Below are 121,896 nucleotides of genomic sequence, written 5' to 3'. Positions count from 1 at the left end.
TAAACTCAAGGCAACTTATGATATCCTCTATGAAAATTAAAAAAACAAAATTTAAAGAGCTGGAGATGTAGCTCAGTGGTATAGAACCACTGGGTTCAATCAGTAGTACTGCAGAATTGCAAACAAACTAGTTTTGTAGCTTTTCCCTGTGTAATATCTAAAAAAAGTAAGAGTACACTGAGTCTTTTTAGACCCAAGCAAGAGTTCTTGTGCCACCACTGTTCAGAGCAGAGTTCTCATGTAGGACTCTGGGCAGTGGAGAGTGGGCATGCAGCACTACTCCCTTGGGAAAGAAGTAGTAAAAGGTGGACACAGGACACAGCAGAAGCTTGGCCAGCAAGATCAGCTGACAATGTGAGACCTCAGTACTATGGTGCCTTTGCTCTCAATAAGTGAATGAAGGAAACCAGCTGCTTGGGACCAGACAAGTCATCAAGGTAAGAGAACTACAGGTATGTGCCCCTTAAAATGTTCAAGTTCAGGATGTTTACAAGTCAGACCACAGACAGGGAGGCTGCCCACAGGCCATAAATGTGCAACTGAAAATTGGGCACATCAAATTATGTGCAAGGCCATATCCTAACTGGAAGGATTTGAGTTTGCCTGAAGTGCAGAGTATCTTTTTTAAAAACTAAGGAGGGCACCCTTGAAAGTAAAGCTTTGACCATGGAAATTTTAAAAACACAAATCAAAATAAAGAAAGAATGTGTTAATTGTTTCAGTAGTATTTATTACAGAATTTCACAAAGAACTTAAGTATCTTGAGTGTAAAGATTGAAGGCATTTAAATTCATTAATATCTTTGATTTTATAATACTACCTCTACCAGAATCCTAAATCAAAACAATTTTTTTATAAAGCCTGTCCCAGAGATAAATTCTGATATAATATTTAATAGCTGTTAAGTAACTGGGGGCTGAAATCCTACTTCCCTTTCCTTTTTTTTCAAAGAAGGGAAACAGGGATTATGCGTATCAAAGATCAGTGTCTCTAGGAAGTTGAGGGTTTGGGACAGTCTTCTTGGACACTCAATCCCAAATACATGAAAGGTAGCCACTAGAGCCGCCACAGCTGTCACACAGTCATCCACCTTTGTGAGCTTCTCTTTGTCTAAATATAAAGAAAACTCACAGACATCGATGTTGAAAGGGTTTTTAACTTCCAACACAGGCGTGGACACTTGAACCTGTAAAAAAGAAGAGAGTCACTACCCTGTGATGGATAAAATAGCTAAATAATCAAACATGCCTGAACTGAACCATAAAAATCACAATGAATGAGCTTGTTACAATGTAGCATATCTACAAATATGACAAAACAGACTTCCAAGTAGACCACTATGGTGTTTTTAAATAAATTGCCATATGGAGGTGTAGAATGGCAAACCAGTGGCCATTCACACACCACGTACCTTCTCATTCACAACTGCAAAAAGGCTGGGATCATCCCCGAAAACATCTGGGAGGAGTAAACATGTGGCTGTCATCTTCATATCTGTCAGAGCAAACATGTTGGTATCTGAGTAAAAATAGGTTTCTGACAGTTGTAAACAGAGCTGGTGTTAAAACATCTGGACTCTTACAGTTAGGTTCCACAGAGAACAAGCAAGCCTTAGAGGAATGCTTCACAACCTTTTATTTAAGTGAACATGTAATAAACCTGGAGACCTCATGTTTTGCTTTCAGGTCACTGCCAGGAGAGACGAATTCTGTACTCTGCAGCTTTCAGGATAAGCCTGTCGAGTTTGTAATTTGTATAATAAAACTAACAGGTACTAGTTCCCCCAACGTAATTTCACAGTATTGAGTGTACTTTTTAAATCCATACCTCTATTTCCCCATTTGAAAAATTTTTGTTTTTTCCCCCACATCAGTTGTTTCATTGAATTGTACTTATTACCAAAGCAGAGCTTTCCTAAATATCCTGCATTACACAGATAACAGACCGGCTCACCCCACCCCAGGTTTACTAACACTTCAACATATCTTCATCTGTGTACTCTTTCATTTTTTCTTGCAATGCAATGTTGATTGGATTGTCCACAACTGAAAAAGTAGTCAGTATTTTTTCTGAATAGAATTCCAAAATGTGCCTTGTTTTCTTATAAATATCTGTTCTTGTAAGAAGTTGGAATTCTCTGAATATCTGATAAAAGAAGAAAGCAATATCAGATCATAAGGAAAGCTAATATATAATGTACACACATATACTTCCATGTGTATCAATATATATACATTATATATACATACATCTTGTAAGGAAGTAAATAACTTTAAAGTTAACCTTTGAATGCTGATTTTAAATACATACTAATTATTTTAGTAGCTTTAGTAGAAAAGTAAGTACTTAAGATGAGGGAGGATTAAAAAAAAATGAAAGCCTAAAATGAATAAGAAAAGATAAATAATGGACATGACAAAATTCTAAACCTGTAGAATTAAAGCTTTAGGGAACACTTATTTTATGGAATGGCAGGTTTTCCATTTTTAGAATTGAAAGAAAAATCATTTAAGAATTAAAACTTTGCCAGGCATGGTAGCGCATGCCTATAATCCCAGCAGCTTGGGAGGCTGAGACCGGAGAAAAGTGAGTTCAAAGCCAGGCTCAGGAACTGTAAGGTGCTAAGCAAATGAGTGAGACCCTGTCTCTAAATAAAATACAATATAGGGCTGGGGATGTGACTCAGTGGTCAAATGCCCATAAGTTCAATCCCTGATACAAAAAAAAAAAAAAAGTATTAAAACTTTAGATGCAGGCTCAATGAAATGATGAGGATTCCAAAGTATGTATGTTAGCTCCTGGGTTACCCAGCTAGGATTCTAGAACCTTACATTTCTCTAGGTAAACACCATTGTTATGTTTTGGCAGTGTCCAAAAGAGGCAAAAGAAGAAAACTTCTGGACTTTGGGAAGCAACCCTTGGAAAGCTCCTAACCATAGTATCTTAAAGGGAAATGGAGTGCTTTCTAGGTTGGAAGATCAGAGATCTTCCAATTTAAGTCAAAACTATTTAAGTGCAGAAGATTAGACTACAAAGTCAAAGCAAAGCCAGTTTGCCTTTATGAAAGCTCCTTTTTCTCAAAACCAACTTTTGTTTCCACTTTCTAAATTCTACCCCTCAGAGAATTCCACCACCACTGCCCCCTCAGTCTTTTTGTTGACATTAATAACATTGTTGACATTTTTTGTTGCCATTGAGTAACATTATTCCAATCATTAGCCATCCACATTACTATACATTAATTTAATCCTTGCCTTCCTTAAAACTGTAAAGAACAGTTTACGCACTATTCATTGGGCCTCACTGTTGCTTGGGTATTTTGGTAGATCACAAGATACCCCAGGAGGGTAGGGAAAGGGGATACTGGGGAAAGAAATCGACCAAATTACATTGTTGTATTATATGCATGTACAAATAAGAAACAAGAAATCCCACTATTATGTATAATTATAATGCACTAATAAAAAAATAGAAAGTAAGTAAATTGCCCAAAGATTAGGTCTGAAAGTTGTCAGAAGGCTGGAATGCACTTTCTTGTAGAGGCATGGTGATGCAGGTATGTGGCTGCCCAGTGAACCGCTAATCTAGATTAATACCCTTAGAAAATGGTTCTCTCAGCAAGCAGACAGAAGTAAAAAGCATTCTACCTAAAGAAAGTAGACAATGTCACTTCCCTGGGCACAAGGCCTAGGAGCTTTTTTGTATTTCAACCATTTTGAAATAATTTCAACTTCACATTAAAGTTGAAGAAATAATAAAGCTCACAAATGTTTTTCATGTAAATTGCCCCAATTTCTGATCCACTTGAAAAAAAAAGCTGTAGACCTGCTCTCCTCCCAGATTCCTTGTTTTAGTCAGCTTTTTTTGCTGCTGTGACTAAAAGGACCCAACCAGAACAATTGTAGAGGAGGAAAAGTTTATTTGGGGGCTCATGGTTTCAGAGGTCTCAATCCATAAACAGCAGACTCCATTCCTCAGGGCTCAAGGTAAGGCTGATCATGGCAGAAGAGTGTGGTGGACAGAGGCAGCTCATATGATGATCAGAAAGCAGAGAGAAAGACTCTACTTGCCAGATACAAACATATACCCCAAAGCTATGCCCCCGATGCCCCACCTCCTCCAGCCACACCACACCCACCTTCAGGCACCACTTAATAATCCCATCAGGTGATGATTTCACTGATTGGCCGTCATAACCCAATTCTTTCTTCTCTGAACTTTCTTGCACTGTCTCACACATATCCAAACCATAACTCTCCTTAAATACAAGGTTACTCAAAATCTAATCTATAGATCTCAAATTATCCAGCTGTTCCAATCTTGTTTTTTATGAGTCCAGGATCTAATTCAGGATCACAGGTGAGATTTAGGTTCCTTTACTCTCTTTATTCTCTAGTCTGAAACAGCTTGATGTCCCTGGCATTTTTTTAAAGTAGTGGCTAATCACTTTGTAGGACATCTCTCAATTTAGGTCTACATGATATTTATTCATGATTTATGCATATGGAGCAAAAATGCCAGCGTTTCTCACTGCATCAGCAAGTACAAGGTGGCAATCAGTTCTAGTGTTGGAGATATTAACCTTTAGTGCTTAGTTAAGATGGAATCTGCCAAGTTTGTCCTCTGTAAAGTTGATTTACATGTTGTAATATTTTGGGGGGAAATATCTTGAGTTTAGGTAAATAACTCCTTCCTCATGTAACTTTTATTCACCAGACTCAGCATCCATTGATGATTGTGGCTTCTGTCAGCTGTCACTATGTCTACTACCAAATGGCAGTTTTCTTATTCTACCCTTTCTAAATTATTAGTGGTTTCTATTGTAGGGTAGAGCTTTCTTTCTTCTATACTTATTTACTTACATATTTGTTTATGTCACAACTGACTAATAAATTACCATCAAATGATTTCAAATCTGATCCTTAAATTATTTATATTTTGTTGTCTCAAGTTGTCTAGGTTTGGCCAGTGGGGAGCTGGTTTAAGCTGATTCCTGTGTACTCTTGTATATTTCACTAGTCCATGAACACATCCTTAATTTCTAGCTTTTTACAATATTTCAGGCTCACCTTGTTTTTTGATTTTTGCTTTTTTTTCTAAATTTTTTGTTCTTGCCTTTGAGTCAGCCATTTCTCCAAGAGCCCTGGTTCCTTTTATTGGAGAATAAATAAACTAATATTAGCATTTAGAAACTAAAATTTCAGTTCTAGGTGTACTCCTTACTACAAAGGTGGTGTTGCACTAGAATTTCTTATAGCACAAAACTAGCAAATATATTTTTATATATATTGCAAAAGTTGTCAGAACCAAAATGGAGTTACATGTGTCAAACACTAAAAAGTAATTAAATAAATAAAACCAATAGCTGAGAAAAAAAGGACTCACTTGCCTGTATGCCAGATAGCAAAAAGTATCACAAAAAGCCTCTGAAAACTACAACCTTGCTCAAAGTTCACACGACTTTACACAAATATACTTCTGCAAGAACATCTGTCCAACAGCTGCCTCTCCAGACTCGGGCTGACACCACCTTTGATATTGATCCTTGGTAGCCAGTGATTATTGTTTCAAAAACAACTTATGCAATCCTACTCATTTTGCTTTTATAATATTCTTCTTGCGTTAATGTCCTTTAATACACAGGGTTTACCATTGCACATATACTTCTAATGCCATGCCCATTCCCAGATAAGTTCATTATCTTTGGAGAATCTCCCTTTGTTATTTAGGTTGACAATCTATACAGATGCACATAGGAAAAAACATACAAACCTCTATACTGTATATGTACATATAAATAGTAAAAGCCATGAGGTTAGATACTTACTTTCAATTCCAATCTAACACCTCAGGGCTTCCTCTAACCTTCCTTTTTCCATACTTGTCAATTTTCAGTAGTGAAAACCCTGGCCCTCATTATCCTCAGTGTATTAACTTATTGGCACAAATCTCCCCCATGTTCATACAGTTGAACTCCCAGCTGTGAATGGCCTAGTGCAGAAAATCCTCCTTTTCTACCAGCTTTTGTCCCACAGGTTATAAATCTTAATCCTTTTTCATTACCAGATTGAATAATTTCTATTGATCTATCTTTAAATTCATAGACCCTTTCTTCTTTGTGTTTTCTAATATACTATTAGGCCTATCCAGTAAAGAGTTTATTTCAGATATATGCTATTTTTCATTCTAAATTTCAATTTGGCTCCCTTTTTCACATATTCAGTTTCTCTATGAGATTCTCCATGATGATGATGCCTGGAATTCACGGATTTTACCATGTTCCCGTACCCTTTAGTAACTGGCTTGACAGGACAAAGGAATGGCCTTTTAAAGACTTGGCTGTGGCATCAGTTAAGTGGCAATACTTACAGGGTTGGGTCAAGTGTCCAAATCAGCACTCAAAACACGGTGCTATTTAATGGTGCTATTTCTTTCTTTTTTGGTGGTGCTGTGGATTAAACCCAGCACCTTGTGCATGTGAGGCAAGCACTACCAGCTGAGCTATATCCCCAGTCCAAATGTGGTGTTATTTCTTGCAAAGCCATGACTTCGGTCCCAGAATCGAGAGGTAACAATCAGAGTGGCACACTCTCTACGCAGTGATCCACCATGGGGAGTTCGGATTAAATTGTGTTCTTTTAAAGGAGGCTAAATTTTGTTCTGGCAGGCAGATAAATTACCAGTTGTTTCTTCCGGTCCTGTCAGACTTCATTTTTATCATTCGTTTGGGCAGGTCTATTTTGGGTTTTGTCCTTAGTCACAGGGCAACATTAAGCTTAGGGCATGATTATCACTCATAAGGCATGGACTTTTCTGCAGTGTCAAGTGTATGCCTGGGGTGCTCAGCAATTCTCTCTACTCCAGGCAGAATTTTTATTTATCAACATCGTGTGACCTCTGAAATCAGCTTGCAATCTTGCAACAGACTTTTTCTGTAAAATCACCACGGAGTCTCATCCTGTGCTGTCCAGTTCTCAGCCGAAAACTCTGTGGGATCCCCGTATGGGCGTCTATATACTCTCCTCCAAGTCAAACCAGCTGCTCTTCATTCCCCCAACTCCTTCACATCCAGTTCATTGAGACCACCATCTTCTGCTTGGCTTCCACCTTTCTAGGCAGTGGTCCAGAAAATGACCCTGCAGCAGAGAACTGAGGTACATCTTCTGTGTTTTCCTTCTACCAAGGATTGGAATTCTGCAATGCCTGTTAACTGATGTCTGAAAGCAGCTGCCTCGTCCATTGTTCTTCCATCTTCATCCACATTTATGAGTCTAGTACTCCATTATAGCTAAAAGCAAAACTCAGGTTCTTTAAAACTGCCTTTGAAACTATTAGCATTCTTCTTATGAACTTCACTTGGTTTGCTTTTGTTGTTGGTGGTGGTGGTGTTTTGTTTTGTTTGCTTTTTGAGACAGGGTCTCCTTGTTATGTTACCCAGGCTAGCCTCAAACTCATGGGCTCAAGTCATCCTCCCACCTCGCCTTCCTCCAATGTGACATAGTGCCATAGTGCCTGGCTTTCACTTAAGTTATTAGAGAAGATGACTGAAATAGCTTCTCAGGAAGATGAAAACCGTAGCATCTCAAAGTATTTGTTAGAAAATGTGGATGTTTAAATTTTGTTTAACACTCTCTTCAATGCCCCCTACTGTCTTCTGCCACATCCAATAGATCCCAAGTTGATAATATTTTAGATAGTCTAATAAAGTGAATCTTAAAAATTTTTAATTTTTAAATTTTCTGTTGAAACTTTTTTTTTTTTTTTTTGAGGGAAGGAGGGTAGTACAGGAAGCAATGGAGGGTCAGTATTAACTGCCAGAACCACTTCCTCCTACCGATGCTGTCTTCCTCTGCACCTGTATCCACGGCTCCCAAGCTCCACATGGTTCACAATGGCATGGAGTGTGTGGAGCAGAGGATTGCTACAGGGATAGCTGATAGCAGGTATTTGTAAGTAAGGTCAACTTTAATTTTAGGAAACACAACAAGGGCTTTATATATTGTAAATCCCAATTATGCAGGGTTGAGTTAGAGCAATGCTTCCTGAAAGGAACTAAAAATGTTTTATTCTTTTGTTTAAAACAATATATAGAAAGTCATTACCAACACCACCCCCCAATCCACATGTTGGACATAAAAGGTGAAAAGCCTAAGGAAATACGGAGGGAAAACATACCGAAGCCACAGCAAGAGATTTGGACAAAGCCCTAGATCTGTAGTCTTTGCTCCTGGCTCAGCCATGATGGGCCTTAGACTTCCTATCATCTGTGGCACTTTGAAAGGCTTCTTAACCATAATTCACCTATTTTAATCACTAAACCTCTGGTGGGCTGCACTCCAGGGAAGAACCCGAGGCTGTCACATCAGTGTTCACAGCAGCCTTCCCAACCACCTGCTAATTCCTTCAACATCAAACAAACACTGCTTGTTCACACACAGAACTCTGCCAGGCACTTTAGGAACTATGGACATTCAAAACATGCTCCCTAGTTTGAAGACTTCATAAACCATCAGTTCATCAGGTTTGTGCTTTAAAACTATATTTTGCAGGTGTGTCGATCTGGCTAGTGGCTATTACTGTTCCTAGCAACCCAAAGATTCAGAAAAACAAACAAAACACAAGATAGGGTGGCTGATTAATAATTTAATTAACTTGCATAAAGCCCTGAGAACATATCTGCTGCTGAGTAAACACTTAGATATTTGCTATTGACATTATTATTAAAATAATACTTATAGGCAAATTCTTTCTTTTTGAAAAAGAATATGTAAAATATTTAATTTTCAGTGTGGTTGATTGAATTCTTCCATGAAATGTGTTCTCAGGTAAAAGTTTTGATGAATCTTTTGTTAAAATAAATTAAAATGGTGGTGAATAATCTTGAATAACCACCCTAAGTAAATTCAATAGAAAGGTATTTGAATTATCCATCAAGCTTCATGTATTTTTAAAATCGCTTTATGAAATGATTCCTTTACTCAGAATCTACTTTGTTGTGATCAATGTTGCATACTAAGAGTCTCTTAATAAACTATCTTAATTATCTAAAAGCATGCAAAGGGGAAATGATTCACACTGACAAATATCCCTAGTAATGATCCCCCATTCTCCACAAGACATCCAGGAAATTCTCCAGGCAGCTGGCGCCTATTATCTGAAGGAGCTTCCTGAAATTTCTGCCCATCAGTGGTTGTACCTCCACCCTGAGTATCACATCCACTATCTTGCTATGTTGTGTCATTTACTATTCTAAGAGGAAAAAGGGGGAAATCAATTTGATGCTGTAATCAGAGATTGTTACAACCAAATAAGAATACCTGATAAGGGCACTTCAAGAAAGGAAACATTTTAAGAATGTCCTTCAGAGGTGTTCTGCTGCCAATCATTTTTCTTCTTACTTCCAAGGTCTGGTTCATCCTCTTGTCAATTTCTGTCCAATCCTTTTCTGTTTTCATATATTCTTGCTGAAACCAGTTAATATGTTCATCTACCTCAGAATCTAAACAAACAGATTCTTCCTGCAAAATATTTTCAAAATATCAATGAATCTCATGTTTCAAGTGGCAGTTGATACATCATGAAAACTTGAATTACAGATTGTTATTGCATGCCTTAATTATATACTCCTAAAGGGAGCGTGGCCATGTGTAATTATACTTGACCTTGAACTTAGGTAACCAAGGGAGAGTTTTAATGAAAGCAAATTAGCTCATTAGTTACTTACCATTGAATTATAATCTGAGTTCTTGACAGACCTAAAAGTTTCTTTAATTTCTATTTACCCATTTATATGGAAATCTAGATTATCCAGAAAGTTCGAATCTAACAGGGATGTTGTTTATTTTAATGCATTTAAATTTTAGAAGACAAAATGTTAGGAAGAAATTTTTAAAAAAGATTTTTAAATTAAGGTTGTGTTATTACTATTGCTTGTTTTTTTTATTTTTAAATGACTTTTTGTAGCTGCAGAACCAGGCCATAAAATCCAAATTCAGAATAATATCAGCAGATTTTTTTTTGTGATGCTAAATAATCAAACTATGTTCATTCTATAAGTATACTATGAGTATACTATGAGTATACTGAGTGTGGTAGGAACAACTAAGAAATACCTCACATTCTTTTTGAATATATAAGACAATCAGCTTTGAGTAAACTAGAAGAAAATCTTTTTAGAAAAATTAGTTGAGAACAACTTGGCTGAACTGTACTTGAATGCAAGTTGACCAACTCCAAACTGATCAGAATGTGAACAGTTGTTACCTGTAAAGAAATGATGAAAAGATGCTAAAGAGTTTAAAATGCTCTTACATCAAAACTTCTATAAGCACATTGGGAAAATGGCAGATAGATCTAATTTCTGTGAACTCAGGATGACTAGCAAGACATAGACCAATATAACAAATTTCTAGAAAAATATAATTTATCAGAACAGATGAAAATGAAATTCCTACAATCTTACATGAATTTAATTAGAAGACAAAAGGCTTTACACAAGGAAAATCCCAATTTCTAAAGGTTCTATAGATAAATTCTACTTAACTTTGGAAACAGAGTGTTCCAAATTTATGTAGATTATTTCAGGAAATCAAGAAAGGAAAAAAGAGAGAGAGAGGAAGGAAGAAAAAAAATGCTTTCCAACCTATTCCACTGATGCTTTTTTATTTTGGTAATGGGGATCAAACCCAGGGCCTCACACCTGCTAGGTAAGCACTCTACTACAGAGCTACACACCAAACCCTCTGCAAACCATTCTATAAGACCACAGTGATGTTGATCTTCAAGGTCAAAGAACAGTATGAGAGGAAAAGTGCAGGTCACTCTCATTTATAAGCAAAGTTGCGAAACAACTAACTTGGTTTTATCCCTGAAATGCAATGTTGGTTTTGAGATAGGATAGAAGAAATAATGTAGGTAGAAAGGAGACAAAAGGAGACCAAAGAAAGAAAGCTCTGTACTTGAGTTCCTCATGCTTTTCTTCCCCAACTCAGTTCTCTCTCCCAGGTCCTCCTAAGTTTCTGGGAAATCTACACATCTGTACTCATAGTCTTAAATTTACTAGAAAATAACTTATGAAAATTGCCCTTTACACTGTTAATTAACCCACTGATACATGCATTTTTAGAATAAGTTGAGGAAAGGGAGATATGAACCTATAATATAGGGAACTTTCCCAGTGTTAATCTGTTAATGCAGAAGACATCAACCTAAGGATCCTGAAAACAGCCAGACCACTATAAACGGTCTTGTGATCACCAGCCTGATGTCATCCCCACATACTTTCCCATGCCCACTCCTCACCAAGTTGCAAAGAGAAGCCTGAGATCCCTAAAAGCACTTCTTCCTCTTATGATAGCCCACTTTCTCCCTTGAATGTGTACTTTCTGCTTTTCTTACATAGATCTCTGTGTGCCTCAATATCTGAAGCATGCTGAAATTCTTTCCCATCATGCATGTCAAGAATCCTGGTGTCTGGAATTGAGGTTCTTCTCTAGGATCTCCTCTTTCTGGCTCTCATGACAGTTCAACACTAGTAAGACAACTACATGAAACTAAAGAAAAATATGATTGTTTTACCCATTATATTTCACATGCCATCATTCTGCATGTCAATTTAGGGACTACTGTTATAGAAGAGTTGGGGACAGAAAAGAAGTAGGTTTTGAGAAATATAGTATATTAACAACTATGTGATTTTACTTGGATTATCTAAATATGTTTAAACATTATATATCATATTAACCAATAAGATGAAAAGAAGAAGCATCTTATAAAATCTAACATCCTTTTTTGATAAAAAAAATTTGTCGAGATAAAAAGAAAATTTTAAAACTGATAAAGTTATCTACCTAAAACCTAGATCTAAAATAATTTTTTTTGCGGGGGAGGGGGACTACCAGGGATTGAACTCAGGGGCACTCAACCATTGAGCCACATCCCCAACCCTATTTTGTATTTTATTTCGAGACAGAGACTCACTGAGTTGCTTAATGCCTCACAGTTGCTGAGACTGGCTTTGAACTGGAGATTCTCCTGTCTCAGCTTCCACAGCCGCTCGTATTACAGGCATGTGCCACTGCACTCAGCCTAACATAATTTTTTTAAATTAATACATTTTTTAAGAGAGAGAGAGAGAGAGAGAGAGAGAGAGAGAGAATTTTTTTAATATTTATTTTTTAGTTTTCGGCGGGCACAACATCTTTGTATGTGGTGCTGAGGATCGAACCCCGGCCGCACGCATGCCAGGCGAGCGCGCCACCGCTTGAGCCACATCCCCGGCCCCTAACATAATTTTTGATGGTGAAATTTTAAAAGGATTCTCTTAGAATCAGAAACAAGACAAAGTTGCTCTCCTACATTCTTATTCAACCTTATGATATAAGTATGCCAGAGTAGTAAAAGAAGAAATAAATGTAAGGTGTAAAATTTGGAAAAGATAGAACAAAAATTGTCATCATTCAGAGATGATGTGATTGGGACTAGTGCTATAGCTCAGTGGTAGAGCATTTGCCTGTCTTGACTGAGGCCCTGTATTCATTCCCCAGCACCACAAAGAGAGGGAGGGATGATGTGGTAGTTTAAGATAAAACTCAAAATAATGCACACTTAATTTATTATAACTGAGAGTTCTCCAGAGTCATGGAATACAAATACACAAACAAACAAAATGTGATTTTTCACAATTACAAAAAACACCTATAAGGTACCTAGAAATAAAACTAATAAATGATGTGCAAGAAAATTTATGAAGAAAATTCAAAATCATTAGAAAATATTAATCAGATCTAAATAAAAGGATAGGTCTACCATGTTCACAGAAAGCAGCAATATCATAAAGAAATCACTGTTTTCCAAATGGAGCTATAGATTGAATAAACTCTAGTTTCACTATCAAAACCCCAGAAATTTTTAAGAACCTCATAAACTGATCCTGAAATTTATATGAAAGATTTGAAAGTTCAAGAGTAATCAAGACACTTCTAAAGAAGAATAAGGCAGTGATGGGAAGGTATCAAGACATTTTACAACTATGCAGGTAAGGAAAGCTGGTATTCCTGTAGGGATAGATAATTAATAGTGCAACATGGCAGAGCTTCTGACTGAGCCAGGGAGACAACAGAGATGGCATCACTAACCCCTGAGGAAAAGAGGAACTGTTTTATAAAAAGTGCAAGGAATGTTTTTATCCATGAGAGGAAAAGCTTCTTCATGGTTTAAGAACTTCAATGATAAGCAAAACTGGAGGGAGAAAGAAAGAAAGAAAGAGAGAGAGAGAGAAAGAGAGAAAGAGAGAGAGAGAAGAAAGAGAGAGAGAAGGGAGGAAGGGAGGGAAGGAAGGAAGGAAGGAAGGGAGGGAGGGAGGGAAGGAAGGAAGGAAGGAAGGAAGGTTGGTTAAGAATATGTCTTATCAGTTCAGGAAAGGATTTCCTAAAAACAAGAATCAACAGGAGAAATGATTGACAGATCTAACTACATTAAAACAACAAACTTATCTTTGTCAATTACAATTAAGATAATTGGCAAAGTAGTAAACTACAGAATTTATAAAAGATTCTTACAAATAAATAGAAAGAAGGGAAATTTCATGGGCCAAAAATATAAAAAAAAGGAGAAAACAAATATTTCATAAATTTAGAAAAAGATGATCGATTCATCCATAATAAAAATGAAAATCAGAACCAAATAGGATAGCATTTTATTCACAACTGGTTGGGGCAGGGAAAGAAATCTGATCATAACTAATGCTTCTCAGGAGTCTTAAATGGCCATAATCATCTGAGGACAATTTGGCCTTGTCTTACAAAGTTGAATATTTGCTCACTTATGTGAGCAAGCACTTCCACTCCTAAGTACAAAAAGCTTGCACAAATGCATCAAGGCACATACTGCAGCAGCATGATCCATAACAGCCCAAACTGGATTGAATCAAATGTTGGTAGTCAGGAAAACAGCCACAGAAACTGCGGTTCCCTGTCACAGCAGATTATTAAGCCAAAGGAGAAATGAATAAACTCAGTTTAACTTAATAGCTTGGATGAATCTCAAATGCATTACATTGAAAAAAAGCAAGTCATCAACCTAACATGTGGTTTTCATATCTATTAGTAAACCTCAAATGTAAGCCACACTCAAAGTGTGAATTCATGCATAGGTGACAAAATTATTTATTTAAAAAGTGGATGAATGATAAAACTCAGAGCAGTGACCACTTCTAGAGGCCAGTGATGTTGGAAAGGTAAGTGGTGAAGGAGGGGAGGGAACACAGACTCACACAATGGTACATACAGTCAGTGACCCAAATCCCAGTGTTCATTTTATCTCATGAATTACATATATGCCACACATTATCAATTACTCTGTGTATTTCAAATGCATAAAATATTAGTTTTTAAACACGAAGAAAATATTCTATTTGTTAAAAAAAATAAAAGAAACAATAAAAACTTTATATAAATAGTTTACCACTATGAAGTTAATGAAAATTCTGTAATTGCTACATTGACATTTACTACATGTGACATTTACTGCTTCCCCGTACCCCCATCTCATCATGAAACTAAAGTTGTTGGGGAGTTTCTGCCTGATCAGACCTCTGGGATTAACACAATGTTCCTGGGTTGTGTTATAGATTAAGAGCCCTTCATTATCAGAAGATTGTATCAGAATTCAAAATTCTCATTCTTCTAATGATTCATATATTATTAGATATATTATCAATGATTTATATATTACTAGAGCTAAAGGAATTTAGCAATTGGTTGGCTCAGGCTCTCCCTTTACTCTGAACACATTCAGATCCTTAAAGGGGAAGTGAGCTTCCCAGACACAGAGATAACCAGTGATAGGGGTTCCTGAGTGTGGTCATGCTTCTCCAGAATGAAGCCTTGTTCTGAAGGCTGATTTCCTTAATAGTGCATATGGAGGTGGGAGAAGCAGTGGATGATCAATGTCTGGGTCTTTCAGAATTGCAGCTGCAAGAGTTGACTTTGCAACCTGTATACGGGGTAAAAATGGGAGTTCATAATCCACTTGAATCAAATGTATGAAATATGATATGTCAAGAGCTTTGTAATGTTTTGAACAACTAATTTTAAAAAAAAAAACAGCAAAAAAAAAAAAAAAAAGAGTTGACTTTGATGTACCTGTCACTAAAGTATTGGGAGACATGCTCAAGAAAGGACAAAGGCATGAGGCAGGGAAGGGATCACTCCTGACCAAAGAAAATGTGGAAGAGAAGTTCAGGAGTCATCAGTGGGATTTGTGGTTTCAAAGGAAATCAGCATAAATTAATTAGAATATGAACTTCAGTTGCATCCTGACAAAGAGAATCCTCCTTTATCACACCAGTAACACGGAAGGAGCTCTACTCCAATGTCACTGTGACCTATGGCTCCCAGCATTGATTAGAATAGCAGAGCTCAGCTCTGGGCAATTCTGAGTCTTAAGTTGACAGCTGGAACACAAATAAAGAGACAGCTATTCCTAAGGTAGATTTCTACAGAAGATGGAGACTACTTTTGAAACACTAAGACACAGCATGGTGAAAGATGTAGTTATACCTTTTTTCCCCCCAGAAATGAATAAAAACACAGACTGACTTTTATAAAAAAGTAAACATAATTTTGTTCTACATTCTATAATCTAAATAAATTAACAAAGTATCTTGATATGAAAATTTAATAATTCATATGAAAAAATCTACTTTAAAAGTCCTGCATCCAAAGACATCTGGAGTCTATAATTTCTGAACATCATTGGCAAATATTTGGTCATGTTTCCTGAGAACTATGATATTCTTTATAGTGTGTTCTCTTTCTTATTCTCTTAATTCTCCCAAGCTTGTGTGTATCTGAGCCATCCAGTATGGCAGCCACTAGCCACAGGTGGCTTCTGACCAATCTAAACATAGCTGGTCCAATTTGAGATGTGTGCTAGAAACACTGGATTTCAAAGATTTAATATGCAAAAGGATAATGTAAAAAAAAACAATGATTTTTATAATGATTTTATGTTGAAATGATAATATTGTAGGTATACTGAGTTAAGTAAAATACATTATTGAGATTAATTCCATCTGCTTCTTTTTACTTTGTTTAATGCAAAGACTAGAAAATTAAAAATTACATATGTGGTTTGTATTGCATTTCTGTTTGGATACTAGGGCTTTTCTCATAGCAAATTCCAGTTGTCCCCGTCTTCAATTTTGTTGTCATCAAGTAGACTTTGGAAATGATGCTACCCCTGTGGAACCTGCACAGTGTCTCAGTTTAACATACAAGCATGTGTCTCAGCCAATCAGCAGGCAAAGTCCCCTCCACACAATCTTGCCTGTGTTTCCCAGTGCACAGCTGATTCACAGAGCTTTGCAATATTAGTAAATTTGGTGCTTACTGATGGCCCTAATTACATTCTATCCAGAACATAATAAACTGTCAACATTTTTCTTCAGTTTCTGCTGTCTTGCTCTGTTCTGAACCATGAGAGAAACATCTGTGGGAAAGGCTATAAAAATAATTAGTATTTACATAATAAATCATTGTGGGCCAGTTGTATAAAGAAAGGAACAGTAAATGCCATAAACAAAATCTACAGGAACTTGGGTTTTGGTAGATGTTCTTAGCATTTGACCATCTAGGCAGTTTTTGTACAATATTTAATTCTGTTTTATTTCTAAACCAAAGAAAGTAACTCAAAACACTGCTTCACAGCTTTCAAAGGCCTGGGGTACATATATACTGAACAAGTAGGAAAAGAGAATGTTTTAAAGAGAGAAATGAGTGATAAACTTAGTGTTAGTAATTGAACATCTGGTTGTTAGTTGGTTTACTTATTTATTTAGTAATTATTTGAAAAGCTTTGGAATATAAGGACACCCTAAAAACATTTATTAAATCCCTGTCACTGTCCTACACATCATGTAAGTTAAAAAAAAAAGGGAGACACAAATTGACCTCTTCAAAGAAACTGCCATAATATTCCAGCGTGTGTTTGATAGAATGCATCACATAAAAATGGGGCAAAATATTAGTTTGTTTGTGCCATGTTTCAGACTCTCAGAAATGTCTTTAAAACTGAGGCCACAATGAAAATTATCTATTCCTAGATTGAAGACCTGGGGAAAGAATCTCCCAGGAAGAAAAAATAAAAACTGGATGTTTTTCCATAAAGAAAAGTAATTTTTCCCTAAGTTTTATACATTTTTATTACAACCCGTGTTAGTACTTCTCATAGATCTCTCACCCTACCCAAAATGCAAGAACTCAGACCCTGAGTTTACTGGAGAAGATGCCACGGAGAGCAACATCCTCAAGAACATCTCCATCACATCATGAAGCTGCACAGGGACAGAAGAATCACAGAGAAGGACCCAAAGCCAGACGACCATGGTTGGAATCCCTGGTGGCACTCGGGTTGGGCAAGACCATGCTGCTGTCCCTATGGCCCCCAGGCCTTAGAACAACAAATGTTCATTGGTCACACAAAGTATCCATCTTGAGGCTCTGCTCCTCCTCCTCCTAACCCATGAACATGGCTCCATCATCTGAAATGTTGTCAAGATCTCTAAAAGAGAAAGTGGGGCACTGGGGCCTTGCATACTAGGTCTGCAATGTGCATGTAACTCCCGCTCACATTTCATTGCTCAAAGCCAGTCTTGTGGCCAAGTCTAACTTCAAAGGAGTGGAGAATCACAATCCTGCTGCTTGTCCAGAGCAAAAGACCTGGCTAACTTGTTGAGCAGCAGTAGCATCCACGGTCATCTGGATTTCTCATTATGTAATATAGCTTTCCTTATAGCTTTAGCCAGTTTGAGACAAAGTTTTCTGTTAGTCCCAGCCCCAACCATATTAATTGAGACACCAGAACATACAATTCCCAAATTAAAAAAAAAAAAAAAAAGCTTTCTGGCAAAACCATCCTTCAAAAGTGAAGGAGAAATTAAGACACTCTTAGGTAGATAAAAACTGAGAAACTGGGTCAGTAGCAGACCTGCCTTGCCAGAAATGCTGAAGGTGGTCCTTCAGGCTGAAATGAAAGAACAGTAACTCAAATCCACAAGAGAAAATAAAGAGCATGGGAACAATCATTTCATAAGGTAAAGGTCAGAGACAGTACAGAGTATTTGAGACGGTGTAAATGTATTGTGTGTTTGTATTTCTTTCTTTGTCTGGTCCTATTTAAAAGCCAATTTCATGAAATAATAATTGCAAACCTGCATTGAGGGGCCTGCAATTTCTAAAATGCAATTTGTGTGACAGTAACAGCACAAAAGGCTGGAGACAGTGATATAGAAGCAATTTTTTATATGCTACTATAATTAAATTGGTATTAATCCAAACTAGATTGTTACAAACTAAGATGTCAATTATTGTCCCCAGGATAACTACTAAAATAATAATTCAAAAAATACAATGAAAGACAAATAACAAGGGTAATTAACCTGGTACATGAAAAAATATATACTTAATGCAAAAGAATGTAGAATGGAGTAATAAAAGAAAGAGAAGAACATAAAAATAAAACCTCAAAATGACAGACAAATTTTTCATTACTATTTGGCAGATTGGATATTAAAATGATCTAATTTGTAGTCTATTTATAAGAGACATACTTCAGATTCAAAGACACAAATAGGTTGAAAGCAAAAAGATGGAAAAAGATATACTAGGCAAGCAGTATCCAAAGGAGAAAAGAAACAGCTCTCAAACTTTCAGAGAAAAAAAAAAAACTTTAAAACACAAAAGTGTTCCTAGAGACAAAGGAAGAAATTTTATAATGGGAAAAGGTTACATCAGGAAGATATACCAATTATAAACTTATATACACCTACCAACCAAGCCCCAAAATCAATAAAACTAAAACAGATGGAATTGAAGGAAAAAAAAGACAATTCAAACATAATAATTGAAGAATCTAATAATAAATACTTTAAAAATGAATCATAAAGAGAACTACTAGGGAGGTGATATTCAAGGAACTAAAAAATTTGAACAACTGCTGTTTCTGGAAAAGATAACATAGATTTTAGGTCCTTGTTTTTCATCATATGAAATTATTATTATTCATCATGGATACATCATAAAATGAATAATTCATATGACAATTCAAAAAATACAGTGAAAAACATCATAAAATGAAGACTTCTTAGAAAATGAAATTTTAAAAATTGTGAGAAAACATTTGATAATACTAAATTACTGATTTTAAAAAAAGAAATCAAATGTAGATTAAACTAACAAAGATAAAATAATCTATGTAAATAAAGGTCCTGTCCCTAAGATTTGGGAACTGTATTTTCTAAACAGCATCAGCAAATAATTGGTCATAAACCAACTAGATAACAATTAAAAGCCTCCAAACTGAGACAATTCCATTGAGTTAGGAAAAAAAAAAGAAACCAGAAGGGGCTGGAAGTAGGACCCAGTGGTAGAGCATTTGCCAAGCAAGCACAAGGCCCCAGGTTTAATTTCTAACACTGAAAAAATAAAAAAGAAAAGAAAGATAATATAGAAAAAAAGAAGCAAATCTGTAGCTGAAACTTCAAAGTCCTTCCTGTACTGCTCAGGAACACATTTTTCACCAAGCATCCAATTTAGAGTGAATTTACCCTATAAAGACAGAATATTTTCAAAAGAGATGAACAGCTCAACCATGAATTTGAAGAGCTGGGTATCTAAAAAATAAAATCATTGTGTTTTAGGGAATTTTGGAAAGACCTCTGGCTATTGTCAAATTCAACTTATTTCCCAAGAACAAAAAAGTTAATGATAATAGATTGAGAGTGCTACTGGCTGAAAGGGATTTTTGTGACTAAGAAAAGAACATGCATACATTAGTCAAAAAAACAAAAAGATATTAAGGAAGAATTGAAACATTTCAAAAAGTATGTCTACATGTTTATGCTTCAATGTGGCATTTGGTAGAGACCTGAGAGAAAGGTTAAATGAATCCACTGGGTGAAGGAGGAACGAAGGCCAAGAAATGAGGAGCATCAAGCTGAGAATAATGTTCACACTCCAAGTTCTGGTGCCCCATGCATATCCTAGGGACATCTCCTATTCCAGAGTCAGGACAAAAGGAGCGAAATCCTTCCATCAGGCCCTCTCCATCTCATCACAGCCAATCCTCCACAAGAGTAAGACAGAACATGTTCTGGTGCTTCTCACACTGGCAGATGCTCAAAACCTTCTTTTGGTCCACCTATGTGTAGCACCCCTAGCCGGGGCTATTTCTTCTGCAAGAAGAAAGATGCTACAAAGAAGTCCTGGGTACTTGTTCATGAGAAGATGACCCATTGTCTTTCCCCTTATTCTGAAAATGAGAATGGCCTACCCAGAATGCTCTCCACTGATGGGCTTCCCTGATGCAGCATGCCCTCCATGATAATCCAGACCACCCTGAGTGATACTAAGTAATAAACATACAAGAGTAAAGTGCAAAATGGAGTGGCATAAGAAGAGACTGACAGACCAATGGAATTAGAGAATTGCCAGGACACACCCAGCTCTATTAATAAATAATAAAGGGACACTATAAACCAATGAGAAAATGATGGATTGTTTAGTTATTGGTGTACAGAAAGTAGTTCACTATGTAGAGATCCCTATTTAATATAAAGATAGATTCCAGATGAATTAAACATCTGAACATGGAAATTTTAGTACATACACTTAGAGTAGGAGAGCATCCTTGTGGCTTAGGGCATGGGAAAGACTGCTTCCTACAAAGACTGCTTCCTTTTTCCTGTATTAACAAGAAAAAGATGCCAACCCATTAGAAAATGGGCAATAGACTTAAAGAGATAATTTTCTATGACAAATTCAAAAGGCTAACACATATGTGAAGAAATGCTGGTTCATTAATTATCCAGGGAAATGCAAATCACAAGAATGAGATTATACTTTATACCTATTAGTCTTGGCAAAGTTTTGTAGGTCAGAAAATGCCAAGGGTTTGTGGAAATATAGGGGTATGCGCTGCTGTGGGAGTGAATCTAGTAAAGGCATTCTGGAGGTAACTGGTCACATTAAGTCTATGCATGCCTGGTGTCCCTATCAGTTCACTTCTAGATGTATAGTCCAAAGTGATAACTCATCACCCATAACCAGATAAGTATAATGGTATTCTCTGGAGTGCAATTTGTACTGGGGAAGAACAGAACTTGAGGCCAGGAGTACTTCATATTGCTTAGAATTAATGAACCAGAGATTTACAGAGCAACATGAGTGAATCTTAGAAAGAGTATTGGTTTTTAAAAAAGTGAACTAGATGAGCTACAGGATACCATTCACATTAAATCAAATGTATACAAACCCAAGTGACAGTACATCTTTTGAAGCACCAGACATATATGAAATGTTTAGAATGGTTGTCCACAGCAGAGGTGGAGTGGCAGGAAAGGCAGATAGGAATAGGGATAAAAATTAATAGATAAAGCAAAAGAAAATCCTAACAGAGGACAGTGATAAAGTGCCATGAAATGAGGAGTTTGATTCACTTAACTTTAATTAACCTGAGATGTTTTACAAAATTTACTACTATATAAAGGAATCTAGTATATTGATGATCAGCTCCACACAATTCCTGTGAGGTTTTGAAACCAATGTTTTCATCATTTAAACAAGATAATGTCATCAGCTTACAAAATTACTCAAATTAAATCTACTGTTTTGAAAACCGAAATATATCTCTTTATAAATATACAAAGATGAGGATAATAAAAGGCAATTTAGAAAAGGAAACAGATTTATCAATTCACAGGGCTACATATTTCTTGGACCTAATTCATTTGTACCTGTTTGCTCTCTCATGGTATATTTTCATTGCTCTGTGCTTTTTTTCTATGTTTCAATTTGTTTCCTTTTACACTAAAAGTCAATGCATAAGAAGTGATGATACAGTTCTGTACTAATTGCACAAGCATACGAGCAGCAACAAGAGGTCTGGGAATGAAAAGGCTCTGCATGTGCATGAGTGTTGGTGAGGGGCGGTTACTGGGGATTGAACCCAGGGATTCTCTACCACTTAGCTATATCCTCAGATTCTTTTATTTTTAATTTTGGGACATGGTCCCGATAAGTTGCTGAAGCTGGCCTCGAACTTGCTGTCCCCCTTTATCCTCCAGAGTAACTAGGATTATGGGTGTGAACCACTGCACCCAGCTTAGAAAGGCATTTTTAAGCACTGAAAAATAACCAGCATTTTGTGGGACTGTGACAAGTCTAGCCACCTGTGTAACATTGTGAAATTGTTTTTAGCAGTGGGATAAGAGGAACCAGCCACACTGACTCACAGATGTTGCTCTGGCATTTCAGATGATCTGGGCTTTGTAGCCAAATAGAAAGCAGAGCTAAACTCACAAGAGATTTTGGAAGGTAGAGGGTTGGGACAAAAAAAAAAAAAAGAAAGAAAGAAAGAAAAAGAAAAGTGTGGCTCAGAGCCTATGGAAGCCCACATCACAAAACTCAAATCCCTACCTTCCTTCACTGTGACATCTAGTTTCTTTCATCCTCTCTCCAAAAGGACAAACAACAGCAGAAATAGAACAACTACCACCACCACAACAAAACTAATTAAAATCTCTTTGCCTTCCATATCCCTTCTCAAGATCTTCCAGCTAGCCCAACCCACTTCCCTGCCTTTGAAGGCACAGACACAGACCACTGCTTCCTGGTTATGTCAACATTTTTCATCTCTGTAGCACATGAAATTTTTTCCTATGGAAAAATTGTGCGCAGACAAGGAATTTTAAAAGATCTAAGAGTTGCCCAAGGGTGTCTTAATCTAAAAAACTTTTATATTCAGAAATCTTCAGACATTAAAAAGGAGCTATCAGAAGAAGGTCAAAATGGAGATTGAAAGAAATCTATGCAATCAGACTGGAGGATAGAATTCCATGAGTAAACCAGGCACAGTGCCTCAGGCCAGCCCTTCCCCTACTTGGGAGGCTGAGGCAGGAAAATTACAAGCTGGCGGCCAGCCTGAATAATTAAGGAGATCCTGTCTCAAAATAAAAAAAGGTTGGAGATGTGATTTAGTGATGGAGTACTTGCCTAATATGCCCAAGGTCCTAGGTTCCATTCCCAGTACCAGAAAATACAATTCCGTGAGGTAAATTCAAAGTATGGGAGTCTCTCATTCCCACTATTCTCGGTGCTTATAAATTTGCTTTAATCATCAGGGAGGGTACAAAATACATGGTTTCTGTAATATTTCAGTATAGATTGTTTTCCATCCTTTAATGTTTTTGGCTTTGTAGAACATGAGATCATAAACAGGCTACAGACATGAAAGAATCAGCAATTTGCAGCTCCATTTATAAAGGAGGGAAAGTAAATCCTTCCAATTGTATTTGTTTGCCAGGAAAAATGTTGTCTCTCTAGATCTGAAAAATGGCTAATTTCTTTTTTTTTTTTTTTAGCTCAGTTTACAGGAAGGTACAAAGTAAATTCTATTGCAACTTAACATCTAACCTTGATATATTCAATTCCTTATTTTTTTTGAAGCAAAGACCCCTATGTGGGTCTCAGCAGGATTTATCCTAGGATTTAGGCTCATCTGGAGGACTAGAAGGGGCAAACTGGAAAGTCTACAGGTCCTTAGGCGTTTTAAGAAGGAACAGAGTGTAAAAACTGGTTCAAAGATGATGGATGTATCAACAAAAGAGAGGATGCTGGACCAGCAGGTAGGGGAAGGCCAGCATGGATTTCTGTGTCAACGAATATGACCTATTGCCTCCCTAGATCCTGAGACTCAAGGCCACCTGACCTCTACAATGCTTGAGTATTAAAACTTGCTGATGCAGTAAGGTTGTCAAGAAGATGCAGTGTGTTACAGAAGGACAGGGTGGGAAATCATTTCAGGTCCCAGAACTCAAGGGCTACTTCATGTTCTTTGAAGGCTATAACAAAATGACTATGAGATCTTCAATAGTATTCTTGCTAAAAACTGCTTTTGACACTTCTCTTTTAGAAATATGACTTACATTCTTAACCACACAAACCATTGTTTTTAATAGGTTCCTGACCACACCTCAAATTTTAAAAATTATCTGATTTTGTTGCAATGATTTTAAATGCTAATTTTTTTTATTATTCCTTAATCAACCAATGAGTCAAAGTTGTCAGAACATTTAAGGATTCAATCTTACTTTTATCTGGACAATTTTAATTTCATCAAATCTTATATCAGCAAGAGATTTCCTTGTCTGGCCTCTTCGGTGTCCAAATTTGCACTTATTTTTTATTACTTGTTCATCATCTTCTATGGGTCTTCGGACATATTTAAAACGATCTTTGAGGGCTCGTTTCCATAAAAACTGCATAAAATAACAAAGCAAGCCAGTTAATCCTAGGAGCTTAGAATAATTCCATATAAACAATAAAATATTTGCCTGTGATTCTTGGGCTTGAAATTATTTTCATATCACAGTAACAGAAGTGATGTACCTATTCTTTGATTTATCCTTACAATAGTCTTGTGACATTGCAATACAAATTATAATCCTTAAATTATAGCTAAGGAAATAGAATCAGAGAAAAAACTATTTTCTTAGGAGCAAATGGGGATGTCACTGATATAACATTAGACAAGTGTTTGGCTTTTGGATCTTGCCATTCCTGGATTTATGGCTCAAGTTCCAATAAGAGTATTCTCTGCCCTTCAGAAAGCACTGTGACCTATGTTGGGAAGACCCAGGATTGAGTATTAGCTCTAATACAAGTGACCTTCAACAATTAAACCCCTGTAGCTTTTGTTCTTTGACTATAAAATGGAACAATAAGAGCTGTCCTCAACTGTACTGGGTTTTTAAAAAGTATTTTTAGTTGTAGATGGACACAATATATTTATTATTTATTTATTTAGTGCTGAGGATTGAACCCAGTGCCTCACATGTGCTAGGCAAATGCTCTACCACTGAGCTACAGCCCCAGCCCCTATACTGGGTTTTTAAGAGAATCAAATGTATAGCTACTCATTGAAGGTATTTATAAACTGCTGATCATAAAACCCTGGGACAGACTGGCCAGGAGAGCTGCAGGCTGAAGTTGGGGCTGGCTTTAGCGCAGATTGGGTTCCTGGGCACATGTGCATCAGAGATGTTTATTACCTCCCACAAGCCTGTGGTCTCTGCTGTGGCTGACATACAATAGCAGAGAAATAATAGATGGCTTATATTTCTCTTAGCCCTGAAATATAAACTAGAACAAATACATTTGTTTCTCATACTTCCTACAGCTCTGAAGGGCCTCTACACCTGCTAAACCTGGCAGAAGATATTATTGCAATCAACTGCTAGGACATTGTTGAATTGCCAACTTCTTTTTCCTAGCTTCTCCCATCTCTCCTTATTAATTGGTAAGAAGAGAAAAAGAACCAATTGAGTACAATTAATGAGTATTCAATCAATGAGTATTTACTGAGCATAGATACCTTTGGTGGACAGACTCAGTAGAAAATATTTGTGGTATAGCATAATCATCCCTTTTCTCTACACTTTTCCAACTAGAGGATATGAAAGTTCTACATTGATAGAGTTCTCCTAATTACTCTGAAATTTTTTTAAAAAGAAGTCCTGAAATTATGGGCCTGTTGTGACACATGAAGCAAACCACAACATCAAAGCAAATCTTTGTTCAGTATTTTAAATCCAAAATATAATCATTAGAAAACATTTGGACAAACACAGAATGTAGACCATCTGACACAACAAGTGGACTACATTGGACCAAAAAGTAAATGTCAGTAAAGACAAAAATGGTTAGAAAGACTGTCCTAGGCAAAATTAAATAAGTATAATAGCCATATGCAATGCATAATCCATGATTAGGTTTTATAGCAAAAAAAATCTACTTTAAAAATATTTTTGAATAATTAGAGAAATAGCAATACAGATTACATGTGATATTACACAATTATTTTAATTTTCTTAGGTGCAAATTGCATAATGATTATGTAGAGAATTGTTCTTATACTCTTAAGATATACACTAAGGTATTTAGAAATCACATCTGTATCTTGCTTTTAAATGCTCATCTAAAACAAACATGAGAGAAGAATCGAAAGTGTGGCAAAATGTTAATAGCTAATGAACAAAGATCAATTTTTCTTATTTTTCCCCCCAGTACTATGGATTGAGCCCAGGGATGCCATTAAATATGCTAAAATGCACAGGGCTAGATGACAACTCCCACCACAAAAATTATCTAGCACTAAGCATTAATAGTGTAAAGGCTGAGAAACCTTGATTTAGTTGAAGGGTATATGGTATCACCACAGCATTCTAATTATGTGCAGATATGAAATTTTTCAAAATGAAAAGTTGAAAATAAAATTAGCCCTAAAAGTAATCAAATGCTTACTTTCTCCCCACCCCTCCACACAAACGTTCTTAAAATTTTTCTATACTTTGCAATGTAACACTTGTGGGGAGAATTTGAGTAAGCACCCATCCATGTACCAGTTTCCACTTCTCTATTTCTATACTTCTAAGTGTGAAAATAGCGGCCACAACCTGCTAAGCAATTTTCCTTGTCTCTTTCTCAGTTAATCATCTTTAGTTAATGCCACTGGGAACAGATGTGGGTAAAATGCACTTCAGAGCAAAGTAAGCACTGTTTATTACTCTGTGCATGTCTCACTTTGATAACCATAAAAGTAAAGGTCAAAATGTAATTGGAGAGATATGGATTTGCTTATATATGTGCAAAGATTCTCTGGAAGGAATCTTTAATAACATTGGTTCCTTCTGGATAGGATAGCTAAGTGGCTGGAAAACTGGGGTAGGGACTATTCTATCTTTTTTAAACTTTTGAATTTTGAACTAGGTAAGTGTATAATTTATTCAAATAGAAAATTTAAATTATTTTAAAAATTCAACCATAGTCATCTCTTGGTATCCACAGAAGATTGGTTCAGTAGCCCGTGGCAGACACCAAAATCTATAGGTAATCAAGTCTCATATAAAATGGCATAGTATTTGCATATAACCTACGCACATCCTCCACTACTTTAAATCATCTCTGCATTACTTGTAATACCTGTTCCACTATAAATGCCATGTAAACAATTGTTTTATTGTATTGTTCAGGGAATAATGACAAGAGAAAAAGTTTGTACTTGTTCAGTACAGATACAACCATCATAAGCCTAATTACAAAGCATAGTATTCAAGGTTTGTTGAATCCGAGGAGGTGAAATCTGTGAACATGGAGGGCTGACTGTATTTCTATACACAGTAGCACTGATATCGATACTAATTCAAGATATAGTTCCTGTATCTTGAATGTCAAAGGAATGCTGAGATTTGATTTTATCAACCATATTGCAATGACTACAATGTTGAGACCCCAGGTTTTGATGCATTATTTTCTTTTATTTTAGAGAAACTTTTGGTAACTTTAGAGTGTGTTTTATAGGTAGCAGCATATTTTAGAAAAGATGGCATCCTAGAAGCAAGGATTCCTGAATTCTAGTCTTGGCTTTACAATTTTACAGTTTCTAGATGGGTGCTAAAATATATTTAAAGCCTTTTCTCCTTCCAGAAAATCTATGATTTTATTCATTTATAATGAAACACATTCTGAAAATATGAAATGACAGGAAGGAAGAATGGAATGGAGGGAGGAGAGGGAGGAAGGGGAATAGAGAGAGAAAGAAAAGAAAACATTCAAGCAAGCAAAGGCCTTAAATGATGTTGGCATGTATCTTTTTTGTTCAATTTGAAACTAATTGCTTAAACCCATGTCTTAAGCACAGCAAAAAAGTACTTTCTGACAGCCCAGCCATGTTAAGATACAGGAAGATATATATCTTACTTAGCTATGATTACCACTGTCATATAGAAATACAGGGATAGTAGTAGGTTTTTATGTACACAGAACTGTATTTCCCTATAATCGTTTATTAAATCATAAACTGCTAGTGCAAATCATAAGCACTCAACCTTTTATTGTAATCTAAATATTTTTAAGTGTATAGTCCACTAGTACTAAGTATTTTTATACTGTTGTACAACAAAGATCCCAGTCTTTCAAATTCAAGAAACAGGCAGATCCATACTGTTGGGTTTGTACTGAGCAGTTGTTCTCAACCCTGGATATACATTAGAATAATTTGGGGGACTTTAAAAATTACTCATGTCAGGGCCTCATCCTCAGAGCCATTAAACCAAAAATCTCTGGGTCTCCTGAGGTACAGTCAGAGTTTAGAACTGCTGCCCAGATATCTTGGGGTGTCTACTCGAGTCAGGACACTAGAGTTGTGAAAGGGCAGGTGAGATAGGCAAGCAAGACCTCCAAGCAGACAACTTCCCTGCTGGCTCTAATCAGAGGGCAAGAGACAACTGGTTGATGACAGCCACGACGCATGTCATCTCTCTCCTTCCTAGAGGGTCACATAGGAGCTCCCAGACTGCTTTAAGAGAGGGACAGAAAGATGATGATGGGCAGACAAAGGAACACAGGTGAGGCAGAGACAGAGAAGTTATCACAGGGGGGTGAGAGAGGAGAGGAGGAAGAGAATACAAAGCCAAGAAAGAAGTAGGGACAGTCAGAAAGAGAGAGAACCAAAGGAAAAAGAATATCAGAATCTAAGTGGACAATACAGGCTATTATCTTAAGATGGACTCAGATGAACAGGATGGTGGTGCCATGTCATTACTTACAAAGCCACAGCCATCCTCGTCCAGGAAGGGGTGGGCCTGCAGCAGGGCGTTGACCACGTCATTGTATTGCTGTGTGGTGGGATACCTGTTCATAACAGGGAGATAGCTTTCATTTCTAGCAGTCCATATTCAAGAGGAGTCTAAATTGCACTGACTCCTCTTCAAATCTTTCTATAGAACAAAATAGACATTCAACTGTTGGCATGTTGGACTTAGTTCCAGTATGTCACTCAAAATCTGAAGAGACCTCATTGCAAGTGAGTTCTACACTACTCCAAGGCAGACCCTCCCCCAAACCAGCAAGTTTTCCCTGTTATCACTCACAGTGAGCCTTCCAGATACTTAGTCATGTCGGCCTGGAGAAACTCAATGATCCTTATCCTCATGCTGTGATCTGGACATTTCTGCTCTGCTAACATGCATTTGACATCATAGGGAAACTCTGGTAAAATGTAGGATTTGGTCCACTGTAATGCTTTATTCCTTGCTAGAACATGTTTCATATTTCTTCTGTGAAATGAAAACACACAAGAAATGAAATTCTAATCCAAACATATATGCCATTTATTAGTTCTCTACACCCTGAGAACTTTAAACAAACTTCCTGAAGCCTAAATATATGAAGTCATAAATTCATCATATATCCATTCATCTATCCACAAATTTTGAAGTCTCTCTTTTCTTTGCCTTTACACACATATAAGTACTTGTAGTTCTGGAAAAATGTGTCATAATAATATAGATTTTAGAGAAAAGCCTGAAGTTGGAAAGAATGTTAACCCATATATTTTGAAGAGGTAACAGGTAAAGCATAGCTCAAAACTGAACAAGATATCTAGCAGAAAGAAAAGAAGTTGCAATTCAGTAAAGTAAATGAAACCCACAATAAATTAGTCTACACACCTGATTAAGAAAATTCTAATTAATTCCTTCATCATTTATAGTGAAATATAAGGTCCACTTAATTTAGTTGGTCTTTGGCCATCTTAATAAGATGAACTTAGTTTTTTGGTTAAAAAATAAGTGTATCAGAGATATTCTGATTCCATTCACATGACAGCTCTACAAAACAGGATGGAAAATTATAACTACAGAAAGCAGATCAGTGGTTGCCTGAGGCTAAGGATGACCCAAATGGATTGTGACAATGGTTGCGTGGCCACCTAAATTGATGGAAATTAACTGTCTGTACCCTTTAAATGGGTAAATTTTATGTCATGGAATTTAAACATCGATTAGGCTGTTTATAAAATCAAATATCAGAACCACTTTAAAACCTCATAGTGAGTGGTGGATTGTTGAGTGGGTATAAAGAAGAATCTAAAGTAAAATTTCTAAGCAACAGTTAATCAAAAGCACTAGAACACTGTCAACCTATTCCATTAATAAGATTGATTGGGATGGAAGGGACGGCGTAGTCGCCCGCCAAGTTGAAGACAACAGAGAAATTTCTTAAATTAGCCTAAGTAGGTTACTTTTCTAATGATGATGGAGTTCTTAAAGTTCAAACAAAATCCAGATGAGCTTTGAAAAGTCAGGCTTCTTTGAGCATTTTAGGTCACCCTTTATAAGAACACAGGAGTTATAATGGACTATGGGGAATGAAGCAAGCAGGACAAAACACTTTCATCTGTTTTCATGGTAAGTTCCTTTGGCCTTCTCCTGGTTGGCAGTTACTATATCAGTGGTGAAAAAAAATCCTAAAAGAAGCACATAAGTAATTTAATACTGGATTTATAACAGCAACAGATAATTCTCAGACATAAATCTCTGCTTCAGTCCAAACTATTTGCCAGTGTATTTCTCTCATTTCATTCGTTCATTCAACCAATATGCATCAGGAGTCTACTATGTGGCAGCTACTCTCCTACAGGCCATTTTCAACTACACATTTATTATTTTTTTCCTTATTTTTTCTTCTATGGCCAAATTATCACTCCCTTATCTGTGAGACCAAGGGTTATAAAATAAAGGCAATTTTTTGTTGGCTGTATTTCGTGCCTTCCCTGGAGTTTAAAAAAGGTGATTTAACTAGGCAGATGTTGAACTTGGTTTAGTTTGTTTCAGTGTCTATATCCTTTTCCCCAGTGGATTTCAAGCAGCTAAGCTAGTTGCAAGCTTATTTTAGGCTTTGTGGTTACTTTCACTCACTTCACACCACATAATAGGTATCTTTGATATTCTGATATTATAAAATAGGGCTTGGTACAATTTTTATCTGTTATATATTTTTTTCTATAAGTCTTTTCAACATTATGATAGGGACTATAACACATGGGATTATTTCTACCAAACACCTAGAATGTAGCTAGAAACACAGGATCTATTGAAAACAGATACTTTCATTATGTTCAGATGAGTTACTAGACATGGAGGCATTGAATTTTCCTTTTCTTTACATTAAAACAATATAGCAATATTCTGAAAGTGGCTATAGTCCAAACTATGCCAACTAATTTAAGTCAAAGTGAGAATTACACAATAAAGGTGACTCATCAAACTAATAATACATTTTAATTTGGAAGCAGATAAACTGTAGGCGTAATCATTTTCATCTGTAAAATTTAATTTGCTTTGGAATTTTTAAAAAATCCTTGATTGTTTTGTTAAAATTATTCATAATATCCTTAAAAAGTTAGAGTTGGGCAGAGTACCAACAGAAGTCACTCTAAAATAAGAGCAAGGGCAGAAAGCACTCTCAAATTCAGAGGACATTAATATTTCTGCTCCCACCTCAAAGCCAGGGTCTTTGGAAAAAATCACCACCACAAAACCACAGATCTCCAATTCAGTGAATTTCAATATTGGGTGCACAATAAAGTCAACTGGAAAGCTTTGAAAACATGTTAATTCCTAGGACTGACCCCAGTTTAAATGAATCAGTCTACTACTTACTAAACACTCAGTTTATATGAGTAATAAAAGTTTGTATCTTAAATAAAATAAAACTTAGAGTTAAGCTGACAATTTGATAATTGGCAGTATCGTTATCACATTTAAAACATTTTATTGACTATTGACAAATGATTATGTATTTATGGGGTCAAAGTGAAGCTCTACGATATATCTATACATGATATGCAACTATTGAATCAAGCTAATATATTTGTCACCTCAGATTCTTATCATTATTTCTCCTTTCTAACTGAATGAAGCATTACACTCTTTGATTATGCATCAATGTTTAAAAAGAATGATGGGGGTTTTCATGAAAAAGTTCAACATTGACTCTCCAACTTTGTCTTACTATAAAAAGAGTAAACAATCATTTGATTTTTTCTGCTCCAAAAGAGCAAAAAGTATGATCCAGTGGGGTTCTCAAAGGATAAGGAATATGGTCCTGTTAAGAAACAGGTCCAGTTGAGTGCCAACTCACTCAGGAAAAATCTGAATGCACAGAAGAACACAAGAGACTCAGATGTTACTTGAGAGAAGAGCTATTTTTTTTTTTACATTATGCATGCAACATTGCTTAATAAAGTGATATGTAATGATTTTTGCTGCAAGAATGAATGAGGTAAGCTGGAAGGCATAGGTTAGTTACCCTGCAGGCTCTATTTTCTCTGGCAGTTGTGGACATTTCAGTGGTTTCTTAACTGCATTCACTATCCCAGTAATCCAACTGCCTATTTAAACCCTAAATATGTCCCTCATATCAGCCCCATCCTGCTCTGACTTAAGCTCTTATCTCAGTCTCTTCTCAATCACTTTAATGAGATTGCATCCTCAAAAGTCAATAATGATTTCCTAGTTTACAAACGTAGGGACTTTTTCTGTGGCCCTTTTCAAGACCTTTCTTATTGGGCTTAGCCCTGTTGACCATTTCCTCATAACCCTCTCTTCCTCACAACTCTTTTTTCTGCCTTGACACTATTTTACTTTCCTGTTTCTCTTCCTATCTTTCTGACAACTCCTTTATTTGCTAATTTATTCCTCCTTCACATTCTCTGGGAGTTTACAGGTGGTTTTGTCCTTGTTCCTTAATCCTCTGTATTGAACTAGGCTTTCTCCCTCAGAGAAGTTACCCAGCGCCACAGCATCAGCTCTGACTCTTCTTCATTAGTGGATTATAAATCTGTCCCGAATATTCTTCTTTCCATGTTCCACTCCAAATCTCTAACTCGGCTGTGGCCCTCAACAAATGCCATGTGAGGACACAGAGGGAAGGTGGCTGTCTGCAAACCAGGAAGAGGATCCTTATCCCAAACTAAATTGATCAGCATCTTAACCTCAGACTTACAGCCTTCAGAACTCTGACACACATAAATTTCTATTCTTAAGTCATCCAGTCTGTGGTATTGGGCTATGGCAGCCTGAGCTGACCTATATACTACACTTCAATTTCCTTGGTTTTATTATTTTTTTAACTGTTAGCAACTCAGGCTTAATATCTTGACTTTTTTCTTGTTTTTGTTTCTCACACCTAGATGTCATGAAAAATTCTGTACATTTTATCTCTTATATTTGTGTACTTCTTACTAGGGTTCATGCTCCTACACTAAGGCAAACATTCATCTCACAATTTCAGCAGTCTACTAGGCGAGCTCTGTTTGGAGTAGTCTACAAAGCTCACAGTGGATCAACTATTCCACACATATTAACAATAAATATTGACAAATTTAAAAAAACTGAAAACATTGACGATTGAAAAGATGTAAGATCCTAAAGACAATCCTACACTTCAAAGAGGAAAATATTGACTGTTTCCCCTATTAAAGCTTTGAGCCTGAGAGCAGACCTCATGCAGACTTGCTAAAACTCTAATAGAAAACTTGGAGTTTTTATGAGTGACTACGCTAGTGACAGCATTCAGGACAATCAACTTGTGGAAAAGTGGAGGAGAATCAGAGAATTGCAGAAAAGAAAGAGCTAATGAAGTTAACCTCAAAAATTGTTCAATCTTAGGATGATCCTGAACCACACATGTACATATCCCAATCAAAGATAAAAGAATTAAACAGATTTAACTGACATCTCAGAGAATTTTTTTTTAAAGTCCAATCAATTTTACTGTCTGTTAAAACAAAAAATGTTCTTTGGGTGAATAGGAGTTATTCAAACATCTGCACATTGCAATACTCACAATGTCCAGTACACGATCTAAAATTAAGTAACACACTAAAATATAAAAACAAACAAAAATTGTGACCCATTCTTTAGAGTAAAGATGAGCAATAGTGTGTGATGTTGAGATGATCCAGATGTTGGCAAGAATTTCAAAGTAACTAATTTAACAATGTTCCGTGATTCAAAGAAAAACATGCTAGAATGATTGAAATGGTAGGAAATTTTAGCAGAGAGACAGAAGTTATTTAAAAAAAAAAAAAGAGTAGAATGGAGCATAAAGAAGAAACGGTCAATGAATTTGAAGAAACATCAATAGAAATAATCTAATTTGTAAAATAAAGAGAAATGAAAATACAAAATTAAAGAAATGGTCCATTTTTTCCAATTCCAATTTCATAAAATTTATTCCCCTACATAGACATAAAAACTTTTCCTCTCTGAAATGTTATCCAATTTTATACAAACATTGATCTCATCATGTTAGTCAGTGGAGGGGCCAGGCATAACTGGCCAATGACTTCCCAGGCCAGCCACTCAAGACATAGTCCAGGGTCCCAGTAAAATAAACCTGTCCTACTTGATATTGTAACTATTCTGGAGAGAAAGAAGCATCTTGAGTTCTGGGTGCAGGACTCCTGGTCGGACTGAGTAACCAAGGTAAGTTATGTCAACTCGGAGCTGGCAACTGTGAGATCTGGCTGGCTAAAAAAATCTGACAAGACTTTTCAGAAGTAATATTTTTCTGTAACCTGCCAGCCTCTATAGAGTTTCCTTCTCCACCTGGGTAGCTTTGTGATGATGGTAAAATGGATTCCAGGGGATGCCCAGGAGGCATATCCATAGATAAGTGTCTCTAAAGAGAAGGCAAACACAAAGTACAAAGAACATAAAGAGCTGAAAAAGAAGCATCATTGATGTCAATTTGACTATCTGGGGCCTTTCACATTTGCCCTGATCATATGAAACAGTTTGCCCTGATTTGAAGAACACCTGCACTATCACTTAAACTTGTCTTCTGAAGAAGTTTACTCCAAAGGACAACCCACTAGTTGTCTGTCTTACTCCTATGACTGGAGTCTATAAAGACAGCTGAGCTGTCTCTGGACTCCTAATGTATGAGCCATATGCAGCCCAAATATTGAAGAATCCAGCATTTCTACAGACTATTCCTTATTCTACTAATGAATTTCAAATATTACTTGAGGTACTGAAAGAGTACTGGGAACCAATGCGGAAATATAACTTCAAATTTTAAAGTCCTATAATTTAAAGACCAAGTGTATGAGAGAGATATAAATTCATATTCACTACCTGACCATACCAGATGTCTTTCTTTTATAATTCTTCATATGCAAAATGCATGATATTCTTCCAATTATCATATGCATGATAATCTAGTTTCCTGACAACATATTCCATATGCTAAGTGACATTGATTCAGACAGACACTGTGTGGTAAACATGGCAGGTAGATCATCTGCAACCCAGTTTACTATATAAATCACTGTGACCAATAGCATCTTTAGTAACTGGTCTCCCTGAGAGTTGAGTTATTGCTTCCTATTTATGAGAGCAATTCTGAGCCAGGCCCATCCTTTATTTATCATCCCTTTGGGTTTCTGGGACTTTCCAGGAAGAGAAAAATAACTATGATTTGTTACATGTTTAGATGTAAAAATTCACATTTGAAAGGAAAAAAACCTGAATCTGTTCTTTGCATTAAACTCCATTTGGAATATTGAGTGCTTGTAGTTATTTTATCCCCATGAAAGTAAATGATATTGCTTTGGGGAGAAAGTATACTCTTAAACCTCCAAACTAGAAAGCTTCAGTGTTTCTTTATGAATTAGAGAATCTTAAGAGTCTCAAACTTCTCCTTCTTTAAAAATTTTTTTTTCAACCAAGTTGCAGTTTCCTGTGCATTTGAAACTGTTGCTTCCAATTTACTTGATTCCAAAATCCAAGGAAATTTTTTCATTCTTTTTTTTTAACTCAGTTCCACAAATAAAATAAGGGATAGGATTTTCAGATTCTATGAGAAAAAGTAGAATTCCATATTTTCTATTGCTAACATCTTAAATTAGATTCCTCATATTTAATAATTATAATAATCCCAAATACAGTAAATTTTGTATGATGTCATATCATCAACTACCACACAAGGTGAAGTCTCAGGTGCAGTCAAGATACAAGCCTTGCTAAACCTCCAGAATGTTCTATACATGCGTCGGCAGTGGATTCTCTCATATCAAATACCCTGTTTTCCTCATTCTTCCAGATTTATCTGGAGCTCTTTGGGGTGAATTTTTCTCTACATTCTCTTGGCCCTCAGGTGAACTTCTTGTCCAGATGGCAGACATGGCCTGTCTGACACAGGCCTGGTCCGACATGGGCCCTGTGGGCACTCAGCTCTAACTTGGCTCCCCATCTGCTTTGATTTCCTTATGTCCTTGTTGAGTAGCAGTTTGTGACAAAAATTATAGAAAGGACTAGAAATGTTTGAGAGAGAGAGGTAAAATACTAAATATAAAATTCTACGTCAGCCAGTTCTATAAACTTGTGGTTATATACATAAAATAGAATCTTTCATTTAAAATAAATTATTTTTTGTTACTAGGGATTGAAGCCAGGGTTGCTTTACCACTGAGCCACCTCCCCAGCCCTTTTTATTTTTTATTTGAGTCAGGATCACACTACTGAAGCTGAGACTGAAGCTGAGGCTCAAACTTGCAATTTTCCTGCCTCAGTCTCCTGAGTCACTGGGATAACAGTCATGCACAACCACCCTGGTAACTTGATAACTTTCAAAGAAGAAAGTTGGGTTTTTGTCCTATTAAAACAACTCACTCATGACAAGGGAACCAGTTACAGGCAAGACACCAAGCCAACATGCCAATGAAAATAAGTGCCAGATCACTAAACCCTTAAGTTTTCACATCGGGAATACCACCAGGAAGAGTGAAAATAATGGCAAACATCATGCTCTCCAGGGGCTGGACTGAAAGATGATGTTCCACAAGCCACTCTATTTTGACATCCCATTTTGTGTTCTTCTCTCTACATCCAAGGCTGCAGATTTTATATACTGAGAACAGGATAGATTGAGGACTCAATTGTATATTGTCAACTCTGATACTAAATGGCATTCGATCTCAGAAACATTAAAAGGCTTACGTATTTTGAAAACAGAGAAGATGAGGAGGAAGCAAAGAGAGACTTCGACATCTGCTTAAGAAACTTGCTATTACCTTGTTCCAGGACAGAAAATGATATTTTGATACATATCTTCAAAATAGGAAACACATTTTACCAAACTACAAGTTAAGCAGAAACGTAGCTTCTGTGTTAATTATGCCAGTTACCTGGGAGTTACCTGCTCTCCTTGTCCTTGGCAAGAGTTTCTACTTCTCTGAAAATAAAGTAAACAAGGAGTTTGGAAAGCCCAATCGAGACACATGCCAATGAACAGGGCAATGCCATCTCTGAAAACACTGAATGGTGTCACTTCAAGACAAGTGTGGACTATGAAGGAAATGCAGTTTTGTTGGTGCAATGATGGTGCCCACCACTGATTCAGAAAAATTCACCCTGCACTTTCAGAATGTTCATGTTTGCTTTTAAGATATATATATATATATATATACATATTTTTTTTTTTTAGCCAAGGCTTTCAAATCTGCCAATCAGTCTAGAGACCGCCGGAGGAATTTACCTTTTAAAATGTATGTGGGAACCCATAATTAAGCAGAAAGAAAGGGAAGAGAGCTGAGCAGTGCAAGTTATTATGTATCAACTATTATACAGCCACATTCAGGCAACTCCTTCATTACCCTCGGTGTTCTTGGCTTTTAACATGGAATCTAAGGACTTAGTTGTCTTTGGGGTTCTGAGTAATCAGAAAAGAAACAATATATAAATAAATATTTTACATCCACCTATTCCCCAGTTCCTCTTGGTATTTGGCAGAAACACAAAGTTCCAGAAACTTGGCCTTTGTCTTCAAAGTTTACACTCACTACAACAGTTACATAATCAGGTCTCACAGAACTATCATGTCTGAGTCCCTCTTTTTCTTTTATTCTTCCTCATTCATACATAAGAATAAGCAACCAGACATGATCTATTCCTTATTTCAAGATGGCTCAGTACTACTATTTTATAGTTCAGCAGTATCAAGATGTTGGTTTTTAGTTCAGCTCATGTAGATCTAGGGCAACTTCTTTTTAATTCACTTACTCACTACTAGGCTTTTGGATCCCAACCTGACGGAGAACAGCAAATGTCTTCAGAGAATCTTTATGCTGATGGGTTGGGGGTACAAAAACCACTATTCGAATCTTCCCAGAGTGCTGATTTTATATGCCTCAGTGGGGAAATCTTCAGTGACCTGGTCTGTCCCAGCCCTGTGATGTCTAGCTATGCTTTGCCAGTCCTTCTCTCATGTCGCTTCATAAAAATCAAAATCTCCCATCTGTAAGCTTATTTAATCTGTTGTGTGGCTGTGACCAACATACCTAACAAGAACAACTTAGAGAAGGAAAGTGGACTTGGGTCTCATGGTCTCAGAGACCTCAGTTATTGACTGATAGCAGAGACCATTGCTCTGGGCCCAAGGTGAGACAGGACATCATGGCTGAATCTGGGATTCTGCATCTAAATGGGACAATTTTTTCTCAACTGTGTGGTCTCTGATGCCCTTCTCAGTGGTAACTGGGTTTCTTTGTTTAGGTTCTGAAAGCCTCTCTCCTCCTTCCATTCTACATACTGGCTCAGAGGAAGTGTTTCTGTTTCATCTTCTATGGCAGCTATCCACCAATGTCCCCGGCCTTCTGGGGAGACTGGAGCATCTCCTCCCCTTGCCTGGAGCCTGAGTCCTGGCAGGACTTCCAGACACTCCTGTATGTGCTGTCTGACAGAACTTCCTGGTGCAATCCCTGGGACCACTTTGTACAATTGAGAGCAGAATTTTTGAGTCTCATTGAACCCTATGCTTGGTAACCAGCCAGAAAATAAAAATGATAGCTAAGATTTATGTGTTCATACTACGCCCCAGGCCTTAAAATTTTTTAATACATTAACTTGTTCTTCTATTTATTTTACAGATGGGAAAAGTAAGTCCCCCGAGGCTAGAGAACTTGCTCAGCATCACTCATCTGGTAAATAGCAGAGCTAGGGTTTAAAACTAAACTCTTAATTACCTGCTTATCCTGTTTCTCCAAATTTACCAACCTGGCTGTAACCAGGATGCTATCCTGATTCAGTACCTGCACTTACCCCTTACCTGCCCCATCTGCCTTATATAACCGTGACTAAGCCACCTTGTGTGGCAATAGGTCTGAAGATATCATGTCTCACCCCTTGTTCTCCTATAAGGCTCCTTCATTCTCTATTATGGTCACATATCTTTGATTCAGGAGAAGATCACAAAAAATGCTTAATACTTCTGATTCTTCATGTAATAAACATCTGTTGGTCACCTACTCTGTGTCATGTCAGGCCCTACAGAAGTGAGTAAGAGTGGTCCCTGACACCCCCACCTCCTAGAGCTCTCGGTTAATAGAGGACATAGACGTGTCGGAATTGAGAAGACTAATCTTACACATCTAATTGAAACTTGTACTATGAGACCTGTAAATAGGATGCCTCCCCTTCCTAAAGCTACCCTTTTTATATACTGGGATAGGAGGCCCACACAACCCTGTCATCCCCTGTCTGAGCTACCTGTGTGAGAGTGACTAAATATAATGCACTGAATGTGTTGAAGACCCATTGACATTGCTTCACTTACTGAGCATAGGCTGAAGAAGGGTAATCTCCTTTTACACCATTTCATAGCAGTAGTCAGACCAAAGGGGGAAAAAAAACCCTCATCATTAAAAGAACTTTTAAATATGCATGAAACCATGACTAATTTATAGCTCTGCCCCAAAGCACAAGCAAAACATCTGCACACATATACTTCAAGTTCAAATGAAGTGCCTTTAAAGTAACACGTAGGAAACTGCTACCTGTTTATCTGATTTCATGCACTATTAGCTACTAAAGGAGAAGCGAGCAGTTTCTAATAGGGTAGATTTAAAAAGAAGAAGAAGAAAAGAAAAAAGTATCTCAGTGCAGAGAAAGCTCTTCTTGAAGGACTACCAACACATGATGAGATTGGGACCCACAATCCTTACATCCAGAAAGAGCATTTAGGTAATTCAGTAAAGAGCACAGGATCACCCGTCACCAAAGAAAGCTGCATTATGCCACAGCATGCTAGCGTTTCTTTCCAGTTCATCCACAGGGACATACATACCTCATTTTTCCACTATTGCTAGACTTTTCAAGAGCCAAAGTCAGGTGACTTTCCAGTCTCCAGAGTCTTCTTTTTTGTTTTGTTTGCAAATTGTCTGGATGGAAAACGTTCCTTTCAAGGAACATAGGGGAAAATATCTCAAGAATGGTAACTGCCACTGTGTGTGGTATGGTGACAGCTGCCAGATGCTTTGATAGTTATTTCAATTGGACTTCAATTGAAATGGGGGAGTCTAGAGCTGACCCCAATGCCAGCATTTACTCTACCACCCCTTGCTACCTCCTGAAAGCAGATGGCTTTGTGGAAACCCTATGGCCAAACACCTTCAGCTTTCTAGCCTGATGTAGGTAAATGACTTATTAACCCCTTAAATTCAACTCTGTTAAAAAATCAGCATATGTATTATGGATTATATCAAAAAGTGTATATAGTAATGTATGCTATTTAAGTATTTTTCCTGTCCCATGAAATTATATCTAGTCTTCTTTGGCTCACATATCCTTAGTTCAATTTTAAACAACTAATTGAGCTTCTAGTCCAGAAGTTGAGATAAATACTAGTTTATAACAGCAAAAGGAAATGGTCTTAGTCTTTATGGTGCTTGTGTCTAAGGAGGGAATACAGACTTAAAAGTAATCAATTTCAATATCTACTTTTACAAGCAAAGCAAACGATACATAGAGAGTACTACATAGAGAAGGGCTCCTTGAATGGTCTGGAACATCACTGGAGGCTTGCTGGAGAGGGATTTCGAGCAGTCTTAAAGGATAAGTGGGTCTTAGGTGAGGAACACAGCCTCATACAAAAGTCGTTCAAGAAGCCCTTAATCAATGAGTAAATAGTGCCTTAAGCAGAGGACCAGGAGGAAAGCATCAAGTTTAGCTCTCATTATTTTAGCTCACAAGCCAGATGGTGTCCTGAATGAGGCAGTACATCAGAAGGGAGAGAATCTTCCACTCCAGCCCAATCAGCAGGCCCAGAGAGAAGGCAGAACCTGAGGGGAAATATTTAAAACAGGCATCTCTATCCTGCCCTTATCCACTTCTTCTGTCACAGAGATTCACACTGGGACTGTTTCTTTTCCCCAGATTCTAGAATGAAGCAGCATTGGAAAGTCAGGTCTATTGACAGAAAGGACTTGAGCCCTTAGCTGATTTCAGGAAGAGTTTTCTTTGGAGTTGGCGGTGGCAAGTCAGCTGTGCCAGCCAGTCTGAGGGGAGCAGAGCAAAGGGTAAAGCCATCCGCATAGGAAGAAGCAAAGAAAGGAGGTAGATGGAAAACAACAGAGAGACGCTCCAACCATGCATGCTCTAAGGCAGGGAGATAAGCTCACTTTTAAAACAACTGAGGCTGTTGTGTAGAGAAATGGGCGATGGGAGGTCAGAGGTACAAGTCCAAGGCTTAGGAGAGATCCTGTGATGAGAGAAAAAGGCCTGGGGGTCTCAGTTATGATTTCCAAACCTTCCCATTTCTCTCAGTTTCTAAGGCAATCCTGTTCTTTTACTCCCCCTCGTTGGTTATGAAGAATGAGAAATACGATGAAACACAGGCCATTCTTTGTTCAGTTTTGTGGGGAAAAAATGGAAATAATAACCCTTTTCTCCCAGTATCATAGCATAGTTAAAAGGAATAGGAATTCTGGAAGGAGAAAAGACCTGCATGTACAGAAGGTTGCATCCTCAACTCCCAATGGCAGCAGGTAGGGAGAGAAAAGATGCCCCAGGAAAAGTAGGAATACTCAAGCAGGCTGGGGAAATGGCTGTACACCAGGGCCTTTGATGTGCTTCCACTCTGCTTGGAACTCAGCAGGTATCATCTATTTTCATGCTTATGATAGCACCCTGAGAAAGGATCGTTATCATCCCTGTTTTTCAGATCTGAAACAGTGGTACCAGAGTAGGTCCCACTAGGATTAATCATCCTGTCTCCATTCACACTTCAATAGTGGCAGAAAAGACTGGCTGCATTTAGCAGTTTCATGTAAGAAAGGAGTAGTAGAAAACTCATGGCTGGAGCCACAACAGAGTAGAGTTCTAAGAATCAACAAGCCCCTGTGGGCAGAAAGGAGTGACTGCTCTGTCAAACAGCTTGCACCGTCAACCACATCAGGTGATCTCTCCATTCCCCAGCTCTGCAGCCCCTGGGCACTCCATCTGCCCAGTCTGAACTGGTTGCTCACCAGGCCACCACCTAGTAATCATCTTGAACTTTATCATCATCCTTTAGGATTCTCTAAACTCTCAGACTTCCATTAAAGATGGTGGGGTTTTTTAAAAAATATATTTCCAATAAAGAAATTATTTAAAAAAAATTTCTGCCTCCAAGCCATCACTTTTGGTTTATATTCTGTTTGGAGATAAATCCACTAGTCATACATTTGTGCCTTTCATTTGGATTTAATTTTCTTACTTTGAAAAGAGAAATTCATTTCTGGATTTTTGACCCAATGGGAATCAGGAACCAAAAAATAGCCTTCTCTGGACTTCCTGATGTATTTCATGAAACAACAGACATCTTCCTTTCTGCCATTCCAGTTTGATATATTTTTCTGCTCCTTTCTTTGCATCTTCTCTTTCAGGGAAACCAATTGTATTACACTATGGGTACACAGTGGCACCACAGTTCTCTGAAGGAAAGAGGCCTCCCTAGCAATATGATTCTCAAAAATTCAGCGAACAATAGCATATTTTTATTTTACACTACCTACTTTTTAAAAGAACAGCATTTCAAGGCTCTGGGGACTCAATGAGACGATAGAATAAAGGGTGCATGAAAACTTTAAAAGAACACCATTTTGCCTAGCTGTTGCCTGGCTGTCCCCTCTGTGCAAGCCAGAAGTCACTCCTTTCAAAGACAGTGCCCCTGAAGAGAAGTGTTGGCTAGTTAGTGACAAGAGATGATATCTGTCATGCATGATAGATGCATGTACTGCCTGGTGGCCATGAAAGGCTCAGGAAGCTCCTCTTACCAGTGATCACTCTGACGACTTTATCTGAGCACTATATTCCTACATGTGGTTCTCTAAGTCTAGAACTTTCCTTTGTTTCAATGGAACCAATACACTGAAATATTATACCATATAAAATACAGAGTAGGAACATAAAGGGACTGTCTCTCAATAGTCAAATTAAAGCAACAACATCAAAATTCAAAACAAAGCAAAGACTGTACCCAAGGCATATTTTGTAGAACATTATCCACAGAATAAATTCCATCATTTTGTAGCCACTGCAAATTAATTTGGACAAGTTTATGAAATCCTCTTTTATTTTTCCTTAAAATGCATACTTGAAAGAGATGTATAACATCATTTCAAAACTTCATTTTTTTAGGGCAAAACACATAAAATTTAATCTTCAAGTGGTACTAAACATCTTTATCATTTACTAAAAAGTTTCCTTCTAGGGAAACAAAGAGTTTCAAATTAGAAATGCATTTAAACACATGAAATCTCATAACAAATAAAGAAGAATTTTATCATTTAGCTTTGAAATGTCTTAACTTCGGTACCTCACCTCTGTTTCAATACTCTTTGGTCAATTAGTCCATTATCAAGGTTTTCAGCTGGATGGAAAGATGGCATCTGCTCCCCATGACTGGCTGGACTGGAGGACTGTATATCCCTGGAACCAAGAAAAGAAGGAAGAACTGGTGTGAGGCTATTCAATGACAGCCCCAAACATTAATCTCACCGCAACTCTGAGGGTAGGGGGTCAACCCACAGTAAATGCTGTGATCTAACTTCCTGTCCAAGCTCATGTGAGACTCATGACTAAAAGACTTGAAGGGAGGACGTACTGAAGATGTCTCCCTCAGTGGATTCTATATGCTAAGAAGTATACAGATACCAGTTTGTGATGGTGTTTTCACCAATCTGTTGTATTTTCTTCCTGGGACTGGGGATGGAACTGAGCTATGCCTGGAGCCCTCAATCTGTCTTATTTTTAAATGCTGTTAAGATAATCTTTTCATTTATAAAATGAGGGTGATAATAGTACATATGGCTAATATACTTATTTAGCAAAATAAAATGGTTATCTGTCAGATCCTTTCTCCACTCCTTGCCATTTGGGGGGAGCATTTATTACCTGTAAAATCTCATCATTCTTAGAGCCATACCCTATCATTTTCTAAGCTATGTAACTGAAGTCCAGAAGGGAAAGCAAGTTGTTCGTGGCCACAAGCTACTCAGTAGTAGTGCTAAGATTTGTACTCAGTTTTCCAGATTTCCTGTCCAGTAATTTTTCTATCAGATTCAAGAAGACCACCATAAAGTACCTGTAAGTACTCTCCTATTGATCATTTATTTTACCCACTACATTTTACACTTGAAGAAGCTAAAACTAAAACAAGTCAAACAAATGTCCAAGGTTTATCTTCTTTTGTTAGATGAGTAGCAAATATCCTAACAGAGGTTTGAAAGCAGGTATTTTGATACCTAAATTCCGGGTTCTTTCTCATACCAAGTTTTATATCTTTATAAGCATTTCCCATAAGGGTTTAATTAAAGGGCATATTTTCATGTTTCTCTGCTATCATTCCTACTTGACAACAAACTTGTCAAGTGATGATATATTTGACAAATATATTTGACAATAAGCAAACATAACCAACAAACATTCTCTTCTCGCATGAAATTGTAATTTTACACCTGAATAATCTAACCTAAGTACAAGAGAACACAACCCTTAAAGTGAGTTGGCTGTTTACTATGTAAAGTGATGAGTGCCCCCTCCTAAATCCTTGGGCAACCAGTGTTCCCAGTATTGGCTACCCTCAAAAATAGCCTTCTTGGACAAGTTAACAAAGCACTGTTTTGAGTGGGAAGAGGGAAGAGAGATTTGTTCCTGTCCAGGAATTATAATACTCCTGACATGAGTGTGAATTGACAGGAGTTAGGTACTATATTACTTTCACAACGTGCAGATGAAGAGACAGAGGTGCCAACATTTAGTAAAATCAATCCAAGTCAGTGGTAGAACCAGGAACGAAGCCCAGATTTCCTGGCAGTCCAGCCAACTCTCATTTACTAGAGAACATTATAAACTGATTTGCAGTGGAAAAGAAATGGCTGCCTGTTCTCTTCTAAGCTGTGCCTAAGGCAATATTAAGATTCCAGTCAACTGAGAGGAACTTCCAGTTGAAAAGTTCTACTCATCAAAAATGCCCGGAAATTACTTTGCACTGGCTTTGAACTTCACACCCTCTCTTTTGCTGGACAGGAGTAAAATCTTACAATGGGAACTTCTCCAAAAGTCATATGTTCGAGAATACACTAAAACGGTGCTTATAAATTCTTCAAATAAATCATTTGGAAGAATTTATAGTCCATGTATACCAGCCCTTCAAGACTACCTATAGCCTCTAAGTCCCTAGAAATATTCAAATATCCTAGAAATCAATACTTCAGCCAAGTCTCATTAATATTGTATTCCATATCAAAGAGAAAGAGAGAAAAAAATTACCCATTTAACTTCCAAAAAGATAAAAATAGAATGGATATCATCAAACATGACAACCTTATTTTTAAATGAATGATTGGTCTAAAGCAAGTATTTCATTTCAAAAATTTTGCAAAAAGTTCTTAATAAGGAAACATCAAATCAGAATGTGTGAAAGCATCCTGAATATAGATTTGTAAAATTAAAAAATTAATTTGCTTAATTCTGTTGTCATTTTTTTAATGCATAAATCAGCGATTAAAATTAAAAAAAAAACCACCCCCAACCTTCATGCTATAGCCATTCTTGGGAAAGCATAGGATCAAAAACAAGGCCTTTTATGGGTCACCACAAATGTTTCCACATGTTTCCTGTGGGGTGCTATCATAGCATTAATTATTCTAAGGATACTTTTAAAGAATTAGGAAACTCATTGTGGCAAGAGTGGTTAGTAAATCATTTTTCTAAGACCTCTAGAGGATACTATATATTAGTCACTATATAGGGTCCTAAAGGACACAAATGCATGAATAAATACCCAGGAGCAGACACAGATGCCTTTTGCAAGCCCTGGTTTTTAACTTGTAAGTCCCAAGTTTTCAGTCTTACAAATATTTCAACAAATTCAACACATTAAAATAGGTTGGAAATCACAATCTAGAACTTAAATTCTTTGTATATGCATTTTCAAGTGCTCTAATCATTCACTTATTGTTTTTCTCAAAAGTACAGAACTCTAAAAACATAATATTTATTTCAAAAGTTACCTTAAGTGGTATATTTGTTGCTCAATTTAAGTTTTTTTAGGTGTCCCACATCCGGGACAATGGGGCTTAGTGGATTAAAACCTTATTTCCAGGAATCCATTTCCACCCTTTCACTTATATTTCCACTGCTCATCCTACAGCATTTTATTTAGGAACCCCCTCCTTTTAGGACTTCACCAACAATTGGAGTCAGTGTTTAAAGCGTGGTGAATAAAAACATGATGTATCTTCATTCATAAAATTTTGCAAGAGTGCCCTTTCCTCAAATATTAGAAATATTTTACACATAAATCTAGCTGAACATGGTCACATTTTCCAAAATGTTTTAAACCCCAACCTTCATGCTCTCGCCATTTTGGGGAGAGCATAGTATCCAAAACAAGGCTTTTTGTTAACATCACTTACGCTGGGGTTGCTTCTGTTTGTGTGATCAGGCTTATCTCCCTGGGGCTTCCAGGAAACCTTGGTCCTTGATTGTTCTGCTTGTATCTTTTAATTAAGTCCATCAGAACAGCCTGATGCCCAATTTTCTTGACCAGTTGCTGAACCATCCGATCATTAAGTGCTAGAAGAGCGGCCCCACTTACTTCTTCCTCTGAGAAACAGATAAAAATTAGTTTCTATATGGTTTCCCAGTAAAACACAGCAAAACACAAGCTTTATAAACAGAACTATTTCCGGTGTTGAAAGGATTGTCTAAACTTGTCCTCTGTGGTTATAAAACTGTATGTATCTTTGACAAAAATATAACTTTGATATTGCACAATTCCAAATTGATGTCTGCTTCTAAAAAAGAACCAGGAAAGGGATTCACAATAAAAACTTTGTATTTACTCATTAATGCCCTTTCCCCATTCTAATTCTAAATTGCAGTATTTTTATTTTCTTCATATTTTTGTTGGTGCATTTTAGTTGTGCATAATGATAGGATTTGCTGTTACATATTCATACATGCGTAAATATAACAATATAAATTGGTCAATATCACTCCCCAGCACTTCCCCCCTCCCTCCCTGCCTCCTGCCCCATGTAACATGCATTATTTTTATAAAGAAAAAAAAACTTCTTGGGAAATAATTCTTAGTAATACCTCCTGACCAATATTAAATACTTATAAATCTAACATTGCACATACTAGATTATATAAGGCAAAGTCTATATAAAATATATGTATCAAATAAGTATTTTAAGTCCCTATCAAGACTGAGTTCATCTTGCAATATCTTCTCCTGTAGATACTAGGTAAAACAAAAACTCTTTCATGGTAAATAAAGAACTAAAAAGTTCTTTACTGCAGTAATTCCACGTCCACATTTACATACACACAGACAGGAATCAGCAAAGTAATTTTTAATAACAGAAGAAACTCACAATATCCAGGCTGCTCAAATAAGATTTTTGAAAGTGTGAACAACTCACCTTGAAACCTAGGCACTAGCTCTCCTAAGTTTTTCTCCACCAGCCAAAGGCAGACCTGATCAACTGACCAAGTTTCCATTGCAGGATCCTATAAATAGTACACCTGTAGAGTAAAAGGCCAGGGAAGGATTCTCCAGTGTTGTTGTTCTTGTTTTTCCCTGATTATCGTTCTTTGATATATTTAAAAAAGAACCATCTCGTTCTTCTGCTAGATTCCTTTAGACTCCCAACATTAAGTTTTTAAAAAAATGAATATTTTTATAATACATATTTAAAAGTTGCTAAGAAAACTAACAGACATGTTACAAACTTGACTGATTTTAACCCATTGCCTGGTCTCATTTTTAAAATATCTTCACCTGCTCCTACTTTTCCCCACAGGCATCCCTCAGCTTTACTCACAGCCAGCCAGAACATACAATGGTACACCCAGGTTTCTTCACAAAGAAAAGAAAGGTGTGAAACCATCAGGAAGTGGTTGACATTTACAAAAAGGGTGGGCAGAAGAGAAAAGAGGAAGGATCAGAAGAAAGCCTGACAGAGATACTTATTACACCAGGACTGTTTAACCCCTTGCTGCTCCCAGCCTGGAGAGAGAGCTCGCAGCCCCTGCTCATGGTCTGCTTTAGCAAGAGAAGCCTCAGGAGAATCCGAGTGTATCTGCCCTTTCTTCCAATACCACTCAAAACCCATTCAGTTCTAGAACTCACTAAACACCATTATGATTGGTAAGGGAACTGGGATAAACTCAAACACTGATTTCTCTTTTCTACTTAATTGGGCTGACTTAGAATTAGAAAATAATTAAATTTTTCTAATATTTGTCCAAGTGAGAGACGTGTACACAGAATTTGAAAGATCCATTTCTTATTGTTCTTGTACAGGCTATTATTCTGCAGCCTTCAAGTATACTGATTTCAATGTTTTTTCTTATTTAAAAAAATTTTGATAATTTTCCCTATTATCCTTTAGTAGATCATTTGTTTTTTACAATTCAAAACAAAAGACATCAAATGGATTGGGCAGAAACTGAAAAAAAAACTTTAAACATTTTATTCTTTTAACATTATTTTCAATTTCAATGATATTTATTAGTATAGTAAAATACTGACCATTCTGTAAAGACAGAGAGAAAAATTACTCTTGGAGGAATGGGATAAAATATAAATATATATGTAAGATATTTAATTTATAAATGTTAAATATTTAATCTATAAAGATGATATATTTATCAAGTATAAAATAAAAAATAAAAGTATGTGTTGGACTATGTAGTTCAATTTTATTGCTGGAAGTTTTAAAAGTAAATATTATCATAGTCTTCATTTTTGTATATTTAAATAAGTTACAATTACCACCATCACAGTGAGAACAGTAGAAAGGAGAACGAAGTTTCCCTTTAAACTTGACAATCTGACAATAACAGTCTCCAAAAAGAATTTCCTAGAAAACAAGCATACTTCAAAGTAATAAGCCATACACTCATAAGTATTCACAAACACAAGTTGAAAACAAGGGTTAAATATAGAAGAATGTCTTCCTGAATTATAGCAGTGGATTTAATTTGCTACGACAAACAGTAGCCACAGAGCTCCTCCCCTAGGCTAAGCAGCAATATCAGGGTGTGAAAAGTCATTATTTGCGAGACTCTGGTGTAAATTAAAAATCACACCTTTCTGTCACACTTCTGACTTCCTTGTGAAGAGTAGGACTTAGAAAAAAATAGAAAAGTAAGGAGAAGGGGGTGGGTGGGTGGGCAATTCTCTAACCTCCAAGATGAAAAGGTATGCAGAGCAGAAAATATGGCCTTGCAGTCAGTCACTGATGGGTAAAAAGAAATTTGAAAATAGAATGAATACTTGGAACTAAACACATATATTTTTTTTTCATTTGCAGATTTTTAATCTAAGTTTAGTTTTGGTAAAAACAGGACAGTTATCAAATTATAACCTCATAACAAACATAATAAAATAAAAACAGATTTTGCTCATACTTTCTTTTGAATATTTTAAGAAAATAAAATCACTCCCTAAGCAATGTAATATCTTTCAAGTAGCAACCTTAGAACTTCCTCTCACATAAATTATTGATATATTATTGTGGTCTTCTACACCAAGGAGCAAACAATACGTCAAATGAGAAAAAATATATCTGGTAGCTTACTCTGAGTTTCAGAAACATTTGAAGGGTTCAAAAATGTGAGGGCATATGTCATTCTTAAATATTTTAAGACATAATAATAAAAATAAAAGAATAAACGGAATTAATGACAAAGTTATGTGTGAATGCTGCAAACAAACTCTTCTCATTATTTAAGTTATATAACTTTATTAAAAGAAGTTTATGTTAAATATTAAAGAGCCTCATCTTATTAAGGCCAGAAGAGACATGACTTTAGGTAGACATCCTAACTATGAGCAACTTTTATTTAATAAATTTGTTAAAACTCCAAAGACAATGGGCAAGGCTGTGAACATGACTTATAATCTTCAGGGGCAGCATAACACAAAGAGGCATTAACACAAAAAAGCACTTCTTAAGAAACCATGAAAATGTCTTGCCACTTTTCTTTCTATTTGCATATTTGTTATTATTTTCCTGAAGTCCAATAGCCAAGATGACAAAAAGATTTGGAAGAGTTTTGCCGGCAGCATATGCCTTCTCCTGAATCAATGCCTTATCCCGTCCTGGGAAAGAACATCTTCCACTGGTGGTTGCGCTTGAAGGGAAAAATCATTTAGCAAAGTCAGATCCTACTGGAGAAAAAGGAGAATTGAGGTTAAAAAAAATAGGGATGTGATTGTCACATAGTACAGTGGAGCTTTCTGTCTCAAGCACTTGGGGCTGATGTTCATCGCAATTGTCACTAGGCCAGTTGGAATGGAAATTGAAATAGTTTACTAAAATACTTTGCATACATTAGTGACCAAGATGTTTATGGTCCAGAGAGTCCAGAGTTGAGTGAATGGTACTACACGAAAGTTTAAAGCTTATCAAGAAAGTGAGACACGACACGTAGACAAGTAGAATATAACGAGTGGATCATAGGTGCTTTAGGAAGTACTTTAGGACTGGCCTTCCCCTACAGTCTCCTAGAAATGAATAAGCCTTGATTTGGAATGTGAATGATAGATATGGTTTAGACAAGTGAAGGAGCTAGAAGAAGTGAAATTGATATGTCAAAATAAAAGCAAAGAGCCAGAAGTAAACAGATCATGTTTTGGGACTACACTGCCTGAACTGGTGACCACATGGTAGCAGATAAAAGGAGATAGTGTGTAAAGAGCACTAAGGAGCTTGGAGTATTGAGCTAAGAGTTTATACATACACGTGTGCTTGGGACAGTTATTAAACTGACAGTGTGTTCCATGACTTCAAAAGGTTATTTAGGCAACCATGTCAGATAAATGACAAGAAATGGGTTTTTTTTTTTTGAAGTAAATGTTGCAGGTGATGGAAAGAGTTTGGCCTTTACTAAACATTCATATAAACACCAGTTTTCCTTCATTAAAAACAAACAAACAAAAAAAAACATAGATGTTTCAATCTCTCTAACATTTATGGAAAGACAACTTTTAATTTTTCTTTTTTAACATTTAAATACTTAACTCATCTAAGGGATTGATTTTATAGGTGATATGAAGTACTGTCCCAACAAAATTTGTGAAATAATTTCTTGTCTTGCTACTAATTTTGAAAAATCTTCTTAATGCTACCTGTGTATACTTCTATTTCTGGGTTTTCTGTTTTGATTGGCTGATGATCTCTTCTCTTTTCCTCTAGTACTATGTTCTTATATTTATTATAATTGTATAATATCTCTTAACATCATACAGGTCCTCTGCCAAGTATTTCTATGTCTTTTCACTTTTATTTTTTCCAGATGAATATAGAACCATAGTAAGTCAAAAACATAATCCTTTGTGACTGTGAATTAAAATGTGTAAATTTTGAGAGAATTGACAACTAACCTTAAACTACCAAGACTTCTTAGTCACACATCCAGATTTTGCTAAAATTTAACAGCACTGTTCAGTTATCGTCTCTGACAAGAACCAAATGGGTTCTTGATCCAAAGTCTCATTTTTTTTTCTTTTTTCTCCTTTTTTTTTTCTTTTTCTTAGTTTTTATGGATCCCTGACTATCACATGGAAGTGTGTATAATATGAGAAGGCATAAATTAGGTTTTATATTGATGATGTGATGTTCTTGATCCAAGAACTAAATCAAAAGATACCTATATCTACAGAAATAAATTTATCATAGTAAGAAAGCATTTCAAATAGTAAGAGACAATGGAGTTAGGCAATAATTAATGAGAGGCCATAGGCTACACATGCCTAAATATATTTTAGATGAATTAACACATTTGCATGTAGAAATTCAAATCACAAATAAGAAAAAATGTGGACATGTATTCAATTAAAAAAAAGAAATCTGTTTAATGTGAACTAATTTATAATTCATAGATTGTTGATATAGAACAAAATTGGGGCTAGGGATGTAACTCAGTAGGAGAACACTTTTCCAGGATTTGTGAGGTCCTGTCAACTCCTAGCAGGGGAAAAAAAAAAAAAAAAAGGAACAGAATTTTTTCCCTAGAAAGAATTTTACATTTACTATTAGGAAAGTTGGAATTCTAAAAAGAATAGATAACCAGTGATATTTGCATATCATTGGGGGACAGACTTTCCTTCTACCTGCTCTCTCTCTCTGAAGATCAAAGGAGAGATCTCTAGCTGAATCTAGTTTGGGGAAGTGGTTTTTAGTTAATTTCATTTTCAAATGGAGGAGCTTACAAATCTTGAGTTTGTCCTGAAAAATCTGAAGTTCTGGCAATTCTGAATTCATATTTATCAGTGAGTATTGAAAGATGAGCAGGACTCTGAGGGCCCCTTAGGGTACAGGAAACATAAAGTTTGAAAGGCTGGATTTCAGATGGCTAACATCAGCAACTCTTTTTTTTTTTTTTGGTGCTGGGGATTGAACCAGGGCCTGTGCATGGTAAACATACACTCTACCAACTGACCTACATCCCCAGCCCCAACATGGCAACTCTTTTTTTTTTTTAATATTTATTTTTTAGTTGTAGTTGGACACAATACCTTTATTTATTTATTTTTATGTGGTGCTAAGAATCGAACCCAGGGTCCCGCACTTGCTAGGCAAACGCTCTTGGCTGAGCCATAACCCCAGCCCCACACTGGCAACTCTTGAAGGTAGAAGTTTCTGAAAAGTAGTACAAATCCCCATGTATGTACCTATATATTCATATGTACTCAATAATGTATATTTCAATGCACTTAATTCTGTATTGTTAACTTTTTTTTAAACTCCTATAAGAAACAGTAACAATCAGAAATATTTTTAAAGCAGAGATGATAATACTTACATTAGACTTTAGATGTTGAATCAAAGTCAAGGACTCAAAGTCTGTGTGTGAGAAAGTTCTAGTGTTTTAGGGGCTTTTATTTTCCTTCAGCTAAAATGCATGAACATTTATGTAGCATAGACATTGACTTAATATTCCTATTACATAGCTCAATGTGTATAGTACAGGTGAGAATTGCTTGTTTTATAGCTCTGAATGGTGGCAAGAACTTTTGTTATTAAAATATTACAGTTATTAAGCTGCTTCTTCACAGCCACATCTGTTAGAACCTGTGTTAGGTGATTTCTGCACCCTGCTGCAATGCTCAGCCGGTAGAGCCAAGCTGGGCTTTTTTAATCTACCCCAGCGAGTGAGGGTCTGACTCTATAGATGTCTTCAGGAAGAAGTGGACACAGGTGGTGAATTTTCTTAATGTAGTGTGACTCAAGCCATGATGAGAAATGTAGGGAAAAAAGGCATCGGAGCCTGTAGTTTTTCTGCAAGTTTGGTACAAAATGAGTGAGCAATGATCACACTTCTGCCAGCCTGGGACCATCTGAAGAGAGGCCAGGATGTTTAAACACATTGTTAACACAAAGCTACTTTTGGCCAATACTGTAAAATTTGCATCAATTGCCTCTAAGTTTGAGGGTGTGTATTTGAATTGTGTGTGTTGTGTGTGTGTGTGTGTGAGAGAGAGAGAGAGAGAGAGCGTGCACACACACACACACACACACACACACACACACACACACATATCAGGACCAAACAAGTGAAAACGTGGAGAATGGGGAAGAATAAAGAGGAGAGGAAAAGATTATTATGAATGAGAACAAATAAGTGAAAAAAAAAACCACACTGCAAATAAGGACCATAATACTTATAATAAGATATACCTTTCCTTTTTAGATGATTTTATGATCAACAATTTTTCAAAAAAAACCTTTACATTTCAGTCTTAGTTCTAATCCTACTCACTTCTGCCATTCTTTGATTGCATTTGGGAACAAAAACGAAACCCCAGGATAAACAGAAGTTTGGAAGAAAGGAAGAAAAAGAAATTTTTCATAAATTAGGCAAGCTTTGAAAAGTTTAAAATAAAAAAAAAAAAAACATAATCTCAGGAAGAAAATAAACTTTTCAATTCAAATTTCTTGGCACATAGAACCCACCTTGAAACATGGGCATCTGGACACTTGTTCCTGGTAAATATGTAGGACTGATGCCCAAGGGCATTGAAGGTCAGCCAGCTACGGGCTTACTCCTACTTTCATCATCTACCGATCAAATCTTCCTTTCTCTCCAGTTGTCCCTGTCTCATATTTGGTTATTTCCATCTGATTGTTTTATTCTTGGTACAGGTCTTTAGCCACTGCTGTGGTACTTGCAATTTAAGGCTTTGCCAGTTTTAGGGAAGGGTATTAAGGACATTGTCCTTCATTGTTTCTGGTGGGCAAATTCAGGCTTGAAAGGAGAGAGGTGTTATTGAAGGATGTAGGGTTGATGCAGATTCCTGCTTCTCTCTGTTTAATCCAGAATTTTATTTTAAAAATGTATTTTCCAGTTTACCTAATATGAGTCCCCCTGGAGTACTTCATGAAAATATTGATTCCCAAGCCCTTTCCCAGATTCCTTTTTGATTCAATTGGATTGGGGTGAGCCCCATAAGAATTTCTAATCACTTTCAGAGATTCTTACATTCAAGCAAATTTGTGAAGCAGTTGAAAGATTCATTATGATTTATTTTTAGCTTATAGGACCCAGTAGGACAGTTTCCAAACCATCCCAAAATATCATTAAGCACAAATTATACTATTGAGAAAAATTTCATAGCACTTTGTAAAACTAATCATGTGCATACCACTGAACTTAAGGCAATAATTTTATCTTTACAAATACTTTTTTGTAAGTCAAGAATGTAAAATGTAGCAACTTGATTCATCTCAGATCATTTTTTGATAAAATATACATAGTATAAAATCAATATTTTTAACTGTTTTTGAGTGTACAATTCAGTGGCATCAAGTAAATTCACATTACTAATTCCAAAATAACTATTATCCAGTTTTAGGACTTTTTCATCATCCCAAACTGAAACTCTGTATTCATTAAACAATAACTTTCATCTCTACCTCTGATCCCCAGCCTCTGGTAACCATTATTAGACATTCAGTTTCTATGGATTTGACTTTTCTAGATAATGCATGCAAGTAGAATCATACATGTGTTCTTTTGTGTCTAACTTATTTCATTTAACATAATTTTTTTCTAGCTTCATGCATGTTATAGTATATCAGAGTATCTGTCCTTTTTAAAACTGAATAATATCATTTTAGACATGAGTTGATCCCCAAAGCTCACGTGTGAGACAATACAAGAACACCCAGAATGGAAATGATTAGATTATGAGGGTTGCACCCTAATCAATGGATTAATCCACTGATATGGATTCACTGGAAGGTAACTTTAGGCAGGTGGTATGGCTGGAGGAAGTAGGTCCCTGGGTTGTGGCTTGGGGGTTTATATTTTGTTCCTGATGAGAAGTCTCTCTCTGCTTCCTAGTTGTCATGTTCTGAGCTGCTTTCCTCTGCTGGGCCCTTCTGTCATGATGTTCTGCCTCACCTCGGACCCATAGCTATGGAGTTAGCCATCTGTGGACTGAGTCCTATGAAACTGTGAGCCAAATAAACCACCAGAAGAATCATTCACTATATTCTCATTTCCTGCTCTATCATTAGCATAGTGGGAATCTATGTGGATCTTCCAGATCTGGTGAAATCCTCTTATGTCCTAGATGAAGAAGGAAAATTTCAGAAATGTTAAGTGATTTGACACATAGCTAGTTCAATAAGATGTACTTTTTATCAGGCTTAGTAAAATAAGTAAAATGAGTTATATTTAACAAGACCAGCCAAGAAAGCACTTTCATCCTCATATCAGCCAGAGGTCCTTACAGAATGACAACTGTGTCTTTTCATCTTGTGTTTCATGGGCTGAGCACTGCAGCTCATAGCAGTCTCTCAATGATCACTGAGTTAAAATTCCAAGCACTGATGCACGTACATTGCTGTGTGAATATGCTTTGAAGGGAATTCAATTTTCTGTTGTATAGACAGGGCCAGATGCCTATGTGATCCCAGAGTTGCCCTTCCCCAGTGCTCAGCATACTGGTTGCCAACAGGACCCATCTGTTGGCCACAGTTGGAGCTTCTTTCAGATGACCAGTGAGTTCTAGTAACCTCACTCATTTAGCCTATCATGCAGAAAAAATAAATAAATAAATCTCTGTATATCATGATGTGAAAAAGTTTAAAAATGATAGACTAGGTTATTAAAATGAGGTTGGGAAATTCCAGGAAGGGATGAATATAGCAGTGGTCTCATTCTTAACTCTAGCTGCATATAAATCTCCATGGGAAATTAAATACACAAAACAAAGCAAAAAAAAAAAAAAAAAAAAATAGTACTCAGCTTCCACGCTAGTTTGGTTAAGTGAGAAATTCTAGAGAGTGGATCACAGGCATTAGTATTTTTAAAAAGCTCTTCCAGTTGGTCGCAGTGGGCAGTTAGGCCTCAGAACTGCTGCATTAAGCAAGGCTGATAGAACACACATCCAGAAACAAGAAAGACTCTACTATGGAAGTCACCTCCTCTGGAGCCTCTGCTTGAGCTGCATGCCATGGACTCAAGGAGGATGCTTCTAGAAGTCTGCAGGTGGACCTGGTGAGCAGACAGTGCTGGGCAGAGGTATTTCCTTTGAGTGTTAGGGTCATTCCCAAGGCCACAAGTCTTCATTTCACTGCCATCCCTCTCCCAGCTGGGCTCTGCCACTGAGGAGGAACATGGCAATGTGGAAACCAGAAATGATTATGGGTTTTTTGGGTTGCTTTTAACAAAAACCTGAGCCCCAAAGGAAGTTCAGATACTTCCCCAGCTTGGAATGTGTTCTGGAGCATTGCTGAGCCTGAGTCTGCCCAGTGGGTGCCCTGGAGGTCTTGGTCAAGTTTTTTGTGCCCAAGCATGGCCCAGATGTGGGAGTCTATAGACCTAAGTACCATATTGATAGGGATTGTGGACATTGTGATGGAAAACTATGTGTCCAATGAGCAAGAGCCAGGTTTCCCCTTGCCCCAGGCCTCCACTCCCAATGGCTTAGCAGTGCCCATGTCATGGAATTTATGACACAGCTCTAGGGAATAAAATTGAGGGCATCCCAGGAAAACTGAAGTTGTATTTTTTTTTTTCCCTCTGGTCTGATTGAACTGGGACTCAGAGCCCGACATTAAATTGCTATGAAACAATGAAAGATTTATGTCTTATGCTCTTGAGTTATTGGACTGAGATTTATCACTGTGTGCTGACACTTTTTTAAAAAAAAAATTAAGGCATAAAGTCTTAGGAGAAATTGAAGATGACAAAACAGGAATTATGTGTGCAATGGTATCATATGATGACTCTATTGTAACATTCTTCATGTAGAAATAAAAGTGATTATAGATTTGTGGTTTCCCCATTAGGCTGAATTCTTCAGGGCAAGGACTGTTTCTTATCCAACATTGTATTTCCAGTACTTAGCACTATGGCTGACATGAGGGAAGCCATTAATGGATGGCAAAATAATGGACTGCATTGGGAAGAGCTAACACAGGAAGCTCAAGGCAGGAAAGAGTCAGCAAACCTCACCACAGTGACAATTTTAATCATTATCAAACAGAGAACTGCAGACTGTAAAATGTAGGGGAACCTCACGGCTGGAGAAATTATTTTTCTCGGGAGATTCGAAGATGGCCGCGAAGGGAGTGCAGTAACTCCGAGTACTGCGTCACTGTGAGGGAAAATGATGAGTTAGAACGGCTAAAAGCTATCTTGTCAGGAATTTCCAGCAAAATTGGGGTGCTCCAAAACCTAGTGGAAGGACTTTCATCGCACGAGGATCAGCTTCAGGGGCTCAAAAGCGAGCGATTTGTCCGTACGGAGCGCTGATTGTTCGGCAGATCGCCCTGCGGCTGGAGTCTGCGGCGCGCACTGGGAAACGACGGGCTGGTGCCGCAGAGATACAGCGATGCTGATTCTGCGGGCTCCTGCCAGCTAGGCATTTGCTGAGCTCGGAGCTGAATTCTGGGTTGGAGACGGGGAAGGAAACGGTCCAGTTCGGTTCTCCACACCGGTCAGACCACGGAGGAAGCCAGCGGCCACCATCTTGGAGAGCTGACGTCACCATCCTTGTTTTTGACTGATTGCAGCTCTTTCAGCTATAGATCAGGTAATTTCAGGCTGACAATTGTCTGCGTCTCGCAGACAAATTGCTCAGACTTAGTGCTAAATAACACGCGGAAACTGCTTCCTGGAGCCTGCTCCTATCAGAACACGCACCGAGCCCGGAGCGGCGGAGCTCCGACTACCGGAGCTGCTCTGGCCCAGGGCTATAGAACCCGCGGAAACTGCTTCTTGGAGCCTGCTCCTGTCGGAGCATGCACCAAGTCCGGAGAGGCCGAATTCTGGCTCCCGGAACTGCTCTGGCCCAGGGATAAAGATCCCGCGGAAACTGTCTCTCGGTCCGGGTCCTGCTGAATACTGTGAAGGCCAGAGGGGCGGAGCAGAGCCGCCGCCAGAGCCCGGATCAGGTCCAGCGACCCGCAGGCGTGGTGTCGCGTCGCTCCGGCTAGAGCAGGGGCCGAACAGAGCCGCCGCCTGCACCCGGAAGAGGTCCAGCGACCCGCCGGCGTGGTGTCGCGTCGCTCCGGCTAGAGCAGGGGCCGAACAGAGCCGCCGCCAGAGCCCGGAACAGGCACAGCGACCCGCCGGCGTGGAGTCGCGTCGCCCCGGCTAGAGCAGGGGCCGAACAGAGCCACCGCCTGCGCCCGGAAGAGGTCCAGCGACCCGCCGGCGTGGTGTCGCGTCGCTCCGGCTAGAGCAGGGGCTGAACAGAGCCGCCGCCAGAGCCCGGAACAGGCCATGCGACCCGCCGGCGTGGTGTCGCGTCACTCCGGCTAGAGCAGGGGCCGAACAGAGCCTCTGCCTGCGCCCGGAACAGGTCCAGCGACCCGCCGGAGTGGTGTCGCGTCGCTCCAGCTAGAGCAGGGGCCCAACAGAGCCGCCGCCAGAGCCCGGAACAGGCCATGCGACCCGCCGGCGTGGTGTCGCGTCGCTCCGGCTAGAGCAGGGGCTAAACAGAGCTGCCGCCTGCGCCCGGAACAGGTCCTGTGACCTGCCGGCGTGGTTGTCAAAAAACCCCAATTGGAGTAGGGGGAAAGCAGATCCTCCACCCGCGTCCGCAAGGTAGGCAGGCCTGTGACAGTCTGGCAGAACAGCCCCAGCGGCCTGCTGACGTGGTAGACACGTCACACCACTTGGGGGAGGGGCAGAGCAGAGCCGCTCCCCGAGCCTGGATCAGGCCCAGCGGCCCGCCAGCGTGGCAGTCACATCACTCCATTTGGAGTAGGGGCAGAGCAGAGCCGACGCCCGAGCCTGCAAGGTAGACAGACTTGCGACCGACCGGCGGAACAGGCCCAGCGGTCTACTGGTGTGGTAGACACGTCACACAAATTGGAGGAGGGGCAGAGCAGAGCTGCCTCCCGGAGCCCGCTAGGTAGACAGACCCGCGTCCGACCGGCGGATCAGGCCCAGCGGCCTGCTGGTGTGGTAGACACGTAACCCGTCATCCCAATTGGAGTAGGGGCAGAGCAGAGCCTTCTCCCGCGGTCGGTGTAGGCCCAGCGGCCCGACAGCGTCGTAGTCACGTCAACCCAATTGGAGCAGGGACAGGGCAGAGCCGCCACTCGCGCACAGAACAGGTCCAGCGACCTGCCGGTGTAGTAGTCAAGACACCCCAAGTGGAGTAGGGGCAAAGCAGATCCTCCACCCGCGCCCGCAAGGTAAGCAGGCCTGTGACAGACTGGCGGAACAGGCCCAGCGGCCTGCCGGCGTGGTAGACACGTCACACCACCTGGGTGAGGGGCTGAGCAGAGCCGCAGCCCGGGCCCAGAACAGGCACAGCGACCTGCCGGCGTGGTAGTCACGACAACCCAATTGGAGAAGGGGCAGAGCAGAGCCGCCGCCCACGCCTGCAAGGTAGTCAGATCCGCGACTAACTGGTGGAACAGGCCCAGGGGTTCACGGACGTGGTGACGTGGTAGACAAGTCACACCAATAGGAGGAAGGGCAGAGCAGAGCCGCTGCCCGCGCCTCCAAGGTAGGCAGACCTGCGACCGACTGGCAGAACAGTCCCAGCGGCCCGCCAGCGTGGTAGACAGATCACCCCATTTGGAGGAGGAGCAGAGCTGCCGCCCGCCCCTGCAAGGGAGACTTTTCAACTATACAAGAGCAATATAAATATATAGGGGGAAAATTTCAAAAACACAACAGTTTCACTAAGCAGAAAGAAACACGAGCAATATGAAAAGACAAGGAAAGAAAGGACCACAAGCAATGCAGGTCAACTCAACTTTAGAAGAGGTTATAGCTGCAGCAGATGGAATGTCAGATAAAGAATTCAGGATATACATGCTGCAAATGATCTGGAGCCTCAAGGAAGACATTAGACAGCAAAATCAGACAATGAAAGATCATTTCGACCACTTCGACAATGTATTACATAAACAAATCCAAGAAGCAAAAGATCAACTATACAGGGAGATAGAGGTAATAAAAAACAAACAAACAGAAATCCTAGAAATGCAGGAAGCAATAAACCAACTTAAAAACTCAATTGAGAATACTACCAGCAGAGTAGAACACTTAGAAGATAGAACATCAGACAATGAAGACAAAGTATTTCAACTTGAAAAGAACATAGATAGCTCAGCAAAACTGTTAAGAAACCATGAGCAGAACATCCAAGAAATATGGGATAATATAAAGAGACCAAACTTAAGAGTCATTGGGATACAGGAAGGTATAGAGGTCCAAACCAAAGGAATGAACTACCTATTCAATGAAATAATACGAGAAAACTTCCCAGACTTGAAGAATGAGACAGAATCCCAAATCCTAGAAGCATACAGGACGCCGAATGTGCAAAATCATAAGAGATCCACACCTAGACACATTATAATGAAGATGCCCAACATACAGAATAAGGAGAGAATTTTAAAAGCTACAAGAGAAAGGAAGCAAATTACATTTAGGGGTAAACCAATCAGGATAACAGCTGATCTTTCAACACAGACTCTGAAAGCTAGAAGATCCTGGAATAACATATTTCAAAAACTGAAAGAAAATGGGTTCCAACCAAGAATCACGTATCCAGCGAAATTAAGCTTCAGGATGGAAGATGAAATTAAAACCTTCCACGATAAACAAAAGTTAAAAGAATTTGCAGCTAGAAAACCATGTCTTCAAAACATCCTCGGCAAAACATTACAGGAAGAGGAAATGGAAAATAACAATGAAAACCAACAGTGGGAGGTAGGACAGTAAAGGGGGGGAAAAATATTCAAAAAGGAAAACAAACCACGTATAGTAACATAAATAAACAATTATGGCTGGAAGAACAACCCATATCTCAATAATAACCCTAAATGTTAATGGCTTAAACTCACCAATCAAGAGACACAGGCTAGTAGAATGGATTACAAAACAAGACCCAACAATATGCTGCCTACAGGAGACGCATCTGATAGGAAAAGACATACATAGACTGAAGGTGAAAGGTTGGGAAAAATCATATCACTCATATGGACTTCGGAAACAAGCAGGAGTGTCCATACTCATATCAAATAAAATAGATTTCAAGCCAAAGTTAATCAAAAGGGATAAAGAGGGACACTACATACTGCTCAAGGGAACCATACACCAACAAGACATAACTATCATAAATATATATGCCCCAAACAATGGTGCAGCTATGTTCACCAAACAAACTCTTCTCAAGTTCAAGAGTCTAATAGACCACCATACAATAATCATGGGAGACTTCAACACACCTCTCTCACCACTAGACAGATCTTCCAAACAAAAGTTGAATAAGGAAACTATAGAACTCAATAACACAATTAATAACCTAGACTTAATTGATATATATAGAATATACCACCCAACATCAAGCAGTTACACTTTTTTCTCAGCAGCACATGGATCCTTCTCAAAAATAGATCATATATTATGTCACAGGGCAACTCTTAGACAATATAAAGGAGTGGAGATAATACCATGCATCTTATCTGATCATAATGGAATGAAACTGAAAATCAACGATAAAAGAAGGAAGGAAAAAACATGCATCACTTGGAGAATGAACAATTGGTTACTAAATGATCAATGGGTTATAGAAGACATCAAGGAGGAAATTAAAAAATTCTTAGAGATAAATGAATGCACAGACACAACATATAGGAATCTATGGGACACATTAAAAGCAGTTCTAAGAGGAAAATTCATTGCTTGGAGTTCATTCCTTAAAAAAAGAAGAAACCAACAAATAAATGATCTCATACTCCATCTCAAAATCCTAGAAAAAGAAGAGCAAAACAACAGCAAAAGAAGTAGAAGGCAAGAAATTATTAAAATCAGAGCTGAAATTAATGAAATCGAAACAAAAGAAACAATTGAAAAGATTGACAAAACTAAAAGTTGGTTCTTTGAAAAAATAAATAAAATCGACAGACCCTTAGCCATGCTAACGAAGAGAAGAAGGGAGAGAAATCAAATTACTAGCATACGGGATGAAAAAGGCAATATCACAACAGACACTTCAGAAATACAGAAGATAATCAGAAACTATTTTGAATCCTTATACTCCAATAAAATAGAAGATAGTGAAGGCATCGATAAATTTCTTAAGTCATATGATCTGCCCAGATTAAGGCAGGAGGATATAGACAACCTAAACAGACCAATATCAATTGAGGAAATAGAAGAAACCATCAAAAGACTACCAACTAAGAAAAGCCCAGGACCGGATGGGTATACAGCAGAGTTTTACAAAACCTTTAAAGAGGAACTAACACCAATACTTTTCAAGCTATTTCAGGAAATAGAAAAAGAGGGAGAACTTCCAAATTCATTCTACGAGGCCAACATCACCCTGATTCCTAAACCAGACAAAGACACTTCAAAGAAAGAAAACTACAGACCAATATCTCTAATGAACCTAGATGCAAAAATCCTCAATAAAATTTTGGCAAATCGGATTCAAAAACATATCAAAAAAATTGTGCACCATGATCAAGTAGGATTCATCCCTGGGATGCAAGGCTGGTTCAATATACGGAAATCAATTAATGTTATTCACCACATCAATAGACTTAAAAATAAGAACCATATGATCATTTCGATAGATGCAGAAAAAGCATTCGACAAAGTACAGCATCCCTTTATGTTCAAAACGCTAGAAAAACTAGGGATAACAGGAACTTACCTCAACATTGTAAAAGCAATCTATGCTAAACCTCAGGCTAGCATCATTCTGAATGGAGAAAAATTGAAGGCATTCCCTCTAAAATCTGGAACAAGACAGGGATGCCCTCTCTCACCACTTCTGTTCAACATAGTTCTCGAATCACTGGCCAGAGCAATTAGACAGACGAAAGAAATTAAAGGCATAAAAATAGGAAAAGAAGAACTTAAATTATCACTATTTGCAGATGACATGATTCTATACCTAGCAGACCCAAAAGGGTCTACAAAGAAACTATTAGAGCTAATAAATGAATTCAGCAAAGTGGCAGGATATAAAATCAACACGTATAAATCAAAGGCATTCCTGTATATCAGCGACAAATCCTCTGAAATGGAAATGAGGACAACCACTCCATTCACAATATCCCCCCAAAAAATAAAATACTTAGGAATCAACCTAACAAAAGAGGTGAAAGACTTATACAATGAAAACTACAGAACCCTAAAGAGAGAAATAGAAGAAGATCTTAGAAGATGGAAAAATATACCCTGTTCATGGATAGGCAGAACTAACATCATCAAAATGACGATATTACCAAAAGTTCTCTATAGGTTTAATGCAATACCAATCAAAATCCCAATGGCATTTCTTATAGAAATGGAGAAAGCAATCATGAAATTCATATGGAAAAATAAAAGACCCAGAATAGCAAAAACAATGCTAAGCAGGAAGGGTGAATCAGGCGGTATAGCGATACCAGACTTCAAACTATACTACAGAGCAATAGTAACAAAAACAGCATGGTACTGGTACCAAAACAGGCGGGTGGACCAATGGTACAGAATAGAGGACACAGAAACCAACCCACAAAACTACAACTATCTTATATTTGATAAAGGGGCTAAAAGCATGCAATGGAGGAAGGATAGCATCTTCAACAAATGGTGCTGGGAAAATTGGAAATCCATATGCAACAAAATGAAACTGAATCCCTTTCTCTCGCCATGCACTAAAGTTAACTCAAAATGGATCAAGGAGCTCGATATCAAATCAGAGACACGGCGTCTGATAGAAGAAAAAGTCGGCTACGATCTACATACTGTGGGGTCGGGCTCCAAATTCCTCAATAGGACACCCATAGCACAACAGTTAATAACTAGAATCAACAAATGGGACTTACTCAAACTAAAAAGTTTTTTCTCAGCAAAAGAAACAACAAGAGAGGTAAATAGGGAGCCTACATCCTGGGAACAAATCTTTACTCCTCACACTTCAGACAGAGCCCTAATATCCAGAATATACAAAGAACTCAAAAAATTAGACAACAAGATAACAAATAACCCAATCAACAAATGGGCCAAAGACATGAACAGACACTTCTCAGAGGAGGACATACAATCAATCAACAAGTACATGAAAAAATGCTCACCATCCCTAGCAGTCAGAGAAATGCAAATCAAAACCACCCTAAGATACCATCTCACTCCAGTAAGATTGGCAGCCATTATGAAGTCAAACAACAACAAGTGCTGGCGAGGATGTGGGGAAAAGGGTACACTTGTTCATTGTTGGTGGGACTGCAAATTGGTGCAGCCAATCTGGAAAGCAGTATGGAGATTTCTTGGAAAGTTGGGAATGGAACCACCATTTGACCCAGCTATTCCCCTTCTCGGTCTATTCCCTAAAGACCTAAATAGAGCATGCTACAGGGACACTGCTACATCGATGTTCATAGCAGCACAATTCACAATAGCAAGACTGTGGAACCAACCTAGATGCCCTTCAATAGACGAATGGATAAAAAAAATGTGGCATTTATACACAATGGAGTATTACTCTGCATTGAGAAATGACAAAATCATAGAATTTGGAGGGAAATGGATGGCATTAGAGCAGATTATGCTAAGTGAAGCCAGCCAATCCCTAAAAAACAAATGCCAAATGTCTTCTTTGATATAAGGAGAGTAACTAAGAACAGAGTAGGGACGAAGAGCATGAGAAGAAGATTAACATTAAACAGGGACGAGAGGTGGGAGGGAAAGGGAGGGAGAAGGGAAATTGCATGGAAATGGAAGGAGACCCTCAGGGTTATACAAAATTACATACAAGAGGTAGCGAGGGGAAAGGGAAAAATAATACAAGGGGGAGATATGAACTGCAGTAGAGTGGGTAGAGAGAGAAGAGGGGAGGGGAGGGGAGGGGAGGGGGGTAGTAATGGATAGGAAAGGCAGCAGAATACAACAGACCCTAGTATGGCAATATATAAATCAATGGAAGTGTAACTGATGTGATTCTGTAATTTGTATACGGAGTAAAAATGGGAGTTCATAACCCACTTGAATCAAAGTGTGAAATATGATGTATCAAGAACTATGTAATGTTTTGAACAACCAACAATAAAAAAAATTAAAAAAAAAAAAAAAAAAAAATAAAATTAAACTTAACAAAAAAAAAAAAAAAAAAAAAAAAAAAGAAATTATTTTTCTCTATTCATAATTTATATGGCAATTACCTGCTCATACAAACCCTATCAAATGTGGGGGGGAATTTACAATAAATTGTGATGTGTGGTAGTAAAAGTTGTGGTGCAGAACAACACTGATGATTCAATTGCTAGAGATAATAATGCAGATTTATTTCTAGAGTTCCTTTAAGAAGTCCTGTAACAGAAACAATGACTTTGAATGCATTAGAAGAGTGGTATTATATTAGAACTCTTTGCACTTAGGACATTTGCATCATGACCCAAAGAAATATATAGTGTGACTATCAGCAGACCAGGGTTGCATAGGAAGAGTTGGAAAAGGGAGACTGTCATGCTGCTCACATCATCCCCATGCTGAGGTCTTCTGCTGCATTATGGGAAAGGCCAGCTAGGTCCCCCTCTTGTATGCACAGCCCTCCCATGTTTTCTGTTTAGCTCCGGACAGGATGGCTCCTCAGTCAGTATCTGTTGAATAAATTGAGTGAGCAAACCAGTTCAGTCTTGGTTGAAGAAATTTTATTAACATCTTGTGGTCAAGATAAAGACATATGGCTTGGGTGCTAGGATGCTGTGGAAGATTTAAAATTGTTTGAATAATCATTCCTGAAAAGTTCTGATAAGGTTAAATTGAACCCAGGAAAATATTTTCAATATCTTGTCCCTCAATTCAACTTCTAGTCATGTTTTGTTCAATAGCATTTATCAACGACTTAGATAGGAAAACTAAGATTTCAAAGACCTAAAAAGTTGTGAATGTAAGTGAAGTATATATTTTTATGTTATTTATGCTTAAAGGAATAACATTATCAGTTTGAAAAATGTGGAAAACGAATAAGATAAAAGAAAAAATTTAAACCCTATAAATATATTTTCATACAGTGAAGAGTATAGTTATCTTTATTACATTACTTCCAGCACTTTGCCTGATATCAGAATTTCCATAACTTATTCAACTTTTTAAAATATAATTTTAATGAATAGCATTCCACTTTGCTGAAATATAATTCAATTAGATCTCCTAAATATTGAGTACTTAAATTGTTTCTGGGTGTGTGTGTTGTTATTGAAAATAATGTCATGTTGACCTAACTTTGTCATAGATGACTGGCTCATAGATGGTTGTAGGACTATTTATTTGAACAAATCAGGTATAAATAATTATAAAGTTTTTTTTTTCCAAATTGCTTTCTAGAAATGATATTCTATTCCAAAAACGCTCCTACAAAACAGCACACACACTAGCACTGAACCACATAACTTTCTGTATGGATTATAATGTTCTATATCTGCATTTTTCAATTGTGTAGCCCCTAGTCACATATGGTTATCTAGCATTTGCAATGTGGGTAATGTGACTGAGAGAATGAATATTTAATTTTATTTAATTTTAATTAATTTCACTTCAAATAGTCACATGTGGCTACTGTAGCAGACAGCATAGGGGAGACAGTTTCTATGTCACTAAAGCTTAATTACAAGGAATGTGTAAGGGGACACATTAGTTTCCACCTGTAGCCAATCAGGCCTAAGCAATAGTGTGGGAAAAGCCTTCTTCTCCAGCCCTGGAATTTTTGTAGCAAGTAGAGCCAGGACTGCCTAGATAGGCTGGAAATGGAGCAGTCTTAAGGACAAACTAATAGGATTTGGTGTATCAATACCACTGAATAATTTTGTAGACACCACAGAGGTGCAAATTCCACTTAGACTTCCAGAGTCCCCAGGTAAGATCAAGTCCAGGTGTCCACCTTTTACTCTCTTACCTTCCTGTTTCATTTTTTCCATTCCTTTCCTAGCATTTCTTGCACCCAAGTTCACTAAGGATCTGTTTCATGGATAACTTAGAGAGCTACCAGCTCCAAAATCAAACTTGCCTCTTGGTGCACTTGGAAATACTGTGTTCTGAAGGCAGATAGTTTGAAAGTTCACATAATGGATGCAGACCACTGAGGTTCAGACCTGGCTTTCCCCCTTTCTGTATCTACAACTTTGAGCAAATTACATCACACAAGCCTCAGTGTCCTCATCTGTAAAAAGAAAGGTAATAACTGTGCCTAGCTCCTAAGACTGTGGTAGCACTTAGAAAGCAATTACCAAACTTTGTGCTTTGCATTTATTGATATTTTATTGTCTCTTTTAGTAACTGTGGAAGGGGCACCTGATACTGTTTGACAAGTGAGACAATCTTGTTTATGAAAAATTAGACTTTCAAGGTTATTCTTGAAAGAATTGGTCATTGAGAAGTTTGCATTTCACAGATGTGGCAAAAGCTTCAAGTCATTTACTGTGTGACAAGAGCTGAGCTTCCTAGGCCAAGTCTCTGACTCGCAGAGAAAGGCCTGGCTGGAACCTTCAGGAAAGACAGTACTATGAGTTTCCCAAACCACAAAATCCAAGGCCACTGTCCTCCACAAGACTACCCTCACTTCTGATACCAGATGCAACTTCAGGGGTTTCTGGGGCTACCCTCACTTTTAAACACCTGTCTGGCTATGAATTTGGGGACTCCCACAAGCTCCCTTGAGTCCTATGACTTATTAGAAATACTGACAGAACTCACTGAAAGCACTATACTTATCCTTAAGATTTATTATAGCAAAAAGATGCACATTAAAATCAGCCCAAAGAAGAGATGCACAGGGAAGTCTGAGAGATTTCTAAATGCAAAGCTTTCATCTTCCTAAGGACACGGTCTCCTTTGCATATTGAAAAGTGACAAACATCAGAATATTGAAAAAATCACCCCCGTTTCAGAGTTCTGAGTATTTCTGAGGTCTCATAATGTAGACACCCTTGACTGAGTCACAACAAAGACTCCCATCATTTAGGGAAATTCCAAGTGTTTAGAAGTTATCTTCTAGCCATTAGAGTCAGCCAAATTCCTTATGACCCAGACAGCGAGAGTACTGAAGTACAGTAGGTCCACAAGGTCTTTTATCACTGGGGAAGGAGAGCATAGTGGGTGGGCCCAGGGTCCTCATTCTCCCTGACCACTCAGAAGGCCTTTGGTTTCAAAGCCTAAAAGGAAAGTAAACAAGTAGAGATCTCTGTCATGATCAGGTCAGACCATAGCCACAGAACTCTTTAGAAACTCCCCATGTAATAGGTGTGCTCCGTTACTCATGGCTGAGCTAAACCAGATGCAGAACAAAGTGGGTGAAGAGCCTTCTTTATAGTCACAAACTAATTTTCACTTGAGCTCTTCTACATTGAAGGAAAGAAAACAGACAAGTGAGGAAGAGAAGGAATAGCGAACAAAATTGAAATTTTTCTTTCCTTTGACTTCTTTGAAGGAATCAAACATCTGTAATCAAAATCTGTTCATTTACAAAGTCCATCTGGGGTCTAAGCTGAGTTAATGATGCTATTTGCCTTCCTATGACTCCCAGGGTTCACCTCTCCTATTGGGGCTAGGAGCCATGGTAATGAAAATTATTCTTCTTCAATTTTTGCCTAGAGGTTATAAGGATGGTTGGGAGTTTTGATTTGCCCTGTGAAAGCTGCTAGGAAAGAGCAAATATCCCCAGATGGATTTTTCATTTTGGTATGAAGTCCTTGAGTATGAGACAAGCTTATCTCTCTGCCTTGATTGCTAATGATCATTGAGGATTTAAACTTCAAGCTAAAAATGGAAAGAATTTGATTTAAATTTTAGATTAACAAAAGCCTCACTCTATCCTCCCAGCAATCTGGCAAAGTGAATGAGATGTTCAGTGAGGTCATCAAGGATCCCGAGTTGAGTGGAAGAATGAATGTCAAGTACCTGGTTGAATTTTGATTCAACCGCAGTTTCATAGGAAGGAATCACTTTAAAGAATAAGATTGGCTGAAAGGTGACATTTGACTTTTGGGCTATGACAATATTTTTGTTGTTGTTTTGTTTTGTTTTAAAATACACCCTAAAGTGGAACCACTTGATTCCTATTGCTATGGAAGCTGATATGCTCAGTATAAGATTCATCTAGTGTTCAAGATATCAAAATCAGCTTTATTTAAAAATTAATTTCAGGGATATTACTCTCTAATATAAGCTAATTACATTTTTAGTAAAGACCACTATTAATAAGTAAGGTTTGGAGCTGCAGGTCTATGCCAGTGGTAGAGTATTTGCCTAGCATGTGTGAGATGCTGGGTTCAATCCTCAGCAACACACACACACACACATACACATACACAAACACACACAAACAATGATGATGATAATGATGATGATGATGATGATGATGATGATAAGTAGAGTTTGCAGATAATCTTTCCATATGCCTCTAGAACATAAATACAATAAAATCCAGACTTTTACAGGGTCCTCCCATGATTGTTCAGCAGACTTTCTAGAACTAAATTTTATCGTTAATTATATTTAGATAAAACATGAGTATGTCCCTTGCTGTAGTTTGGATGTGATTTGTCCCCATCAAAATTAATTGCCATTTTGGCAGTGTTGGGGTGGGGGGTGTCTTTATGAGATGGTTAAGTTGTTAAAAGAGAGCAATGCCTTTCTTGTCGGAGCGAGTTCTGACTCTTGAGGGTCTGAATTTGTTTCTGAGAGAGGAGGTTGTTATAAAGCATACCATCTCTTCTGTCTTGCCACTTGTCCTTCTGTTCTATTCTACGAGTGGAAACAACACAAGGCCCTCACCTCACCAGAAACTCATCAGAGGACAGCATGTTCTCTGACTTCCTAACCTCCAGAACTATAGCCAAAATAAGCCTCAATTCTTCATAAATTTCCTTGTTAAAGGTATTTTGTTATAGCAACAGGAAATAGGCTAAGACAACCTGTAAAATATCTAAATCCCTAGAGTACCTTCAGGAACAGAACCTTTCATTTAGAATTGCAATTACATCAATTTTGGATTATTGCTGAGAGTAGATAATGTTTTCTGGTAATTAACATAGTGACTGAGTTTCATGTTTTCTCATTTTGTTAACATTAGTGAGAGAAACACATCACAATACATCATTATCCATATTTCCCCCCAGTGCTGGGACTATCCATCTTTTGAGTTTCAGAAAAATTTCCTGGTCAGAGCACAGAGCATCTGTATTCTTCCCTGCAGTGGCAGCATACCGTACAGACACAATGTAGCTTCCGGGGTCAGGGTCTCAGTGCTCTTCATGGCTGGTTCCCACTCGGCTGCGTGAATATGTCATTTATTTCAAGTAAGAGACTTTGTACAATGAATTCCTCAGAGAACAGTTGCTGGATCAAAATTAAATGCATTAGTCATCTCCATAGAAATTTTGGTAGAACTTGCCAAATTGGTCTCTGTAGGTTTTATCATTTTTTTTCATTATTATTCTAAACGTAGGAAAATGGCTCCTCACCTGCATTCTTCCTTGCCATTGTAACTTTCCCCACTGTGAGATTTTTTTTCCATTTATTAGTTAGCTGAAGCTTAATTTTTGCTTCATTATTGGAGGATCATTTTTTTTCATTTGCTCAAGATCCATTGATACTTATTTTTATATGAAGCTCATGCATCTCTCTTAGTTTGCTTGGCTATTTCTTTCTAATATCAAAGAGGCTTTCTTTAAGCAGTTTTATTAAAGTTTAGTTGATGCATAATAAACTGTGCATTTTAAAAACACACATTACAATGAATTTTGAAATATACATACAGACCATCAATGTATGGATATTCAGCTATCTGTAAATTCATGAAATCATCACCATCACTTCAAAAGTTGCACGTCTTGTATTCCTACAAAATCTGCATGAAAAATGATCTAAGATGTAAGAGGGTTGTCCTTGAACACACAGGAGAACACTACTTGGAGTCTGCCTCCCCCAGGTTCTCCTTCCCTACAGATGGGGAATAGGTTGGCTAAGCCTCAATACTTTCTCATTATCATGTTAGAGATCAGAAACTAGTTTTTCTTTTAACTGTAATCTTCACATATTTCTCTACCTGTCTGAAATTGCAATATATTTTTGGATAAAATGGAGAAATTATAGTTTTTAAATTGCTAATTTTAAATTAAATTATGCTACTTTGAATTGAATTTCTATTTTGCCTTTATCATAAGAATGTGAAACTTCTAATTTTCTCTTTGATGAGTTTAAGAAGCTGCTGATGGAAAAAGCATATATATATGTGTGTATACATATATATATATATATATATATATATATATATATGTACATATTTTTGTCTAGCAGCATTGTATAAAGTACAATATCTATAAAATACAATTTTTATACAAGCTATATAATTTTCCTGTGTGTAATTGTTTGAGTACTTTTTAGCTACATTAACAAAAAGACCTGACAAGAACAATTAGAGAAAGAAAAGTTTATTTAGGGCCTCATGGTTTCAGAGGTCTCAATTGTAGATAGCTGATTCCATTCCCCAGGGCCTGAGATGAGGCAGAACATCATAGCGGAAGAGTGTGGCAGAGGAAAGCAGCTGGGGACATGGCTCCAGGATGGAGAGAAAGAGAGAGAGAGAGAGAGAGAGAGAGAGAGAGAGAGAGAGAGAGAGAGCTCTTCAACAAGGACAAAATGCATAACCTAAAGACATGCCCTCAGTGACCCACCTCCTCCAGCCATACCCTACCTACCTATAGTTACCACCCAGTTAATCCACGTCAGAGGATTAATGCACTGTGGGATTAATCCCCACTGTGGGATTAATTGATTAGTTTAAATCTCTTATTACCCAATCATTTCATCTCTAACTTTTTTGCATTGTCTCACACATGAACTTTTGGGTACACCTAATCTAAACCGTAACTGTGATTGTACTATCTTCTGGTAGAGCTAAATTATATTGTATATAGTATTCTCATCATTCAACTCTAATGTAGGGTTGTTATTTTTACAGATGCTTTTTACAAATCAATTCCAAGTTTTTATGCTGAGTTTGGAAACAACAATTTGATTTTCTACTGTGCTCAAACATTATGGTGAGTTTTGAATTTAAATAGTGTATTCTTTAATGTTGTAATTTTTCTCTTAAACTTTTCCTCATTGATTTTAAACCTAGATTTTTCAGTACAAGTTCTCTGTGAGATTATCAGTAGCCAATAAATAAATAAATAAATAAATAGGAACTTTTCCATGTAGACCATGTCCCAAGGTTTACAAAGCATACATACAGCTAAAACTAAATACTTTTCTGCTGTACAAATAAAAAAGACATTTGGGTTGAATATGTGTCAGTTATCTTAAAAGTTGAAGGGTATAGTGATTACTTCTTAGTATTTGAAGCATTTGAAAATGTTTGAAATACATGTAAATATGACATGATTATAATATTTAAATTATGTGGCACAGGCTATTTTTTTTTCGGTTTGTACTTAAGAATAATGATAATAGTAACAAGAATAACATTTACTGAGTTATTCCTATGTTCCAAGAATTCTGCAAATTCTATACCAATGTTGAATCAGTTGGTTATCTGTGCAGTAGTAGTACTATTATGTTCATTTTGTAGTTGAGATGCTTTGGTGTAGATAACCAACCAATAAGTAAAGCTGCTGGTTTTTGGAACCCAGAGGCCAAACCTCCAGTACCCATACCTAAATAATTATTAAATTGTTGGATTTTAGTGATGTTTTTAAAATATTTAAAATTAGTGATTAGATATATCTGTTTTAAATGAATTCATTGATTAACCATACTTATTAAATTTCAGTCAATAAAGTATTGCCTACTTTTATTCACCCTGATAATAAAGAAACAGAATCCCTCAAACTTACTATTTTTAAGAAATTACAGAATAAGAGTTACTTTAATAAGAAAACTTCGCCAGTGGAGGCATTTTTTAGTTTTCTAAATCATGCTTATATTTAACTCAGTAAAAGTAGATTCGATTTATAGGAGTTAAGACTAGGATCAGGCCTAAGAAATACCAAGTTCAACTCCCCTACTGTAGGGGAGAACATTTTTAAGTATGGAAGGTGGGGCTGAAAGAAAGATAAAGAATAAGAGTCTCAGGTGAGTCTCAGATGAATTGTCCTGGGTCTCATGGTTAGTGGCAGAAAAAAAATACCGTATGAAACATGTTCCACTTTCCAAATAAAAACTCACATACTTACTTCCATAGGTTGGTTTGAGTTTTGAGGAGAAACTTTAGATCTGAACTTTTCTCTCCTTTTCAGTATGCAGTCCTTTGGGCTCTGGACCTGAGAAAGATGACATGCCACTTGACACGTTCATGGTGGGTTTTCTGGATGACACGTAACTGAGGCCAGGGCTCTTTTCTCTTAACAGATGTGTTTATACACAAATGGTGCCAGCCAGCTTGCATCTTGTAAACAGCCAGCTCACAGTTCCCTCCCAATAAAACTTTCTTGCACTCACTCTACAAAAAGGCACAGCAAAAGAAGAACAGGCCCTGCCCTGGCATGCAAACCTATAAGGCACACCTTAGTATAGTGCCCTGATTGGCATGCCCCACCATCTGGAAGATTGGAGGAGGGAGATGCTTTCTACATTTTTCTCTTTTGCTAACCTTTCATTTGGAAGTCTCCTCTTCCCAACCTGGTCTTTTCCCTAGTCCACACTGTTGGATGTTGTGAATTTATTTTGGAACCCCGGGATATCATTGCTGATGCCCCCCTGCTTACGTAACAAACACCTTGTAGTGTCTCAAAGTTTCTTAATAAAATAGCCACAGGACCAAATAAGGTCAAAGAAGGAACACCTGTAATGCTCAGAGCTGGTGAAATGTCATAGAAGTGAGTAACACAGACATCCGTGGGATCAGAGACAAAGAAAAAACTTATTACTTAAAATTATTGTATTTTACATCAATTAAAAAATAAGCTTATTTATGAAGAGTTTATAATACCATGTTGTAGTGGATGCTGTAGTTTAAATGTGCCTCTCACCGTTCATGTATTTTGAGAACTGCAGATTTAGTTCAGTGGCAAAGTGCTTGCCTAGCATGTGTAAGGCCCTGGGTTCCACCTGCAATAACAGATGTGCGTACGCACACACACACATGCGTGCATGCACACGCGCGCACACACACACACACACAAATTTATATGCTGGAAGCAATTCCTAATGCAAAGGTTGGGATGTGAGACCTTTGCAGGGAATATCTAGATCGTGAGGGCTCGCTTGTCATGAATGGAATTGATACTGTCATGGAAAAGGCTTGCTGGGGTATGCTTGCTCTCTTCTGCTCTTCTGCAGTGTGAGGATGCATTGCCCTTCTCTTGCCCTCTGCCTTTTGCTATGTGAGGATAAAGTTAAGACAGTCACCTCTTTAGATGGTAGTGATTTGATCTTGGATTTCCCAGCTCCTTGAACTGTGAGAGAACTGTTCTTTACAAGTTTCCCAGTCTCAGATGTTCTGTTATAGCAGCACAAAATGGACTAAGACAGTGGGCAACTGTTTTTGCCTGTCCTTCCTTCTCTCCTTTGGGTGATATTACCTCAGTATCTCAGGACACACTTCTTTTTTCCTGTTGCATTTGCCCTTGGTGGACTGTCTGTCAAAATGTCCGGGTCTCTCTTTGGAGGAAATTTGAATATTGATCAGAAGCTAGGAACAGGTGCAGCCGATGTGTTCTGTTTTTGCTATGGAGAGCCTATCCTGCTATTTAGACTTATCTTTGATTCTGATGACTACTCCAACACTTTCAATAACTTTCTTACTTAACACACTTTGTTTCTCAAATTGCTACCCATTAACCTTTACTAATAATACCCAAACAAATATTATTCTTTATGTTAAATTAAAAGCAAAGTAGAAAAATTTTCCCCACCAATAAGAATTCAACTGAACATTTTCTTACATTTTGAAAAGGGATTGAAAGTAAAATATTCATATTATTATCATCTGTACCTGAGAAATGTGATAAGAGGCATTTTCCCCTTCTATTTGATAATGAATATTTATTGTCTTTTAAAATGAACTTTGAAGGAAAATAATCATATCTAAGGAAACTGATATATTCCTGGATCAAATCCAGTTATTAAATGCAGCACTGAAAATGGAGTAGGAAACCCAGTTCTCACTCTTACCAACCACACGATCACCACCAGCAACAATAACAGAAACAGTGGAAAAGCTTTCAGGATAATTATAAATGTTATCTGTTATAGTTCTTCAGCTCTTTCTATTGATAGAACCTTTAGATGCAACTGCATCTAATGCCCATCAAGAGAGAAATTGTTCCCTGATGCAGAGGGCCTCACTTCTCTGTCTGCTGTTTATTTATTCATCAAAAACTATTTACATCAACTGTGTAGCAAGTACTGTTCTGCTGCTAGAGCAATGAATTAAACCACAACTTGGCAATTATTTTCTCTAAAGTGTCAGATTTTTCAGGCTTTCTGAACCAGACAGTGTCTGTTTCAACTACTCACTTCTGCTGTTTGTAGTACAAAAGCCTCTTAGACAACATGTCAGTAAATGGATAGTAATGTGTCCCAATAAAACTTTATTTAAAAAAAACAGTGATTTGGCCAATAGCAGTATAATTTGCCAATTCCTAAATTATATAGGATAAGTTCTTGTTCTGATAGAGCTTGCTTGAGAGAGAGAGAGAGAGAGAGAGAGAGAGAACCCATAAATAAATTTTAAAAAAGATGTTTTGAAAAGTAATAAAAGCTGTAAAGAAAATCAAACAGGTAATGTGATAGACAATGACCTGGAAATGACAGCTGTACTTGTTCCAGGTTTTCAGGGAAAGCCTCTCTGAATAACAAGAAAAAGTGGGCCAGCTAAAGACAGGGAAGAACAGGCTCCAGGCTGGGCTTCCAGCGTGTCTTATAGAGCTGGTCTGCAAAAGAGCTCTCCCTGGGCCCAAATCAGGAAGCTGAGGCATAAAGACCCTGGAGACATTATGAGGAGTGGGAGGCAGTGTGCAGTCAGGGACAAAGTGTCCTCAGTTCAAGAGGCACAATTAGCTCTGCGGGCACTGTTAGCATCCTGACTGTGCAAGATTTGGGGTCAACATCAGGCCATCAGCAAGCTCTGCTCTTTCACTGCCTGGGGTATGTTAGGGATTCAGCTATGCTGCCCCAGGACATAGAGGCATTTTCCCATTGTTTTCTTCTGGTGTCACTCACAGAGGTAAAAAGCAACCTCCTCTTCAAATTGTTCCTTCCATATAGTCTCAGAATTTTCATCTTGCTTTACAGCTCCCTGCATGTAAAAGGGGAGGTGACTAAAGGGAGACAAATTCTGTCCAGTTATGTCTCCATCAGAACCCTTAATTACTTTGATGAGCTGGGTTGGATAAATGAAAAGGAAATTTCTTCTTTCCTTCCAATATTGAATCTGAGTACTGCTTTCTGCTTCTGCTTCTCTGGACCCACCAGTCTTTACCAAGTACTTTAGACAAAGGCTTCTTTGAAGCAAAGGCACCACTTCTTACAAAAATGAACTCCCCACTTCTTCTTGCCTAAGAGAAGAAAGAATACAGTGCAGAGGGGAAGAAAAAAATGGTATTATGGTATTGAATTTATAGTGTCAGGTGCTGTGTATTTTAAATATCTTATCTCACCAAATCTTCACCATCTCCTTATAAGTTCTTTACTCCATCTTTTTTTTTTTTTTTTGGTTGAGGAACAATCTTGCCAAGTTTTAGTAACTTGTACTACTAAGTGCATAACTAGTATTTGAACTGAGTACTAAATTCTGGGCTCTTTCAACTAGGGTCCAATAGCTGGGAAGAACTAGGTTTCTGGACTTTGTCCCACATATGTATGTACATATGAACAAAAATGTGCAACCAATCAATCACTCACTACAAACATGCAATTAACTGCATAATAAAAAATTTAAATTCACTTGCTGCTACTCATTTGTTGTTTATTAAATAGTCTCACAAGTATATATCATCTTAAACTTGATTTGGAATTTCTTGTTTATGATGCTAGCTAAAAGAGTTATCTATATGTATGTAAATTCTCATAAGATAAATGATTAACAAAAGCAGTTTGCGAATAAAAAATGGAAGCTAGACTTAAAAAATTGGTTCTTTTGCAGTATAAATAAGCCAGTTAAATGTGATCCTAGTAAGTTGGAAAAATATTCTATTTGGACTATATAATTTAGTTTTAATTAGATGTTTTGATTAGAGGAAAATATTTTATGCCTTTAACAAGGATGAACAAAAGGTAATTTGTAGCCTCACTAACCTGTAAGATGTGTCATAAAAGGAGATGAATGACAGTGTCTCCTATCTGGCAGCATTTTCTGGTGGGAAGGGATAGAGTAAAATACCAAAGGGGTGGGTGCAAAAGCCGTGGTAACTGAGTTTGACTCCTGGTTCCTTTATTAGCTCTGTAGTCTCAAGCAAAGTAGTTATCATTTCTGTTCCTTGGTTTTCCTACCCATAAAATAGCGCCAGAGTGCACAAATTTCCCAGGGTTATTGTAGTGACTGAGATGATCCTATAGAATTATGTAGAACAAAGCTATAGATTTGTGCCTAGCCCCTTGTAAGTCCTCGATCAATGTCAACTATTTTTACCTCCAGGGCAAGTTCTAGGGAACACTGGTAAGAAGGATGCTAGGATCATGCTTGAAAATTAGAGAGACTGAAATATTCTGAAATGCTCTTAGGCTGTGTAAACTCTTGGTAGCATTTCCCAAATTCATTGAAATTTGGAATATTTTAGATACATACACATGAGTGCCCCTAGGAAAACATTTCAGAGAACATTGGAAATTTCAGCCAAAGTCATTGCCGTCTTCTGTAAGACATAAAGTTGTTTAGAAAGTGCTGCAAGGTTAATTTGAATGGTGGTTCAAGTTGTTTGGGCTGCCAAAGAACAAGTAGAAAATATACTGTGATTAGACATGTCTAGAAATTTTTAGAAAGACTCTTAGCATGAAAAAGGAGCAAGTACAGTCATTTTAATATACCACTTTCAGGCTCTATCATTAGACCCAGTTGACAGTGCTCAGATCTCTCATTTGTTCGGGTACCATGGGCTCTTGAATAGAGATGAGAGAAAGTGCATTATCTCACAACTGCTCTGTGACAACAGACTTAACACTGGACTTGAAGAGAGAAATTGGTATCTCACTTAGATCAAAGGGTGCTGTCAATTGCCACGAGTATGGTATTACTACATTTTTTTTAACTTAATAAAGGATACCATTCTTAAGAGCACATTGGTACTCAATATAGTAGAATGAAATTCTTGATGAAATTTAGCTTCTCAATCTTCCTTTGGAGCAAAACCGTGAATAGGCCTTGGGAAGTCTATTGAACTTCTTGGAGAATGTGTATAAAACTGAACACAGGGAAAGGCAGAAATGATGTGACATAAAAACCAAGGCAGATATGTACAATGTATTCCAGCATCTGCTGTGTCTAAAGAGTTAAGGGTCCTGAAACTTTTTTCCCCCTCAATTCTGTGACAGATCACGTCTGTGTTCTCCCTTAGTTACATGAATGTAGGACAAAGTAGGAGGCTGGGAAAGGTGCCATAGAGATTTTAGTTATGCTTAAGTTTGTCATTTATTTGAGATTTTGTTCATGCAAAGCTAGTCCCAAGAAAGCATTAATCAATTTGCAAATGAAGTTGGTTGCTCATCCAATAGCCATTTTCTCCAGACCAGCCAAAGTTCTTATTATAAGAAACAGAAGCCAACTTAGCAGACTGAAGAGAAAAAGAGTTTATTAAAAAGATATTTAATAGCTCGTAAAAGCATTGCTCATTGTGGAGAACCAAGATCAAGGTTAGTCTTCCAGAAAATACATCAAAGATCATGATACAAACATATGAAAAATATTTTTAAAATATATACCTTACTTTCAATATTTTTAAAATATATACCTTACTTTCAATATTTTTAAAATATATACCTCACTTTGTAGGTTTAATTTTTAAGTTATGTAAACATATTATACAATTATAACATTACATAAAAAATTTTAAAAGCCACCCTAAAAACTGGAAACAAAATGAAACAAAGGAACAGAACAGTATATCAAGTTGGTGGCATAATCTCACAGCAATGAAACCATTTCAAATGGCTTTAATACGTTTCAATTTGTTATGAACAAAAATACCCTAAGGACAAAAGAAGCCAAAAAAACCTGTAAATTGTTTTTAGATTATGTCTTTGATGATGGTGTTTTTTGAGACTATTATGTATTAATGAGTAATTATATTGATTTTGGAAAATGGGCTTTAGTTGTGGGAAAGAGCTGACAAAAACACGAGACTGAAAAGGTAAAGTTAAATTCCTCTAGAAAATTTGAATTGGAAAATTCCATTAGGAATTCATAATTTGTACATATAAAATTATATAAAATATATAAAAAGTTATATACATATACAATTTTGACCAGTGAAAAGGACTAGAAACAGGGAGTACTTCTAGGACCCAGATTATTCTTTCTTTCTTTTTTTCAGGGGGGGAGGGTACCAGGGATTAAACTCAGGGCACTCAACCACTGAGCCACAACCCCAGCCCTGTTTTGTATTTTATTTAGAGACAGGGTCTCACTGAGTTGCTTAGCCCTTCTCCATTGCTAAGGCTGACTGAACTCAAGTGATCCTCCTGTCTCAGTTTCCCAATTACAGGCTTGTACCACTATACCCGGCCCAGATTATTATTTCTAAAGCTACCTCCAAAAAAATTAGTTCTCCTTTAGGAAATAACTGATTTTTGGCTTAGGGCAAGAAGTGAATGAAATCAGCCAGACATCTTGTCATATCAGGAATCAAAGGAGTTTTTACAAATTATGGTTGTCATGTCTGAAGGAAACCAAGGATCAACTTGAAAATGTTCCCAGTGGACAAAGATGGGACAACTTTAGCATTAATATGAATAATGCCTATGATGGATTGAAACATAAGTATATTTTAAACTTGAATTTGTAATGATGTGGTTCAACTATAGGGCCACCATTGGAAAATGCTAAGTGAACAACCATAATTTTATTTTTTTGGAGGGAATGTATTGGGAATTGATCCCAAGACCTCTAGATGAATGCTAGGCAAGTGTTGTACCCATGAGCTACATCCTCAGCCCTTTTCAAATTTTATTTTGAGACAGTCTTGCTGAGTTTCTCAGGTTAGCCTCAAATTAGTAATCTTCCTGCCTCAGTCTCCTGAGCAGTGGAGATTACAGTTGCATTCCACTACTCCCCAAAACAACCATAATTTTAAAGACTGATAAATAAGAGAACAACAAAAAGTCAGGTATTCATATTGTTTTTCATAGTTTTGAGGTCCAAGGGCACAGTGTCGGATTGGTTCAGTCCTTGGCTGTGTCATAAAATAGCGTATAGCAATGTTGGGAGCATGTGTAGGAGCAAGCAAGGGATTACATATTGAACCTGGAGCAAACAGGCGGGATGGGGCCAAAGAGATGGTTATAATAAGCCTCTTGCAGGAACTACCAAGGCCTTCCACTAGACCTGTCTTCTGATGCGTGCCCTGTAAAAGCTAAGGACCTTCCACTAGGCCCCACCTCCAAAATTTCCACCAACAGTGCCACCTGGGAACAAAGCCTTTAATCACAATGGACCCCTGTGGATACAAACCATTTTCAAACCTTTAGCATCTCTAGGTCCCCACTGACTTTTTGACCATAGCTTCCATCACAGTGTGAACGAGGTACATAACAGCTGTTTATCTCTAGTGTGCTTCTATGTATTTCTGCACATATCTTCTGTTTCTCTTATGCTTGCTGCTGTGATATCCTTTGGTTCATAAGGCTGTGATATCCTTTGATTTATGAGTATTTATAGTATATTTGGTGTGAAGTACACTGCACATCATTATAAACTACCTGTTGTTATGCTGTTTTATATTTTTGGCCAGATTTCAACCCTGCTGTTATGAGGATTCATGTACCTGCTTTCCCTTTGATAACATTCATCTCATATACATTTGATCACTGTTGTTTTGACCTGCTGTGGAGTATTTTGTCCTAAGTATATTTTGTAATCCAATGTTAAAAAAATGGATTTGTTTGCCTTTATTTAAAAAAAAAAAAACTCACAGTTTTTAGAAATTTATTCGAACACACTAACTGTAGTCAATGGTTACAATTAACATCTGGATCAAAGCCATATTGCAGGGAACTGGGTCCCCTTCAGTTCTACCCTATGGCATCTCAATTTCTTCTTTTCTCAAGTCTCACCAACACTCATGAGAGTTACAAAATGTTCAGAGACAAAACTTTAGAGGAATTGGGAGCCTAACTCATTATTATGGTTAGGATGTGAGGTGTCCCCCAAAAGCTCAAGTGTGAGACAATACAAGAAGGTTCAGAGGAGAAATGATTGGGTTTTAAGAGTCTTAACCCAATCAGTGATTTCATACCCTGACAGGGATTAACTGAATGGTAACTGAAGCGGTAGGGTGTGGCTGGTGGAGGTGGGAATTGGGGTGTGACTTTGGGTATATATTTGTATCTGTCAAGTGGACTTTCTCTCTGCCTCTTGATTAACATGTGAACTGTTTCCCTCCACCACACTCTTTCATCATGATGTTCTGCCTTACCTGGAGCCCTGAGGAATGGAGCCAGCCTTCTATGGATGAAAACTTCTGAAACCCTGAGCCTCCAAATAAACTCTTCCTCCACTACAATTGTTCTGGTTGGGTCCTTTGGTCACAGCAGTGAAAAGAAGGCTGAATAAAACACTCATTAACAAGAAAATAAATTTGGTGTCTGAGAAACGAATAGGAAGTGCACTGCTTGTTTCTACCCAGGATGTGACTCTACCCACTCCACTGCCTGTTCTATCCTTAGCCTGTCTGTCACCTAGGTCCTGGCAGGACCTCAGGCTGAAGAGAAAGGCGAGGAAAATAGTCCAAGCATGGCAGGCTCTGTCACTGAGGAGATTCCTGCTGATGCAAACAGTGAGCAGAACTCTGCAGTAATAATCTAGTCGCTCACTGGGGGCAGAGAAGGGAAGGAAGAACAGGCTTTTGAAAAATGACCTGAGCTCCATTTATATGCAGCATGGCTAAGACGCCTCCAAGAAACCTCAATAATGAATCCTGCTCTTATTCCTGGATCGTCAGGGAACTTAAATTGATATTAGCTGGCTAGCAGGGGTAAAACTTGATTAAAACCAGCCCTCAAGAGCAGAAATATCATCTGTGTCAGGCTCACAGAGCATGTTTTATGGGGCTCAATACCAGTTTAAAAAACAGGATAAGATTGGACATTTCTGAAAAGACAAATATAAAAACTCTCTATAAGCTAATTGTTGAGAAATGTTCCCATTCAAGACACTTCTTCCTTCCTTGAAAACCTTTGCAATACAGCTTGGATAGGGACAGGTGACATGCCCCATAACCACATACCTGGGTCTTGTTAGTTATCAGACATTCCCAGGAAAGGAAAAGGGGTGGAGCCGAAGGAATTTGATGCTTTGGATGTAAAGTCCTACCATTAGCTCCTTTTGTCTCCAGGAGTCCACTCTGCTTACTCTAATTGGCCAAGGAGCATCCCTTCCCTAGGCATTGTCCTGCTTTAACACAAGTAGCTCTTAACTTCGTTTTCATTTTTCCTTGAATACATCTAAACCTTCATTTCTGAAAAAGAATGGTGTCAGGGAGCTTCTGTGGAAGAGGTGATGGTTGTGTTCACATAATTTGAACATTTTGTAGCTACTAACTTCCTGAGCACTGTCTGAAGTTTTGAGACCTCAGTACCTGTACTTTCTGTGGCTTGTATTCATGTATTTACCAACAGAAATACCTATACCCTGAGGTATATGTTTTTATATGATGATACAAAACTAGAGAAACAAGGAGCAAGAGAAATCAGCAGAAGAGTTACTTCAACTAAACATCGTAAAATGGTAAGTTCAAAAGATATTTGGCAATCTATATTAGTTTCTAAAAATGATGAGGCCAGACCCAACTAGTTAGCATATGAGCTCAGGGACATGGAGAACTATCGACCTTCAGGTGCTCAGGAGGGCCAGTCTCAGGGCAAGTCCCTAGTGAAGAGGTGTTCCCAGAGAAGTTATGCTTCTGAGAAGAACTTGACGTAATACTGAAGCTTAGCCAGGGAAAAACAAAAATAATAAAAAGGGACCGTCTGGTCATTTCATGTTCACAAATAGTCTCACTGGAGCTGTAAGATTTGAGAGGAAGTCAGTCTGAAGGGGGCCTTCCCAATCACACCCACCAACCCTGGTCAAATGTGGGATTTGATACTAAATACAGTGCTGGGCTATAGTTTGGATCCGGAATGTTCCCTAAAGGTTCACAAGTTAAAGGTTTGGCCCTCAGCATCTGGTACTATTGGGAAGTGGTAGAACCTTTAGGAGGTGGGGCCTCATTGAGAGAAGTTAGGTGACTGAGGGCATGACTTTGAAAGGGATATTGGGCCTGGACCTGTTTCTGTCTTTTTGTTTTTCCTCCAACACACACTTTCACCATAATATACTGTCTAACCACAGGCCCCAAAGCAATGGGACCAGGTGACCGTGGACTTAAACCTCTGAAAATAGGAGTCAAAACAAAGCTTTCCTCCTTTTAAGGCATTAATCTCAGGTATTTTATCACAATAATGGAACTCTGATTAATGCATGCTCCCAGGAATGAAGTTATAGGTAAAAGCTGTGATGTAGGTGCTCATGAGCCTACAGTTTGTTCTGCAACGTGTACATACAACTATGCAAACCGACTGGACTCACTGACACCACAATGAGATTTGGTGGTTTTACTAAAGATTAGAAGCCAAAAAGAGGCACAAACATAGCATATTAAATAAAGATGTTTCCAAATGCAGTAAAAGCAGTCACATCACTTGTGGACACAGCAACATTAACACATTTGACAGTTCCTAAACTTTTCAATAAAGGATCTACCAAGCTATTGATAGAGGATTTGCCAAGTCCTTTTACTCGTTATGCAGTGCAAAAGGGCTGAGAAGAGAGGGAATGAGGAAAGGCTGTAAAAGCAGTTATACCTTCTAGATAAAAACCTTCCTCTTTTGCATCTTTGTGGAGATAAAGTTCACATAAAATTCAATTCTGTTAATTAGTATGTACAGAGTAGTGCAAATGTTATAATTAGAATATTTGTATCACCCCAGAAAGAAACTGCACACATAATAGCAGTCCCTCACTATTCCTCTTTCCCCATCATCCCATCACCTCTCCAAGCAAGCACTAATCTACTTTCATTATTTTGAATTTGCCTATTCTGAACATTTCATGAATAGAATATATGGTCTTTTGTGTCTGGCTTATTTTCACTTAGAATAATGTTTTCGAGGCTTATCCTACACAATACTACATTTCATTAACACACCACAATTCACTTATATTCATTTGTTTTTTGATGGACATTTGGGTTGTTTTTACTCTTTTGTCCTTATGAATAAAACTGCTAGAAGCATTCATAAACAAGTTTTTTTATTAGTTACACAGGACAGTACAATGTTCTTGACAATTCATACATTTGAATCAATTGGGGTATAATTTCTCATTTTTCATAAACAGTTTTTATAGAGAGACATTTTCATTTCTTTTGGACTTATACTTAGGAGTGCAATTTCTGGGTACCATTTAACCTCATATTTAACCATTTGAGGAAATGACACACGGTTTTCTACAATACAAGCAATATTTGATATTCCCAATACCAGTTTGTGCAGGCTGCAATTTCTCAATAACCTTGCCCATGCTTGCTTTTATCTATCTTTTTTTATAACCTCCAAGTTAATGTGAAGTGGCATCTCACTATAGTTTTGATTTGCTTTTCCTTTATGGATAACAAAGTTGCTAACCTTTACATGTGCCTATTGATCATTTGTATCTCTTCGTTGGAGAAATGCCTTTGCCCATTTAAAAATTGGATTATTTGTCTTTTACTGCTCAACTATGACATTTATGTATCCTAGATGCTAGACCCTTTCAACTTTCTTGATAATGTTCTTTGAAACACAAATAATTTTAATTTTCATAAAGTTCAACTTGTCTATTATTTTTCCTTTGGTTCAATGTGTTTTGCATGTAATATTGAGGAAACTACTGTCTCATCCAATAACATGAACTACATCCATGATTCTTCTGAGTTTTGTAATAACTCTTATATTTGAATATTTTATTTATCTGTGATAATTTTTGTGCATGTCATGAAGCAAGGATCCAATTTCATTTGTTATCATGTGAAGATCCATTGACCCAGCATCATTTGTTAAAAACAAAACAAAAAAAAACTATTATTTCCTCCACAGAATGGATCCTGACATGAAAGTTTCTTTCTAGACTCTCAGGTCTGTTCCCTTGATCTATCCTTGTACCATACAACTTTGATCATGTAGCTTTGTAGTAAGTTCTGAAATTGGAAAATATTAGTTCTACAATTGTATTTTTTTAAGACTGCTTTGGCTATTCTGGATCTTTGTGAATTTGGTAAGAAAAGAATGCAGAATCATATGATGCTGTATTCTACAGATGCACTAGATAGAGTGCATTGCCTTATTGGTCTTCTGTTTAAACGTCCCATTCATTGTTCAAAGTGGACTATTGAAGCCTCCAGCTATTATTGCTGAGTTGTCTATTTCTCTCTTCAAATCTGTCAATTTTCACTTAAGGTATTTTTGGAGTCTGTTCGGTGGTTGTCATATCTTTTCAATAGACTGATCTTTTTGTTATAAAATGTTCTCACCTATTTCTGATAACAATTTTTCATAAAATTTACTTTATCTAATATGTGTATAGCCACTACAACATTCTTTTTGGTTACTGTTTGAAGACTGTACTTTTTTTTCATCCATTCACTTTCATCCTCGTTTTTATCTTTGGATATAAAGTGAGTCTCTTGTAGTGAGAATAGAATTGGATCCTGTTTCTTTCCTCTACTCTAACAATCTTTGCCTTCTTTTTGGTTTCACCCCTTGTTTCCTGAAGGAAGAATTTGTTCATAAGAAATATATGTTTTAAATAAGGCCTTAGCTCAATTATAGGAGGAAGAGGTTAAAATAGAGTTAATCAATTAACTGCAAACAATTTACTTGGGAATGAGAACAAGACAAAGCACTTAGCCAAATCTTTCCCCTTTCTGATTCAAATTTTAATGAAGCTCTATTACAACACTGGCTAAGGAAACAAAACTAAATATGTGCAATTATTCCTGTAGTCAGAAGTCTCATTTATTTTTGATTTCCTGAAGCTTCAGGGGTAGGAAGCCTTTACAGTTTAGTAAAATAATCATTTGCAGGTAGGCTTAGCTTTGGTTGGTATTGATTCAGTTGCATAGGAACAAGCTTCAGAGATGTTTTCTCAGAGTGGTTCTATTGACCCCTATAATTTTGGTGTCACATTCATATCTACAGTGGATAATCTCTCCTGAAGAATCTGTCTTTTAGCAGGTTTTAAGACAATTCTACTGATAAAATTATTTTATTTTTTCTATTCATTTATTGGTCCTGGGGATGGAACTCAGAACCTTACACACATCCTTTATCCCTGAGGTGCATTCTAGCCCTGGTAAAATTATTTTAACTATTATTAATTATTCTACCTCTCATTTCCATAATTACAGAAAGCTCTAATCTTGATTAGTTGTGTGTATTTGCAGCCATCAGACATTGTGAAGATTATCTGGTGAGCTTTTTTTCCAGGATTTTGTAGAATTCTGTAAACATGCTTCAACAAATCCTATGAAGTTTGGTTAAAGTTTAATTATATGTGTTTCTTAACAATTGCACAAGAAAAGTGTGTGCAACTTTCATTTCATAGGAAAGTTTCATACTAAAACTTCATTACTTCCAGTACATCCTTCTCTGGGAACTTCTTATTAATGATGAGTTTTCAATGGTAGAAGTAGTTTAATATCAGATAAAAACAAATGGCCATTTCTCTCATCCTTGTCTTAAGTCCAGCTCTGTATTCTCCTCGGAGTCAAGATGGTCAAGGAGAACTTTAGTTCTCAGGAGTCTAGGTGCAGTCCTGGTTTGGGTGGATCCCATGAACTACAAACATCTTGAGTTCCTACCTAAAATCCTTTTCTGTAGAAGAGCTTACGTCAATTGATATGTCAATATTTTAATCCTATCTATGGTGTATTACGTTGTGTGGTATTTTTGTTTGTTTTAGGGCTTAACAATCATTAACAATGTGATCTGTTTTTCTTAGGAGTATAATTCTGCTGACATATAAGAGCATTTACATTGGGTTTATAATTTCATAACTATAATTTATATAATAAATACAAAGCTTATATTATTTTATATGTGTAACTTTGTGCTCTTACTCTATAAGTGGATATTGATTTCCCATAAGAGAAATTATTAAGTTAGTGCCAATTTTAAATTATATATTTTTTAGGGTTTACCTTTGCACTATTAAATATGCTTGTGCCTCTTTTATCTATTTGTCATTATTAAGTGATGTAAAGGTTTACCCTTTATCTTTTTTTATTATTATTTCTTCACCGTCAGATTATATAACATTTACATTCTCTTTGTTACTCTATTGCTTTTATTTTTTTTAGTCATAGATTTGCAGTTAGAGTGACTCAAAACTTTCCAGAATCCCTTTGCTATAATTACACATTATTTCTTGGGAGAAAGAGAAATATAATATAATATTTGGTGAACATATGCATATATATATGAATCATAGGTATAAAATCATACATATCTCTAAGATAATAAGAAAGTTTCACATATTTAAAGATAAACAAGTATTGGAAATTTCTCAAGAACAATTCATAGGAAAAATATTTCAATCTTTCCTGGTTCACAGGACACTTTCAGTGTTATCATGTTTTTATTTAGAAAATGTTTCTAGTGTTACAGCTTTAAATATTTCCTTCTGCTACTTCTGTTTTCTTATTTGGGGGATCTTTAATCTGTATACTGAATATCATTCTATTTCTATTTTATCATAACACTTCAAAATTCTCTTTTTTCATTAATTTTGATTATTTCATATCTATGCTATATGTCTTTTATTGTGATTGCTGTGTTTTATTCTTTGTACTTCTACCAATTATGTTTTTGCTTCTATGATGACATAAGTTTCTTTGGCTTCTTGTGTCTTATAATTCACTTCTAGGTTTTTTTTTTCAGCATCTGTTGGATAAAGTCTGGCATTTGTGGTTCTGCTTTAAAAAGCAATTGATTTATTTAATTAAAAATGGAGAAATATTTAGTCACAACTTTTATTGCTCAATAATAAATATTCTTTATTTTATTATTCCTCTTTCTTCCTTTTTAAAAGTATAGCATGTTTTAGAGATCATATATTGCTTTCTTTTTTATTACTAATTATGGGCAGAGATAATTTTCCCTGGACTAGCTATTTTGGGAAGATTCTATAGTAAAAGTAGTTTAGTTGATAGCCCAGGCAGGGTAGAATTCAGTATTTTGTACAAAAGTTTATGTAGCCATTGTTTCTCCTCAATGGATTATAGCATATTAATCAGTTTAAAGGCTCTCTTTCATTTGCCACCCAAACTCAGACTACGTAATAATTTATATATGAGGTGTTCCCCAAAATCTCATGTGTGAGACAATGCAAGAATTCTCAGAAGTTAAATGATTAAGTTATGAGAGGTACCAACTAATGAGTGGATTAATCCACTAATATGGATTAACTGGGTGGTAACTGTAGGTAGGCAGGAGGTAGGTCACTGCCAGTGAGTTTTTTGGGTTTATATTTTGTTTCCGGTGAGCAGAACTCTCTGCTACCAAGTTGCTATGTCCTGAGATGATTTTCTCTCCTGGACTTTTCTGCCTTTATGTTCTGTCTCATCATGGCTGACCATAAACTGAACTTCTGAAACCATGAGCCAAAATAAACTTTTCCTCCTCTACATTGTTCTTGTCAGGTCTTTTGGTCACAGTAATGCAAAAGCTGACTAAAACAGACTACATCCTGAAAACATGACTTCCTGTGTGAATTTACCACTTTGTCTTATTCTTTCTTGCTCTTCACAACCATATAGGGTCCAACAATATTCTTTGACAACAGCATTTTTAATTTCAGTGGGTGTCTTTCATCTTCTAGAAATGTAACTCTGCCTCGTTTGATATTTCTTGCTCAATTATCTCTGTGTGAGATCTTTCAGTTCTTTCCTTATAATTCTTTAAAAAAAATTTAAAAATATATGTATAGTTTTAGTTGTACATGAACAGAATGCCTTTATCTTATTTGTTTTTATGTGGTACTGAGGATCAAATCCAGTGCCTCACACATTCTAGGCAAGTACTCTACCACTAAACTACAACCTCAGCCCCTCCTTATAATTGTTGACTTCCTTGTTCAACCCCAACTCTTTTCAACAATGCTTGCATCAATTTTTAGAGTCTAGAAAAATAGTTTATCATTTTTTCACTTTAAAAAAATATTGTTTAGCTCTAAAGATTCCTCCAAGAGGCTCAAAAAATGAAAAACAAATTCAGTAAAGTAGCTGGATACAAAATCAATATTCAAAAATCAGTAGCTGATATACCAGATGAAGTCATTGAAAAAGAAACAGGAAAACAATCCCATTTGCAATAGCATCAAAAAACCTATGAATAACTAATCAAAGTGGCAAAAGATCTCTATAATAAAAATTGTAAAACACTAATGAAAGAAATTCAAGAAGATACTAAAATATGGAAAAACTCATGTTTATAAATTTATTGTTAAAGTGGCCATACTACAAAAAGAAATTTACAGATTCAATCAGTTCCCATAAAAACATCAATATCATTCTTCACAGAACTAGAAATGACAATTCTAAAATTTACATGGAACTACAGAAGAGTCCAAATAAGCAAAGCAATCCTGAGCTAAAGCGTAATGCTGGAGGTACCACAATACCTGATTTTAAAATATACTACAAAATAATAGCAACACAAACATCATGGTACAGTCACAAAAACAGGCACATAGATGAATAGAATAGAATAATATTGGACCCAGATATAAACCCAAACATCTACAGCCATCAGATTCTCAACAAAGAAAACATGGGGCTGGGGTTGTGGCTCAGTGGTAGAGCGCTTGTCTAGCATGTGTGAGGCCCTGAGTTCGATCCTCAGCACCACATAAAAATACATAATATAAAGATATTGTGTCAAGCTAAAAAATAAATATTAAAAAAAGAAAACATGTTGGAGGAAGACAGCTTCTTCAACAAACAGTGCTAGAAAACTGGATATCCACATTTAGAAGATTTCTCACCCTGTACAAAAATCAACTGAAAATGGATCAAAGACCTTAATCTAAAGACCTGGAACTTTGAAACTACTAGAGGATTATCTATGGTTACAATACTGTAAGGTATTGGCACATATCTTGGTAAACATTTCCTGATTAAAAGCTGAGGAAACAAAAATAATTAAAAAGCTTCAGTGCAGCAAAGGAAATAGGAGAAAATGAAGAGCTAACCTGCAGAATAGGAGAGAATCTTTGCTACCTATTCATTCTTTTGACAAGACTAATATCCATAATATTTAAGGAACTCAAAAAGCTCAACAACAAAAGAGCAAGTAATCCAATCAAAACTAAGCAAATTATCTGAACAGACATTTCTTAAACAAGTACAAATGGCCAATAAATATTTGAAAAAATGCCCATCTACTTTATTTGTGATAGTAGGAGCAAATGTGACTCTATTTTGTTTTATAACTTCATCCTGTAAAACAACCATGCCAAGTAGAAGAGTCATGACTGGAGCAAGATGTTCTTTTCCTTTTGCTACAGAAACCTTTAAGAACATGGAACTACCTAATGGGGTATTGTTTCTGTGACTAGGATAACAGGGCTCTGTTTCTGTAACTGGGGTGACTGGGCTAACTGTGATTGGTTAGGCTTCCCTCCTCTTGACTGCACTCTCCCGCTTCTGTAACCTGGCTTGCTTGCATTGGCTACACCCCCTGAACATCCCTTTTGCAGTTTTCAGGCTTATAAGGAGTGCTCTTGCAATTGTTTGGGGCTGATCAAGGGAACAACTTTATGTTCTGGTCAGCCGCCACCGGTGTACTTCAATAAAGGCTTGATTCGATTATACGTCAGTGGTCTGGAAGTCAGTTTATGAAACCCTGGGACGAAGCTTTAACTATAACATATTCACCCAGTCTATGCAAGTCAAAACTACATTGAGATTCCATCTCACATGAGTCAGAATGGCTATTACCAACAAAACAAAAAATAACAAATGCAGGTAAGAATGTAGAGAAAAAGGAACATTTATATACTGTGGGTGGGAATGTAAATTAGTATAGAAGAACTACCATATGATCCAGCTACACAACCTGAAGTTTTATATATATATATATATATATATATATATATATATATATATGTGTGTGTGTGTGTGTGTGTGTGTGTGTGTGTGTGTGTGTATGTATATATATATATATATATATATATATATATATATATATGGAAATAAGACCAATAAACAAGAGATATCTGCACACCCATGTTTATTGCAGCATTGCTCAAAATAGACAAGATATGGAATTAGTCTACATACTGATCAATAGATAAATGGTTTAAAAATGATATGTATACAAAATGGAATGTTTATCCAGAAATACAACCATAAATCCTGTCATTCACAGGAAAATGCATGGAACTGGAGGACATCATGTTAAGTAAATGAACCAGACAAAGAAAGAAAGACAAGTATCACATGTTTTTTCTCATATTGAAAAGCTAACAACAACTACAACAAAAGATGGCCTGAAAGTAGAAGAGGAACTATTAGTGTAGGGAAGGGGGTGAAATGGCTAAGAGAAGATAGCAAAAGAGCACAGAAGGCGGGGTGGATGTGATCCAAGCATGATGCATGCACGAATGGAAATGTCACACAGGAACCCATTAATTTATTGAATTAATATCTATTAATAATGATAATTTGAGTTGGGGGTATAAGCCAAGTTCTAGAGTGCATGCATAGCATGCACAAGGAATCAGGTCTGGCCCCCAACAAGATAACAAACAAATAAACAACGTGGTTTGTTTTGTTGCTCACTCTTCTTTAAGCTATGAGATGATTCCCAGGAGAAAAGGGGAGGAATTTTATATTAATGCCACAATCTGTGCACTAGAAGTTCACTAATAACATTCCCCATATCTAATAAATGTTTTGTTTGAAGTCATTTTTCTCCTTGAATGCAATATCCAGCTGCTAGCCACAGATAACTCACTCCATTCCTCTAGACTTTATTACTTCACTTGAGATTATTAAATACCTACCATGCATTAGATCTTAGTCTTTGTATAATGAGATTTTGAATTTCTAGCTCTAATATTTTACCATACGCTGATATATTTGCTTATCAATTTACTTTATTTATAAACAATTTAGGTTTTAAGTGTACATTGGTCCTTAAAAACATGAATTCCAGAAATGAGGAAACAAAAGAAAGTGAAAATGATTCTACATACAATAAGGAGACATTTAAGTGTATAATTCCAGTATTTGTATGTAATAATGGGTATCATTTATTGACTGTGTTCTATGAGTCAGGTACCACAGGGCTTGTATGTCTTCTCTTATAGCAATTTTAAAACTTACACATTATTTATTCCTTTTATGGATGAGCAAACCAAGTTCCAAACTAACTAGCCTAAACTTGCATAATCTGGTACAGAGTCCGGATTTTGTTAACTTCTATGGGAGCCACACCTATGCCCATTTATTCCCTCCCTAATTCTTCTCCTCAGTTTCACAGTGAGGGCATAGCAGACACCCAGCAGTTATTTCCTGCTCTCAACTCTGTTCCTTGATAACTGAACTTTCCTCCTGTTAAGGAATGCTGGCGTCAGACATGTTCCCTCCCACACTGCTCCTGTAGAGGGCATGGGTATGTAACCTGTTTCTGGTTCGGGAGACTGAGGGGAATCTGCTCCCCAAGAAAGTTTCCTTTTTTGTAACAACAACAATAAAATGATGCAAAGTAGGAAGTACTCCTCTTTTTTTCAGCCCAATACATTACTACATCTCTGGGACCATAGCAACCATTTTGGAATTATAAGGACAAGCATAAGCACATGAAGATGAGCTGAAGATAACCAGAAAGGGATCTTTGGACCCTTGGTCTCATTAATGAGATTCTTAATGGTGAACTTTCAGGTTTTGTGTACTTCAGCAGGATTCAGGAATGAGATCCTTATAACAGATTCTCTTCTGTACCTAAAAGTTACAATATTATAACATAAAATAGAATTTGCCTTGGGGACTATTTATATGCCTTCTATGTTGAAATCTAAGACAATCATTTGTAATTGTGTGCCATAGAGCTTTCAAGACCAATGATACTCTGAACTAAATCTTGACTATTTGCTGCCATGTAAAAATGAAAGACTCTTTTTGCTTTTAAGAAAATTTCCCAGTCATTATTATTCTTTGTAAAATCTTTCCTTTCCTGTTATGACTCTTCTTGGATTTTTTTTTTTTCTCAGAGATTCTTCTAGTTTTTAGTGCTGCCTGTCATTCCATTCTTAATCTGGAAGAGTCTTTGTCCCTGACTTGTCTGTTTACAACTGTGTGTTTTGTCTATATTCACTCCTCTCCCAGTGCTACTGGAAACAGATGTTGTTGCCTAAGCTCTTTCCCCAATGAAATAAATGAAACAGGATTGAAATTAAATAAAACACAACATTTTCTGTTTTCAAATTATTTTTAAACAGCAAACCCAGATGTTCTAGCTGACCCCCATGTCATTAAATGGATGAGTTTAATTTTCTATCACTCTGTACAACATTTAATTCCACTTATGAAATGGCATGAAATGAAGGCATTTTACAAGTACTCAAAAATCACTCTTTAGTTATCTCACATTCTTTTGGAAATAACTGCTCTTAAAAACTACCTTGCTATGGACTGACTTTTGTCCACAAAGTGATTCCATCTGGAGATATGATCTTTAGGAGGTAATTAAGGTTAAATAAGGTCCTAGAGTGGAATTCTAATTTGATAGAACTGTGGCCTTTTAAGATCTTTCTTTCTCCAACACATAAGGGCACAACAAGAAGGTGGCTGTCTATAAGCCAAGAAGAGCACCCCCTTCAGGAACCAAATTGTCCGCTACCTTGATCTTAGGATTTACCAATTTTCAAAACTATGAGAAAAGTGAATTTCTGCTTTTTAATTTATCTGTACTATTTTGTTATGACATCCCAAGAAGACTAAGACAGTATGTCTTAGTATGTATAAGTCTCTTTTAGTCTCATGGCTACATTGACTTGATTCAAAGCACTACAGAAATAGTGTAGAAATTGGATTCACATAAATGGCTATCATTTATTTTTGAAATAAATTAGAACAATAATTTAACTCGTGATGGATTAATAAAAATAAATCAAAGGCTATGGACTCCCTATCCATCAACTACTATTTTTACTACGTCTCAATACCAGCTCTCTTCTCTGGTTGGATCAAACTGTCTGGCAACCATTCTTATTGAACGTACTCAAAATATTGTAGAATTCTTGAGGTTTTATTTTTAAATTTCATTGACTTAAAAATATTTTTATTGAAGTTGAAATATACACACAGAACAATGTACGCATTTCAAGTGTATATTAACTTAATGAATTTTAGTGTAAATATATTCACCTAATGAAATAGCAATTATATATATTATGTATGTATATGTGTGTGTATGTATGTGTGTGTGTGTGCATATATATATATATATATATATATATATATATATATATAATGTCCAGCTACCTAAGAGATTCCCTTAAATCCATAGATCAGTTTTCTTCTTCTTGAACTTGGCATAAATGGAATTATACAACCCAAGTACTTATTTATCTGACATTCATCTACATTATTGCTTATAATAATATATATTGTTTGTTCATATTCATATAATACATGTTGTTGTTCAATGTATTGTGGTAGCTTATTCTTTTGAACTGTTGTTGTTTTATTTTATTTTATTTTTTTGAGATGAGGATCTCACTGTGTTACCCAGGCGGGCCTTGAACTCATGATCCTTCCTCCTCAGCCACATGAGTAGCTGGGATTGCAGGCATGTACCACTGTACCTGGCTTGTTCTTTTTTGTTGGAAGTATTCTATTGAATGAATTTATTAACAGTTTATTTTTTCATGCTACTATTCATTCCATGTTTTGTGTATTATAAATAAAGTTGTTTTGAACATCATTGCATATGTCATTTGGTTGACTTTATTATTATTTATTTATTACTATAACCATGTCATCATTCTTATTTTTTTATGGCAAATTATTTTCTGGCTTTTTACACTTCCTCTATATTTCCTTAAGTATTTGGAGTTGGTTTCTTGTAGACAGCATATGGTGGCTCTTTATTTTTACCCAGTCTTATAATCTCTGCCTTTTAATTGGTATGTCTAGTCTGTCTAACTTATGTAACAATTGATATGGGTGATTTAAATAATTTTTGATAATACTTCACTTATTCCAATAATTTCAATATTTCCTTCAATTTACTCACATTGGGCTTATTTTGCTCTTTTTTTCCCTGCTTTCTTAAGAAAGGAATTCTTGTCTATTTGAGACCTTTACTCAATCTAATATGAGAACTTAATACTGTAAGCCTCTTTGCCAGTATTGCTTTAGCAGCAGGCCACAAATTTTCTAATTTCCATTTTGATATTTTTCTTGATCCATGTTGATCCATCAAACATCTGGGAATTTTCAAGTTATCTTTCTGTTATTAATTTTCATTTTAATTTTATTGTGGTTAGGAGCAAACTCTATGGGATTTCGAGCTTCTAAAATAACAACTATAGGGCTGGGGTTGTGGCTTAGCAGTAGAGTGTTTGCCTAGCACGTGTGAGGCCCTGGGTTTGATACTCAACACCACATAAAAATAAATAAACAAGGGTATTGTGTCCAACTGCAAGTAAAAAGTAAATATTAAAAAATAACAATTATAGAAATTAAAGGCTTTGAAATTGTTTTCTTTTTGGTGGTGCTGGGGTTGAACCCAGGCCTTGTGCATGTGAGGTAAGCACAGTAACTTTCTGAAAGTTCCACTAACTGGAAGAAGTCAGAATCAGAGCCAAAAGGCAAATCTTCCTTATCTTCATTGAAAACACATCTTCATCCCACGCTGCCTTCCTCTGCCTCATCTATTTCTTCCATAGTCCGACTCCCCCATCAAATTCATTCAGTCTTTATTACCATATCCTTTTCCTGGTCTACTATTGTAGATTTTGTGGTTTCAAATTTAATCTTATCCATCCTATATTTTTTGGTGGGGATCAGCCTTGGATGTTTTAATCCTTCCCACCCCCAAAATATTGGGTACTGGGTAAATAGCACTCAGTAAATATTTATTGATTAATTAAATCTCTATACCAGTTTTTCATTTTTTAAAGCAACAAACTTCTCTTAATATTCATTCATAGCTAAGAATTTAGAGTTAATTTTTAAGTCTTATTTTTAATTGACAATAATAATGACATACATTTACGAGGTTCATTGGGATATTTCCATACCTGCATATATTGTGGAAGAGTAAATCAAGCTAATTAGCATATCTATCACATCAAACATGTAATCATTTCATTGTAATTACGACATTTAAAATTCATTCTTTTAGCTATTCTGAAATATACATTATTGTTAGCTATAGTCATTATGCTGTGTCATGTATCACCAGAACCTATTCCTCTTGTCTAATCGAAACTTTGACCAGCTTCTCTCCTTTCCCTATCCATGACCCATCCCCAACCTCTGGTAACCACTATTCCACTCTACTTCTATGACTTGACTTTTTTAGAATCTACATTTATGTGAGATCGTGTGGCCTTTGTCTCTTTATGCATAAATTATTTCCCTTAGCATAATGCCAAATAGGTCCATTTATGTAGTTGTACATGACAGAATTTTCTGCTGTAAAACAACATTGAGTATATATACCACATTTTAAAAATCCATTTATCCATCAATGGGCAGTTCAGTTGGTTCCAATCTTGCCTATTATGAATAATGTTGCAAATGAACATAAGTATGCAAAGATCTTTTATCAAGTTGGTCTCAATTCCTTTGGGTATGTACCCAGAAATGGAATTATATTTCTTCAGTTATTGTATAAGTTATTGGTAAAAGGATATGTGGTTAAAATAAATATCAAAATTATTGAATGAGGGCTGGGGTTGTAGCTCAGTGGTAGAGCACTTGCCTAGCACATGTGAGGCACTGGGTTCTATCCTAAGCACCACATAAAAATAAATGAAATAAAAATATTGTGTCCATATACAAATAAAAAAATTAAAAATTATTGAATGATTTTATATTGGACGTAAGACACTAAGTAACAACCATATTAAATTAGTCATACTAATATATAAGAATCTGAGCACATAATAGTAACCCTACTAAGACTACTAAAATATTACAATAATCTTTTAACTTGAGTATTTATATATGTATTTTGTGTTCAATTGGGATTTGACTGAGCATAGAATGTCTACAATCACATGTGGTATATATGGCAAACTATGAACCCGATACTGACCAGCCCAATTCTATTTTCACAGAGACTGTAATATATTCTGGGAAAAATAACTTCTTAAGGGAAAGAAGAGTGTATTATGTGGGTTCTCTAGGGAAACAAAGTCAATAATATATATAGTTGACCATCCTCATTCATGGGTTCTGAACAACCAGAACCCATAGGTATAGAAGGGGACTCAATCATCCATGAATTGAGCATAATAAAAGAAAATTGTGTCTGTGCTGAACATGTACTATTTTTTCTTTATAAGGATTTCCTAAACAACAAAGTTAACAATTATTTTCATAGCATTTATGCTGTCTTTGGTACTATGAGTAACCTAGAGATGATAGTATATGGGAGAATGTGCATAGGTTATATGCAAATACAGCACCATTTTATATAAGGAACATGAGCATCTGTGGACTTCCATATCCTGGGGGTGGGGGAGCAGGTGGAATGTCTTCAGGAGTGACACTATTATAGAGAGATTTATTTTGAGGGATTGGTTTACACTATTTTGCCCCATGATCTTCCATCAACAGGCTGGATGCCCAGAAAAGTGGTGATATAGTTCCATTCCCAAACTAAGTCCTGAGGACAAGATCAGCCAATGGTATGAGTCCCAGCCTAAGTCTGAAGACCTGAGAATCAGGGGCGCTGATGTATAAGAACAGAAGATGATGGTTATCCCAGCTTACACAGAGAGAAAATTCAACATTCTTCTAACTCTTTGTTCTATTCAGGTCTTGTACAGATTATGTAATGCCCATCTTCATTGATAAAAGCCATCTTCTTTACTTAGTCTACTGATTCAAATGCTAATCTCTTCCAGGAAACATCCTCAGAGACACCCCATAAATAATATCTACCAGCTATCTGGGCATCTTTAGCCCAGTCAACTGGACACATAAAATTAACTATAAAGGAGCCAGGCATATACAACTAAACCAGTAATAAAGAATTGGTTGGAAGAGAAATAGAATTCTAAAAACTATGAAATCCATCACCAGACATTGACTTTAAGCAAAGGTTCTATTGAAGACATAGTCCTATAGAAATCAGGGTGTCTGTAAATTAAAAAGGAGATGAAGTGGAGAAGGTAAAGTAAAAGGAAGGAAAGAAGAAAGGAAGTTAAGAGGGGAGGAAGGAAGGAGAGAAAGACAGAATGGCATACAAATGCACCATGTTTGGAGGAAATCTAACAGAAGATACTGCCCAGTGGAGGGGCACCTCTTTACAGTTCACCAGGCAGCTTTAAGCCCCTGAGTGCAGTTGTAGAGAACAGCACTTAGGGGAACAGTGGGTGTTGCTGCCAGAACTAGAGGGAGAGTGGCAGCAGGCAACTAAGCTCCAGGGACCTTGTGACTTGGTGGAGCTATAGTGTTGCTGAGATACTTAAGCAGGGTTGATCTTCCAGAGAAGCAGCTAGGGCATGGCAGAGAACTACAGTGCTCACTGAGCAAGGCAGGACCCAAACTTGGTTCAGGAGATCCCTTAAGGATTTCTGGGAATACTTACAAAGAAGTGTATGGGGTTCTTTAGGTTGTTTGGTTTGTATGTGTTGACAGGGAGCCATTGAAATTTGAGTGACTTTCGTTGAAGAGAATTAGTTTGTGCTCAGAATGTTAGAAAAAATGTATGTGAATCCTAGAGAAATTTACTTTATATTAGAAATCTGAGTTGCTGTAAGTCACATACCTAGTGAGTACAAAAGTCAGGATTGGAATGCGGTCTGTCTCATTCCAAAAAGCTAAGCTCGTTTTTCACCCGGTTCCATCTCCTTTAATAACAAAACATCCTAGTGTTTATTGAGAACATAGGTATAAGATTAGTAATGAACTCTGTGAGAAAAGAGTTTCATGAAACTCTTCATGAAACAAGTAATCTGTTCTGTGGTTTAGAAGTTTTATTTGTGGTCCTTAATGGAAACAGATGGCTAGCCTAGAATAATTACATTCTTTTAAGGGCTTTCCTAGCTTAGATTCCTATATTTCCAGATTTCTCAATGATCTCAAGAATCAACTCTTATCACTGATTCATAGAAGAAATTTTTTTTTCAACGAAAACTATAGCTATGTGAATAGTGTGAAAAAAATTTGTCATTTGGCTCAGAAGAACCTGTAATTATGAGCAATAGGTCTCACAATTTAAGCAGTTTTTTCCAAGTGTTAATATCATGTCAGAGCAAAAATGCAAATATTCCATGAATTATACATGTGATAATGACTTTAAAGTAAATTTAAAATTACTCTAAAGTATATATCTTTTATAATTTGTTAACACTGTATGTCTTATGTCAGTGAACATTCCTGGTTCTATGAATATTCTTGAACTTTCAGTTCCATATCTATAAAGCCTGGAGGTATGGTAGTTATCTTAATAGTTCACATGTCACTGTGACTCAGATCTACAGGTAAGCTCTGGATCTCATGTTTTCTAGGACTTCATTGGCCAAAAATAATATTTTCTTTCGTTTCAACTTCAACATTCAAATAGCGAGAATTTGGTTATGTAATTAAACCTAAACAAACGTATGCTTACTCACAAACATAAACCATGTGTGGTTGAAAAGTGACTTTTTCAGAAATTCCCTTCCCAAAATATTTTCATATGGCTCTCATCTGATCTTAGAGCTACATTAACACACAGACCTATCTTAATTATTTTAATAGCTAAAAAATATTCCACTGTGTGAATAAACAAAACCAGATTTTAAGATATTATCAGAGGGTTTTTTTGTTACTTTAATACTTCAGGAAACATTCATGTACATATTTCTTGAGAATCTGAACAAATTTAATCAAGTTAATTAGCATTTTTACACTGGGGATGAATAAATATCCCCCCTTGTTTTTAATACTTTTTAATGTTCATGTACTTTGCCCATTTTTATTTAATACTTTGTTTTTTATGACTTGATTTGTAAATGCTCTTTATGGATTTAGAAATTAACTTTTAGTCTATCATTCGTTACAAATAGTTCTCTCACAGTTTTTATAGTTTGGGTTTGATGTTCCTTATATTTATTTTCCCTCCAGCAGAATGAAAAAATTTTATATAGACAAATTTATTCCTCTTTTTCTTTGTGATTTATTGAGCTTTGAGTTTGGCCTTAGGTGTTATCCTTTCCACAATTATAAATAATTCTCTCTTTTGTTATGTTGGAAGCTTTAATTTATTTTTGAGGAAAGAGTAAGTGAAAGGCCTGTTATATTTATTTTTCAAATTACTGACCATTATCCGATCTCCATTTGTTAAATAATCCATCTTTTCTGCTTTGGAATGCCACCTTGATCATATACTCAATACCTCTGTATAAATAAAGATTCATCAGTTTTCATTTAACAGATTAAATTTGGGGATGACTGAAATCCATTGCTTTTTTGAGGTATTCTCAAAATTTTAAATTATTTCACATGTAAATTGTAGCATTACAGTGTCCTCAATGGTCATCTCCTAACAAATAGGTCCTAATACTTTTAATTTATAGAGATGATAAATAAGTAAATAGAGAGCCAGAATTGTATTCCTTTAAACTACCAGGAGAATGAATTAGGTAGTTATGATAACTGATAATTAAATATTGTTGTGCTTTGTGAAAATATAGATCAATTTCATCCAAAGTGGCATCAGTCTTTATTTCCTTATATGATACACAGAATTGAATCTCAACTTTTAATTGTGGTCCACTTTCTAATCATCAACTAAGAGGATCAAAGTGAGTGGAGTTTGTAGAAAACTACTAGACAGGTAGACACAGATATTAGCATGCTCACCCTCAGCTACCACCAATACTTGGAATTTTTATTATTTCCACTTTTTTTTTTTTTACATATAGGTAGAAAGAAAAAGAAAATGATCTCCCATTTGCCCACCACTCAGGTTAAACGACTATCTTATTTTTTGTTATGCCTTTTTCCCCCTTTTTTTAGTGAAGTATTTTAAAATATTTCACTCCTCCCTATATCAATATGACTTTCTAAAATATTGGACATTATCTTGCATAACTAGAAAGCCATTTTATAATCTAACAAAAATAACACAAATTTCTGAGTACTATGTGCAATCTAGTTCAAAATCAAATCATACAATTGCCTAAGAAAAGTTGTTTTTTTTTCCTTTACAATTCATTTGTTCAAATTGGAATACAAAAAAAAAAAAAACCCTACTATTCTTGACATCTCCTTTTTTTTGTCTAAACAATTTTATTGAGGAATAACTGATATACAAAGAAATGCATATATTTAATGTATATAATATTTTTGTGGTTCCATGGATCAGTCACAGGGACTCATCCATATTAAGCACATGCTCTATCACTGAGCTACACACCCAGGCCTGATGTGTACAATTTTATGACATTTATTGAGTTGTATATGTTTAATCATATTTGCATCCTGGAAATTAATTCAGCTTGATCATGGTGTTTTTTAAAATTTCATTTTTTTGTTTTGATACTGGAGATTGCACCCAGGGTTGCTAAACTACTGAGCCACCACCTGAGCCCCTTTTATTTTTTATTTTGAGGCAGGATTATGCATTTGGACTTGTGCATATACGTATGATACCATCACCACAACCCAGGTAATCCAGCATCTCTTAAAGTTTGCTGTGTCCCTTTTGTGTATAGGTCTTAAGGACACTTAAAATGATGTCTATCTCCTTAACAAATTTTGAAGTGCACCAGATTTTATTGTTAATTATAGACATTATGTCTTACAGATCTCTAGAACTGTTTGATCTTGCATAACTGAAACTTTATACCCATTGAATAACTCTTCATTAACCCATTTCCTCTCCCCTGACAAGCACCATTGTAGTTTCTGATTTTGAGTTTGACTATGATAGATAGCTCATATAATTTTAATCATGAAGTATTTGTTCTTTGTGACTTCCGTATTTCACCTAGCATAATGTCCCCCATGTTCACAAATGTTAGCACAAATGGCAGAATTTCCTTTGTTTTAAAGGCACATTGCATGTGTATTCTGTCCATTCTTTAATCATTCCTTTGTCAATGTCTTGAGTTATTTGTGTTTGGTGGCTATTATGTATGATGCACAATAAACATGGTAGTGCAAATGTTCTCTCTTCCAGATCATGATTTCAATTCTTTGGGGTATGTATCCTGAAGGTAATACTGCATCCTAGGTAATTTCTTTTTTAATTTTTTGGGGAACCTCCTTACTGTTTCCCACAGATGTCATAATATTTCCATTCTCATGAAATATATTTAAAAATAAAAAATGTGAAATTTTAAAAAATCTCTGTTCTTTCTCAAAATCAATTTGACTCTTTTGAGTCTTCTTTATGTTTATGTGAATTTTAGCATTCTTTTATCAATTTCTATAAAAAAATGTCATTATGGTTTGGATGTGAGGTGTCCCCCAAAAGCTTGTGTGTGAGATAATGCAAGAAGGTTCAGGGAGGAAATTATTGGGATATAAGAGCCTTCAGCCAATCAGTGAATTAATCCCCTGATAGGGATTAACAAAATGGTAACTGGAGGCAGCTGTGTGCGGCTGGAGGAGGTGGGCATTGGGTGTGTAGGTTTGGGGTGAGTGTGAGTGTGTGTGTGTGTGTGTGTGTGTGTGTGTGTGTGTATTTGGCAAGTAGAGTCTTTCTCTCTGCCTTCTGATCATCATGTGAGTTGCTTCCCAACTGCCACACTCTCCCACCATGATGTTCTGCCTCACCTTAACCCCAAGGAATGGAGCCACCTTTCTATGGATTAGATCTTGGAAACTCTGGGCTCTGAATAAACTTTTCCTCCTCTACAACTGTTCTGATTGGGTCTTTTAGTCACAGTGGTGAAAGAGCTGAATAAAACAAATGTCACTGGAATTTTGATGGAGACAGCATTGAAGTCATCAATCATCTACTATTTTAATAATATTAAATTTTCTTATCATGAGTCCCAGATGTTTTCCCGTTTATTTGCATCTCTTTAAATTTCTCTTGTCAGTGATTTATAGTTTTCAGTGTACAAGTCTGTCCCCTTCTTTTTAATTTTATACCCAAGTATTTTATTCATTTGAATAAATAGGATTAACTAATCTCATTTTGTAAGGTTTATGGTTAGTGTGCGAAGATGCAATTTATTTTTGAATGTTGATTTTATATCCTGCAACTTTATTAATTTTGTTTAATAGTTCTAACAGTTTTCTTTCTTTCAGATTTTCTACTTATAATATCATGTTATTTTCAAACAAAGAAATTTAACTTATTTTCTTACTTGAATTCCTTTTTCTCACATAACTTCCATTGATTAGGACTTCTAGTGTTCTGTTGAATAGAAGAAGCATTCTTATCTTCTTCCTAATCGTAGGGGAAAAGCTTTCAAAATTTCACCACTAAATATGTTAGCTGTGGTCTCGTAGAATATAACCATTATGAAGTTTGGAGGTGTATCCCCTCATACTAATTCTTTAATCTTTGTTTGTGAAAGGGTGTTGGATTTTGTCAAGTGTTCTTTTCTGTTTTTATTGAAATGATCACATGATTTTTATCCTTCATTTCATTAATATGGTGAATGACATTTATTCAGTTGCATACGTTTAATCATTTTTGCATCCTGATAATAAATTCCACTTGATCATGGTGTTCCTTTTTATTATTTTCTAATTTTGTTTTGTTTTGTTTTTTTGATAGTGGGGATTGAACCCAGGGGTGCTTAGCCTCTGAGACACATCCTGAGCCCTTTTTATTTTTTATTTTGTGGCAGGATTTGCTAAATAGTTTAGGGCCTTGATAAATTTCCCTAGTCTCTGGGATTAAAGGCATGCACCACCAGTCCTGGCCACACATATGATCATTTAATTTACTGTTGAATTAATTAACCTACACTTTGGTGATAGATTTTTGCATTTATGTTCATTGGGGATGTTGGTCTGTATATTCTTCTCTTGTAGGATCTTTGTTTGGCTTTTGTATCAGGGAAGAGCTGGCTTTATCAAGTGAATCTGGAAGTATTCCTTCCTGTTCAATTTTTAGGAAGAGGTTTGAGAAGGACTGGCATCAATTGTTCTTCAACTGTTTGGTAAAATTCACTGTGAAACCATCTTTTCCTGGGCTTTCCTTTGTTGGAAGGTCTATGGTTTGGATGTGTTTTGAGTGTGTCCCTCAAAGGTTTATGTGTTGGGAGCTTGGTCTTCAGTTTGGTGATGTTAAGAAGTGGTAGAATCTTTCAGGGGTAGGGGAATAGTGGGAGATCTTTACAGATCTCTTTCCATCTTTCTGTGATCATGAGATATGATATTTCATGTGATCTTTCTCTCTCATACCTACTCTTGGCACTCTGATGCCATCTTTCCTAAGGTTCTTGCCAGAATTAGGCTGATACAGGCACCACAACCTTCAATTTCCAGAACTGTGAGCTAAATAAACCTCCTTTCTTTATAAAGTACCCAACCCTGGATATGTAATTATAGTAAAGAAAATGTATGAATACAGGGTTTTTTGATTACTGATTCAATCTCCTTATGACTTGTTGGTCTGTTTAGATTTTTCATAAATCAATCTTGGAAGGTTACATATATGTATGTAGGAATTTATTCATTTCTTCTACGTTATCCAATTTGTATGCAAATGGTTTTTCATTATAGTCTCTTATGATTCTTTTTATTTCTATGGCCTCAGTTATAACATTTCTACTTTTGTTTCTAATTTTATCATTTTTATAGTCTAACTAAAGTATTGTCAATTTTGTTTCTTTTTAATCATCCAACTCTTGATTCAATTGATTATTTTCATTGTTATTTTCTGTCTTGGTTTCTTAATTTATACTCTAATCTTTATTATAACTTCCCTAATTTAGGGCTTAATTTGTTTTTTTCTAGTGCTTTATGGTATACAGTTAAGTTATTCATCTAAAATGTTTCTTTTTTTTTATCATTAGAAACTTTCCTCTTAGTACTGCTTTTGCCACATCTCATAAATTTTTTATGTAGTGTTTTTATTTTCAGTTTTCTCAGGATATTTTATGATTTCCGTTTTGCTTTTTTTTCACAAACATGGAAATAAATACATTATTATCCATGTTTGTGAATTTTCTGATTCTAGTTTCATACCATTGTGTTAAGAAAAGAAAGTTGGTATACTTTCCATCTTTTTCAATTTGTTTAGCTTTATTTTTAGGTCTAACATATCACTCATCCTAGAGAATTTTCTATGTACACTTAGAAAAATGTATATTCTGCTGTTGGAAGGTCAAATGAGATGTTTTTTTTTTTTTCTGTCTTTTCGGTCCATTTGTTCTATTGTATTTCCAGCCCTACTGTTTTCTTATTGATTTTTTTGTGTGGATGTTCTAGCCATTGTTAAAAAGGGGTATTGAGTTTCATATTATTATTGTATTATTGTCTATTTCTCCCTTTATTTATTTATAAATGATGTTGTGTGTGCATATATATATATATATGAACGTGTGTATATATATATGTATTTATGTATTTAGTATTGTCTTAACTTTCTAATTAATTGACGTCTTATCATTATATAATGTACTTTCTTGTGTGTTGTAACAACTTTGATTTTAATTTAAAGTCTATTTTGTTTGACATAAGTGTAAGTATAACCATCTTGCTTTCTTTTCATAATTATTTGCTGGAATATCATTTTCAGGCTATACATATCCTTAAACCTAAAATTAGCCTCTTTGTAGACAACATATAACTATTACTTTATTTTTTAAATATTTAATTTTTTTAGTTGTAGTTGAACATAATATCTTTATTTTATTTATTAGTTTTATGTGGTGCTGAGGATCAAACCCTGGGCTTTGCACATGCTAGGCAAGTGCTATACCACTGAGCCACAACCTCAGTCCCTATTACTTCATTTATTAACCATTTAGTCACACTGTCTTTTGATTGGGAGTTTTAGTATATTTCTGCTTAAATTAATGATTGATTAGAAAGGACTTACAATTCTCATTTTGTTAGTAGTTCATTGTTCTATATTTTTGTTGTTGTTGTTTTTCTTTTTGTCTTTTGCTGTGTTCCTCTGTGTTTCATCAATATTTTGTAATAATATTCTTAATTATTTTCTCTTGTGTACTTTCTATCTGTATTTGTGTATGTATGTGTGTTTACCAAGAAAGTTGCATAAAACATGGGTAATAGGTATCTACTTTAAGCTAATAATAACTTAGCATACAAAAATTCTATACTCCTCTCAAGCTACTTTGTCATTGATGTCACAATATTCATCTTTTTATACTGTGAATCCATTAATAAATTATCATAGTTGTAGTTATTATTATTAGTTTTGTCTTTTAACTTTTATATTTAAATTAAAAAGTGATTTATACATCATCATTACTATTTTATAGTATTCCAGGTTTGTTTATATTTGCCTTTATCAGTGAGTTTTATAGTTTCAAATCCTTCTATGTTGCTCTTTAGCATCCTTACATTTCAACTAGAACTCCCTCAAGCATTTTTCACAAAGCAGACCTAGTAATGATGCTTTCCCCCATTTTTTGTCTGGGAAAATCTCTCTCTCCTTCATTTTTGGAGAGATAATTTTCTTAGATATGGTATTCTTGGTGGACAATTATTTTTCTTTTAACTTTACATATATGAACCCAAGTATCTTGTTTTGCAAGAAATAGTCCAATAGGGACTCCATTGTTCAAGAGAGATTTCTCGGCAGCTTTGGGCTGACCCAGTTCTCTTTCCTTACTTGCTTATTGTTCTCAAGAATAGATGCAAAATGTGTTGGAAATGCAACATTCTGAGACAGGGAAGGGCTTACTGGAAAGTCTGGGCTCTGTTCCATTCTCCCCATTCCAGGAAAGGTGTCTACAATGCTTTAGTCCAGTGAATGTGATCCTGGGGTATAAAACCCACGGTGGGCTGCCTTTTAGAGTCCCTCAGCTGCAGATGGGGTATTTACAGATAACATTCTACCCACCGCAGGATGAATTTCAGGCTATATGGATCTTTCTTGGTACTGAGTTACACTGTCTTTGGGGGAGGGGCTGACACACTGCTGCTTTTTTTTTACATTTTGAAGTGCTTTTGTTTTCTGCTACGTCCTCATCTAAGCTGTTGTAATTTATTTACTGTCTGGAGTTTTATGAAAATATTTTGGCTCAAGTATCATTTTATTAGCTTTTCTAAGTGTTGGAACTTCCTATTCCATGATTTTTCGAAAATCACTTCTTCATTATATTTTATTGTAAAGACTGAAATCTGGTCCTCACCAATCCCATCCTGCTATTTGTTTTCCCTTATACCCTTTACTTGTAGAAGAAATCAGGTTAGTAAGTTTTTAGACTTTTTATCATCAAAATAGTCTTATGGCCATGGATCTTTTCTGAAAAGTAATTTTTTAGGTACTATCCCAGACTTTGGATCATAAGTTACATTTTGATTAGATACATAGGTGACTTATATGCCCATTAAATGTGAGAAATACTGCTCAGGAATGTCTTTGATTTTGTATATGTGTTTTTGCTTCTTTGTGGCATCATTTACTTTTTTTCTGTAATTTCATGTTTCTTACAGATAGAAGTTATCTCCATACGAGTTGTTATAGTTTGGATCTGGAATATTTGCCAAGGCTTACATGATAGAGGCTTGGTTGACATCTTGTGGTACTGCTGGAGGAGGTGGTACCTTTAGTAAGTGAGAACAAGTAGAAAGAAATTAGTTCTTTGGGGTGTTCCCCTGAGATGATAGTTAGGCTCCCATCCCTTCCTCTCTTTGCTTTGATCATTTAGATGTTCTGCAATCACCACAAGTCCAAAGTGATGAGCTCAAGTGATCATGGAGTTAAATTTCTGAAATTATATGCCAAAATAAATCTTTCCTCCTTTTAAGCTGTTTTCTTAGGTATTTAGTCACACTGACAGAAAGCTGTCTAATAAGGAAAATTGGTACTGAGAATGGGGCTGTTGCTGTGCTCCACCTGACCATGTGGTTCAGAAGCATTTGGAATTATTTTGTCAAAGGAATTTAGAAGTTTGAAGAAGCTGATTAAAGAAGACCTAAAATGCTATGTATTAAATTTAGTGGGAAATTCTGCTGATGACTCAGAAGGCTGGGGGCTGAGAGGAATGTGGAGAATAAAGGCTGTGCTGATGAGGTTTCAGAGGGAAATGGGAACTCTATTGGGAATTGGACTAGAAGCTATTATGTTATATTCTGGAAAAGAGCTTGTCTACATTTTTTTCCATGCTCTGAGACCTTGTGTGAGGCTGAGTTTAAAGATGATGGACTAATTAATATGGCAAAATAAATCTAAAGGTAACACAGACTCTGACAGTGGCATGGGTATTGCTGGGTGCTGTACCAGATTGAAAATGAGAATCATGAGCAAGAAGTGAAGCATAAAAATTTTGAAAAACTTATAGTTGCGCCAGAAAAAAAGAAGGTGTAAAATTGGAGCCTAAGAAGGTGTGGTGGCTGAAGAAATTAGCACCGTTAAAAAGAAGCCAAGTTCTTTGGACTGGGAAAATAGGAAATATGCCTTGAAGGCATCTCAGGAATTGGTCAGGTCCCATCTATCACAAGTACAAAGTTGTAAAACTACAAACACGTTTAAGAGAGTTTACCTTAAGAGAGCACCTGGGCACCCTCCTCACACAGGGCCGCCTAAGAAGTTGTTCCATCAGGATTGGTTTCACCATAACCTGCTTCTGAGGCTCTTACAAGTCATTGCAGCCAAGATTCTAGCAGGCCCTGGTGGTATAGATCATGACAGCCACTGACCTTGGCACCTATGTGGTGCTGGTTTTGCAGGTATGTATAATGCAAAGTTGTGGGGTCATGGAGGTATCCACCAAGATTTCAAAAGAGGTCTGCTGGGGCAGGCAATGTGTGGTCATTGTTCCTGCATGTAGCATCTGCTAGGGGGATACATGAAGTCGTGAAAATAAAGTTATAGCAATGGAAACCTCAGGAAGTTAGAAATGACAGGAATGAGGAACATCTGCTGAGGAAAGTTGCAAGTAATGAGCAGTCCCAGAGAATGTCCTTGTGAACTGAAGCCAGCAAGAACATAGGGGCAAGCCTGCTTAAGCCCTTTGGAGCTCACATGTGCCCTGGGCTGGACATGGAGTTATAGGATTTAATGTTTTTCCTTTCTCTGACTTTGTTCTTCCCTTTGGAAAAGGGATTATTTATCCTGTGCTGTTGCATCTTGGAAATATGTAACATTCTTTTTTATTTTTATAGGACTCACAGCTGAAACTGTGCTTTGAGTCCTGGAGAGAGATTGGACTTGGACTTTTGTACAATATTGGAAATATTAAGACACTTCAGGGACACTTGGAGATGGACTGAATGCATTTTTCATTGTCAAATGTACATGAACCCTTGGGGACTAGGAGTAGAACACTATGGTTTGGATCTGGAATATTCCCCTAAAGTTAAGTGTCACTTAAGTCCCTAACCTGTGGCACTGTTTGGAGGTGGTAGAACTTCAAGGAGATGGAGCCTAGTGAAAATAAGTTAGGTTCACTGCAGTCATGCCCTTGAAGGGAATATTGGGACCCTGACTCCTATTGTCTGTCTTTTCTATTCTGACAGGTATCCTCTGCCACTTGCTTCTACCATGATGTATTATGTTAATATAGGCCCAGTGCTATGGGGTCAAGTCATCTTGGATTGTAACCTTTGAAAACATAAAACAAAATCAATTTTTTTCCTTTTCAGTTGGTTTTCGGAGGCATTTTTCACAGTGATGGTATATTGACTAATATACCAGTAGTTTTTGATGTTGGCTGCAAAGTCTTGTAGCTGGTTTCCTTTGCTTCTTCAGTCAGCCTGGGTTCCATCATCATCATATGATGTTTTGATTTTTTATGACACAATGATAAAATAAGCTAAGACCAAATTCAGGAGATTTTGCTTTTCTTATTCTGTCAACTCTGGATTTTAAAATCTTGACCAAAAGAATTCAGGAATGTATGTTCCAATACTGGTAGTGTTGTCTTGCACTAGACTTAAGACAAACAATAAACACATAATTTTTTTTACAATGACTGTGATATAATTTAACTAGTTAAACATAGTTATATACCGCAATCTATTCAATGATATAAATTTGAGTCTGTTTATTCATTTACTGCCCCAGTCAATCATGGGGAAAAAAAAGGTTTAGTACATATGACCATGAAATTGTCTATTTGGTCCTGATTCCGAATTTTCTTCTCCTGATCTTTACATGTTGCCCCTCCTCTTCTCTGTGTATCATGTTATTTTTATTCTTTGCCTTATGGTCCACTCTAATAAGGTTGTTTTTTTCCTTTTACAGATTTTTTTCCTCTCACTCTCTGTTTATAAGCTTGCTTTAACTCCCTATAAGTATTGTTATAGATTGAATAATGGTCCCCCAGAATGTCCACATCCTAACACCCAGAATCTGTTAATATGTAGCCTTACATAATAAAAGATATAATCAGATCAAGGATATTGAGAATGAGATATTTTCCAGAATATACAAAGAACTCAAAAAATTAGACAATAAGATAACAAATAACCCAATCAACAAATGGGCCAAGGACCTGAACAGACACTTCTCAGAGGAGGACATACAATCAATCTACAAGTACATGAAAAAATGCTCACCATCTCTAGCAGTCAGAGAAATGCAAATCAAAACTACCCTAAGATACCATCTCACTCCAGTAAGATTGGCAGCCATTAGGAAGTCAAACAACACCAAGTGCTGGCGAGGATGTGGGAAAAAGGGTTCACTTGTACATTGCTGGTGGGACTGCAAATTGGTGCGGCCAATTAGGAAAGCAGTATGGAGATTTCTTGGAAAGCTCGGAATGGAACCACCATTTGACCCAGCTATTCCCCTACTCGGTCTATTCCCTAAAGACCTAAAAAGAGCATTCTACAGGGACACTGCTACATCCATGTTCATAGCAGCACAATTCACAATAGCAAGACTGTGGAACCAACCTAGATGCCCTTCAATAGACGAATGGATAAAAAAAAATGTGGCATTTATACACAATGGAGTATTACTCTGCATTAAAAAGTGATAAAATCATAGAATTTGCAGGGAAATGGATGGCATTAGAGAAGATTATGCTAAGTGAAGCTAGCCAATCCCTTAAAAACAAATGACAAATGTCTTCTTTGATATAAGGAGAGTAACTAAGAACAGAGTAGGGACGAAGAGCATGAGAAGAAGATTAACATTAAACAGGGATGAGAGGTGGGAGGGAAAGGGAGAGAGAAGGGAAATTGCATGGAAATGGAAGGAGACCCTCAGGGGTATACAAAATTACATACAAGAGGAAGTGAGGGGAAAGGGAAAAAAATATAAGGGGGAAAAATGAATTACAGTAGAGGGGGTAGAGAGAGAAGATGGGGGGAGGGGGATAGTAGAGGATAGGAAAGGCAACAGAATACAACAGACACTAGCATGGCAATATGTAAATCAATGGATGTGTAACTGATGTGATTCTGCAATCTGTATATGGGGTAAAAATGGGAGTTCATATCCCACTTGAATCAAAGTGTGAAATATGATATATCAAGAACTATGTAATGTTTTGAATGACCAACAATAAAAATTAAAAAAAAAGAGAGAATGAGATATTTTTCCAGGTAAGCTCAATTTAATCATTTACTCTATATGACAAATGCAATGTCTGTTGACACTAGTTGTGTTGCTGAGTTCTTTCTCATGCATGTCATCTTGTTCCTCTAAACACACACAAGTGATGTAGTCTCCTCTGGTTCTCTTTGTTCTGACCTCTGACTTGTTGCCTACATAAATTCTGTTCATTCTTAGTCATAACTTATCTGTCACCTCTTTCAATCATCTTTTTCTCCCTGCCCTAAGTACCAATAGATGCTCCTCTTCAGCTCTGCTTTGTCAGGTGAAACAAGCAATCCCCCAAGTACTCGGGACTTGACGAAATAAAATTCACTGCAAGTCCTGGCCCAGTGTTCAGAGTTGTTTTCTGCCAGTCACTTGACAATCCAGTCTGCCTGAGTCTTTTGATGCTATCATCTGAATTCAAGGCCTTCTCCACAATTGGAGGTGGGTGAAACTGGAAGATAATGCCTTTCATTTCTTCAGCCAGAAGTGGCATGGTGCATTTGCTCATATTTCACCTTCTCTATTCTCAGGTGCTTCTCTTTGGTGTTTTCACATTTACTTCCAAGATGTCAAAATATCACCTCTACATGGGCAACTTCAAGTTTATCCTTTGACACCAACCTCTCCTCTAGTGCTGTTCCAGGTTCCCTGTTCAAATTTTCACATGAGCTTTTGTTTCTTCTTTATAAATTTGGTGCATCCCAAATTGGATTCTGTGCCCACCTGGCAGTGTTCATGCTCCTACTTTGGCACATAAACAATGGCTTCTATTTCTTAGTTATCAAGGACGTTGTATTGCAGATTGAAAATTTCTTGACACAGTAGTTGTAGAGTCTTTATTTTCTCACCTCCTGTTTTGACTCCTTTATTTGTTCCTTTGCTTTTGTATTAAAATTCAGCAATCATTTATCTCTACAACTGTCAAGAGTCTATTTGATAATTATAATATATGCTACATATACTTAAATATAACGATTGACATTAAAAATATGATATAACACAATTGAGCACAGTAGAAATCACTGCAGTTCAAACTGAAAGAAAAAGGGAAAGTCTCTTGCTTGCTGATGTTACAGCACGACATTATTATTTTCCCTTTATTTAAATTTCAGGGCCATCAGGTGTGTACTATTGCAGATATTTAATTAGGGTTAGAGGTGTGTTGCTGCCAAGATGGGGAGGACTCAGCCTGCATTTCCCAAAAGAACATGAAAACATATAGCAGCAGTCGCTTTTCTGGAACACCACCAGGTAGAGCTCTATAAAGTGGGTTTTGTTTTAAATTTGGAACCCTACACTTTCATGCTCTTTCTCTCCCTTTGCAGTAGGAATAAAGTGATAAACACCTGCTGGGTATCTAGAGGTTTGCCAGATTCCTCTTACAAAGAATATGAGGAATCAAGACAGTCCAGATTGCTACTTCTGGCAGACACACCACCGCCTTGCCCCATGTGATAGGTCTATTTCTGTATCCATAGAGACACTGCTATAGCTGCATTAAAGAATTATTCCTCTCAAGTCAAAGCATGGTGATGCATTCCTTATACATCACTACATTTGGTTTCCTTTTCTATTGTTGATTACATTTAAGAATGAATTTTTAGTAATGCTAATGGATCAGATAGATCCCATCAGAAAGGTAGTGATGATTAACAGTGCGCATATCTACCTGTTATGAGACTGAGTGAAAACAGACAAATCTGAAGGCTTTACCATTACTGACCACAATATCCCATAATTTATAGCACCAAACTTTCCCCCATTTTTTAAAGTTGTTCTTCATCTTCCCAGCCTAGATTTCTTGGTTCCATAACTGGATTTGGACACTGGCCAGGTTGGGTCATGACTCTTCAGACCCTCTTCCCTATTTCCCACTTTGTTCCTCCTTTGGCTTTTACCTCCTGGGTGTCAGGTATCCTAGAACCACTTCTCTGCCTCCTCACCCTGCCCTTCCCTGCCACCATTTGCCCCAGATGTTCCTGTATAGCTTGGAAAATGAGACATGTAGATTTGTGCAATAATATCTTGGCTTCCTGCATCTGCTCTTCACATTGGCACTCTGTAGAGAACATCTAATCATGCCACTTTGCTACTGTAAATCCTTCAAGGGCTTTTAATTGTCTTTAGGATAAAATATAAGCTTCTTAGCATGGAATTAAAGTGGATTTTCATGATCCAGTCTTCAGCTTTGGCCATTTCCCTGTCTGGCTTCTGTTCCTGTAGAATGGATGTACATTCAGATCTCTAAATAATTCACCTTCCCATAAGTCTTTGAGCATTTGCCCACATATGTCCTTAGCCTAGAATGGGCATCTTCTGCCTTTGTGGCTAATTCTTCTTCTTTTGAGTCTCAACTGCTCACAAATATGTTCCCCAATGGAGGTCTTGTTTCACATGCTAATATTCATACAAGCTCTGCTTGGATTTGTGTGCATGCACCTCTACACATAGGCTTGGCCTTGTTCTTTGCCTTAACATTGACTTTTATAACTAGGGGAATGGCTTCCCCACCCTCCTCAGCCCTAAAGAGATGATAGCAGTTTTAAACAGACTCAGTAAATGGAGGAAAAAGAGAAGCAAAAAGATTCTCCTACTGCTAATACTTATTGGATTGTGTTGTTTTAAATCTGTGTATATTTAAACTTATTTAAATTTATTATTAGCCATTTATTAGGTGCATGCCTAATAAATGGCTAATAATGGTGAAAGTAGTAGCTGAGGTAAGAGAATGGCAAGTTTGATGCCAGCCTGGGCAACTCGGTGAGACCTTGTTTCAAATAAAAAAAATTAAAATGAATGGGAGTATAACTCAGTGGCAGAGTACTCCTATGTACACACTGCATGTGCACACGCACACACACATGCATACACATATCAATATATATGTTTTACAAAGGAAGACTAAAGACTACTCTGGTGGCAAGTTGAAGTGTGTGAGGCCATTGCCTTGAGGTGTTCTTGGTCCTAGTCATCCAGTAGTCCCAAGGCTCAGAGTTTAATGTCCCCAACAGCTTCTTTTGAAGTTTTGTATTCAGAAGAAGAGAGGTGGGTTGAAATTGAAACCTCTGAATAAATATAGGACTCTCAACATACTAAACCTCAGGGAAGTCCTCAGAGAAAGCATATTTTTTAAAAAAATCAGAAGTCACCCACTGATATAGAGAGACAGCCAGAATGGTGAAAATAGTAGCTGAAACAAAAGAGAATCTTCTGATAATCTAAACTCCAAGCTTGTGCTCAAAGCAGGCTTAGAATCCCAAATAAGAGCTTCCTGTAAATCTGTAAATCTTGATGGAAAGTTTGTACAAAAATTGGACCTAATGGGGTCATAATTTCAGGGATGTGGAAGAAGCAAATGTAAAATTGCTCCAGAGAAACACACCCTCACCCACGCTGTATGGTAATGACTCATCATGTGTGAAGTCCAAAGATACAACAATGAGGAGGAACTCCAAGAATTTCAGCTCCTAGAATACCTCAGTCAAAACTAGAAAATAGCTTTGCACCCAATGAGTAACGCATTATGTGTAAAATTTAAATTGTAAGAAAACAACAGAACCCTGAAAAAATGACACATTTAAAAAGAATGAAGGAGAATTTCTTTAACAAAAAGTCAATGGATGTACTAAAGGAAGGTAAGATTCAAGTAAATAAAGGATTGTTGAAAAGAGAGATTGAAGAACATTGTTTGGAATACAGCATCGAGTGATTCAGACTAGAAAAATAGAAGAAATTAAGAGACATGGAGGTTAGGATGAGAACATTGGTCAGTCAGGAGTCGTAGAAGAAATTATTGAGAGAAAAGGGAGAAACCATATTTGTTGAGGTAAAGGCTGAAAGTTTTCCAGAACTAATGAAAGATGTACACTCTTAGATTAAAGAAATCTTACATTTCATGAGCAGGCTAAATAAAATGATCTAAAAGTGTATCCTAAAATTGTAAAATTCCAAAGAGAAAGAGAAACTATTCAAAGAGAAAAGATAACTTACCTGAAAGAAAACAAAAATCACATGGGCACATAGTTTTGAAAGCATGAATAGAAAGAAGGTAAAAGGCAATGGTATTTTGCTGGGCACAGTGGAGCACACCTGTAATTCCAACTGCTCTAGGGGCTGAGGCAGGAGGATGGCAAGTTTGAGAACCTGGGTAACTTGGTGAGACCCTGTTTCAAAATAAAAAATAAAAGGTCTGAGGTGTAGCTCAGTGCTTCTTTAGAATGTGAGAGGCTCTGGGTTTAATCTCTAGCACCCAGTCCTCCGCCTCCCTAAAAAAAGATAAAAGACAATAGTGTTTTAATGTCTTTCCTCAAAGATCTAAGAGAAAGTGTTAATCTTGAATAAATTATGCAAACTGTCATTCATGAAGGAGGGCAAAAATACACATTTTTAGACAAAATTGAAGAATATACTGCTCTCAGATTCATGATAAATAAAAGAATCTATGATGAATAAAGGATATGAGTAAAGAAAAAGCCAGAAAGAAGGATAACTTCTAATTGTGATGATGAATGAAGAAATTAGTAATCATCTATCAACATAAGGAAGCATTTCTTATGTAGAACAATAAAAATAATGGTTGATAATATGGGTAGCTAAAAATGCAATACAACTCTAAACATCTATAATATTTAATAGGAAAATGGGTCATTATTGTTTAGGGGAAGATTAGAATTATTGATCAGTCCTAGCTCCTATTTCATCAAATATATATGTTATTTCAACATAACTACTTAATAACAGAAGTTGATAGTGGATATCTAAATAACTAGAGGAAAAAGGGGAATAAATACCTTAGTAAATATTATATAAAACAGGATAAGATAAAGCATTTTAAATAGAAAGCAGAGAGAGAGAGAGAGAGAGAGAAAGAGGTATAAATAAATTCAAATATTCAGTAATCACTGAATGACAATGGGCAAAATCTTCCATTAAAGGACAGAGGATGTAAATCAGGTTGTAAACATGCAACAAAATTCTCTTTAAAAGGAAACATAGACATGAACATAATGGGACACAATATCTCAATGTTTTTTTTTTTTCAATTTTTTTTTTGTACTCAATGTGATTTTGGATGAACAAAAGCAGAGCAGGTAAATAATAATCAAAAGTGAGCTAAGGTAGCTACATTAATAAAAAAAAATTCACTTTGGGTGAAAATCATTATTAGGGATAAAGATGATTACTATATATTGATGAAAGTTAAAGTCACAAAATACCACTTTAGAATTTATGTTCCTCCGGGGACAGGGATGTGACTCAGTGGTAAACACCTGCCGATTGTGCAAGGCCCTGGGTTCTATCCCCAGCACTTAAAAAAAAAAAAAAAAAAATTATGTGCTATTGAGAGCCACAGCCGAAGGGGCCCCAGCAAACTTCCAGCTGCCAGCAAACTTCCAGCTGCCAGCTGATGATTGGCTCACAGCGGCCCCAGCAACTTCTAGCTGCCAACTAATTGGCTCCTCTGCGGTGATGCTCATTGGGCTGTTTCCCTGCCCTTTCAGACCATGAAGCTGCTCATTGGGAGACTTTTTTTGGCTCCACCCACGTGACCCAGCCAATCGGCCTCAAGAGCAGGAGGATTGTGGGAGGTGGAGAGGCTTGTGGGAAGCCGGTGGTGGCAGTTGGGCTCTGAGGGTTTTTCCTGAGGAGCTGTTTTGTTTGGCTTGTGTGGTTCTAAAAATAAAGTTTCTTTCTTTTGACAAGTGGCTCCTGAAGTGTGCCCAGCCAGACTGCGGCATTTGGTGGCTCGCACGGGGAACGACTGAGGGTAAGTGATAAGGTAAACTGCTTACCCCTGAGGGCAGGGCGAGAGGATGGGTAGCCATTTTAAGATTCTTCTTTTGTTTTGTTTCACTTTTGTTTTAAATTGCCTGTCCCTGGAGATGAGTGAGACAGAAGAAAAACCGCTCACATCTGAGGAAAAACTATTTGCGTCTGAGGAACAGATAGGGAGAAAGGACGGATGGACATTTCAGGAGGATAGAAAGGCCATAATGATTTTGTGTGGTTCAATTTTTGTTTCATTCTGTCTCGGTTTTGTTTGGTGTTATCTTGTTGGGTTGTATTATAGTAGAAATATGGGATCAGAAATTAGTAAAAAACAAACCGAAAGAGTGTTAAGTAAATTGTTAGAGGAAGGAGGCATCCCAGTAAAATCAAGAGCAGTCAGGGCATATGTTGATACAATACAAAAATGTAGCCCATGGCTTTTTAAGGAGGAGTTGTTAAATATATCACAATGGAACCATCATGGTGAAGATTTAAAAGAATAGAAAAGAAAAGCCCAGGAACTCTGCCAGTTGGCACATTGACATTGTGGGCGTTGGTATCTGATTTGCTTAGTCCAAAGCCTTCAGTTCAGACAAAGGTAGAGGAAGGAGAAGACATATTGATTCAAGTAAAAGAGAAGGTCTCTCAAGTTAGTTAGAAAGAGGGAAAGATTCAAGTAAAAGAGAAAGTCTTTTGAGCTAGTCAGATAGAGGAAGAAAGCTTAGATCAGAAAAAGCCATCAGGGGAAAAGTTACAACAGGAGACTGCTACTAACACCTTTCTATCATCAGAGGGTGTAAGTGTCCAACCAACAGCGCCACCTCCATATGCTGGGAGGCTCCCAACCCCCGCAGTTGATAGTTGGGATCCTGAGACAGGATCTCAAATATTAACATGCCCTGTATTTGAGGCAGGAGGGCAGTGAATTCACCATGCTTTAAATTTCAAAAAAGTGAAGCAGCTAAAAGAGGCTGTAACAACCTATGGTCCTCAAGCACCCTTCACTGTAAGCATGGTTGAATCTATTACCAACTTGAACATGACGCCAGCAGATTGGGCTAATATGTGTAAAGCTGTGCTAAATGGAGGACAATACCTGTTATGGAAGATTGCCAATGAGGAATTTTGCAAGGAGACGGCTAGGCCTACTGTCTCCCACTGCACTGAGCTGCCCTGAGGGCTAAGGGTGAGAATGTACAGAGAGCCACAGCCGAAGGGGCCCCAGCAAACTTCCAGCTGCCAGCTGATGATTGGCTCACAGCGGCCCCAGCAACTTCTAGCTGCCAACTGATTGGCTCCTCTGCGGTGATGCTCATTGGGCTGTTTCCCCGCCCTTTCAGACCACGGAGCTGCTCATTGGGGGACTTTTTTTGGCTCCACCCACGTGACCCAGCCAATCGGCCTCAAGAGCAGGAGGATTGTGGGAGGTGGAGAGGCTTGTGGGAAGCCGGTGGTGGCAGTTGGGCTCTGAGGGTTTTTCCTGAGGAGCTGTTTTGTTTGGCTTGTGTGGTTCTAAAAATAAAGTTTCTTTCTTTTGACAAGTGGCTCCTGAATTGTGCCCAGCCAGACTGTGGCAATGTGCCAACAACAAATATTAAGAACATTCTGTACAATTAGAAGGAGAAATAGACAAATCTTCAGTTACACCAGTAGGCTAATGCTTCCCATTCCATAATAGGCAAGCAGACATGTAAGAATTCTTTACTTGTGGCTCTGCCTATAATAATAAATAACTGTCCCGAGTCAAGGAAATAGAAAACTAATCCATGGGTTACTTATCCATTAGGGTATAAAATGGATGAAGTCTCATGCATAATATACACAACTCTCAAAAGCATGACATTAAACGATAAAAGAGAGCTGTAAAAATGTTACAGAATGACACCAAGTGGAGATATGAATAGGATATACAAACAAGGAGAGTGGAGAGGAGATTTAGACTGGAATATAGTTGTCAGCATAGATCTTTTTAAAAATGAGATTGCATAGTCATCAAGGAGAGTAATTAGTACAAAAAAAAGCCTAATTTATAGTTCTGAGGCTTTCCTGCAATAATATTGTCAAATTGAAAGAGAGAGAGAAAAAACAATCCAGAAAAGCAGCCCCACTGGCACAGTAAAGGGAACCAGGGGGCGCTCTGATGTCTGTCTTCATGGCTTCCTGCTTTGAGTGTGGTCATGTGAGTCACACATGCCCAAAGCCACAGCACTCATTTTGGAACCAGGAGGAAGCAAGCCTGAGGATGAAAGGCCAACATGCAGAGGGTAGTGGATTGGAAGAGAAGAACCTGATATCATGGAGTCACTTGATTAATTTGGAAACTCACTACCTCCAGAATTTTGTTATTTGAACTAAGCATCTATTTGTAAAGTCATCACTAATTGTATTTTTTATTACTTGAAGCCAGAAACATCCTAATCTGTCCTTTGGACAACTTAACAAATTCATCTATTTTCCAGAGAAAGGGAAGGTTGTGTTGAATAAGTGCGTTAGATTGTTCAGTGGGGTTCCTAAAACACAAAGTGAAGTTTTAGCCCAAGAGCTCATGGTTTAGGAGAAATTTACATTTCATAAGAAATAGTAGGGCCTTGAAGATGTTTGGCCATGCACATGAGAAAATAAAGGCTGTGCTTTAGGAATATTAGTTTGGTATCATAATAAAAATAATTGGCTAGCTGGATTGTTATCTTTATCTGTCTATAAAAATATTAGGTTTCATTTGAATCTTAAAATCAATAAAGAGGTTATTGATTTTTTTTTTCTCCTTGGGAGTACTAGGGATTAAACCCAGGGGTGCTCTACCACTGAGCTACATCAAGCCTTTTTAGTTTTTATTTTGAGTCAGGGTCTTGCTAAGTTGCTCACACTGACCTCAAACTTGTGATCCTTTTGCCTAAGCTTCCTAGTCACTGGGATTACCGACATGTGCCACTGTGCCTGGCTTGACCATGTTTTATAGATAAAGAAACTGAGGCTCATGGAAATTAAAAATTTTGCTCAAGATCAGATAGTAATGAGATTGAAGCCAGGTATGTTAGTTCCAGAGCCAGGCTCTCCCCTGACGCCTCCTGGGGCCCCAGCTGCCCTTATCCTTCACATTCGCTGAACCAACACCAGGAAGCCCAGAGGGAGGAGCAGCAGGAGTCAGAGACAGATTCAGGCTGGAAAGAGGCACTGCAGGAAGGAGATGGGAAAGTTGAGGTAGCAGGAATCCATAAAGGAATGGCAAGCTTTCTTGACAGAAGGAAAACACAGGATGGAGGATAGGGAAGCATCAAAGGAACATCGATGTTCCTGCCAGATCCCTCTTCCTGAAAGAGTCTCTATTACTTCATCTACTCAGCACCTCATCCAGC

The 121,896-nt window shown here is 37.0% G+C and overlaps 1 protein-coding gene across 3 annotated transcripts; it reads right to left on the bottom strand.

The window, feature by feature from the left end:
- Positions 1-901: 901 nt before the first annotated feature.
- Positions 902-47,749, bottom strand: Samd3 (sterile alpha motif domain containing 3). Of its 3 annotated transcripts, XM_076859742.2 has the most exons (10): positions 47,656-47,749; positions 46,642-46,831; positions 43,544-43,651; positions 28,988-29,173; positions 28,664-28,748; positions 24,149-24,316; positions 9,318-9,518; positions 1,974-2,145; positions 1,412-1,494; positions 902-1,186 (listed from the first exon to the last, which is right to left on the bottom strand). In XM_076859742.2, the coding sequence occupies exons 1-10, from the start codon at positions 47,732-47,734 to the stop codon at positions 902-904; spliced, it is 1,557 nt and encodes a 518-aa protein (XP_076715857.1). In that variant the 5' UTR covers positions 47,735-47,749. The 3 variants fall into 3 exon arrangements, with proteins under 3 accessions (XP_076715857.1, XP_076715858.1, XP_076715859.1); XM_076859743.1 differs by lacking the exon at positions 1,412-1,494 and having other exon boundaries at positions 1,155-1,186; positions 47,656-47,734; XM_076859744.1 differs by lacking the exons at positions 1,412-1,494; positions 28,988-29,173 and having other exon boundaries at positions 1,155-1,186; positions 47,656-47,734.
- Between the last annotated feature and the right edge of the window lie 74,147 nt (positions 47,750-121,896).

The sequence above is a fragment of the Callospermophilus lateralis genome, chromosome 6 (assembly GCF_048772815.1).
Source record: "Callospermophilus lateralis isolate mCalLat2 chromosome 6, mCalLat2.hap1, whole genome shotgun sequence".
Classification (NCBI taxonomy): domain Eukaryota; kingdom Metazoa; phylum Chordata; class Mammalia; order Rodentia; family Sciuridae; genus Callospermophilus; species Callospermophilus lateralis.
Note: the sequence above shows the minus strand (reverse complement) of the source record. Positions and strands in the feature narration are given on the sequence as shown.

Coding starts and splice junctions, on each gene's coding strand:
- Samd3 (XM_076859742.2), bottom strand. CDS start 47,734: ATGGAAACTTGGTCAGTTGATCAGGTCTGCCTTTGGCTGGTGGAGAAA. Junction 29,174..43,543: donor CAAAGAGTATTGAAACAGAG/GTGAGGTACCGA, acceptor TTCATTTCACAG/AAGAAATATGAAACATGTTC. Junction 2,146..9,317: donor TCTTGAAGTGCCCTTATCAG/GTATTCTTATTT, acceptor TTCTTTTATCAG/ATATTCAGAGAATTCCAACT.